At 59.7% G+C, this 137700-nt stretch overlaps 4 protein-coding genes and 1 long non-coding RNA gene across 10 annotated transcripts in view; 4 read left to right on the forward strand and 1 right to left on the reverse strand.

The window, feature by feature from the left end:
* Window positions 1-10306: 10306 nt before the first annotated feature.
* On the reverse strand, window positions 10307-46202 carry SLX9 (SLX9 ribosome biogenesis factor). 3 transcript variants are annotated; one of them, XM_078452677.2, is made up of 6 exons: window positions 46006-46202; window positions 40125-40233; window positions 23527-23595; window positions 17371-17521; window positions 12707-12778; window positions 10307-11544 (listed from the first exon to the last, which is right to left on the reverse strand). In XM_078452677.2, exons 1-6 carry the CDS (start codon window positions 46141-46143, stop codon window positions 11421-11423), a joined length of 663 nt encoding a protein of 220 aa, XP_078308803.2. In that variant the 5' UTR covers window positions 46144-46202; the 3' UTR covers window positions 10307-11420. The 3 variants fall into 3 exon arrangements, with proteins under 3 accessions (XP_078308803.2, XP_078308804.2, XP_078308805.2); XM_078452678.2 differs by lacking the exon at window positions 46006-46202 and adding an exon at window positions 44997-45087; XM_078452679.2 differs by lacking the exon at window positions 46006-46202 and adding an exon at window positions 42370-42505.
* Window positions 46203-46810: 608 nt separating this feature from the next.
* Window positions 46811-62375, forward strand: LOC145715739 (uncharacterized). The gene is made up of 4 exons (XR_014138152.1): window positions 46811-49665; window positions 50270-50612; window positions 52175-52488; window positions 58469-62375. It is a non-coding gene; the product is annotated as an uncharacterized LOC145715739 (long non-coding RNA).
* Window positions 62376-64654: 2279 nt separating this feature from the next.
* ITGB2 (integrin subunit beta 2) lies at window positions 64655-89745 on the forward strand. Of its 2 annotated transcripts, none has more exons than XM_060640598.3 (16): window positions 64655-64846; window positions 73237-73297; window positions 73642-73730; window positions 76567-76747; window positions 77725-77895; window positions 78480-78721; window positions 80196-80351; window positions 80749-80844; window positions 83019-83108; window positions 83901-84041; window positions 85508-85695; window positions 85787-86031; window positions 86315-86534; window positions 86730-86935; window positions 88911-89077; window positions 89256-89745. In XM_060640598.3, exons 2-16 carry the CDS (start codon window positions 73240-73242, stop codon window positions 89316-89318), a joined length of 2313 nt encoding a protein of 770 aa, XP_060496581.2. In that variant the 5' UTR covers window positions 64655-64846; window positions 73237-73239; the 3' UTR covers window positions 89319-89745. The 2 variants fall into 2 exon arrangements, with proteins under 2 accessions (XP_060496581.2, XP_078308802.2); XM_078452676.2 differs by lacking the exon at window positions 64655-64846 and adding an exon at window positions 68874-68897.
* A 7696-nt stretch (window positions 89746-97441) lies between these two features.
* Window positions 97442-117734, forward strand: PTTG1IP (PTTG1 interacting protein). 3 transcript variants are annotated; one of them, XM_060640600.3, is made up of 6 exons: window positions 97866-98069; window positions 106001-106053; window positions 108409-108517; window positions 112231-112405; window positions 112940-112986; window positions 115827-117734. In XM_060640600.3, exons 1-6 carry the CDS (start codon window positions 97955-97957, stop codon window positions 115871-115873), a joined length of 546 nt encoding a protein of 181 aa, XP_060496583.1. In that variant the 5' UTR covers window positions 97866-97954; the 3' UTR covers window positions 115874-117734. The 3 variants fall into 3 exon arrangements, with proteins under 3 accessions (XP_078308806.1, XP_060496583.1, XP_081652677.1); XM_081796551.1 differs by lacking the exon at window positions 97866-98069 and adding an exon at window positions 105626-105752; XM_078452680.2 differs by lacking the exons at window positions 112940-112986; window positions 115827-117734 and adding an exon at window positions 97442-97456 and having other exon boundaries at window positions 112231-112411.
* Window positions 117735-131851: 14117 nt separating this feature from the next.
* The window catches only part of SUMO3 (small ubiquitin like modifier 3), an 11813-nt gene continuing 5964 nt past the window's right edge, over window positions 131852-137700 (forward strand). The window contains exons 1-2 of the mRNA XM_060640602.3: window positions 131852-132007; window positions 136589-136717. Of these exons, the coding sequence (XP_060496585.1) occupies window positions 131987-132007; window positions 136589-136717 (150 nt within the window). The 5' untranslated portion in view covers window positions 131852-131986. The remainder of the gene's footprint in view (window positions 132008-136588; window positions 136718-137700) is intronic.

The raw sequence follows: 137700 nt of genomic DNA on the forward strand, positions 1-137700 counted from the left end.
AGAGCTGGGACGGCAGGGGTGGAGCCGGGGCCCCTCCTCAGCTCCGGCTGTGGGCCGGCTCATCGGCCCCGCAGCTCCTGTTCCACGGCGGGGAGCGCACACTCCCAGGGGCAGCAAAGCGGGGCACGGGCACAGAGCCCCCCTGCCTCCTGCAGGGCCACCGTGTCCCACGTGAGTCCTGTCAGGGCTCAGGCCAGGACACTCCTGGAGGCCGCCGGCCCTTCCCTGCCGCGAGGCCAGGTCCGGGGAGGAGGCCACAGACCCATTTCTGAGGGACAAGGCCACCTCACCCCCACACCAGGGCCTGGGCTCGGAGGGACAATGGAGCAGAGTCTCCTCGAATGAGCTGCTTTGGGGCACAGATGCCTGAGGCAGAGGCCGAGCCTCGGGCAAGGGGAGCCCCGTCCCCACCAGAGCCTGCAGGGCCCTGGACGCGCCCCATCCCCACCATGTGGCCCCGGCCCTGCCCAGGCTGAAGTCTATTTCCAGGGGTCATCTCATGTCCCTGCTCCAGGGGACGGACTGGCCGAGTCCAGAGCCGAGCCCGACCCGGCCCCATCCCCACCTGTCCCAGGCCCGGCCAGTTAGACCCCAGGTACCCACACGACAGCCCCCAGCGCTCAGGCTGCCACCCACGGGGCCTTTGCACGTGCAGAGCTGCTCCCCGAACGGCAGCTGCCGGGCTCGGGCCCCAGAACTTGGATGGCCTCCAGCAGCCTCCTGTTCCCCTTCCCTCCTGGGAGACGGGCTATTCCCGCTGCTTCCGGAAAGCCTGTTTGTCGTTTGGCTCACGGAAACACCATCTGATTAGACAGACTCCGCCCTGGGCTCCCAGTCAGAGGCTGCGGGCAACCCAGGGCCCACCAGCAGGCAGGAGGAGTGGTGGCTGCCTAGGTGTAGGCACCTGACATACTCACTGGGGCTGGGACAGGTGTCAGGGATGAGACAGGTGTGGGGACAAGATGGATGGGGGGGGGGGGGCAGGGTGGGAGGGCGGGAGTTCACATAGCCCGCGCGGGTTCCAGGTAGGGCTAGGTTCCACGAAAACGTCCTTGAGTCCCAGGAGAGATGCGGGGGCAGTTTGGGGTGGGGGTGGGGCAGGGGAACGAGTGAGGCCAGGATGAAGCCCCAGAGACATGGGTGAGGACCTCCGTGGGCTTGGGGAGGGAAAGAGATGGGGAGCGGCCGGCCAGGGGCGAGGGGTAACCAGGTGCTGCCGGGCCGCAGCCTGGCAGAGCTGGGGCTCAGGACAGGGGGTGGACAGCAGGTGGACAGCAGGCCGTGGGAAGCGTCTGGCTGGCCTCCACCGGGTGGGCCCAGGGCCTGTGTCTCGGAGAACCACCGAGCCGGGTGGGAGGGGTGACACAGGGAGGTGGAGGTGAGGGGGCCATCTCACGCTGGCTCTGGGGAGCCGGTGACTCGGGCCTTGGGCTCTGCTCGCAGGTGAGGAGATCCAGCCTCGCCTGCCTCAGTTTCCCCCTCTGTAGTGCAGGGCCACAATGGCACCTACCTTGGGGGGGGTTGGGAGGGCTCCATGAGCTAACCCCTGCCCAGTCGAGGCCCGGAGCCTGGCACCCACCCGGGGAGTGGACCGCCCTATCCCCCTTACCAACAGCCACGGCCACGGCTGAAAAGAGCGGCCGGGGATGATGGCCCCCTACCCAGCTGACGGTAAGACCCCAAGACCCCAAGAGCGGGCATAGCCGCGGCCTCCACTGCTCGGGGCCCAGGAGGCCTGCTTGAGAGCGGCAGCTGAGATGCTCGCAGAGGCCCGTGGAGCGCGCAGGGCGGCTGGCTCGAGGCCACGCTCACATTTTCTTAGGTGAGCACAGCGGAGACAAAACGCAGATGTTATCACAAGGCCAAGTCCTGTTGCGCGGCCGTCTTGCTATTTCCACCCACACGGCTCTGCCTTCGTTCCGAGTGGCTGCTGGTCTTTCTGCTGACGGCCTCCAGCGGGGCAGAGTGAAGGCAGGCCTTGCCTGCGTCCAGCTGGGAGAGGGGCCGCGTGCACGCACGGGGGTCCCTCCGCCAGCATCCCCCCGACAACTCCACAGGGCCCCTGCTTTCTCTCCAGGAAGGGGACGTGGCTGAGCAACCCAGCTCCGGGGGTTGGGCGGGAAGAGAGATGCGCTGTTTCCTTCGGCGTCGGGGGTCTTGGTCTAGGGGGCTGCTGTGTGGCCCACAGACTCCCGAGGCCCCTAGAGAGCTGTGTCTGTGATCAGTTCTCCTGGACAGGACTCCCCTGGCGTGGCTGAGCTGGGTGCTCTTGGGCACCAGGCCCCAGCCTCAGACCCCCACCCAGCCGGCCCTGAACAGGGGTGCAGAGGCACCTTCCTGGTCCACAGGCCCCACTCTGGCTCCTCGAACATTCCCACGCTCGGATGTCAGGGGCTCTGGCTGTCTTCCCAGGTTGCCATGAGATCACTCAGCCATGAAAGATGATCCCTTTGGGACAGTCAGGGCCCTTGACCTCCTGTACCACCCTGGGAGCCCAGCTCCCTGTGGATCAGTTCAGAATCCTTCTCCTTGGTAGAAAGGGCAGAGAGCAAGAAACAGGTGCCCCACTGTCTGGCCCCAGCAGCATCTCAGGGACCAGAGAGGTCCCGGCTGGTGCACCCCCAGTCTCAGCGGAAGGAGGACGGGGGAGAGGGCAGTGGGGACAGGAGGGGGAGGGGAGAGGCAGGGCAGGGATGGAGGGGAAGGAGAGGAGGGGAAGGGAGGCCACCAGAGTTCCTGAGGCCATCACACAGAGGCCACTGAGAGCAGCGTAACCAGGAAGGACCCCTGCAGGGCCTGTCACCACGGCAGTGGAGGCCAGAGGAGGGGGGAGGAGAGGGCTGAGTGAGGCACAGGCCGGGTCACCACGGTCACTGCAGGGGCTGCCCTGACAGCACAGGGGGGGGCTCACTTTCCTGACGGCCACTTGGCTCACAGAGGGTCCCCCAGATTCCCCTCGGGAGACGTTCTTGGACTCCGTCTCTCTGTCCTGTTGTTTCCCGTTCAGCAGACCGGCCACTCCTGTTCTCATGGTTCCCGTGTCCCTCCTGCTTCCTCCCGCTCCGTCTTCCTTCCCTTCTCCACAGTCTGGAACCGAATGTTACTTCGCGTATCGTTTTTACCGGTCTCTCGATTGTGTTAAACCATTCAGGGCGGTCAGCTGTCCTCCCGAGTGCACCTCTGGCTGCCTTCTGGAGGCTTCACTGTGTTCCGTGCTCTTTTCCAGATGGGCGCTCGGGCGGTGTTGCCCACTCTCAGGCTCCAGGGTCCGTCACGGCACATCTGGGCCGGTTCCTGCCAGCCCCGCTGCGCCTGAGAGAAGTGGCCGCGGGAGGGCTGGCTGTGTGCGTGTCTGGCCTGTCGTACGCGGCTCGCTGCCACACACACCTGTCCTTTCCCTGCACTTGCGGCGCCGTCTCCCGACCCCAGGAGCCACCGAGCACCACTCCCCGCGTCCCTTCCTCGGTCCTCTCGGCAGGACCCAGACGGCAGGCATACCGGTCACGGGACCGAAGAGCCAGCGCCTTCCGCCACCATCGCGGGTCCCGCCCAGGGCTCCGGTCCCTGTGGCCTGTACACGGACAGGCCCCTGTGTGCAGCCACGCCCGTCATACCGGAACGGCGCACCACGTGCGGACGTTGGGAGCGTCCCCCAAAGTCTCGTGCACTCCCGAGGCCACGTCGAGTCCCCGGCTGTGCCCAACTCCAGGGGCAGGGGGCGCGGGCCCACCGCCAAGCTGGGGAGAGGCGGGACCGGGCTCGGGCAGGGTGCGCCCGCCACAGTGCCCCAGGCTTCGGGCTGGGCCGTGCTCTGCGGCAGGGACGTCCCTGCAGGGGGGTGCTCCTGGCAGAGCCCACACGGCCAACGCGTGCGCCCAGGCTTCCTTCTGAGAGCCGGCCACCCACCTGGTCCCTGGGCCTCCCCCGGAGGCGGCCACAGGCACACCCTCCTCCGTGGGCCCCTCAGCATCCCCGTCCCGGGGCTGCCCGCCCCCCACGACACTCCCTCCCCGGCCCTCCTCTCCCGAGCACACCTTTTGAACACAGTTTACAGTCAAGGCTGAGGGAAGCATGAAGGACGCCAGGCAGGCTCTGAGCACGTGACAGATTCATGTCTGTCCCGGCAGGGGAGGGACACCTGGGCATCGGGCATCTGCCATCTGCCATAGCGGCGACACACCCCCCATGAAGCAGGTTTGCTCACAGAGGACGAGTGGACGCTGGCAGGCTTCAAGGGCCAGGTAGGAGGGGCGGGCCTGTCCGTTAGGGGCTGTGAAGGACACACCCACGTCAAGACCCTAGACAGGAGTGGTGGCCTCAGCACAGCGCCTGCTCCTTCTGGAAGGTTGGGACCAGGACATCCGAGGGGCCGAACAGGGCGGGGTCCCGCTGGGCCCAATGCAGCCTCTGGCGCAGAACCTCAGGACCCCCTCCCCAGGCGGAGGGCGGGACCAGGCTGTCACCCAGGCTGCGGGAGCCAGGCGGGGACTGCAGGGAGCTGGGCACCGCCGGTGGGAGCAGGGCAGGCGGGGGGGTCCGGCCTCAGGGGGCCACGGGCTCAGGCCAGGGCAAAGGCAGGGGGGTGGAGAGAACACACGTGCCTCCCCCGCTGCCACCCTGCCCGGTCCAGAGAGCTGAAGCTCGGAGACCCCGTGGAAACCTTCCTCGAGACCCGCGGGGAAACCTCACGGTTCAGAGGTCGCGCCGCCCCTCTCGCTCCCCGGCTGCTCAGTAAAACCCCAGCAACCAAAACACAGCCCGAGCCAAGCACGTGACCCCAGGAATGCAAAGCAGCAGCATGAGGAAAATTAATCACTCTGCTCGCCCCCCGCAGCCACCCGCAGGAAAAATAACAACAAAATAACAAAACACATGACTTTCTCAACAGAAGCCAAGAAGGAATTCAGTGAAATTCACCTCTTCTTGATAAAAGTGTTCCAGAATTAGGAATGCTACGGCTCTCGCGCCCAGGAAGTTACGCACATCACAGCGAACGCATACAGACGAGCTCTGAGTTTGCACCTAAAAGCATGTAATCCGCACACACATATACATGTGCCTATACACACGCGTGCACATGTGAGCACGCGTGAACAGAGGCACCAGTCCTCACACGTGTGCACACATAGACATGCATGTACACACGTGTGCACACAGTCCCACACACGCCCCACAGCAGCTACGTTTTTCCAGACGATGGCCAGGCCCCCGAGTGGGGCTAGGGTGAGGACCTCCCCAGGTCTTGCAGGCCGATGCCCCTGCCCGGGTCACCCACAGGACGTGACCCTGGTCAGTAGCAGCAGCATCTCCTGGGTGGAAAGAGGTGTCCCAGTCCCGCCTGGGGTCCAAATCTGAACTCGCCTTCCCCCACCCCAGGGGAACACTGAGGAGTTTGGGGCACATGGCCCTGCAGCAGGGTCAGGGCCGTCAGGTCAGCACCGTGACTGCCCCTCAGCCCCAGCCAACGTCACGCACCAGTCAGGACCCTTGTCCCAGTGGGGCTAGGACCGCAGGGTCCTCCGACAGCTTCTGGCCCACACGCAGTTAGACAGCAGTGCCCTGACATCTAAAGCGGGAGCCTTGTAGCTGAGCTGTCCCCTAAGCAGCCCCCTGCTGGGGTCCTCCCCAGGCAGCCCTACTCTCTTCCAGAAAAGGGGATCCCACGTGCTCCCAGGGTTAGGCCTGCCCAATATGTGCGGCCCTAGCCCAGCCCTGTGTCCCAAGAGAAGCCCCCACCCAGGCCTGTGCTGTCAGGAAGGACAGCCACCTCCAGGTTCCAGCCAGCTCCGGGAAGGGACAGGGGTGTGGAGAGAGGGGCTTGAGAGGACTGGACAGCTGGCCAACCACTCCTCCGGGCACTTACAACCATCCAGGGACGAGGTCTGACTGGTCCCAGCCTCCACTCCCCCCTTTCAACAGAAGTCCTCAAGTGTCCCAGGCCCGTCCCACCACCGCAGCCCAGGCCTTGGGACAGGTGAGGCAAGTGTCCCCAGCGCACAGGAGCTCCGCTCAGTGCCCAGCCCGGGTCACGGCACTTAGGAGGGCTCAGCCTCTGGCTGGTGCTGCCCTGCGGTGGCCTCGTGGGTCTAGGGGCACAGGGGGACCTGGATCTTTGGGGACAGAGGGCAGACTGTAGCAAATTCTAGAACTTCAAGACAACCAACCCCTCCCAAACACATCCCTCCCCTGCACACCCCTCCCCTTCTCCCCATATATCCTCTCCCCTGCACACCCCTCCCCTTCCCTACACGCCTCTCCCCAAGGCACTCACACAGGAGGAAGACTCCCCCCTCCTGTCACCCTCGAGCAAAGACGGGCCACCAAGCTAGCGGGCCCGGCACCTGTATCCTGGCAGAGAGTGTCAGGACGGTGTCAGCTCCCGCCAGCTGAACTCACGTCCCCTCCCCGAGTGTTCCCACTGCTTGGAAGGCGGCCAGCCCCTCCCCTGGAGACCTCCGGTGGCCCCAGGGACCCCACGGAGCTTACAGCGGACCGTGCCTGCCCCCAGCAGACTGCGCTTCCCGTGTGCCGGTGTGTGGAACTGCCCAGAGATTCGGGCAGAAGGGCTGGCGGGGTGAATGAGAGCTGGGGGTGAACCCCGCCAGGTGGCAGGCCAGAGGACACGGGGCTCATCGGTATGTTGGGTGGCACCTGGGTCAGCAGGCCAGGGCCCGGGAGGCGTCTGCAGAAGGCAGTGGGAAGGCTGTTCACACAGGAGCCCAGAGCCCGAGAGCTGACCAGGGCAGATTCTCTAATCAGACACCGTTATGTAATTAGGAGACCGGAGGTGGGACCAGAGGTGGGAATAATTACCACTGTGTCAGAAACCCAGACACCAGAGCAGGGAGCAGGGTGCTGTCCCTCCCAGGGCACCCGAGCCCTGTGCTTGGGAACTGAACCTGAACTGAGGGCAGAGGTCAGAGGCAGGGGTGGGGTCCCGGGGTGGCAGGAGCTCTGCATTCTGAGGACATCTGCCTCAGCAGGACAAGCAGCGGATACCCCAGCTCCAGCTCCAGCTCCAGCCCCAGCCACGGGGTCACTGCCCTCTCTGGGCCTCAGTTTCCCCCTCTGCAGAGGAGGTCCCGAGTCAGGGCTCAGCTTGCCTGTGAGCAGAGGAACAAGAAGGGACAAGGCCTGGCAAGAGGCCCTGCAGACTCCTGGCCCAGGAGCAACCAGAAGACACATCTGAATTCAAAGACACCAGTAATCTCTGATTTTCTCCCAAGGACCTGGCAAATGACATTTCCCTGATCTCAGCAGAGCCTTGAGAAACACAAGCCAACATCAGGAACATGTGTCTAATTATCACTTTATCCTATGTTATTTTAGTGCCTTTAGAAAAAATGCAGTTGACGGAGTCTGTCTGACTTCAAAACAAGGATGCTGTTCACGTAGGCCGAGGGCCTGGGGTCCAGAAGCAGGAGACTCGCTGCCCCGGGGAACGCGACATCAGAGAAAGGGCCGGAAGGCTGGCGTCTTGCTATCTCCACAAGCCAGCCAGCTCTCCCGATAGCCTGGAGACACGCGGCGACGGCAGCACCCTGGAAAGCCCGGGTCACGGGGTGGCGGCCACCAACCCACTGGGGCCAAGCAGGGGCTGAGCCCCCACATCGCAGCACAGTGACATCAGCCCAGGCGGCCGTCACGGGTGCTATGGCTGCGCCAAGAACGTTCCAAAAGCAGTTTGCTGAACACCTGACTTCCAGGCAACACAGGACCCTGACAGGCACGGCTGCCGGCGCCTGACTCACCACCCCGGCAGAGGCTGCCAGCACCGACGCCCTTCCGTGCCCAAGACAAAGGCCCCGAAGCACCACCGAGGCCTGCGACTGCACGCAAGCTGGCAGAGAGGCTTCGGGGCCGGCGTCAGGCTCACGCGTCACCGTCTGCCCAGGACCAGACCCGGGCCCATCCTGGCGAGCTCCCTGCAGATGGCGCCCCGGCCCATCCTGACACGCTCCCTGTAGACAGGGCCCAGCAATCTGCAGTCCAGAGATCCACGTACCCGACAATGACCCGAATAGGAGCCGGCCCTGGCGGCCTGCCTGCTTGCGGTGGTCTCACAGACCCTGGGGGCCACGCATTCACACCGACCCCTTCCTCCTCACTGCCCCCCGCCCCGGAGCAGGCAAGCAGGGTTGCAAAGAAGGCACAGTGAGGGACACGGAGGGGATGTGCTGTGGGCACTTGTGAGTCGGGGTCCCGAGGAACCCCCCCCCCCCCCGCTGGACACCACGTGTAGACCCTGGGCTTAGTCACCTGGGCCCACACAGGCCCACCATGTCCTGCCCCTCACGCATCCACTCATTCATTCATTCATCCGATGTGCTGCCACCAGGCTGCGCAGTCCCGGGTGCCGCCGACCCAAGCGGTCAGAGCAAACGCTGCCCTGGAGTTTCGATCCCCGGGAAAGAAAGCACAGAGGACACGAGGAGGAAACATGGGGCAGGGCACGTGCAGGAAGGGAGAACGCAGGGTGGCGCGGGGTGGCGTGGCGTGGAGGGGGACCCTCTCCACCACATAAGGAAGCCCAGCCCGCACACAGCTCCTGCTCAGAGCTCTGCTGTCCCCTCTCCTGTGTCAACACCCCGCCCCAGTCTCCCCACGCCCAGCGCTCCCCCGCTCCACCTCACGAGCGGTGTTGGACTCTGGACGTGCACCCTCTATTCAGCTGGGGGTTCTGAGAACCCTGGTGCCCAGACCAGCCTCCTGGCCGAGTGCACCTCCACAGATTCACGTCTTCCTGGAACCTCAGAACGTAACTGTATTTGGAAATGGAATCTGTGCAATGAGTTAATTAAGCTGAGATCATACTGGAGGAGGGTGGGCCCCGACCCACGGGTGCATGTGAAGGCAGAGACAAGGAGAGTCCCCAGGCGGCCAACCAGCCTAAAGACGCCGGAGTCACTGGCAAACCGCAGATACCGGAAAAGGCAAAGAAGTCCCCCCACGTGGAGGTCTCTGGAGCAACATGGCCCTGCCAGCACCGACCCGACTTCCAGCCTCCCAGGAGAGAATACGCTTCTGGAGCTTGAAGTCACGTGTCTGGTAATCTGTTACCTAGGAAACAAATTCAGCGGGTGCCTCAGGCAAGAGTCCAGCCTGGCCCAGACTTGTGGGGAAAACACACAGCTGTATGTGTTTGGGGAATGTTCGTTATTCGGCGATCAGAGCAGTTGCTAACTGATACACATGTCCACCAAAAGAATGGGACAGCATCCGTAGCAACAAGAAGGGAAGAGAAGGAGGGGGGTGTTTAAGGGGGAAGGCAGATCCAGGTGGGTCACGGGAGTGCAAAAGGGGGTCTTGAAGATTTCTGGCTGGGGGCCAGGGGAGGTAACGGTCCCTTGGCCTCCTCACCAGGAAAGCTTCAGAGGTGAGCCTGGGGACAGGGCAGGCAGGGCCCATCAGGGAAAAGGGACAGTCAGGGGCTTGGAGAGGAGCCCCTGGACTCGGAGGGACCTGGCCTGCAACGGGCTCACTGCTCCAGCCTGGCACTGTGCTTCGGCGGCATGTTCTCTGTCCCCTCCCCCACTGGTTCTGGTGCTGTGCACCTGGACAATAGGCACGGGGGGGTAGGGACACCGGCCAGCTCTGTGGGGCCCACGGTGCGCCTAGTTGGGGACGCAGTCCCCAGCCAGCGCTCCGCGAGGGCCCTGAAGGCAGGTCCCAGAGCCGTCGGCCCACGCGCCCGAAGCGCACAGGGTTTAAGATGCACAACCAGTACTGGTCTATTCCGTGTCTCCACCTAAAGTCACCACCCAGTAACTCACGCCCATTGCACACACGGCAGAGCGGTGGCTGGAAGCTTCCCGTCCCGCTCAGGTCAGGCGTCCGGCCACACCCGGGGGGCCACATCTGGGGGGCACACACGGGACTGGAGCTCCCGTTTCCAACCCCACGAGCCCCAGATCATCTGAGCAGCAGCCGTCATTGGGGTCCGGTACTCTGCTCTGGAGGGGGACATGTCCCCACACGTTTGAGGTTTCTCAGCCCATTTCCTTGGGGTGAGTCCTGAGGTCGGCAGAAGGGGCAGCCCTCCCAGCCTCCCTCCGGCCTCTCCCTTACCCACAGCTCGTGCTCTCAGAGCGGCCGAGGGGAAGGGCCTGATAAGGGCACGAGGGGGTGAGCAGGCCCAGCCGTGGTCAGACGGGGCTTGCTGCGGGACCAGGAAGGAGATTTTCTCCTCAGACAACACTTAAGAGCCTTGCGGCCACTGTCACCAAACGCAGACAACACAGAAAGGCGTGATGGGGAAACGCCCAGGCATCTGCACCGTCTCCCGGGCGGCCAGTGCCCTACTCCGTTTTTCCCAGCAGTTATTTTATTGCAGAAACGAGTTTGTCACAAATACCACTTTGTAAACAGCTTGTCTCACGTATGGAGAACTGGTTTCTGTGCTGAGAACAAGACCGTACCGTCCCTTAGGGCCTGGCGGTCCTGGCGACATGGCCACGCTGACCTCTGGCTGAGGGGACTCGGCTGCCACCTGCAGCCTCTGTGGTCTTATCTGTCCCTTCTGTGTCCCGTCCCTGTGATGTGTCCACACCGTGTGCTCTTGTGCGGAGAAGGGGTCCAGGATCCGATTCCATTCAGCCATCCGTTCCTGGACAGGCTCGGCGGACACTGCTGAGCTGTCTGTGAGTCGTGAGCACGGCGGCCACGCCACTAGAGGTCAGGGACAGATCAGCCACAGGACCCAGAGTGCCTGGCGCCCGGACGCAGAGGCAGCACGCCCAGGCTATTGCCCGCCTGTGAGGGGCGCTGGTACCCAGGCCCGTCCTGGGCCCAGAGCTGCCGCCGCGGGGGCCCAGGCCTCTGAGCCGCACATCCACGAGCTCGGGGCCTCTGGCCGGAAAAGCAGCCCCCTCCACATCTTCGAATCAAGGGTTTAAGTCTGATTTCCCACAGTCCGGCCTCCAAACCCCGGGCTTCTCACAATAAATACCCATCCTGCTCCCGGGTCAGCCGCCGCAGGGCGGGACCAGGCCTCCTCCCAGCGTCCAGGCTGACGGACAGCAGCGGCCCTGCTCCCCTTAACCACAAGAGCAGGTGGAGGGGAGCAACCTGGGCTCGGGGCCACAGCGGGGAGAGGGCCGGGGGAGCGGCACGGAGACAAAACGGGAGAAGCAGACAGGAGATGTTCCATCCGAGCCCCCGGGAACCGGGAGGGCGGCAAGCGCCCCCCAAGCACGGAACAACGTGGCCGCGTCTCAGGATCCTGACGCCTGCCGGGTGGTAGGTCGTGCCATCCCGGTCGGCCAGCCCAGAAAAGCCCAAGAGCAGCCTGGAAGGAAGCCCGCAGGCCCACTGCCCGAGGTCACGCCACAGCTCATCCTCACGGTGGGCACTGCCGCCGGGTTCAAGGCGATGACAGCAGGGGCGGGTCCTCGGGGCTCACGGCACGCCTCCGGACCGGGTCAGAGCTGGCCGCCACCGTGCAGCTGCATCTGCTGGGCCAGCTGCTGCCCGACGGCCAGCAGGGGGCTGGCCCTGTAGGACGGACTGGCCAGCAGCTCCTGAAACCGGGCCCTTTCTTCCTCACTGAAAGAACGGAGATCAGAGCGGGTCAGCAAACCCCCACACGCCTCGGTGTGGGGTGTTAGGAACAGGCGTCGGCACCGCCTCCCCTCAGCCACCCCACACTCAGGCACCTGGGGTGGGGCTGGACACTGGAGCGGGTGGGCCAGGCCAGGGGTTACCCTGGGACAGAGCACCTGGGGCCTAAGGGTCACCACGGGGAGGTGGCGGGGGGGGGGGGGGGGGGGGAGGGGGGGCGGCGCTAGGAGGGACTGTACGTGCCCATGGGTCCGGGACACCGGCCCCTCCTCCAGGGAGTGGGCTCTGGGCCCCCATCCCAGCCTTCGTGGGGAGCTGCTACTCAAAGCAGGAGGAAGCTGACAAACGTGGGGAGGCAGAGCCTGCCCCCGGCCTGCACAGGCGGCCTTACATAAGAGGCGCCCTCCCCCTCCCCGCAGCTCTGCCGAATCGGCAGTCACGGAGGGGCGGGAGCTCCGCACCCGCCAGCCCGAGACCGGCCCTTCTCGCAGAGGGCGCCGTGGCGACAGAGCTGCGATGGGAGACGGGACGGCTTCCTCCGGGGGTGGGGGTCCGGGGCCCCCCGAGTCCAGGTGGTGGCTGCCGCTCTCCCCCCCGCCGGTCTCTGAGCCCAGCCAGCCACTCTCAGATGCGCCAGGGCCAGCTCGAGTCTGGTGGGCACCCCTGGGGGACGTCACCTCTGCACGGAAACTAAGGGGACCCGGTCCGAAACCTCATGATGGCAGTTCCAGAAGCAGTCTGGGCAGGGGGGGGAATGTGCCACAGCAGGAGCCGCCCGGCCTAGGGCAGGTGGGGGCAGGACAGGCAAGGCCAAACCTCAAGGTGCCTTCCTGGCTGTCGTCAGGGAGACCGTCCCCTCTGGACCGACTGCCCCAGCCAGGTGTCCGCTCCCGATGCCCGGGATGGCCGGGGGCTCTGGGCTCCAACGAGGACCCCCTAAGAGCTGGCAGCGCTGGTTCTGGTAGCTTCCGCTCCCTTTGCTGCCCACGGAAAGGGCTCCCCGGCCCAGCTGGAAACAGGCTGCTGCACGCCAAGCGGTCCGCGGTGCCCGAGCGGACACGGGCTGGACGCCGGACAGCACGGGGGGCATGACGGGAGGAGAGGGGTGGGAGCGGCGGAGCCCCATTTGGGAGTGGGCCCTACTCACAGGAGCTGGAGCCTCTGCGCGGCACTCATGCGGCTCAACTCGGCGGGCCGGGGCCTCCTGCTCACCCTCACCCTGTTGGGGACACAGAGAAGCAGGTCAGCGCGGGCGCCCTGGACCCCTTCTCACCGTGGGGCTCCCCACAGGACCCAGCGCAGCCCACCTCCCTGGGGAGCCGGTACCAAGAGACACGTCTACGTGGCGGGCAGCAAGAAGGGCGAGAAAACCAGAGCCCGGAGCCAACACCTAAATTTAGCGTCTAGACCAGAAGGCCTCATTCTTTATTCATGTTTTCTGATAAAATATGAATGAAAGACCTGTCTCCTGAGTCCCAGAGAGCACCTGCACCCGCCTCTCCTCTCGCTCACGCTGACTCGAGCGCCCGCTCTCAGGCAGGGCCGCCAAGACGGCCACGTGCATCCCCAAGGGCCCGTCCCAGACTCCGAGCCTACGGCCAGGCTTTCCCGAGTCACCCTCCGCCCCAGGCCACCTCGGCTCTGCTCCTCTCGCTGCTGACCCTGCGTTCACCCAGGAGCTGGCCCCTCGCAGAACGGGCTGGCATCCCAGGCCTTGGGCCCCCCCCCACTGGCCCCCCCCACCCCCCGTCTATAAAATAGTAAAATCCACTGATGCTTCCCACAGCCCTCCAGCTCTGTCAGCAGAGACACATCGGGGAGTCCCCTCGGTGCCCGTGGGCCAGGTGACCCCCTAGCAAGGTGGGAGGCCAAGATGGCCACCGAGCCTCAGGGCACGGCTAGGACCCCGGTAAGCAGCTCCCGGGGGGAGGCTCCCGTCCTGCGGACAAAGGCAGACAGGGTGAATCCCCAAGGCCATCGGGGTGAGCAGAGCCAACACCCCAGCACAAACCCAGCCAACCCCTCAGTCCTGTCCCCTCTGTCCAGACAGGTCCGGGCCTTGGTCTGCTTTGAAATGACCAAGGCAGAGAGCTCGTAGAAGGGCAGACGCTCACTCGTGGCGTCCGAGCTTGGTTCTGGCTGCAGACCGAGCAGGGCAGATGGTGGCTGGACTGAGACCACCCCCCACCCCCGGCGGGAATGCTGTGCGGCTCAGAGCACACAGCCTGCTCGCTGCTCAGGTACCCGCACAGGTGACCCCAGCCTCACCAGCACTGCAGGCAGTGGCTCTGGACAACGGCTGACCCAGGACAAACCTTGGGAAAACCACTGTAGCCCTGAAGCCTCAGTTTCCCTGTCAAACAGGCAAACGCTTTCCTGGCAAACTCCGGGTAGCCAGGCCTGCAGTCCCAAGGCAGGTGACCCCCGGCACTGGTGTCCGCCCTTATCGCTGCCACTCCCCTGCCACGGGTGAGCCCACAGGGCACGCCCGGCCCCCAGGGGCCTCGGAAACCAAGTGTGTGGAAGAAACCCCAAACGACGCCGGTGGGAACACGCAGACTCCTGCGTAAACCCACAGCCCAGCGGGCAAACCCGAGTCCGCCCGCGGGGGGGGGGGGCCCCAGCGGAGCCGTGTTGCCGCCTCTAGCCAGCTCTCCAGCAGCAGCCGCCGGCCCGGGGCCGCTCCGGGGTAGTGGCGGCAGCGGCCTCAAGACGTGGCCAAGACCACCCGGACCCCACGGAGTCCCGCGGATGGGCGGCCTCGCCCCTGTGCCCGCTGGCCCGGTGGCTCGGCTGCATGGGGCTCCCCACCCGGTTCGTCAGAATGGAAAAGACGACCTTCACCTGACACTCTCGTCCAGAGGACTGAATTCTAGAGAAGCTAACCTTCCCGAGGAGCAGCAGGACTGTCTACCGTCCGCGTGCCGGCTCGTGTCAGGAGCCCTCTGTGGCGCCCACACGGATGGAGGCTAGGACATGGCCAGGGGCAGGCACGCTCCAAAAGCCCCGAGCCCCGGGCTCCCTGCCGCCATCGCCCCGGGAGGCCACATCACGGATGTGGAACAAGCTTGGAGCGGCCCGGGGCCTCGGTCAGGGTGTCCCGGCGGGTGCCTGGGGACCCCTGCGTTCAGGTCTGGGTGTCCAGGGTGCCAAGGCCATCCCCACAGCACGTCCTGTCCGACCCGGACTCTGGGACTTGCCCAGGGGGTGGGGACAACAGCAGTCACGGAGCCATCTGTGCCGTCCACAGTCTCTGAAGTCACCCACTGGGGGGACCTAACCCCAGCGGCACGGCCTCCTCCCGGGCTCCGAGGAATCCGGCCACGGAAGGCCAGGAAGAGGCCCGGACGCTTCCTGTGATGAACGCTGATGGGCTGGGCCTGCTCTTGGCGAGATGGGGCTGGGGGCTCCCGGCCAGGCACAACCGGGCGGGAGGGAGTACAGGGACCCAAGGCAAAGCTTGCGGCTGCGGGCGGGGGGGGGGGGGGGGGTGAGCGCCATCACCTGCGCACGCCAGACAGCGCCCCCATCCCGCCCCCATCGGGAGAGGCACGCAGAGCCCTCCTGAGCCCTGCCCCACGGGCCTCTCCCTTGGCTGACCTTGGCCCGGACCCTTTCGCCGTGACAGGCCAAGAGCAGGAACCTGACAGCCCTCAGGGAGTTCTGAGTGCCAGGGAATTGCTGAGCCCAAGAGCGGTCCTGAGGTCCCCAGACTTGAGCCAGTGTCAGGAGTGAGGACGCTATTAGGGCGCCTGGCTGGCTTAGTCAGTGCAGTGTGCAACTCCGGATCTTGGGGTTGGGGGCTTGAGCCCCACACTGCATGTGGAGGTTACTTTAAGAAACAAAAAACGAAGTCCTGTAAACTGTCCCTGCAACTTCACAGGAACACACTGGGGTGTGCACGCAGACAGATTTCCTCGTTCTAGCAGCAAGATGGACGGCAGCCCCCGGCAGAAAGGCTGACTCCAGGGCCGGGAGGAAATGCCCCAGGTGAGCCCGGAGCACGTGTAGACCCAGACAGGAAGGAAGTGCCCGAACAACACGACGCCACCTCCATGGGCGTGTCGGGGGGGACACAGGAGCCACCCGAAGGGGCTCCCAGCGGCCAGAGCCGGATCGGTCCCAGCGAGAGGGAGGGCGTGTTGGGTGACAGCCCACGGTGCAAAACACACACGCACGCGTCCAGACTGACATCGGCAGACGATGCAGGCACGCTCTGATGCGCAGACTGAATTTCTTCTCCGGAGGAGGATCCCACGTCGTCTACGCGGCTGCTCCGTCCCCGGGGGGCCGAGCCCACCTCCCCACTCCTCGGGCGCGGGCTCCGCGCGGCGACTCCCTTCCGCGGGGGGCGGTGCGGGGAAGGGAAGGAGTCGCGTGGATGGGGACAGCCGGCAGACGCACCTCCGCCGGGTGACCACGGCCAACATCAGCGGTGACAGGCCGTGCCGATGGCACCCGCCCGGGCCGGGTGGGAAGAGGCGGGCGCTTCCCCCCAACAAGCCGCGACCCCAGTCCAGTCACGAGAAGCCATCATGCCGCTCCCACTGGGGGACATGCCCCCAGATCCCTGACTCGACCTCCTCGACACCGTCAGGGTCATCAGAGAAACTGTCACAGCCCAGAGGAGAAGCAGAGGGATGGGATCAAGGTCACGTGGTGTCCTGGACGGGGGCCCCAGGAAGGAAGAAGGACATCAGGGGAAACTGAGGAAACCCGAATAAACCATGGGGTTTATCCAATGGCTATTTTAAGTGTATCACTTATATATCAATATTGGTGTTTTGATTGTGCCCAAGGCACCACGTAAGAAGCTATTAACTGGGAAGCCGGGCGTGAGGGACGGGGGAAGTCTCGGTATCATCTCCTCACTCTTCGGTAAACCTAAAACCGTTTCAAGATAACATTTATTCAAACAAACACACAATTCCCTGGTGTCAAGACACACCTGAGGAGGGACCGTGACCCCCAGACCAGCCGGGGACCTTCCTACACCCAGAGGGCTGAAAACAATGTCAGCCACAGCAGCCGAGGCCACACGTGCTCCCCGCTGGGCCGCCGGCCGGGTGTTGGTGCAGCTCCCCGCACCCGGGGTGAGCACACATTTCAGATGAGAAAACTCAACGCGGGGGAAGGACGCGTGACTGGGGCCACGTTTGTTATCAAGAACCAGGGTGAGGTTTGCATCTCGGGCCATCAGCTGTGATGGCCACCCGACTCCTTGCCGGACAGAATGCTCTAGATGCTTCCATCCCAGGAGGTGGCCTGGGAGCTTCCGGCTCTGCAGCCGAGTGGCCCTGAGCACATGGCCTGACACCCCCCACCCTCAAGCCTGTGAGCGGGGAGGGGACAGCAGAGGGACTGGCTTCTCTAGAGCACGCACAGCAGGGCGGCAGGAAGCGCTACCAGGACGTGTGCGTCTCGGACGGGGTACCAGAAGCAGGGGGCACGGTGCCAGGCTGCGTCTCTGGGGAGCGAAGCAGAGGGCACACGGGGAACAGAGCCCAGCAGCGGTACAGGAAGGACCCCCCCCCCCCCCCGCCATGCAGCAGCCCTCCCGGCGAAGCCGCTCTGAGGCCCAAACGGCCGGCAGGCGCCCCTCCTCGACGTGCTGGCCAAGGGAGGCCCCACCACCTGCGGACCTCGCGGCTGGGTCCGTGGAAGCAAGGGTTTCCGCATCAACAACCGGGCCAGGCCCCTCTGGGGCCTTTGCCTGCCTACCCCTCCCCTCCGCCGTTTCTTCTCCCGCTCCGACCCCCGGCCCGGCCTCGCAGCCTCAAGTTCCCGAGGCAGCCGCACACGGACGCTCACCCTGCAGAACGCGGCCGCTGGCCACCGGCCTCCAGCTCCAGCAGCTCAGGGAGGGCGTCTTTCAGGGGCTGCAGGTCCCCCACCACCACCGTGGCCCTCCGTCTCCGCTCTGCCTTGCGCTTCTGCTCGGCCAGCTTTATGGCTTCAATCTCTGGGGAAGAGGAGACGTGAGGTCAGTGAGAGAAGCAGAGAATGAAGAACGGGCAGCTTCCTTCCTGCCAGCACCCCGTCCCAGAGGCACACTTCCTAATGGCAGAATGACGAGACTGAGCCGCAGGCACGGAGGCCTTCTCCTTCTGGAAAGGGACACTAGCACGGCGGCCTGTGCCTTTTGGGGGCAGGAGCAGGGATGTGCGGTCAGAAGTGGGCAAACGGACGAGGATTTAAACAGCGAGTCACCGACGGCAGGGCCACATCTCCTGTGCTCTCCAAGCGCCTCCTGGGACCGGGAGGGAGGAAGTGCGTCCCCACGTAGGGGAGTTGATATTGTGGGGCCCCAGGAAGCCTCTGCACAGAAGTCGTTTCTAGAAACTGCAAGCACCCGCCTACCAGGGACAAGCACTAAGGGAGGCTCCATCCACAGACACAGGAGCCGGCCCCCTCCGAGCCCACGGCACTAGGGCGGCGCCGCGCACCCCAAAGTCCCTCGGCTGTCCGGGGCCAGCTCTGAAGAGCCCGCCCCGCCTGCTCCAAAGTCAGAGACACGCAAGCTGCCCCCAACCAGGCTCCCAGAGAGCCCAGGGGCCCCTGGGGAGTGAGGCTGCTCTCCCTGGCCCCAAGAGCCGGGCTCCGGGGGACAAGGATGGCCGCCCCTCAACGCCCCGGACCGTCAGGACCACAAGGGGACAGGTCGGTGCTTCCCATCCTGCCAGGGAGAGGATAAACAATTTACTGAGGTCCCATCAAACCAGGCGCCGCTTCTCCGGGAGGCAAACATCCTAGGACGGCTGCAAAGGCCAGGGCGGGCGTGCTGACAGACCGGCGCCGGGACCGAGGGCAGCAAAGCACAAGCCCAAGGCTCCGGGGAAGACACCTACACACGGCTGCACAGACGTTAGCAAATCCGAGTGGAAGTGCTTTAAATTAGTAACACGTGTTAACTAGCTGGAGCGTGTCCAAGGCACACAAGGATGATTCGACGCAGGGACGTCTGCCGGGGGGTCTGCAGCGGTCTGCTTCAACAGAAAGGCCACCATCGCTATAAGAAATGCCAAAAGGAAGATGCAAGAATTTACTATCCTGGGGACACCTGGGCGGCTCAGTCGGTTAAGCGTCCGACTTCAGCTCAGGTCACGATCTCACAGTGTGTGGGTTCAAGCCCCACGTCGGGCTCTGTGCCGGCAGCTCGGAGCCTGGAGCCTGCTTCCGATTCTGTGTCTCCCTCTCTCTCTCTGCCCCTCCCCCACTCACTCTCTCCCTTTTTCTCAAAAATAAACATTAAAAAGTTTTTTTAAATTAAACAAAAAAGAACTCGCTATCCGCTCACCATAAAAGTTATAATAGAGCCATGAACGGAAGGACATTCTCTAATTTGGCAGGAGATTATCTACCAGAAACCTCATATTCTCTGGCAAAACATCAGAAGCCCCCACACCAACCCGTCATGCACCTAGGGAGGGTGGGCAGCAGTGAGAACCCATAGGGCAGAGCTCAGCCGGCCCAATCAAGCCACCACAAAGCTGACAACAGACTCAAACTTCAACAGCATTTTTAACTGAACCTATGAAACTAATTCCAAATCTTATTTTAAAAAAAAATTTTTTTTTAATGTTTATTTATTTTTGAGACAGACAGAGACAGAATGCAAGTGGGTTAGGGGCAGAGAGAGGGAGACACAGAATCCAAAGCAGGCTCCAGGCCCCGAGCTGTCAGCACAGAGCCCGACGCGGGGCTCGAACTCACCAGCTGTGAGATCATGACCTGAGCCGAAGTTGGACGCCCAACCGACTGAGCCACCCAGGCGCCCCCCAGATCTTTTTTTTTTTTTTTTTTTTAATTTTAAGAGAGACAGAGAGAGAGCAAGTGTGCACACTCACACAAACAGTTGAGGGGCAGAGAGAGACAGACAGAAAATCCCAAGCAGGCTCAGCGTGGAGCCCAATGCAGGGCTTGATCTCAACCAGGAGATCATGACCTGAGCCAAAATCAGGAGTCGGATGCTCAACCAACTGAGCGACCCAGGCACCCCCAAATCTCGTTTTTAAAAGAACAACTGAATGGTAAGAGTAGCCAAAACGTTTTTTAGAAGAACAAGCAACAAGACAGTGGGCCTCCTGGACACTGAAGCAAACTGTGAAGTGACAGAAATCCCAACAGTATGGCGTCACCGGGCAGGTGTGAAGGGCAGCCTTCCACCTGCTGTCCCAAAAACTAAGCAACAATGAAACACGACAAATAAACAGAAACGTAACGCCAGAAAACACAGGCGCCAGGCACTGATGTGCACGCGTGCACGCACATACACACGCACGAACACACACACACACACACCCCAGGTAAATACAAAAAGGTATGCGACTTTAATCTTGCACCACCAGCCGGCGGTTACCCCTGTATGGAACTTGGCAGTGAATGCGGTCTTCGGCTTTGCCCGTGTTACCTAAACGGTTCTGTAACTTTTTTACGTGGGGCTGAAACATTACCTTATCCTCAGATTTGGGTGCCCTCTCATTCCAGCCCGGGGGCTCAGGGAGTGAGAACAGTGAATTTAAGGGGGTGTCAGTTCCGTGCCAACCGGCTCAGCACAGGCGCTCCAGGCTGGCAGCTCTTGGCAGGGGCGACCTCGCCGCCGTCCCCACGGTCCCCGCCCGGCTGGCTCTCCCCTGCTTCTGCACTGAGCCCCAGAGTCGCTCCCGTCTCCCAGCCAGAGACGGGGCCGCACAGGGAGGGAGGCAGAGGTGCCTCCCTCCCACCTGGAGTGTCCTCCGAGGCCTGGACCCTGCATGCCCTCTTCTGGCATCGAAGCCACCCTTCTTCCTTCCAGGCAGGTAGGTAGCGGCCTCCCCTCCCCCCACGGGCTCCGCCATCTTTCTACCTAGGCTGGAAACAGCCCCCTTGGCGGATTTCTCTCCAAGGAAACCCTTCCGGGGGTGCTGGGACCCGACAGACCACACACTGACGCTTGTCCCCAGGAACAATCTCACGGCTGGCCCACTTACAAGCAAAGAGAGACAGGAAAAGGTCCATTCTACCAACTATGTGGTCTAGAGCAGCAGGTTCTGAGTGTTTTGGGGGTAGGTAGGAGGCTCCTCCTGCCCCTACCGCTCCCCCTCGGCTGGCTCTGGAAGGTTCCCAGAGACTGACACTCCTTTATCCTAAATGGTTTAATTTAAAACTAGCCTGATGGGGCACCTGGGTGGCTCAGTCGGTTGAGCAGCCGACTCTTGGTTTTGGCTCAGATCACTCAGGGTCATGGGATCGAGCTCCGCACTGGGCTCCGCGCTGAGTGGAGCCTGCTTGAGATTCCCTCTCTCTCTGCCCCTCGCATGCACGCTCTCTCTCTAAAATAAAAATTTTTAAATCACTGGGGCACCTGGGTGGCTCAGTCGGTTAAGTGTCCGACTCGATTTTGGCTCAGGTCACGACCTCATAATTCGGTGGGTTCGAGTAACGTGGAGCCTGTGTGGGATTCATTCTCTCTCTCTCTCTCTCTCTCTCTCTCTCTCTCTCTGCCCCTCCCCCACTCGCGCAGTCTGTCTCTCAAATCAATAAACTTGTCAGGAGAATGAACAGGAAAGTCACAGTCTGGAAGAAAATCTGCAACACGTGTACATGACCCAGGGCTGGCCTCCCGGACGTAAGAACAATTCTTGGAGCTCAGGAAGAGAAGGCAAAGAGCCTCACGAAACCACACACGACCGGACATGCCGTGCAAGCGGGAGTGGCCGGTGAAACGCCCGGTGGCGGTAACGAGCGCCAACGCCACGAGGAGCGGCTGACACCCTGCCTGGCACTCGGATGCCGCCGCGCCCTGGCAGAGCCGTGGCGCAGGCGGAACGCGCCTCCGCGGCCGGCGGGAGCATAGATGTACAACCACTCTAGGAAACGTCTGGCAGCTGCTTCTTAAACTAAACATACACCTGCCCTATGACCCCGCGTTCCATTCCCAACTACTCATCCCAGAGAAATGAAAACATATTCCACAAAAAGACCTGTGAAGAATGTTCACAGCCTTTTTCACGGTAGCTAAAAAGAGAAAAAGACCAGGTGTCCATCCGTAGGAAAGTGGGCAGCAAAGAGTACATCCAGATAAAGAAATCCTTCTCGGCGACAGAAGGGCACGGGCCATAGCTGCGCTCAGCAGAGAGGACTCTCAAAAACACCACGTGAAGCAAAGAAATCCAGACACGAAAAGAGTACGTCCTACGAGATTCCACGTACGTGACGTCTAGAGCAGTAAAATCTAGGGAGACTCAAAAGAAATGACACAGGGGTCACCTGCAGGGTAGTCGAGAATGCGGAGCGAGGGGACTGCGTGGGAAGGCGCACGGGGACTCGCCGGCGACGGTGGCCTTCTGTGTCTCAAAGGGACTCTGGTTGCACATGTGTGCGCACTGGTCACAAATCGCTGCCTGGCCCTTCACTGCACCCAATTTCACCTCAAAATAAAAATGAAAACCCATCAACAGACGCTGAACCATAGAACTATTTGGGAGAAACTGTGCTGACGTCTGCCACTCAGGAACGTGCACAGAATGCGGGTGGTGGACAGACAGACAGAAACGGACAGACGAGCAGACGTGGGAAAGAAGAAGTGTCCACGTAAAACCAAGGTGGTGGTTTCAGGTTTCCCCGTAACATTCCCCCTGCTCTTGCGTGACATTTTTCATGACACAATACTAGGTAAGACCGAGTGGGGTGACGTGGGCACCGCCACAGCCCGCCGTTCCTGAACAAAACTGTGAGACAAAGGAGCTAAGTAACTCAAACTCAAAGAAAGAAAGAACAGCGTGTTAAAACGACAAGAACTGAGAATTCAGACCCAGAGAAAGTGGAAGAAACAAGCGAATACGGGAACCGACTCCCGGGACGGAAGAGATCGGAGACGGGCGCAAACACAGGACAGCGACCAGGGGCTCTGATGACGCGGGGCCTGCAGCCCTTTGCTAGTGAGGGCAGAGATCGGACTAGAGAAGATGTTTCACGGGAAACTACAGGTGGCCAAGACCGACCCAAGCAGTGAGACAAAGACACCAACCAGCACGGGAAGAAAATTTTAAACATCAGCTCAACGCTGCAGCCCAGACACGTGCAGGGTCCCGGTGGCCGCCGTCTATCAGTTTTCCAAATCTAGTACACAGAGGACATTCTGTACGTCTCCGTGCCAGGAACCGTGACAAAGAAAATCAATGAATGAATCACTTCCTTAAGGAACTTCCCCAAAGTGACCAAAAAGTAAAATAATTGTGGGAGAAACAGGCAAATTTCCCTAGAAAATTTAAGAAGTATATTTTCTTTAAAACCTTCCAGGAGGGGCGCCTGCGTGGCTCAGTCTGTTAAGCATCCAACCCTTGATTTCGGCTCAAGCCCTGATCCCAGGGTCAAGGGCCCAAGCCCCACTTCAGGGTCCGCAGTGACAGCACAGAGTCTGCTCCGCCCTGCTCTGCCTCTCTCTCCCTGCCCCTCCCCCGCGCACGTGTGTGTCCAGACACACGCGCTCGCTCTCTAAAGAAACAAAAGATACTTCCAGCGAAAACGAATTTTAACCACGAGAGAATACACAGGGTATCACACATTATTTTCAAAAGTCAACAGAATCACACTCGAAAGGTGCAATAGGAAACAAATTGCAAAGCAATCCTCACAAGAAAACCTTCAGAAGAGCATCAGTGAGCACTCGGCACCACGAAAAGTAACCCCGTCTTCCAAAATGCGACCGGTGGGCAGAGAGGCACCGGGTGCGGCGAGGCGGCCGCTGGAGGCCCTCAGAGAGAAGGACCGCGCGGCCGCGGCCCGCAGAAAAGTCCGGAAGGTCACCACTGGCGGGAAGGTGACCTCACGGACACCCTGAGTGGCTCTGAGGTGACACACTCACGACACGCGGGATCGCTTGCGTGCTGACGAGCCGACGCCGCGAGGAGCCCAGAGCGGCAGGTGCAGGGACGACGGGGACCGTCTGGGGGGGGCGTCAAGCCGGGAGGCGAGGGAGGTACTTACTCTGCAGCCACCTCTCACGCCTCAGCTTCAGCTTCTCCTTCTTGGGCAAAATGACCCGGGCGTCCGCACCTGGGGACAGAGCACATGGGGTGAGTGGAGCACGTGTCGGGAGGGAGCCCTGCAGCAGTGTCCTTCTGAGGCCGCAGGCGGGCCTCACCAGCGAACCCTCCCGCCCTGACTCCGGGATGGCCCCCAGGACGGGCCACCGTGTGGCCGTGAGGCCCAGAGATGCCACACAGCTCACGAGCAGACACGCACTTTCTGGCTAGGCAGAAGCCTGTGCCCCCGAGCCGCACGGGCCCCGCCGTTTGGAATTTCCCTGCACAGGCGCTGCTCAAAGCCAAGGGGTCTCAGGGGAGTCCAGTCTAGGCAAGAGGTGGTCCCACATCTTGTCACCAAATCCGGCCACCGTAGTGAGAAAAACCCACTTCTCTTCACACGGCGCCTCCTCTGGGGGCCAGCTGTCCCCTCCCCTGCACTGGCTCCTGCTCCCCCAGCTCCGGGCCTGCCGGCTGTCCCACCACATGAAGACTTCGCCCAGCCTGGCCTCCCCTCCCTCGTCCCCCAGGAGGGCCTGCACATCCCCATTCTGTGGGCTATACTGTGTCCCCCAAATTCACGTGTTCAAGTCTTAATCCCCAGGACCTCAGAATGCACCTGTATTTGAAGACACATCTTTAATGAGGCGACTGAGGGAGAAGGTAGGGTGGCCCCAGTCCAACGTGCCTGGTGTCCTCCTAGGAGATCAGGACACAGACAAGCACAGGGACGATGACGAGAAGACTCGAGAAAGATGGCCGTCTGTGCGCCCAGGACAGGGGTCCCGGGGGGAGCCGGCCCTCCCAGCATCTCAACCTCCACACTGCGAGGGAGTATGATGCTCGGCGTCTGGGCGGCCTGGGTGCGGTGTCTGCTCCAGCCGTCGGAGCCACCCGCGCGGCCTCCTTCTCGGAAACAACGCAAAGCACCGCGTTGCCACCACCAGCCGTGTGGGAGGCCCGCCTGCCCACGCCCCCCAGGAGCTGCGGAGCCAGCCCTGGAGTTGCCAGGTGCCCAGGTGGGGGCAGGACGGCCCACGAAGGAAGGGGGCAGAGCTGTGACACTCCTTCACTAATTGCCTGAAGAAACCTGCTGCCCTTTAGGGCACATCTCTGGCAGCAACCCTATGAACGGGCCCCGTTTCACAGGACAAGAAACCCAGGCTCAGAGGAAGGCTCACAGAACTATGAGTGTGACCGGAAGGGAGCGTGACAGCTGAGCCCATCGGGCCAGCACCCCGGGGACCACAGTCCTGGAGGGTCCCGGAGACACAAGACTGGAATAAACCCTGAGCCACATGGGCACAGGTGAAGCTTCGCAGAGAGCTCAGAAATCACACACGGCCCTGGCTGCAGGACACGAGGCTTCCCGGGTCCGTCTTGCTGACCCCAGGGAGGCCCTCTCCTCCTCGGCAGGTGGACAGGATGGGGGCAAGACAGAGGAGCCCCTGCCCCCAAAGCTACATGCGGGGGGTGGGGGGGTGGCAGAGCTGACGCCACTGGGGCCTGTGCCACGCTGACCAGACGTGGACTCCCAGCTAGACGAAGATGGCCAGCCCGTGTCGGCGGAAGCCACGTGTAGCCCCGAGGGTGTGACTGCTGGCGTGTCAGGTGGGGCTGGGACTCCCCTTCTCCGGGTCCTTCCTTCTCTAAGGGCAGGAAATGGGCGGGGCCGGGACTTAACCTGGGCCGCAGGACACCCCCCAGAGGAGGGACCTCTCACTGGGTACCGAGCCCCTCAGCCTCCGCATCCTCAAGTGAACAGTGGGGCGAAGAGCAGGTAACTCTCGGCACGATCCGTAGATTTATGACACAAAGCCCGAGAGATGGTTGTCGCCCTTTTGAAACTCTTCCGACCAGGGAGGGGAGGGCTGCCTGACCTGGGGGCAGCAGCAAAGCACCACTGCCAGGCTCCGGGAGCAGAGAGGACGCAGCCTGCCGGCTCTCTGCCCCACGGCAGGGCTGTGGCGTGTGGGAACGTGGGCTGGAGGGCGCCGGGCCAGGCAACGCCCCACGCTGCAGCCAGGGTCTCTGCCTCGGGCCTGCTCTAAACACAGAGCGGCCTCCAGGCTGGCTCCACTGCCTTGGCCTCAACAGGCCTCCCCAGGGACAACGCGGCGGAGCCCGGGGCCTGTTCCACACGGGGCCGGTGCCGTGGGACACGCACATCTCCCAATTTATCTCCACTCCATGCAGATTTTCCTGCTATGACAGCAGATCCCTGATGCCACTGCCACAACAATCCGGAAACAAGTTCCGTCAGACAGACTTGTCACCTCAGGAACGTGCACAAACCCTGTAGCCCGAGACTCCCGGGAGAATTTAATCCCTTCTCCAAGACTAAGACCCTGCACGCCGTGGCCCTGTGTCGAAACTCCCGGACGTGCTGGAGCTGACCTACTTTTCTCTTCACCGCCCTGACCCCTTACTCCCCTGGGGAGCAGAGGCCCCGTGACTCGTCAGTCACCCTCAGCAGCTCAGAATGGGGTGGGTGTGAGAGGGTGAACAGAGGGGCTGCACGGTGTGGACGCCCAGGACCAACACTGCTCCAACCAGCAACCCCCACCCGTGTTGCGCCCGGCACCGCACCCACCATGGGGTCCGGCCGCCAGGCGCGAGCCTGATGCGAGGCAGGGAGGGCATCTGTGCAGCCTCGTGCAGGCGTCAGGGGCCTCTGAGGGTGGGGGGTAAGAGGTCCACACGTCCCACTGGCATGTCAAGCCACAAACGGGGTAATGACGGTGCCCACTGTGGGGTCAGGGGGCATCTGTTTGGGGCATGAGCCTGGGCAGCGGAGGCCAAGTGACCTGCACATCCAACAGGCGAAGGCAAGAGGGCGGCCTCCCAAGGAAGCATCTGACGGCGGGGCATGTAGGCAGCTCGCCCTCAAAGGCTCAGGGAGACACCTTCCCCACGCTCCTACAACTTGCTATAATTTGAAGTAACTTCAAAATAAAAACAAGTCTACGACCAGGGAGGACTGACTAACTCGTGGCCACGCTGCATCGGGGCCCCCACCCTGCTCTGCCCCAGGAGCCTCCGCCCGGCAGCCCGTCCCCACGCACTGGGGAAACGGGAACCAGACACACGGGCCCTGTGAGACGGCCGAGCGCGTGGGCAGTGAGGTCCCACAGAAGCCACCCGGAAGCACTGGCAGAGGGCCCCACGCGCCCAGGAGGGACACGGATGCTGCCACACTGGGCACGGGCGGCAGGGACCGGGACAGGCGCCACAAGCCCTGCTCACCTCAGTGTCCCTGCCGGGCCCCCCCACCCAGGGCATCCGGAGGGTTCCAGAAGCCCAGACCCCCAAGGACCGGGCAAAGTCCGCGTTCTGCACTGCGGCTACAGCCTGGACCGAGACCGATAAGAGGGAGGGCGCGGGGGCCGGTGGGCCAGGCGGACGGGCCCTGAGGAGAAGCCGCGAAAGCACAGGCTTCACAGAGAAGGTGGGATCTGGGGCGTCAGGGCTGCCTGCGCAGCCAGAGCCCGAGACCGGGCGAGGCAAGACGGCTGCCCAGGTGCACCTCGGGGTCCCTGGACGCGGTCGGAGCCGGAGCGGAGGCCACCTCGGAGGGTGTCTCTGGGGACTGTAGGAAGAGAGACAGGTCCTGGCAGGGGCGGGGGACCTGGCTCCGTGCCAGCCTTGTTAACGGAGATTCTCAAACACACGCAGGGGAGGGACACTGCGGAGAACCACGAGCGCTCCAGCTGCCCCCACTCCCAGCCACCTCGGTCACTTACGGCAAACCCCAGACACACCCTCTCCGGCAGCGGCTCTGACCCCTGCGCCCAGGTCCCTGCGGTCGGTGTCTGCCCATCAGAGTGTCCCCGGGGCCTGAGCCAACAGCTGTGGAAGGGGATGCCCCTGAACATTGGCACCACGGTCCGTGGGGGACACACCCCAGGAGAATGGGCTGAGATGGGTCTGAGGATGCCCAGGGGGACACAGAGGTGGCCTGTCCGGTCCACTAACCCCTGAAGCCCTCACCGCTCTCCAGTCCTAGCACCAAGCCCCTGCCACGGCCCCACACCGGGATCCCCTGGGCTCAACGCTGGACAGGCCACCCTCACCCTTCTGGGTAAGGACACCTCTTCCAGGCGGACGGGAATCCCAGTCAGGCCAACGGTGGCCCCACGGCATTGCCGAACTGGGTTCTCCTTAAGGACACACTGACAAGGCCTCTGCCACAGGGGCCAGCGACCCGGGGTCTGCTCTGCTCTGGCTCACGGTTACCCCCACCTCACCTCTGTCAGCCTCACTCCTGTGCCGGCGGAGGTTAGAGGGTGAGGCCCTACGGCTGTGCTGTTTCACTGAGGGAGACGCTGAAGCCCAGGGGCAGGGCCTGCCCTGAACCACGCGGAGAGAGCCCGACGAGCACGTGCCGTACCAAGGCCAACAGGCCCGAGTGCGGCGTGGGCGTGGGTGGCCCCGGTTCTGATCCTCGGGACGGAGTAAGCAGACCAAACATCCAGTCGCCTTCTCCGTGCAGAAGCTCTCTGTGACCCACGACGGCAGAAACACCAGCCTCAGGAAAATGGGGCTGGGTGCGATCACGCCGGCCTCTCTGGTGTCCATTAGGGGGGTTAAAAGTACCGCATGCAAGCCTGGGCCCCAGTCCCTTCCAGAGCCACGATCCTGGGTGTGCCCTGACCTCCAGAACCACCTCCGCCAGAGTCAATGCTACAGCTGCCTCTCCGAGGGGGAGAGGTGTCCAGCAGCATCTCTGACGCGTGACAAAGGGACAGCAACTGCACACTCTGGGGCGCGTCGCCCCAGCCTGAGTGCCCACCCGAGCTCACTCTGGCAGGTGCCAAGAACACCAAGGCTTGGGAGGCCTGGCTGGCCCAGGGTGTCCCCGGGACCCAGTGAGCGGTTCACACCCATCCCGAGGCTCAGAGCAATTCTCCGGAACCTAAAAACAATACTGACAACAACCAACCCACCGACCATGCTGAGCACAGGAGGCCTCCTGGCCAGGCGGGTCGCCTCCCCAGCCTCAAGGCAGCAACCTCAGGTTCAGACACCATGACTGCGGGCGTCCCGGAGAGAAAGCGCGGGCACAAACACAGGGACAGGCTGCTCTGACGGGAAAGGCTGACAGTAAGACGCACCCTCCTCTGGCAAGACAGGGCTCTTTGGGGGAGCGACACAGCAGTCTCCTCGTCTGTAAGAGGGGAACCACCTCTGCGGCACACCGGCCTCGTGGGGGCCAAGTACAAAGTCAACAGAGCTCAGCAAGGAACCGGTGTGGCCGGCCCAGCCACACCCACACGCCTGCACCCCAGTGGCCCGCCTCCGACACAGCCTGCTGCCCGTGCGGGACGTGCGGAAGACGGGCCCTGGGCTCCTGGTGTTGAGTCCGGGGAGGACACGGTTGATGCGTTATCACGGGGCTTCTGCTCTCATGGAATTGGGAGGAGAGTCAATACATAATTAGTTCTCCTGTAAATGACATCAAGAAGCTATTCTCACGGCACCAATGAACGTGCGCAAACGCTCGGGCACAGGCAGCTGCAGGTGTCAGAACCGCTTCCGAGGCAGGTCGGTGAGACTAACCCCGTGGACAAGGCCATCTCGGGACACCGACACTCCCACCACACCTAAGACACAGATTTGGGGGAAATAAAGTGGGAATCGGTCCCGTCCCTCCGTACATCAAGATAAGGTCCCAAGTGATTAAATATATAAATAAAAAACAAAACCATAAAAGTACCGCAAAAGACACAAACGACTACAAAACACAAAGAAAACACCGATTTGACTACATACAAATTAAAAACTTCTGCAACAAGTTATGTGAACAAACTCAAAAGGCATGACTGACAGGGGACACCTATACGTAACAAAACAGGCCTCTTCCCTCCTATGTAAACAGCTCTCCTGAATCAATAAAAAAGACAAACAGCCTAAAGAATAAGGTGCAGGAAGAGGCTGCTTATACAGAAACGTGGCTAATGGAACTTCTAAGGAAGCGCACAGTTTACAAACCTGCCCCCACTGCTCCCCCTTCACGTGAGCAGAGACTTAGGTCAGCACCAGCCGGCTCCAACCGGAGGCAGAGGCCCACTCAGGTGCCAAGCAGGAGCTCCCACGGGGCGGCGTCTTGAGAAAGCCATGAGGCGACGTCTACGGACGTTCATTGTCTTATAGGCTCCTTGTGTCCGATCCCCAGTCACCCCAGTCAGAGGCAGCACCAACACCTGGGGCCACACGCAGGGCCTTGGGATGCAGACCCGGGAGCAAAGGGGCCATGTAGCTCCCAAAACTGGTCACTGGTTTTTTAAATGTCTGTGCATCTGACTCAGCAATTCCACTGCTACATTTTTGTCTACAAAGACATTCACCGGCATCCAAAGATGGGGGACCCGACATCCCCTCACATGACAACCCCAACAGCCTTGCAGAGGAACGAGGTCGCCTCATGCTGATGGGCAACCAAGCCCGGCACTCAGCGAAGTGAGGGGCCGGGGCCGGCCATGCGTGCACACAGGGTGGAAACAAAACCTGTGGTGGGGACGGCCGCGGGGAGTCCCCGCACTGAGTCTCCACACTAGCGTGTGCCACGCCCCCAACCCACTAGGGAGGGCAGTGGCATGACACCTACTCTAGGAAGGGAGCCACTGGTGGGCGAGCGCCGTGGGCTCTCCCAGAGGGAGGGGACTGGCCCAGCACCAGGCGGCCAGAGATGCAGCCACGCAGGGAAGGCCCGTGCTCCGCACCACGCAAGGCTGGGGCAGGTGGTCACCTATGGATGGTGCAGCTAGATTTCCTTCCCTTCCTTTCTCTCTTTTCTTCATGACTTACACTGCACCCCCATAAGGAGACAGACTTTAAAAAAAAAAAAAAACAGCAAAGATACCAAAAAAAATTGGGGACAAATTGCTCTAATCAGAGACAAAGTGTGGGGAGCAGACTGGCAAGATTATTAACCAAAGAGACCGCGTCAACATATTTACAAAAGCACACCCACCAAGTTTTACTGCTAAAGCACCCTTTTTGTTAATGAAAAACCTCTCCCGTGATGAACTCCCAGAGGCCACAAACCGTTGTGTACGTCAAAAGGGCAGATTCAACACCCTTAGGACCAACTTCTAACATAAAGACGCAGGATAACCTGGCCGTCCCTGCTTTCAGAACTGAAGACCGATGGGCAGCCGGTGGTTTCGGTTCTGCAGCCGCAAAGGGGGCCCCGCCAGCCCGCCGGGCGGGACCAGGACCCAGGGGCAGAGGGGCTGGGGCTGTCTTGCCGTGCTCTCCTCGGGGCAGACCGTCCCACCCGCGGCGTGACCAGAGTACCTCCTGGCTGCTCTCCCGCAACCCCTCACCTCTGCCAAGCTGGCCCATCTCCATCACCAACTCCAGGCCACTGGCAGGAGGAACCAGGTGGGGGAAACCCTCCAGATAACAAGGCGCCAGAGGGACAGTGCGCAGGACGGCTGTATTCCAAGTATGGAGGCAAACAGCTCACAGCCACGGGCCCCTTTCTCTCAGGGAAGGAGGCCTACAGACAGCACCCCTACAGTCCAACCTGTGCCAGGCGGTGCCTCCGCCCTGGGACGCTCAGGCCGAGGTCAGTCTCCCTCAGGCAGGGGCTGGAGAGAGGGGACATCGGGCGAGCTGCCCCGAGGGCCACCCAAGCAGCGTGCACACAACATGCTCTGGCCTCCCCTCCACGGTGTACCAGGCACCGGCATGATCCTGAAGTGGGGCAAGGACAGGCCCTGCGGGGGGCTCCCCGCCAGAGACCGCACGCACCCTCCCTGACCGCGGCCTCCACCGAGCCCGCACAGCAGACGGGGGGAAGTCACGGGCAGACAGACAAGCGCAGGCCACGCTCAGGTTCAGCCATCCCACGTTTATGTGACAGGGCCTCCCTCTGAGCGGTAGGGACGTGAGGACCCATCAACTGGGAAGAGGCCAGGAGACCCCACCTCACAGATTTTGCCGAGCACCCTGCGGTGGGCCATGGAAAACAGCAGACAGGGTGCAGGTGCCCAAAGGGAGGCGGCTGCCGGGCCCGCGGGCACTGAGCCCCGATAGCGCAGGACCATGTGAAGGAATGGCCTCCTCGCAGCCACCAAGGACACGAGTGACAGCACACGGCCACGGCGGGGGCTGCTGCCGGGCTCCACGTGCAGCAGAAAGGCGCCGAGAACCTCAAATAGCTCCCTGCCACCGCGTCCAGAGGGCCGGGGTTAGAAACAGCAGCCACGTGCTCAGCAGCATCTCCCAACCCGCCCTCTCCAGCCCCTGACACAGCTGTACCCCAGGGGGAGCGGCACCCTTCGTGACCCAATGACCCCCACACGGCCATACAACCCCACACGCCCGATCGGGTCCAAAGACCACCGCTGGTGGGCAGCACTGTAAAGACAGCGGCCCTCCGCGGAAGGAAGGTTCTGGAGTGGCGGGAGAGGAGCGAAGGCTCTCAGGAGCACCCAAGGACCTGCCTGCAACTGGGCCCAGCTCTGCTGACGAAGAGCCCCAGGACACAATTCCAGAAATCCCCACGCCCACGGCAGACAGCCCTGAGGGGCACCATCCCTCCACACAGGCTGGCCACCTCTCTGCATGGCCAGGAAGGCCTCCCGCTTGTGTGCGGACAACCGGACAAAGGCATCCCGCCAACCTCACAGGGGGCACCCAGGACCATCCCCAGATAGACATTCCCCCAGGAAGCCTGCCCCGCGAGGTGGGGACCCTGTCCGGACAAAGAGCAGCAAGGCAAGCTCGGCCGAGGGGCCCGCTGGCCCCTTCCTGACATGGGCCAGGCAACATCAGCTCTAACCAAGTCAGTCTGTGTGCATGGGGAGGTCACTCAGGGAGGTCACAAATGCAACACCCCACACAGGGACAGAGGGACAGCGGTCCCTGGCGGCAGATGTAGACTTGAGTCTTTCCTGTAATACACGGTACTTTTCCGATCACGAAGCGCTACCTTTCACAAAAGCAGTTTCAGGGGGAAGCAAGCCCCTACCTTCCAACCCTCGGCCAGGGCTCGGCACGGACGCTCGGTGTGGACTCGGGGCATCCGTTCACGCGTCGGCCTGGCTTCCGTGGAGCCAACGGCTCGAAGAACAGGACGAAGGAGCGCCATCCACAGCCCGGCCCCTCCTGCTCCCCTCAGACCCCAGAGCAGGCCCAGATCTGCTTCCTCCCCCCACCTCTCATTGCCCCCGCCTCCGGTGCGTGGAGAGGTCCGCCGCAGCAAGACGCTGGCCCCCGAACGGCTGCACCCCACCACCTGCCTACGTGTCTAAGAAGTCCTAAGAAGGTTCAATCCAACAAGCTACTTCGGTCTGATGAACACTCAGCCCGCCATGCTGCCAACGGGCGCCACTACCACAGGCTCCAGGAGAGAGGAGGCGGGGTCACCATGAGCCTCCTTGTCACCTGCGGGGGCCACGCTCTACAATCAGAGCTCTGCAAGGATGAACTCACAGGGCCCCCAGCAGCCCCTCTTGCAGATGAGGGAGCCAGTCACAGACGGCCTCCGGCCACCAGCGAGAAAGCGGCAGGCAGGATGTGACCCGGCAGACTGGCTCCTGACCACCTGCCAAGACAGCAGAGGGAGTTTCTGAAGCACGTGCTGCCCGGGACAAACACTCCGGCGCTACAGACGGCTCACTAGACGAAAACCACCAACACCGACCTGAGGCCGTGCGGAAACGCTCCTGGGCAGGGCCGGCCGTGGGCCACAGCAGGCCAACCCCGCAGCACGCCCCCCGCACGCCCACCCACGAGAACGCCAGGCTAAGAGGACAGCAATCCACAGCTCCCCGAGTGGAAGAGCTCAGCCCCCCGATCCCCCAGGACGACAAAGAGCATCCGACACGGGCGGGTCCTTGCGCCAGCACTGCTCCTTCCACAGGAAGCAGCTCGGTGCCGGTCGGGGTGGGACGAGTACAGAGCTATCGAGGGTCCCAGGCAAGTGCAGGCACCGCCCCTCACCAGTGCCGTGTGCAAGCGCCCCCGGGGCTTGCGGCTGACCCAGACTAGACCCGGGCCCTCAGCCAGCAGGCACACCAAGGCCCTGCAGCGTGGCTCCTCCTCGTGGCCTGGCTGTGGAGTGGGGTGTGGCCCCTCGGTCCTGGTCCTCTTTCCCACGGACAGGCGGGACCTCGGACCTCAGTCCTGCAGGGTGGCTGCCCGGTTCACTGCAACGGTCCCCCTTCGTTGTGCTGGGGGTGGACACAGCTGCGCACTGACTTACCTGAGTCTACCCCGAGCCAAGCCAGAGACCGCTCACGGGAGGGTGGAGGGGCTCCTTGCTCAGAGGGGCTGTGACCATCCTCGGAGCCCTGGACCCGGTGAGAGTCGTGACCGGCGGGGCCTATACCCTGCCGCGGCTCACGCTGACCCGTGGAGCCCAGGCATGCCGGGGGTGTCCCACGTGGGCTGGGCAGCCCTGCTGGCATTTGGATCACCAGTGCTGGGCAACATCGGGGGGAAGGGCTGGGCTGAGGCTCTGAGAGAGGGACCCCAAGAGAAGGCCTGGAGCTGGGCAGGGAGAACCCTGGCAGGAGGGACGCTCCAGCCTCCCAGGGTCTGGCCGGGGCCTGCCCGCTGCTCACTGAGCCCGTGCCTGGCGGGCTTCGGCGTTCAGCAGACGCTCACCACACTACGCCTACCCTGCTCTGGTCCAGCAGAGACACCTCCAAGCACCAGGCCCCCCACCTGCACGGATCTCAGCCCCCACGGCGCTCAGGGTGGGTGGGACGGGCACGGAGGCTCTCGCTGCTCGGCCTGACACAGCCGCGTTCCCCAAGCACAGGAGCTGGATGGGCGGAGGACGAGCTGCGGCCACTCTGGGGTGCTGCTGTGCCCCCCACTCCTCGGCACCTCATCCCTCTCAGCACACGCTGCGCACACAAGTCCTTGCACGGCCAGGCCACGCCCCCCACGGGCATCGGCCAGGTCCTCCCGTGGCTGGCCTCCCACGAAGAGCCCGTCCAGAGACGGGAAGAAGGTACCAGAAATGAAGCGGCTTTGGCTTGTCCCAAAGTGGGGAGGAAGGACAAAGTACACCCACGCTCCTCCTCCCAAATCCCTGACGACAGAGGGAGCAGGAAGCAGGCCCCGTGCCCCAAGGCCTCGCACCCAGGCCCTCTCAAGACCATCCGGGGAGGGCCCTTCCAGGCCACCTCCTTGACCTCGCCCTTCCCTGCTTCCTGTCGTTAAAAAGAACAGGCTGGAGGCAGACGGAGGCGAGAACAGCCGACAGGGGGCCCCTTCCTGCCCCACCACGTGAAACTGCGGGCCAGCCACCCTCCAGCAGCCAGCAGGCCCAGAGCAGAAGACCGTGCCTCCCAGTCGTCCGCCTGCTCCGTGCACAGACCTTCGGGCCCTGCAGGTCAGGACGCCCCTGAAGGCAGGGGGCGCGCTCCCTGGGGTGGGTGGAGGCGCTCCCGCCCAGGGCCTACACCCCCAACAAGGAACCAAAGAAACGCCTAGGCGACAGCAAAGGGGCTCACAGCCAGCAGCCTGCAGCCACCGCCAGCGGGCGGACAGCGTGCACCGCCTACTGAAGAGCTCCGGGGTGCCTCCACTGTGGGCTTCAAGACGGCACGAAGGCCACGAGGGAACCAGACACCCCCTCAGCCAAAGCAGCCCCCAGGCGGCCACCAGCAAGGCCCCCACGTTCCTGGCCTGGGCCCAGGCCCAGAGAGCAAGAACCCCCTCTCCTTGCACGTTTCACATTCGAGGTGGTGCGGGGAGAAGCCATGAAACTTTCTGGGTGGGTTTTGTCACACCCTCCCTCACACTAGAGAAGGAGGGAAAAGTCTTCGGAGGGGGAGCTTTACAAACTCCCTGAAGACGGAGCCTGGAAAGCCCTGGGAATCCGTGCTGGGCGCTCCTCGCCCCTCGGCAGGACCGGCCTCTCGGAATCCAGAATCCGGAATCCGGAATCCGGGCTTGGCCTGAAAAGAGACGCAGCTCTGCCGCCCTCTGCTGAACAGGCTTCAGGCCTGCACCTGCTCCCAACTGAAAGCCAAGGTCACAGCACTGCAGCCACGGAGCCAGAAGACGAAGAGGACGGGCACACGTGCTCCGTGTGGGCTTCCCCTGCTCCGGGGGTCCCCGCAGCAACGTCCCTCCACCGCAGCCCGGGGCCGGCCTGGTCCCAGCGCCACCTCCCTACCCTCTCCCGCCACAGACTCGTCAGCCCCCAGAGTGCCTCCTGGCAGCCTGCGCGCCGGCCCAGCGTGTCCACCGTGCTCGGCAGTGATGCTGACATTCTCCCCTCCCACAGCCCTGGCCAGGCCCATCCTCCTCCAGGCCTGCCCCAGCCTGCCTGCCTCGCTGGGCTTGAGTCCCGGGGCCGGCACTGCCCGGCTCAGGCCCCGGACCGAGTACTGGCCCGACACCCTGGGTGCTTGTGTGAGAACACACTGCACTTGTCTCCTGCGACTCTGCAGCACAGAGAACGACACAGCTAGAAACAGGAAGGGCACAGGGTGTCCCGTGGCAGGGAAGGACGCGGGAGCTGGACGCTCACCCTAGACCTGCCCTGGGCCCTCCAAGATGGATGCAGAGGAGCTTCGAAGCCACTTCACACCCAGACCCACGAGCCCACAGACCCCGACCCCCAGGGCAGAGCCGAGTTCCACCGGGGATGGGGGATGGGAGATGGGGGGGGGGGGCCGTCTGCAGCAGGAACTAGGGGTGGCCTCTGGCTCTACACCACATCCTCCTGCCCCCACGGGGCGCCACAGGGGCCACAGGCCACCACACAGAGTCCAGGGGGTCCCCCACAGGGAGCTCAGCACCCCTGCCTGGAATGGAAGGTGGGCCCAAGGAGGGACAGACTCGGCTCCCCGGCCAGCAAGGCTCCCAAAAGCTCTACGTACAAACAGGAAAGACGCCACCAGCAAAGCACCCACGGGGCCAAACAGGCCCCTTAGTGTGAGCACAAGTCCGCACAAGGGGAGGAGGAGCACGGGTGTGCATGTGGGGCAAGGGGGGCCACAGGCGTGCACGTGGTGGGGACGTACAACAGGCATCTGTCCGCGCCAGGGGACGGACCTACAGGCAGGCCAGGGCTCCTCCCCGAGCAGGCTCGGCCGCCTCCGGACCACACACCCCTGCACGGGGTGGCCTCATGGCCAGAGGCAGACAGCAGTTCTATTTGTGACTCAGCTCAGGGTGAGGACTCTGGGAGAGACGCGTCTGCGCTAATCCAGGCCGGCAGACACCCTCGGCCTCACGACCCAGCAGGTGACTGAGCCGCAGCTGAGTCCTCAGATGCCACCTTCCACAGGGCCCGCACCTGCCCCGGGCCAGCAGCCCCAGCTCACACCCGGGGAGCCACGCGGCCCATCGTCTCCCCGTGGGACCCAGGGCACCGGCCGGAGGGGAGGCGAGGTGACCCAGGCCAAGGTGGAAGAGCCGCTGGCAAAGAGGGAGGCGCGGTGGGGAGAGGCTGGAACACTGCCACCTGTCACCAGAGGCGGCCGGACACCGCGGGCCAGCAGGGAGGAGCTGTGCCTTCTGCAGCGTTGAGCCAGGCACGGACTAAAACCAAGCGGGGTGTCAAACACCTCCCGCCTGCTAACCCACCCTCACCAAAACAGGCCAAACAGGACAAAAACAGTACTACGTGTCCCGTCTGCAGATAAGCAACCGAGGCCCAGAGCAGACCCAGTGCCCCCGCTGAGAGCTGCCAGCTCTCCAGGCTCCGGAGCCCACGCTCCGAACCCTCAGCAGCCCCGCCCCAGGCTACCTGCCCACCTCAGGGTCCCCAGGATCCCTGCCTCCCCCTGAGGCCCTCACGGCTCTGCCCAACACACCCCATGCTTTGAGCTCCACACCCACAGTCCAGGCCCTCTCCTTCTGTAAATGTTTAATTTTCTGTATATTTTTAGGACATTTTGATACCCTAAAAATACACCTTTCTGGCTGGGGGCTAGCCAATTCCCATCTTCAGCCTCCTAACCACGCTGGCACGTCTGCCCACGTGGCCCTGGGTGCTGTGTCCCCGTCTCCAGGACCTGAGAGTATAACACAATCCTAACCATGCTGGTGCGTCCACCCATGTGGCCCTGGGTGCTGTGTCCCCCTCTCCAGGACCTGACAGTACAGCACAATCTTTCCTGAGCTGCTCTCATCTCTTCTTGTGACCACAACTGACTGCCCAGCTCATAAAGAAAACAAAGTACTTTCCTTCCTTCTCTCCTCCCCTCCTCCTGGCCACCTCCCTTATGGTTTTCAGGTCCCCATCACCCAGACTCCTAGTGTTCCCTTTGCTGAAAGTAACATCTTGCTCTTTCTGGGTGGCTGTGCTCCCTGAGCAGCCGATGCCACCTACGGTGGTCCGGAATGTTCTAAAAAGCCCTCAGACTCAGTGCAAAGGCAAGAGGTAACCGAGTTCTGTCTGCTGAGCAGAAGACTTGCTCAGTGAGTGCAAGGTCCCAGATCTGCCAGCAGGTCAGCTAACACACCAAGGTGCTGCCGTGGCAGGGGCTCCCACGGAGGCCCCCACAGGACTGCAGTGGCTGCTAGGACCCAATCAGGAGATGGCAGGGACTTGGCCATACATAGCCAGTAACCGGGAGGACCAGTCTGGGATCCAGGATCTTCAAGAGGAGACCAGAAAAGACGGGAGGGGCTTCTGAGCTCCTATAATGGCCAAGCGGGAGCCACTAGGCTACTGGTCGGTATGCACTGGAGAGTGATGAAAACCACGTTCAACAGGGCTGGGTGGGGTCCCAGGGCCGCTGGTGCTGGCTGCGGATACCCCTAAGGTGGGAACTCAGCCTCAGCCGGTCTCCCGTGCAGGAGAGGCGGGGAGGGGAGGGAGGAGAGAAGTGGGGAGAGGGGAGCGGACCGTGCCCTGCAGGGAACCGGGCCAGCAGTGCCAGAGGGAGGCCCTGCCGTCACCCCACTCCCAGGTGGGGCCACATCATCTGAGCTCAGCAAAGGGAGAGTCCAGCCCCTACACTGTCACACCCCCCCACCCTGCACCATCCGTGAAGGGGACAAGGTGCACCGGCCCCTCAGACACGGGAGCGCTGCCTGGCCAGCACGGCTAACGGAGCCCCACGCAACTCCTAGGCAGGCCGCGGGGCACACCTGCCCAGCAAATGCCACGCTCACCTGACAGACCAAGTGAACAGATGCTCCAAAATCCAGCAGCCAACGATGCGGATCATCAGGGTCCCATGCCGGTCTACACCTGCACTAACGCTCCGTCCCCTCTACTCCCTGTGAACCTTCAGGGCACAGGCGTACAGACGGCTTCTCCCACTCTCTGCCCTGGGTCTCCACCTGGGGCCGGCCCCTCACAGAGACCCCGCTACAGGCAGGCCGGGAGCAGGCGCAGGACTCGGGGTCCCAGCGCCCAGACAGCCCGGCTGACCTCTCCCCCGCAGCGCCCACCTCTCAGGGAGGTAGGAATCTGTGTGCCCCGCGCTTCAGTGGACACGGCTCCCACTGAGATGTCGGTCAGCTGCCACAGGAACAAAAGCCACACACTCCACGGCTACTTTTCGCCACACCTCTGGGTGGAAGGGAGACGTCAAAGGGCCACGGCAAGTGGCAAGAGCCTGGCGCTCATCAGACAGCAGATCTGTCCGGGCTCGGTCACTCCAGGCTGAGCCTCTGCTACCTTGGGCTGCGCACAGCCACAGCTATGCAGCCACAAACACGACACTCGCTCACAAGGACCACCGTGTGGAGCAAACGAGAAGGTGAGAGCGTGGGCCAAGCAGCCCCGTCCCCCGCCTGGCCGCCCGCCCACTCGGCAGAGCGCTCGGCCGGTGCAGGGAGAGACCCGGTGCCCCAAGAGGCAGGCGGCACGCCGGCCCAGCCCATACGACCAAACAGGCAGAGCCCATCCCAGGGCAGAAGACCAACAGCTTCACGACCACTGGGGGAGGTGGGACAGGGTGGAGGAGAGGCCACAGGGTGGCATGCGGGGGAAGACATCTGTCAGCTCTGGAGGAGTAACTTCAATTTAAAAAAACTCCTGAAGACGGGGCACCTGGGTGGCTCAGCCAGTTAAGCATCCGACGCCTGACCTTGGCTCGAATCATGATTTCACGGTTCCGGAGTTCGAGCTCCACGATGACAGTGTGGAGCCTGCTTGGGATCCTCTCTCTCTCCCTCTCTTTCTGCCCCTCCCCTGCTTGCGCTCTCTCTCTCAAAAGTAAACAAACATTAAAAAAAAAGTTTTAGGGGCGCCCGGGTGGCTCAGTCGGTTGAGCGTCCGACTTCAGCTCGGGTCATGATTTCGCAGCTAGTGAGTTCAAGCCCCACGTCGGGCTCTGTGCTGACAGCTCAGAGCCTGGAGCCTGTTTCGGATTCTGTGTCTCCCTCTCTCTCTGTCCCAACTCACTGGCATTCTGTCTCTGTCTCTCTCAAAAATAAACATTAAAAAAAAAAAATTTAAAAACAAAAAAAATAAAAAAAAAATTTAATAAAAAATAATAACTATATAAATAAAGAAACAAGCAACGTATAGGTTAACCTGAAATTTGCCCCAGCCCACACATGAGCACATTAAACCCAGCCTGGCACGGTGCTACAAACACCCAGACCTTAGCCGCACATTCTCACCTCTCCTGATGGAAGCAACGCTCCTCGTGTCTGGGTCCAGCTTCTGCACCAAGGCACTGGGGTCTATCTTGGTCCCGGCAAAAACATCAGTGTTCATGAAAGCCCATTCCTAAGAAGGAAAGAAGACGTGAGACTTCCCTGTGGCTCCAGAATGCAAACGTAAGGCCGCACACAAAGCAGGGGGAGCCCTCAAGGCTGGGCCAGCTCCTGCTCAGAGGGCCTGGGGGAGGTAACCCTTGCCCCCCCCCCCCCCCCCCCCCCGCCGCCGAAGCTGAGCCCGGCCAGTGGGGGCTCAGACCCTGGGGCCCTAAGGCAGCACGTCTTCCTGTCCCCCTCAAACCACCAAGTGGCTTGGCTCTTGGAGTGCAGACTGTCTCAGACCAGACTCAGGACTGGCAGCGACTAGAAACACGAGCTCCACGTTTAGAAGCACTGGGACAGGAAGCAGATTCCCTTCCGAACCTGCGCCACCTCGTTCTTCCACAGCACTCTCCCCTGTTTCACAGCCACTGCTCCCCCTCAATCGTCTCCCCCCAGGTCAGCTTCCGACACACGATCAGCCCCACACGGAGACTTCAAAACCCTCCCAGTCACTGCCAGTCACACTCTGCTGAGCCCACCTCCCAGGCCCACCTGACTCATTTCGGGTCCCAGCTCCAGGACAGGGACCCCAGAGGGACTGGAGCACTGACGTCCAGGGGAGTCACAGACCAAGACAGGACTGGGGTGAGGCAGAAACTGGCCCAAGGTGTGGGCCTGGCCTGCAGCCCGGAGCTCGCACAGAACACCTGCGAGAGAAGCCCAGACTCGCTCCTCGGGAGTTCTCAGGGTGGGAGGGAAAGTCAGTAAATAAGAGACAGAAAACTCACAGGGGCAATGCTGGAGCCTAGGGGGGGCTGGGAGCACCAAGCAGGGAAGGCCAGCGTGGCAGAGTCCTCCCGCCAAGGAGGAGCCACAGGAGACCAGGGGCAGGGTGCACGCCGGGCCGCCCACGTTAGTGTGCACACGGCCAATCCCCGCTTCTTTCTGCACAGCCATTCAGACCCCGTTCACAGCGGTACTCCACATCCAACTGCTTCAAGGTTTCAGAACTCAACACGACAGGTGTCGATGCTGCGTTGTTCCAACGTCTTCGGAGGACCACAGTGTCGTTACGCTAGGAACTAGGAGTCTACCTACTCCGTATTGGAGCTCAACAGCTATCCCCTTCGTTCTACAAGTTCCATCAGTTGCTTCTCTCTTCTCGTCTGCCTAGTCTCGACGTTTTCTTTCCTCACTTCTCTTACTTCTACACTTTGAACGTACTTATTTCACAGTCTCCATCTGATAATTCCACTTTCTGCCCTCACGGCATCTAATTCTGATGCCGACTCTCACTCACGGTGGGCTGTTTCCCTCGAACTCTGGCTGTGTCCTGAGCTCAGGAGGATTTTGCCCACCGTGAGAATCCCACCCGGCCTGGCCGGCACAGGGATTAAGAGCCAGGGTTATATGGAACCTCTGCCAGATGGGCAGGGAGAGGGGTGTGGCAGGCTGTCTCCCAACAACCATCTAACTGAAGAAAACTAAAAATCTCATCAAGAACAGAAAGAATCTATTGGGGCGCCCGGGTGGCTCAGTGACTTAGGCATCCAGCTCTTGATTTCGGCTCAGGTCATGATCTCAGGATCGTGGGATCGAGCCCCATGTCAGGCTCTGTGCTGAGCATGGAGTCTGCCTGTGATTCTCTCTCCCTCTCTCTACCCCGCCTCCCCCCATACCCCCCATCCTGCTCTCTCTCAAAATAAATAAACATTAAAAAAAAAAAAAGGGAACAGAATCTATGGCTTAAGAGCTATGCCCTGTTATCCACCCCCACCTTACAGAAACTCCCTTGGGAGCTCTACTCCTGGCTCCCCAGCTCCCAGCTGCCAACGATCCCCCCACCTTGTGCCACAGGCACTAGTCCAAGAAGGTGAGCCAGACGGTGGGGATCCCTTCTCCTGCCCCGCCCCCACCTGTTGGACAGAAGCACCACCTGAGGCAGGGAAGGCTGGGAACAGCAATCCTCACCCCTCATCCCAGCTTCTCTAGGCCACAGGTACTAACAAGCCAAGAAGATGACGAGGGGCCGCCCCCCGGCGCCCACTTGTAGACAGGGGTGTCAACAGGGAGAAGCTGAGGCTGTCCCTGCCCCCCTCCTCGTGTGGGCACAGAGGTCCTGCCAGAGGCGGGACTTTATCTGGAATGCACCGTGGGGACTCACAAGTCTAGGGAGTCGTTGAAAACGCTGGCGATCCAGGCAGACGGTGGGGGTGTCCGTAGCTCCAAAACACCAGCAGCAACAAGGTAAGAACACAGCAGCGCAAGCGGAAGTTCAGCAGAGGCCACATCAGAAAGAGAGGCAAGCGCCCTGTGGGCAACGGTCAACGCTGGAGGCCCAGGCTGCCCCTCAAGGGCAATCAGAACCATATGGGGCACACGAGAAAGTGCTCCCCAAACCAAACACAACACGGGGCAGAGGCCGACCGGCACAGGGGCCTAGGCGCAGCCTCCGAGCAGACACTGGCTCGGCAACAAGCCGCTGTGGCCCAGGGGCAACTCCCAGCGGCAGCAGCTGGAGGCTGCACGAAGCTCAAGGCTGTGCGGGGCCAGGAGTATCACAGCGAGTCTCCAAGCTGCTAGTCCCTGCTGGGAAGCGGATCAAAAATGTAAACTCCCTGAACTGTGACCGCAGCCCAGAGCCACACGCGTACATCCAGTGGTAAGAAGCAAACACCTAATGGGACACGGGGGCTCAAGCACAATCTTGGACCAGTAAGCGGCTCAGACAAACCCACCTGGTCAGGCTAAAAGATAAAAACAAAAGAGCATAAGCAGGGAGATGAGAGGCTGCACGCAGACCTCACATAGTCCAGAGCCAGGCCAATAAACAAGTAAAACGACCAGGCAACACCCCCCTCCCCCCCATCCCCGCCCAGTGCTAGGATACATCACTACCAAGATTAATAAAGGGAGTCAGGGGACCAGCAGGGGGAGCTGCAGCCCTACTCAAGGTCAACTTGCAGGTCCAATGGGAAGAGACAGACTTGACCTTAGACCTTGCAGGTGGATAGCCTCTCCTATCCCAGCTGGAGGAAGAAAGGATTTCCGTACCCCCACCCCGCCCCCACCACAACTCAGCCAACAAGAAGCGGAAGGAAGCAGAGAAAAAGAACAGAGCCCTAGGAAAGGAAATACGAAAGAAGAAGCCTTACAGAAAAATGAAGAGAAACAGCCTCGCAGGAAAACGAATGGTCTTAGAGCACCATACTCATGCCTACGGGTGTCCCCGGTAAGTACCAGAGAGACAGAGAGGCAGAAAAATATCCAAAGAAATAATAGCTGAAAACTTGCTGAATCTGAGCAAAACACTAACTGAAACGTGCAAGAAGCTCAAAGACTCCAAGTAGGATAAAGAAACTCCACACAGAGTAAGTACAAAGAGAACTACACTGAGACACGTCAGAGTCACGTTTACAGGCAACGAGAACCACCCCCGACCTACAGGGAACCCCAATACGACGGACAGCTGACCTCACACACAATGGAGACCAGAACATGTGGGATCACATTTCAGTGTGCGGAAAGACGAAAGTCAGCCAAGAATCTTACATCCACCAAAACCATCTTTCAAAAATGAACGTAAAATAAAGAGAATCCCACATAAACCGAAGCCGAGACCATCTGTCGCTAGCGGACCTGCCTTCTGAGAAACGTTAAGGAAGTGTTTTAGGCTGAAAAGGAATGTTACCAGACAACAATCCAAAACAAAACAAGAAGCCTGTTAAAGGTAAACATATAGCTAATTACAAAAGATAACCGTAAGAACCTAAGGTCGGGTTGTAACACGTACAGACACAGCCTGCAGAACAGGAGCAGCACAGCAAGGGGATGAGAGGGAGGCAGTTACACAGCATGAAGGTCCTACCTTTCTCTGCACCGAAAACAGAAACACCCATAACATAAGCCCCACATCAATTGCTAAAGGACATGAAGCGCAAAGGTTCTTTTCGTGACCAAACTCTGCTTAACCCCCCCCAGTCCCCATGCAGTCTTGTCTGCGGTGCTCCGCAAGCCCCTCAGTTGACTTTTCACAATACCAAAAGCACGAGCAACAAAAGAAAAGAAGCTGGACCTTGTAAAAAATGAAAACTTGTGCTTCCAAGGATAATACCAAAAAAGAAAATAAAAAAAGACACCACCTCACAGAACTAGAAAAAAGTATATGCAGAGCACATACATCTGGTAGGTGTTTAGCATCCAGAATATAGAAAGAACTCTCGCAACTCAACAACGAAACACACAATTTCAAAATGGGCAAAGGACTTGAACAGACATTTCTCCAAAAAAAGATCTACAAATAGACAACAAGCTCATGAAAAGATGATCAACGTTATCGGCCCTTAGGGAAATGCAAGTCAAAGCCATGAAATACCACCTCGCGTCCATCAGAATGGCCGTCATCAAAAGCATAGCCAATAACAAGTACTGGTAAGGATTCAGAGGAAGTGAAACCCTCATGTTACTGAAGAGAATGTAAAACGGGGCAGCCACTGTGTTAAACACAAAGTTCCATGCGACCCAGCAATTCCACTCCCAATGTCCACGGCAGTATCGTCCACGATGGCCCCAAATTAGAAACCACCTTTCCACCAACTTGGGAACGATGAAGAGAACGTGGTGTGGCGGAGTAGCAACCATACAATGGGGTGTTTTCACCCATAAGAATGAAACATAAACACACTGCTCTAGAAATAAGGACGAGCCTCAGAAAAAACTACCTGAAAGAAGCCAGACACACAAGGCCACAGCCGGTACTACACCATATACGAAAAGTCAGCGCAGTCAAACCTGCACACAACGGATGCCACCCGCAGCGGCCGCTCAGGAGTCCAGACTCAGCCAGGGCAGTGGCCACATTCTCCTCCCCGACACTGGCCCTGGGAGCCAGCATTCACGTGTCAACCGCGCTCAGGAGCCCCGTGGACACCCACGCACACAAAACGGATTTTGGACACAAACAGCTAGCCGCAGGCAAACAGGAAGTGGACTCGTCGTGGCCAGAATGATGGATAGTAAGTAAGGATTTCTAGGGGCGCCTGGGGGGCTCCGTCGGTCCAGCCTCAGACTTCGGCGCAGGTCAGGAGGTCACGGTTCCAGTTGGGAGCCCCGCATGGGGCTCTGTGCTGACAATGCAGAGCCTGCTTGAGAGTCTCTCTCTGCCCCTCCCCCACTTGCGCTTTTTCTCTCTCTCAAAAATAAACTTAAAATAAATACACAAACATTAAAAAAATAAGTACAGGGTTTCTTTTTGGGGTGATGAAAATGTTCTGAAATGTGTAGGGACCACCGAACTACGTTGTGAACCTAACACTAAAGAACGCCCACTGAACGGGACACTTCACAGGAGCGAGTTTTAGGACACGTGAACGACACGGTGTTATTCCAACACGGTGTTCGTAAGGGCCAGACCGCGTGTTAAAACGGCAGCTCCGTCCTCAGCAGCTGAGCGTCCCTGGTCGGAACGGAGGTCAGGGCCGTAGGGAAGAGCAAACCAGGCTGTTCGCGCTCGCATTCCGCTCCCCGGGGCCCCGCCAGCCCCCCACTTCCAGGCGGCGGGCTAAGCGCGTGCACGCGCCCGCGGGCCCGCCCACGTTACAACACGTGGTCGGCCGGCCCACCACCACCGGCAGGAGGAAGCGCCGAGGCGAGCCGGCCAGAACCCGGACGAACCCCGAAAACATCACTGAGCGAGGGAGCGGGCCGCGCAGGGCCGGGTACGATGGGCGTGCCCGCCGCAGGGTCCCCTCGGACCTCGGTGCTCAGCCACACCGCCCCGGGGTCCGCGGAGGCCACTCACCTTCGCCCCGACTCCTCCGGCCGAAGCCTGAGCGGGGGCCGCCTCCCGGGCCGGGGGCGCGGGGCCGGGCGCCGCCGGCCCCGCGGGCCTCACCGCCGCCTGGTGCACCCGGGCCCGCAGCCCCCTCACTTTCCCCATGCTCCCGCGACACCCCCGGCCGGCCGGAAACCGTCTGCGCGCGCCGCACCGCCGGCCGGAAGCTGGTCCCGCGCGCCCCCGACCGGGCGGAAACCGGAGCCGGGAGGCGGGGATCCGCGCTCTCCCCGCCGGCGCCGCGCATGCGCCCGGGGCAGGTGTGGGCATTCGCGGGAATCCAGGCGGCCTCGCTAGCACCTGGGAGAGTGATGGGTACCGCCGGGTCGGGGACCAAGCACGTTGAAAATACACGAGTGTGTTGGGATGCCTGACTCAGCCTGTTCAGTGTGGGACTCTTGCTTTCTGCTCAGGTCATGATCTCCCGGTTTGTGGGATCAAGCCCCAGGCTTTGTACTGACAGCTGCTTGGGATTCTCTCTCCCTCTCTCTGCCCACGCTCTCAAAAATAAGTAAATAAACATTAAAAAAAAATACATGAGTGTGTTTGCTACACAGCCCTTGTGCCCTCCAAAAGCACCGTGGGAGCAAAACGAGAGTCAGGACAGGGTGAGGGGAGGGAGGGGGGACTAAAGTGGGGAACTGAGAGGGAATATGGTTGAATCTAAGGGCACCCCAACAACCCTTGATTGATCTAGTCCATTTGTCTTAATTAACTTTGATTAGCTTAATTAAGTTAATTAACTCTAATTGAACATTTATTTCGTGTTCACCTTTTTCTACATGGTTTCATTTACTCCCCAGAACGATTCCTTGAGACTGGTGTAACTCGACCATTTAAATGGTAAAGCGATGCCAGATCGCAGGCTGGGAAGCTCCGGGACCAGGACCTGAGTGAGTCCTGCTCTTCTGACAGGCGCCTTCTGCTTTCTGAGCTCAGGGGCTCCCACGTATCCAACCCAGATGGTGCATTCAGGAAAACAACCTCTGGGTGGGTGTGACGCCCATCCTCAAGGAGCCCACTGTGCTGTTGGAGACAGAAAGCCGGCGAATCTAGAGCAAAGTATAGCACAAACCAGGATATGGATGGGGCCACACAGGAGTCCAGACTCAGCCAGAGCAGCGGCCACACTCTGTCTTCCCCCTTCTTCCCCCCCAACACTGAAAAGGTCCTGGGTGCTCGCACTCACCACTCAACCCTGTCCAGGAGCCCGGTGGAAATCCATCCACACGAAATGGATTTCGGAGAGGATTCTGCTGTAGGCAAAGCTAGGTGCCATTTCTCAGGAAGGACACAGAGGTACTCACCCAGCGGGGGTTGGACACATGACCACATGGGCCGCTTAAGGCCAAGATGACAGGATCTGTGATTTACTCAAGGCCACATAACCAGCTGGAATTCATATCCACTTATATATTCCAGGCTTTACTGAGGATATGATGCTCTAGAAAAGGCAAAACCGTGGCAAGTGGACACGCCCTACTTGGATTGATAGCAGGTCCCGTTCAGGGTGGTCTCTGGCCACGCCATGCAGGAGCCAACCTATCCAGTTCCAGAACATTCCAACAGTGAATGAGGCCATTTGTAGATGAAGAAGGCACCTCAGAGACATCAGACCAGAACACACAGGGGTGACTTCATAGTACGGACCCAGTCTGAAGCCACAGAGAAATGTGTCACTGGAAGAAACCCCAGAAGCCCTTCCCAGGCTTAGCATTCCCCACTCTGTAAAAGCCGTCCTGCTATTACCTGCCCGGTGGCCAGCGTGGATGTCTGACCAGCATCTGCCAGACCAGGCTGGTCTAAAGGAGAACCCAGCTTCCTTTAGCTAGAACCTCTTGCCCGGCTGTGAACAGCACTGGTTGTACTTCTGGATGCAGTGGGTGTCAGTCAGCCCCGCAGATGGCTTTCTAGAATGTGGAGAAGGTGGCACCCACAACCCAGTCCACACCCATCCAGCAGCACCTACGACTTCTTTCAGAAGGTGTCACGAGAGAAGCCTTGTTCTCTGGTGCCGTGCCACAGGTCCACAGCTGTGCCATGATATAATATGAGAATGCAGAGGTGATTACTGAGGTCATGCGAATGCAAAGATGAGCTCATTGATAAGAGGGCATCGGCACAGGTGAAACTCAGCGGGCACCCGGAGGATCGTGCCGCTTGGCAGTCCGTGCAGGGAGGGAGGGAACGTTGCAGCAGGAGCTCCGTTCTAAGGGTTCCGGCATTGATGACCCAATCGCTAACCCACTGGTATCCTCTACATCCAACCCGCCTCCTCTCCTGAGCCGTTGGGAGGCAGGGAGGCCAAGGTTTGGCTCCCGGCTCCAGGGACGCGGTCCCTTGTCTAACCCAGTGGTGATCTTAGCACCCGGCCAGCTCAAGGCCTGAGGGACAGCTTCAATTTTAGGGTTTGCTTTTTGCCTCTTCTGTGCAATGCAAGCTTTCTCGATAAAGGGAAAACAAAGTCCAACAAAATGAATCAGTTGGGAGTCTTTGAGAGTCCTGGGGCCCCTTCTCTCTCCATCTGTCCCATGGTCCCTCTGGATGCCCTCGTCCTATTCGTGCTTTCCACACCCTATCCTGCTATCCTGACGTTGCCATCTGCAGCTGGATCTCTCCATCTCCACCTGAAAATGTAGTGAAAATCTCAAAACCGGATTCTTGCTTCTGATCCCAATCTGTCCCTGCCCCAGCAGTATATCTGCCTTCCAACGAACGCTACCCACGCAGCTGCCCGAGCCAAAAAGCGAGGTGTCATCTTCTCTGGCTCCCCCTCTCCCTGCCACATTCAACCCAACAGCCCCCTTCTCTCTACCCCAAGTCCCCCACCCCCACCCCGGGGCTCCTGCCTCTAGCCCTGCTCTCCGTCTCTGCTTGCAGCACCCCTACCTCCCCAGAGGGGCCCCCAGGCCGCGACCTCCGCTCCAAGGCCACCCTGGCCCGCCCTCCCCGCCGCTCCGCCCTTCCCACGGCTCAGCCGCGTCTCCGCCCGCCCCCTCCCTGCGGGACCCGGAGTCTCTGCTTTCTCGCCGACTCGTTCTTTCGTCGCGTGAGGGCGCTCGCGGGGCGTCGGACGGAGCGGAGCTGGGCTGGCCGCCGGGCGCAGACGCGGGGCTGCGGGGACGCGCTTCCCCAGGACCCGCCCTTGGGCAGCGGCCTCAAGACCTCGGGGCGCCGGGGTCGGTGGGGGGGGGGGGGGGCCCTCGGGAGGTGCAGGCGGCCCCGCCGCTCTTCGGTGTCCCCCGGGCCCTCGCGGAGGGACTTCCTGGCGAAGCAGCCGGTTTCCCAGACCCCCGGAAGCTGCGCTGAGAGCGGCCCCTTGCAGCTTGGCGCGCGCAGTCACGGCCCTGGGACATGGACTCCTAACCCTGCCCTCGCCACGTGCCCAGGGTCAGGACGTCCTTCCTGGGGTGGTCACGGGGGTGGCCACCAGCCTCCCGGCGGCAGCGCCCCGCCCCGCCAACCAGGTCCTCCAGCTCTTCTCCCCGTGCACTCGGCTCCCTTCAGCCCTGCCTGGCCGGATTGGGGAGGGGGGTGTCTCAGGATGCTGGGGCCTCACTCAGAAAAGGAAGATCCGGGTCGCACGCACCCAGGGAGGTGGCCAGGCATCGGAGCGACTTAGGCAAGGTAGGCACTGATGTGGAGAACAAAGGCTAAAGAAGAAAATTAAACTTCCTTATAACTTGGAGCCATTGACAAGTACTTGGGACGGGCAGAGTGACCTCCCTCTGGGAGTTTAGATGCCTCTATGTTAATTCTTTGCTGGGGTAAAAGGCAACCTTAGTTTGACATTAGCCCAACCTCCAGGATCCTGTAAAAACCCCTTGGAAACTTCCTTTATCTCTAACACACACACACACAAACACACACCTGCCGAAGGTATAGGTTAGCCGTCTTCCTCCAAGCATATGGCCCCTGGTATACATCTGAAGTGTCTCCTGAGTAAGGTTTTACTAGACAGTAAATGACCTTTTCCTAACAGCAGCAAGCCCCTCAAGGTCCTGAAACCTTGCTTCCAAATCCGTAGAGACTACCCTGTCCCTGACCCCCTCCCAACTTGAAAGTATATGATCAGTCACCCCTCACAGCCCCAGTGCAGCTCTTCCTGCCCACAGGTCCTGTCCCCGTGCTTTAAAAAAAACTACCTTTTTTGCACCGAAGACACCTCAAGAATTCTTCCTTGACCCCAACATTTTCTTTTTTTTTTTTTAATGTTTTCTTTATTTTTGAGAGCGCGCATGAGTGGAGGAGGGGCAGAGAGAAGGGGACAGAGGATCTGAAGCTGGCTCTGCGCCGACAGCAGGGGGCCCAATGTGGGGCTTGAACTCACGACCCACGAGATCATGACCTGAGCCGAAGTCAGACACTCAACAACTGAGCCACCCAGGCGACCCCCCGACAGTTTCACATCAGGAACGTCTGAGCCTGTTTACCCATCTCTGCAATGGGGCTGCCAGCGTAGGCTTCTTGAGGAGACCGGCAGAGCCCCAGGAAGCACCTGCCCGCAGCACACTCCGTAGATTCCAGTGGCCCATAGAAGATAGGCGGCAAACACATCCCGCTTCTCAGCTCAGGTTGGGGCGTGGGGACTCTTGGTGTCGGGGGTGGGCTTGGCAGGGGCAAAACCCTGCGTCTGACCCCAGCCCTTCCTGCCCGACCTGGGTGCTTGGGGTGACGGGCTGAGAGGGCAGCTCCCTTTCCCTCTCCTCCATCTTCGGGACCCTTCCTAGCATCGGGGACTAGCATGGGACACCCCGCTACAGGCGGGCGGCTGAGACGTACCCCGCTCTGCGCACGGTGGGCTGGATCCACCGGCTACAAATTGGAAGACTAAGGCAGGCTCCGAGTCCCGCCGTCCTCTGCCCGGCCCGGTTCCCCGAGAGGCCCTTCCTGGAGACCCAGGGGGCACGGCCGGAGGGTGGCTGCGTCAGGGCGATGGGGGTCACGTCGGCACTCGTGCACAGCTGCCCCTCGGTCGTACTGCCCGACAGAGGTGACTCGGTCCTGGCGACCCTGGCCCCAGGCGGGTGGGCACCTGACACGCTGGGCGGAGAGCAGAGAGCTGGGTTCGTGGTGGCCTCCACCCCGTGACCTTTGGCTTTGCTTCAGGGACTTCTGGAGTTAAAATGGCCGGTTTGAATCTCTGCGGGGCCGTTTGTCATCTGAGCATCTCCATAACCAGACGAATTTCCGGGAGTGGGGCACTGGCGCCTCCTCTTGGCTCCTGGACGGCGCGGCAGGTCCCCGACCTGGGCGCCTGTGGGCGCAGCTTCCCGGGGTGGGAACCGCGCCCAGGAACGCCACAGGAAGCTCAAACAGGCTGGGGCCGTGGAGTTCCCGAATTTGGAAACTCTTTGGGCAAAAATGTGTCCGACTCACTGCGTGATGCCGGGGTCGAGTGCAGGAAGTGGTGACGGAGGGGGCGGGAGGAAGAGGCCCAGGGAAGGCGCGATTTCCAGGCCCGCTCTGCTCTGCTCTGCCCCGAGGGGAAGCAGTGCCGCCTGGGCCCTCCGGGGGCGGCCCCAGGGCCCTGCACCCCAAACCCTCCAGCTCAGGTTCTGGCTTCTCCTTCCACCCTCTCTCCTCCCCCCTCCCTGGCCTAGGCAACCGCTAGGTTCTCTGCCTTTGTTTCACGGTCTGAGTAACGTAATTTATAGTTAATAGTCTTTTCTGGTTGTAAAATTAATACGTGGCTGTTGTAAACAATTTAGAAAATAGAGAAAACTATTTTAAACAGTTAAAATCCCTTTGATCCCCTTGCCCAGAGGTGCCTCCTGCCACCTTTTCCCGCCGCTTTCTGAGTCTTGCCTTTTTTGACTTGGAATTTTCATTGTTGCTCAAGTGCGGAAAGGGTTAGGTCTCCCTGGTGCCCATGCAGCACACAGCCTAGGGGCTCCGCCCGGCCCGGCCTGCAGCCCATGTGACCTTCAGCGGGCAATTCCCCTTGGGGATGGGGTCACACCTGGGTCAGGGCCAGTGTTCCCTCCCCCTGCTCCACCTCACTGTCACCCCACTCAGTCAGCTCCTGGGTGCCTTGCCAGAATGACCTCTCCCTCTCTCCTACTGTCTGTCATTCATCAGCCCCCAGTGGGCTGGGCACCTGGCCCTGACACCTGCCCTGCCCCCGTCTTTCCAGGCTCTTCTGAGAGCTTCAGGTACTTCATCTCAGCGTCCCGAGAGGCGGACCCTTCAACCCCACTGTACAGATAGAAAAGACACCTTTCAGGAACTGGGCGACGGCCATGCAGCCACCAGCCCCGCGGGGACCCGGGACTGCAGCCCAGGCTTCCCAGAGCCCAGGCATGTGGGCCACCACTGCTCCCCTGCCCGGCGGCCTCCAGAAGCAAGACTGACCCGGGGGCCCCACGAGGGAGAGGTGCCGCTATTCCCTTGAGGGACAGAACAGGAAGGAGGAAGAAGACTGCTCCCCAGCCTGCAAGGTCTCCCCAGGTGAAGAAGGGTGAGATCTTTCCGGACAGGTCCTTCTGGGCTCTCGACTGGGGCCCACAACCAAAGGGGAGGGACGGGAAGCAGGTGGACAGAAATGGAGCACTTCATTGGAGTGCTCCCAATGGAGACTGGGAAAGAGGCTCCCAGCCCCAGCCGGATGCCCGCAAGGGTGATGTGGACCCAGGTGGGGCAGGCACACGATGGATCACCACCTCTGGGGTGTGGGGGGAGTTGGGGAGCCACTTGAGATGCCTCATTCTCCCCTGTGGAAGAGGAGGAAACTGGAAACCGGTGGGAGAGGCCAGGGGAGAAGCTTTCTTCGGAGAGAAAAAAGGCCCCTAGGGTTCACTTCAGCTTCAGGTGCTCCCGGTTCTGTCCCCCGCCCCACCCCCAGCTCTGATGTTCTCGTCAGCCTCCTCCCCAGCACCAAGTGCCTTCTGGGTGCAGGCCTGGTGGGGGCCTGAGGCTCAGAGTCCGGTCTGGGCTGTGTCCCCTGCTGATGATCAGACCACCACAGTGTGTGTTAGTGGGACACGCAGGCCCCACCCCAGGCCAGGATCCGGATCCAGCAGGCTGGGCGCGGACCAGTGGGTCTGCATTCCTGACAGGCACCCAGCCGAGCACCTAGGCCGGGATTTCCAGGTCCTGGGTGTAGTCCCTCCTCTCCCACACACTGTCCTCTGTCCCCAGAGAGTCACTGGTCTAGAGCAGGGTTCTGCCTGTTTTTGGGTGCAGCTAAGCTCATTTACATACAGATGGTCTGTGGCTGCTCGGGTGCCACAGGGGTCGAGCTTCTGCTGCAGCCGTGCGACCAGCAAAGCCAAAGTCATGCAGGACCTGCTCCTCGGTCACCTTCTCAGGGCCAGGCGCTGTTCTGTGTCCCCACTGGCCTGGAACTCACCCAGGGATGTAAGGCCAGTGATCACTGTCCTCGCTGGCCAGCAAGGGGCCTAGGGCCAGAAGGGGCCGCTTGTCACCCAGCCACACAGCTAGGCAGCCACCGGGTCCTTGTCCCTCACCTCTACACGACTGACACGACACATTTGTGGGGGAGACGGCATTCGGGCTGGACCCTTTAGGATGGGAAATGCAGGGGCAGGTAGGGAGGGCTTCAGAACTGACCATTCAGGAGAGATAACACAGGTGAGTTCAGGGATGAGACAGGTCATTACATTTGGCTAACGCATGAAGCCCTGGTGGCGGAGGGAAATGGCAGCTTTCTGGTGTGCCGTGCCCGGGTGGCTCAGTCAGTTGAGCCTTCGTGGTTCATGAGTTCAAGCCCCGTGTTGGGTTCTGCACTGACAGTGCGGAGCCTGCTTGGGATTCTCTCTCTCTCTCTCTCTCTCTCTCTCTCTCTCTCTCCCCAAAATAAATAAATAAGCTTTTAGAAAAAAATAAAAGAAAGTGAACCTGCTAGAAACCTTCCCAGGGAGCCTGGCTGGAAAGAGGTGTGAGAAAGTTTCTCACATGTTCCTCCAAAATCTCAGCCTGCCCTGAAAGCCACCTTCTGGGGCAGGGCAGGGCCAGGTGCTGCCATGCCCAGTGGCCCTGGAGGCCTCGGTGGCCGTGCCTTCCTCTGTATCCTTCCTTCATGCTCTCAACATTCGGGGAAGCCAGGTTCTCATTTGCACTGCATTTCCAGGAGGAAATGGAGGAAAGAATTTAATTCCTATCTATTACATGCAAAGAAACCAATGCAGAAAAAGCAAATTGTTTCCCCCCAGGTTCAAAAGTTAAAAGGTAGAAGCAGAAAATTCAACAAGAAAAAATTTCAGATATAGACACTCCCCTCAAAAAAAACCACCAAAAACCAAAACAAACAACAACAACAACAACAACAAAAAAACTTGCTATAATTGTATTGGAAGCTCCATATCGCTGGGAACTTGTCTCTGTCATCTTTTTATGATTTGCTACTTTACGTTTATTGGGCACATGCTGTGTGTGCCTGGCCCTTTGTGGGATGCTTTCACATGTCTTCATTTGTCCTCACAATGAAGGGAAGGGGTGAGGGAAACTGAGACCCAGAGAAGGAAAGGGATTGAGTGTCGAGAGACTACTACCACTCCCAGTGGCTTGTCTGTTGGACCCCAAGTGAAAACTGCTCTCTTAGCTCAGCATACATGCCCCCAAACTAGGCCCCTGGGGCAAGAGGAGCTTAGAAGGCAATCATGAAAACTGAGTCAATTAACATAGGGTCAGAAGGTGCAAAGTTGCTTTGACAAAGGCACCACAGACTTTTGGTGAGCACACGCTACTAAAGATGTCCACAACTGGCTATATTTGGCATTGGTAGAAACCATAAACTGAACAGGAAATGGCAATTTGATAAGCATCATAAGGAGAGGAATGACCCTGGGACCTGGGTTAGGGCTAGGTGGCCCCTTTGACCTACTGGAGCCCCATGGGTCAGCCTGGTATTCGTAGCGAAAGGAGAAATTAGATTCTAGGGGCCTGGGAAGGCATTATGGCCTGTTGTGGTGATGAGGATGTTAGCTACTCACACCCCTGCCCGTCCCTCACATCTCTGTAGAACAATAAACAGTTTCATTTTTCATCCAGGCTCAGTACTTTTATTATTCTAACCACGTAAATGTGCACTGCTGAGCCAAGTGGACATTCTATAATTACATCTTCTTCTTTATGCAACTTTCTGGTTTTCCCCCAGAGTTGATCATTGCTTAACTTTTTCTGGCTCAATTTCCTTTGAATTTAGAGCCAAACTCTTCTGCCCTCCAACAGGTTTTCGGCGTCAAGCCTGTTGGTTAATCTTTCTGTTCTGATGAGTGTTGAGCAGCCCCCTCAAGCTGTCCTTCCTTTAGGTGAGTTAGGAAACCAGGAATGCTTCCCCATGGAGGGAAGCTTGACGTGAAGGTAGTAGTTGGGTGGTAAGTGGGGATGAGGGTACCTAGGCCAGCATTCAGGACAGTAGGTGGCTAGAAATGACTCTAACCTCTCAAATATCTTCCCTACTTTCTATGCTCACCTGGCTGCCCCAGCACCTATGTGGCCTGGATTACAGTAAGCATCTCCATTGCTCTGGCAGAGTGACTTTTTGCCCGTTTGTAAGGATCTGTGGGAGATCCAGTGAGAGAACTATCTGGAGCACTTACGAGGGCAAACACTGTTTTCTGCTCTGTTCTTCTCACCCCCACTGGAGCGTGCTTGCCTCCAGCCTCTGCAGCTGTCTCTGCTGGCTCCTCCACCCCCTGCCTCCCCCACAAAAGGAGCAACAGCTGAATCAACATTGCAGAAGGAAGTTACTGGTGGGAAGAAATTAAAAAGAAAACAAAAGCAAGGATGGGGGAAAGGTCAGGAAAAGGCAAGAGCTGGGCCAGAAGGAAGTTAGCAAAGGAGTGCAAGATAGGGGGGTGTGAGCTGGGAAAGAGTTGTCACAATCATGCTGTTGACCCGAATGCCATCATGACACCCTCTCGAGGGCCAAGCTTGCTTTCTGCCTTTTGAGTGCTGGGCGGTTCTTTCTCTGGTGCCTCCTCTGATGGGTGGGCCCCAGTTCTCACATCTTGCTCATCACACCCACACAGCATCGTGGGCTGTGGTGCCTGAGCCTCCAACCTTCTCCCAGCATCAGCTAAAATGCTGCAGCCCTGCCTGGGATTCACCATAAAAGGAGCCCGGAACCCTTTGCCTCACATTCTCCATCAATAAAACGTTTCTTAATCTTCAAACTCTCACAAAGGAGCCCCCTCTGGTCCTCTTGGTGCTGTGTGTCGTGGGGATGCTGCTGGGTGGGAAGTGGGGCTGGGGGTGCCCAGGCCAGTAAGGGGATGGAAACATCCTTCCTCTCATCTCTCCCTCCTTTCTACATCACTTGACTGTCCCCTGCCCCCAACCCCATGCCAGGACCACTTTGGCAGATCCCTACTCGTTCTGCCTTACACCACTGTGACGTGCTTGTCCCTGAACTGGACCGTGTCATTCTGGAGGGCACAGGCTGTGTGCTCAGTGTTAGGCCAGCCACCACGACCTCAAAGAGCACCTGAGGAGATAAAGTTGACTTACTGGAAGGTTTGGTGAAAGTGACTGCAAATGGAAGGTATTGGCTGACTTAGGGGAGAAAATTACTCCCAGAATTCTGTTGTCTCATCCCTGGCCTCAGCTTTTTCCGAAATACAAAGCCTCGTCTCCTCTCTTGTGCTCATGCCCCGCAAAGGCCTCCAGGGTTTGGGTCATCATGTTCTTGGTTTCACACTGTTATTCTTTTTTTTTTTTTTTTTAATGTTTATTTCTGAAAGAGAGAGACAGAGGGCAAGTGGGGGAGGGGCAGAGAGAGGGAGACACAGAATCCGAAACAGGCTCCGGGCTGTCGGCACAGAGCCCGATGCGGGACTTGAACTCACGACCCGAGCTGAAGTCAGACGCTTAACCGACCGAGCCACCCGGGCGCCCCTTACACTGTTATTCCTGAATGGAGAAGCTCCTTCACACGAACCCCAGGACTCCCCATCTGCCGCTTTCCTGCCAGAGCCGCTGGCACCAGGCCCTGCTCTCAAATGCTCTGTGGTGCTGGAGACTGGACACGCCATGGTTTATGTAGCCACTTCCCTGTCACCAGATGTAATTCAATTACATTTTATACCGATCGTGTCCCCATAAAGACACGAATACCTCGTAGTCCCGGTTGTGGCTGTCAGGAAAGGGTGCTTCTGAGACGAGGAAATTGGTGTGTACGTTATACATGTAAATACGTCGTGCCATTGCCTCTCATTACCTCACCATCTTTAATCGGTCTTTGCAAATTTGCCCTTGTGGGAAATAGTATCTCGTTATCTTCGCAGTGCCTGCTGAGTCTCTGTTTTGCTGGCTTTCTGTACCTCCCCCTGGCTTTCTTCGCTTGGCGTAATGCTTGGGATTCGTTCATGTCATTGAATTTCTTTTTTTTTTTTTCTTTTTTTAATTTGAAAGAGACAGAGCATGAATGGGGGAGAGGAGCAAAGAGAGAGGAAGAGAGAGAATCTTAACCAGGCTCCACACCCAGTGCAGAGCCCGACGCAGGGCCCCATCTCACAATGCTGGGATCATGACCTGAGCCAAAATCAAGGACTGGTTGCTCAACCGACTGAGCCACCCAGGCGCCCCATGTCGTTGAATTTCTAACATGTGCATCGAATACCATAAATTTCCCTCGAGGCACTGCTGTACCTATATTCTGTGGATATGATATGTGGTATTTCATTTGATTCCATTCAAAATATTTTCTAATTTTTTTGAAAAAAAATTTTTTTAACGTTTATTTATTATTGAGAGACAGAGAGAGACAGAGCATGACTGGGGGAGGGGCAGAGAGAGAGGGAGACACAGAATCTGAAGCAGGCTCCAGGCTCCGAGCTGTCAGCACAGAGCTCGACATGGGGCTCGAACTCACAAACTGCGAGACCATGACCTGAGCCAAAGTCGGACACTTAACCGACTGAGCCACCCGGGTGCCCCAAAATATTTTCTAATTTACCTTGAGGCTTCCATTTCACCCACAGATTACTCAGGAGTCTGTTGTTTCTGGGCACCTGGGAGGCTCAGTCAGTAAGCATCCGACTCTTGATTTCAGCTCAGGTCATGATCACAGGGTCATGGGATTGACCCCATGTTGGGCTCCATGCTGGGCGTGGAACCTGCTTGGGATTCTCTCTCTCTCCCTCTGCCCCTCTCTCCAACTTGTGTTCTCTCTCTTAAAAAGAAAAGAAAAAGAAGTGTGTTATTTCTTCGGAGATTTTTCTAAATCTTTCTGTTGCTTATTTTCTGGTTTAATTCCAGTACAGCTAGAGAACATACTGGGCACGATTTCACTTCTCTTCAATGTGTTCACATCTATCTTATGGCCCAGGAGACAGTTCTCCTGGGTGAATATGACACACATACATCCGCGACTGCTGGCTGGAATGTCTTCGGTCCTAACTGCTGATGGTGTTCTCAGATCTGTGTGCTCGCTGCACTTATCTGCCTTTTTTTTTTTTTTTTGTAGGCTTCACACCCATCGTGGAGCCCAATGCAGGGCTTGAACTCGCAACCCTAAGATCAAGACCTGAGCTGAGGTCAAATGCTGGATGCTTCACTGACTGAGCCACCCAGGCGCCCCTGTCTGCTTTTTATAACTGAGCGCTGAGAGGGGCATTGAAGGCTCCAGCTGTAAGTGGGTGTTCACCCCTTTCCTCTCAGCTCTCTAACGTTTCTTTGTGTGTTGTGAGCCCTGGTGTTAGATGTGTGCCTGTTTACAATCCTTACATCTCACTGGGTTGACCCTTTATCGTTAAGTAAAGCCCCACCGCACAACTGGTGGTTTTCACTGCTGTGACGTCTACTTTGCTCGACAGGCACATAGTCCTTCCCGTTTTCTTCCGATTCGCATTTCCATGGTACAGCTCCCCCTCCCTTCTTCTCTCCCCACCCGCACCATCACACTCAGAGTGCGTTTCTTACAGCCGGAAGAGCTGGGACGTGTTTCAGAAACCCTATCTGCTGCTGTTGGCCTTGCCATCATTATATTTAGGCCATTTACGCTTAATGTAATTATTGGAATGGTTGGATTTGGATCTATTGTTTAAATCTTTGTTTTCTGTTTGTTCTCTTTGTTTTCCACTTTCCTTTCCTTCTCCTGCTTTCTTTTGGATCGTAGGAGTGTTTCTAGCTTTGCATTTTAATCTATCAGCTGGCTTCCTGACTAAGTGTTCCGCTGGCTGCTCTAGAACTTATAATATGTGCCTTATACACTGCATTATCTACTCAAAAATTAGTATTTTACCACATCTGGGGGAATGTGGTAGAACTTAAAAACCATGCGGATTCCTTTACTGCCATCCTTTTGCTGGTGTGTCACGTATTTTGTATCTTACATGCGTGGAACCCTCACCGGACAATGTTATACAGCTGGCCACTGAATAACACAAGTGTGAATGGTGTGAGTCCATCTATGTGCAGATTTTAAGAATCAATACAGTATAGCACTGTAAATGCATTTCCTCTTCCTGATGATTTTCTTAATAACGTTTTCTTTTCTCTGGCTTACTTTATTGTAAGAATACAGTATATAAAACGTATAACCTACAAATGTGTGTTAATCGACTTGATCGACTAAGTCAAAAGTCATACATGGATTTTTAATTTTGGGGTGGCAGTCAGCACCCCGAACCCCTGCATTTTTCAGGAGCCAACTGTAATTTTTTTCTTTTTTTCTTTCTTTCTCTTTCTTTCTTTCTTTCTTTCTTTCGAGAGAGAGGGAGACCCAGAATCCAAAGCAGGCACCAGGCTCTGAGCTATCAGCACAGAGCCTGACGTGAACCTCGAACCCATGAACTGCAAGTCAGATGCTCAACCAACTGAGCCACGCAGGCGCCCCGAGGAGTCAACTGTAATTTTTATCAACATATTTTAAAGACCTTAAGAAGAGAAAAGTAGCCTCCAAATACAAAAATTGTATTTACGCAGATATTTCCCATTTCTGTTGCTCTGTCTTTATTCCTAAATGTCACATTTCTGGTATCATTTCCCCCTGAAGTCTTAAGATTGCTTTTAGAGCTTACCTGCTGGGGACTAATTTTCTTGCTTTGCTTCTGTATGACAATGTCCTTACCTCTCCCTCTTTCATGGGGAATGTGCTGCCGTGGAATCCAAGGCCAGCAGCCCTCTCCTTTGAGCTCTGTGCCACTGTCTTCTGCCTCTGTGGTTTCTGGTGAGAAATTTACAGCTACTCAATACTTGTTCCCCTGCGTGTAATGTGTCATTTTTCTCTGCATGGTTTTGAGAATTTTCTCTTTATCTTTGGTTTTCCGCAGTTTGAGTGTGATGTTTAGGCTTGATTTTCTTTGAGTTTATCCTGTTTGAGGTTTACTGGACTTCTTGAATCTGTAAACTTATATTTTTCAGCAAATTTGGGAAGTTTTCAGCCATTATTTCCTCAAATGCTCTTTCTGTCAACCTTTCACTCCTGTCCCTCTGGGACTCCAACAATGCAGATGCTGGAACTCTCGATGGCATCCTGCAGGTGTCCGGTCTCTGTCTTTGCCAATCTCTTTTTTCCTCTTTGTCATTCATACTGCTCTTCAAGTTCACTCTCCTTCTGTCTGTACCATTTTCCTAGTAAGGCCATTCGGTGAATTTTTTATATCTGTTATTGTGTTTCTAAATGTAAATACCCATTTTACTCTTTTTCATAGTTTTTAAATCTCTGCTGAAAATTTTTCACCTTTGTTTTTGTTTCCAGAGTGCTTTCCTTACTTAATGGAGCATATTTATGGTAGTTGACTTCAATGCTTTATTTGATCATTTCAACATGGTGGTCATCTCAGAGTTGGCATTGTTTATTATCTTTTACCTTACAAGTTCTTGCAGTTTTCTTTGGTATTATTGTTGTTTGAGTACTTCCGGATTGTATTTTACACATTTTCAATATTGCTTAATTCTGGATCCTATCACAGTCTTCTCCAACATTGCTCATTTTGCTTTTGCTGGCAGGTCAGCTTGATTAGGGCAGAGCACAAATTCAGACCCACTTCCTGTGGGCTCTGCTTCCCGCATGAGTTTAGTTCTCAGGCTTTGTAGTGCTATTTGGACCCATCTCACACTTGCATGCCCCTGGGTCCAGTCTTTGACCTTGGGAGTGGTCTACACCATGACTCAATTCTCAAAGCCTTTCCACACATGTCCAACCGAGGGGTGAGCCTGGAACTTGATACAAAGCTTTATGGGATCTCTTTCTTGACCCCCTTCTTATCGCCCACGTGCCCTGGCCTCCAGAGGCCTCCTTCCCTGCTCCTCTGGCCGTCAAGCAGGAGTTGTGACCCTCACCCCCTGCCGCGTGTGTCCTGTGCCTGCGTCACTCTGGGCCACAGTGAGGACAGCAGTAGCTTCTGCTGTTATAGCTGATGCTCCCACCTTCCTGGGAGCCCAGGTTTCGGGCAGGAGTTTGCCTCTGGGGCAAGACCGAGATGAAGAAAATGAAGCAGGACATCTTCCCCTCCTCTCTGCACCCATCAAGGCACTGCTTTCCCAGGCCAGGGGCCAGAGAGGAGGGCTTCTCTTGGCCACGCGCACCGTGTTGTTCTGGGGTGCAGAACACCTCGAGCTAAGCCAGGGGTCCTGGGCGGGGGGCAGGACATTCCCCTCCTATCAGCCTTTCATCAGGGTTTGATTTCTCACCCCAATCTGTCGGAAAATTGCTCTATTTCACCCTGCGTGATAGCGTTAGCTGCGATGAGTGGTAGAGACGGGGTGGAGCGTGCCTGCTTTGTCTCAGCCAGGGCTGGAAGCCGCTGGTGGCTTTTTTCTCCTAAATATTCTCCATTTTGTTTTATTTCCTACAGCTTCATTGGGGTAGAATTTACATGCCAATATTCACTAATCGTAAGTGTATACCGTGATGATTTTAGCAACTTTACGGGGTTGTGAAATCATCACCACAGCTCAATTTTAGCACATTTCCATTACCCCACACGCTCCTCTAGCTCGTGTGTAACCACTCCCTGTCAGTTCCTTTTTAAGAAAATGAAATATCTCAAGACTACAGAAAAGCGTGAAGACCGGCGTCACCGACACCCACGTACCCACCATCTGAGTCTGTCAGATCTTAACATTTGGCCTTACTTTGCCCAGTAGTTTTTCTCCTCAAAAATATAAAACTGGGGCACCTGGGTGGCTGAGTCGGTGAAGCGTCTGACTTTGGCTTGGGTCATGATCTTGCGGTCTGTGGGTTCGAGCCCCGCATTGGGCTCCGTGCTGCCAGCTCAGAGCCTGGAGCCTGTTTCCGATTCTGTCTGTCTGTCTGTCTCTCTCTTTCTCTCTGCCCCTCCCCCCACTTGCACTCCGTCTCTCTTTCTCTCTCAAAAATAAATAAACATTAAACAATTAAAAACAAAAAAAAAAACAACTATATAAAACTGAAAGCCTCCTCACTCCGTTCCAGGACCACTGCCCGCTGGGCCCTCAGAGGGGCTGGTGAGCGGGTGTATTGCATCCCACCACACACGTCCTTCTGCAACTCGTGCGTTAAAGAACCTCAGTGTCAAGGTTTTGAATGGCGTCCTGTGGATACATACAGCTCCAGATTAATAGTTACATCGCTGCTTATTCTCTCCCTGCGTGAGCCCGCCACGGCGTGCTGCCGATTCCTCTCCAGATTTGCCTCCAGTTTCTCAGGGGGCGGCGTTTTCCATCGATGCTGTCCTCTGGTCAGCATCTTCTTTTCTTATACCGTGTCCCTGAATTTGGCCGCCTGTGACTTCTGTGCTTTAGAACATGTTGAGATTTGGGGCGCCTGGGTGGCTGGTCGGTTAAGCATCCAACTCTTGGTTTCAGTTCAGGTCATGATCTCAAGGTTCGTGGGTTCGAGCCCCACCTCTGGCTCTGCGCTGCTGGTGTGGAGCCTGCTTGGGCTTCTCTCCCTCTCTGCCTCTCTCTCTGCCCCTCCCCTGCCATCTCTCTCTCTCTCTCTGTCTCTCTCTCAAAATTAAAAAGAAAATGTTGAGATTTCCTTTGTGGCTTAATACATGATGTGTTTGTCAATTAGGGAGAAGGGCGTCCATTCCCCAAATCCTCCGTAGGCCTGACTTGCATTTCTGTTTCATCTGTTCGTTTCTGCGACAGGTGTGTTCAAGATGTTCGCTGCGTCTGCTTATGTATCTGTCAGTTTCGTTCTATGTATTTCGCAGCTATTTTGTTCAGCACAGGAAGATCTGTGACTGCTTTCTGTGTGCATTACAAACTCCGTGCCCCCATCGTTCCTTAAGCACCGAATGCTTTTGGCCTTGAGTTGTATCTTTTGAGACCATTAAAAAAAATTTTTTTTTGACACTTATTTAGTTTTGAGAGACAGAGAGAGACAGAACGTGAGCAGAGGAGGGGCAGAGAGAGAGGGAGACACAGAATCCGAAACAGGCTCCAGGCTCTGAGCTGTCAGCACAGAGCCCGACGCGGGGCTCAAACTCGCGAACCGCGAGATCATGACCTGAGCCAAAGTCAGACACTTAACCGACTGAGCCACCCAGGCGCCCCTAAAAATTTTTTAAATGTTTATTTATTTATTTTTGAGAGAAAGAGAGAGAAAGAGTGTGAGTGGGGGAGGGGCAGAGAGAGAGGGAGACACAGAATCGGAAGCAGTTCCAGGGCTCAAAGTCACAGACCGTGAGATCACGACCTGAGCCGGAGTTGGACACGCAGACTGAGCCACCGCAGTGCCCCTTAAGAAGGCTTTTGGATGGCTCTCAGATATGACATGAAATATTTCTTATCAAATTGTCCATTGACGAGTGTGAGAAGCGGCAGTGGCCCCGATCTCCCGTTCCGGTTCCGTAGGATTTTTGTTTCAGATCGTCGATACTTTCACCGCTGTTTATGAAACCAATAGTTACGTACGCTTCATCATTTCTGCGAATTTCCTTGCTCACTTCTGTGGGCTCACCGCATACCCCTGCCGGGTTTATTCGACGGAGAGCATCTTCTGCGCAGAGAGTAGGGAGCTAGGTGTCTGAGTCCTGGCTCATCTGAACATGCCTGGTTTCATTTCTTTGGGAACCTAATCCATTCGTGTCTCCTCTCCTCCCCGCCATCCCCCCTCCCAGCCCCCCACCTCGTGGCATTTTCTTGCCCTCTGTTCTGTCCTTCGAGGGCGTCAGAAGCCTCCTGAGGGCACGCAGCGGCCTCTCGCCCGGCCGGTCGGGACCCGGAGCCCCTGTCGCTGGCACGTGCCCCTCTCTGTCCACGGGCCGCCGCTCCTGGGCTCTGGGGCTCCGCTGGGTGTGGGCATCGGCACCGCGTGTCTCCGTCTTCCAGCCTCCGTGCCGACGCCGGTCCTGCACTGCCCACCGGCTCACTCTCACCCTGGCATTCTGCTCCTCGGTCCCTGTCGTGCTTTTTATTTCCGCGACCGAGGTCTGGGTCCCCGGCACCTCTCCCTCTCGCCTCTCCTGTGAGTGCAGTCTGCGGGCCGGGCCCCTGCCCCTGGGTGCGAGCCCGAGGTCCTCCGTCCCTGCAGGGCACGGCCACGGCCTCGCCCAGGGGCGGGCCCTGGGGGCCACCACGCTGGTCCGAGGCGTGCTCCCCCCTCTCGCTGCCCCTCGCCGGTGGGTGGTGCGTGCACAGGGCAGGGCGAGGGGGCTTGGGCCGACTTCCTGGGACACCCCCACAGGGAGCCCGTGCAGAGCTCAAGGGCTGGGGTCTGATGGGCCACCTGTGGTGCAATCAGCCACTTGCAACTACTTCCTCCAAAGCAGTGGGAACAGGAAGCACTGTGCCCTCACCGCCGTCGGGGCTCGCGGGCCGTCTTCGCCGCGACAGCCCAGCCCGGTAAAGAGCAGAGCCCCCTCCCTGCCCCGCTGGGACACCCCACCGAGGTCGCCAGGGCATCAGCGAGGTGAGGGGACGGGGGGGGGGGGGGGGGGGGGGGGGCAGGGGTCGCTTTCCTAAAGGGGGACCGGTTGGGCCCGCGGCTCTTCCCCGGGGAGCGGCCCAGCCCTGAGGGGGGGCCCTGGTCCCCGCCACCCACCGTGGGCTCGTCCACTCCAGCCAGGGGGAGCGCTGTGCCCCCCGTGGTCAGAGCCACAAAGAGGCGGGGACGGCTGTAACTGGGGACAGGACCCAGGCGGGAGGACGGGGCGCAGCTCCGGGCCTCGGTCGCTGGGTCTAGGGGCTCTCGACAAACCACACGCACTTCCTGAGCCCCCGACACGGGGGCTGCGAGGCGTGGAGCCCGGAGGAGCCTGGAGGGCAGGCGAGACCCCCCCCCCGGAGGGGCCGGACCGCGGGAGCGCTGGCGGGCCTCGGCTCGCCTCCCTTTTCCTGCCCGAGACCCTCCTCACCACGCCTCTGAGGCTGGCTGTGGAGGTCTCTCCTCCCGCGGTGTGTGCGGTGAGTGTGAGCGAGAGCGGGGGTGCCTGTGGAAGGGTGAGAGGGTGCACACGTGTGTGCGTGTGTGAGAGCATTGTGTGAGCAAATGTGTGTGTTTATATAAGTATTTGAGTGTGAGGCGTGTATGTGTTGCCCGTGAGGTATGTGAGAGTGTGTTGTGTGTCAGGTGTGTGGAGGTGTGGGGGGTGTGGGTGTGCGTTGTGTGTATACTTGTGTGTGAGTGCATATGTGTACGGGCGTGTGTAGGTATGTGGGTGTGTGCAGGTGTGCGTTGTGTGTGTACTTGTGTGTGAGTGTGCGTGTGTGTATGAGGGTGTGTATGGGTGTGGGGGTGCATGTAGGTGTGCGTTGTGTGTACCTGTGTGTGAGTGTGCATGTGTGTCTGGGCATGTGTAGGTGTGCATGGTGTGTACTTATGTGTGAGTGTGCAGTGTGTATGGGGGTGTGTAGGTGGGGTGTGTGTGTGTAGGTGTGCATTATGTGTGTACTTGTGTGTGTGTGCATGTGTGTATGGGTGTGGAGGTGCATGTAGGTGTGCGTTGTGTGTACTTGTATGTGAGTGTGCATGTGTGTATGGGCGTGTGTGGGTGTATAGGTGTGCATTGTGTGTGTGCTTGTGTGTGAGTGTGCGTGTGTGTATGAGTGTGTAGGTGTGTGTGGACGTGGGGGTGCAAGGGGGTGTGCACCATGTGTGCGCTTATAAGCGTGCACGTGTGTAGGTGTGCATGGGTGTGGGGGGGTGTAGGTGTGTGTAGGTGTGCATGTGGTACGTGTGCATTTTCCTGCTGAGGGGTCCACCGCTTCTCTTGGACCGTCAGAGGTCTGCGAGCTCGGGCCAAATGCTGTGAAGGTGTCGTGTGAGAGCTGAGTTTTGGGGGACAGACACAGGTGTGTGACTAAGCCTCCCACAGCCAGGCTCCTGGGGGCCTGTCCCGAGGCCTCCTGGGAGTGGGGGGCCTGGAGCCGCGTCTGGGCCCCGGGGTCCCCCTGGATCCCGGCCGACACCGCCCTTCGGTCCCCTGGTCTCACCTCGTCCTGGCTCCCGTCCTCTTCCCCCAACCCAGGGCTGGGGTCCTGCTCTGCCGTCCCCGGCTGGGCTCCCCTCCTTTGGGGGCACCTGGGACCCTGAGTGGGCGAGGAGGAGGGGCAGCCAGGGGCGGGGTGGAAGGCGGGGGGACCCCAGGTTCTGGTGGCAGCGGCCGAGCCCACACCTCAGTGCTACATCCCAGGCAGGCACAGGGTCTCCCTCTGTGGGCACCTGATGTCCAGGTGACTGAGGGTTGTGCTGACTCCAGTGGCCCATGTGGGGTTTCTGTGAGGTTAGGGATCAGCTCCGCCGGGGAGAGGATGGGGTGGGAGGGCTGGGGCGGGCTGCTCAGAATGGGAGGGGGTAGAGTAAATCATTTCCCGAAGGCTCAGCCTCTGGCCTCTGTAGCAACCTGGGTGGAGCTCCCTGCCCTACAGTCGTGGCCGTGGCCGTGGCCGTGGCCGGCCTGCCCTGTGCGGCAGCAGGAGGCCCAGGGCAAATTACGGTCATCACCTGGGGCTTTCACGAGAGACGGGAACACTGACCACGGGCCTTGCAGACTGTTCCGAGGATGCCGCCTGCTCTCCGGGGATGGGAAGGACCTGTGTGCACCCCGGAGGAGGCCCCCCACCCGTGACGAGGGCCACCGGTAGTTCAGACTCCAGCTGACTCCACAATCGAATGTATAATTCAAACCCCACTTCCCGGGGGGGTCAGGCAGCCAGCAGCGCCCGGCTTCCGCGTGAGCCCCCGGCCCGGGTCCCCGGCGCGGCACAGACGGACAGACACGTGGCCCGTTGGGATATATCCACTTTTTCTTTTTCCGCGAACCTTGAGTTGCCCTGAACAGGCGCTTGCCCACTTTCGCCGCTGTGCGGGGCCCACAGGGTGGGCTTCACGGGCCGCTGTCCAGCTGCACAGGTGGACGGGAAGCCCGGCTCTTTGGGTTGGCTACTTGGCTGCTAGCCCGCCGCCTTGGTCAAATGTTTGTCAGCCGGCTGTGACGACTGCCCACCACCTTTCTTGGGACATTTGCCTCTTTATCACTGACTTTTTAAGTTTATTTATCTTGAGAGAGAGAGAGGGAGAGAGAGAAAATCCCATGTGGGCTCCACATGGTCAGTTCAGAACCCGACGTGGGGCCTGATCTCATGAACCGTGAGATCATGACCCGTTTTGAGTCTGTCTTCTTGATATTTCCTTCCTTAGTTTTATGCTCAGAAGGTTTCCTCACTCAGAGATACACTCTTCTGGTTCTGTTATCATTTTATGTCCCCGAATTCCACGGAGTTTACCCAGCCTCTGGTGTGAAGGAGGCCCCTTCCTGGGGAACCCCCACTTCTGCTCATCCCCTTTGAAGGCTGGGGTGCAACCCACTCCCTGTCTCTGACTCAGCCCCGGGCCACGAGCCAGGGTCACCCTGTCCCCCCCCCCCCCCCCCCAGCAGCACCGCTGCCATCTTGACCCTTCTTCCCCAAGCTGCTTGGCGATCATCATACCAAGGTCGTTGCCTTTTCCCAGGAAGCAGGTCTGATCTGTCGATTTTCGTTTTGTTCGCTTTTCCCATTCATGACTTCTGCCCTCGTCTGTGTATTTCCTGCCTCCCTTACCAAAGCTTTCCTGCTCTTTCCCCCACCTCTGCATTTCCGTCCCCGTACGTGCACCTGTCCTCACCTGCAACCAAAGCACATCGGGCATCTGTTTTCACGTCCCATCCTGCACAGAGGGTTTTCACCGCACAGAGGTGGAATTGCACAGAGGATGTTGTCTGCAAATATAATTTTGACTTCCTCTCTGACCTGAGAGGTGTTTATCACATTGTTTTAAAATTTCTTTTTTTAACGTCTTTTTATTTATTTATTTATTTATTTATTTATTTATTTTTTCAACGTTTTTTATTTATTTTTGGGACAGAGAGAGACAGAGCATGAACGGGGGAGGGGCAGAGAGAGAGGGAGACACAGAATCGGAAACAGGCTCCAGGCTCCGAGCCGTCAGCCCAGAGCCTGACGCGGGGCTCGAACTCACGGACCGCGAGATCGTGACCTGGCTGAAGTCGGACGCTTAACCGACTGCGCCACCCAGGCGCCCCTTTATTTATTTATTTTTGATGTTTATTTATTTTTGAGAGAAAGAGAGAGAGAGAGAGAGAGCAAGAGCAGGGGAGGGGCAGAGAGAGAGGGAGACACAGAATCCGAAGCAGGCTCCAGGCTCTGAGCTGTCAGCACAGAGCTCGATGCAGGGCTCGATCCCACGAACCGTGAGATCACGTCCTGAGCCGGAGTCGGATGCTCAACCGACAGCTATCCAGGTGCCCAAAGTTTTATTTATTTAAGAAATCTCTGCAGCCAGCGTGGGGCTGGAACTCACGACCCTGAGGTCAAGAGTCGCATGCTCTCCTGACTGAGCCAGCCGGGTGCCCCTGAGCTCTTTAAAATGTCTAGTTGATACGTGGGAGGGTGTCTCGTCTTCTTCCACATGCTGAGAAACTGGCCCTTGCAACGTGTGCCGTCAGACTTCGCGGGGTGAGGTGGGCAACGGTCGACGTGCCTCGCAGACACTTTTGTAGGGCTGGGGGTCCAGGGAGCGTACAGGCCCTGCGTCCTCTGGCCTCACTGCGCTTTCTGTGCCCTGGGTCTGTCCGGAGCGTCCGTGCTCAGCAGGTGGTGGCTCCAGCCGCCCCCGCGGAAGCCAGCTTCTGTCCATTCTGTGTTTTTATAGAACGCAGAAGCGACTCCATATCCATACTCTGCCTTTTGGTTTAAGAAGGCTGGTGCCTGTTTCAGATCCCTGGTAGACATGGGCTTTTTCACCATGAAACAGCTTTGAGTCCGCAGGCTCCGGGGATGAGTACCGCATGGGGGCGGCGGGGGGGGGGCTGCCTCCCATCTTTGAACTTCCTCGCCAGAGCCTTCCCCCTCGCCCACCCTCCATCACCTGATTTGGGCCCGTAAACCCAGGTCGGTGGGTTTTCTGACCCCAGAGGCCTGAGCCGTTCTGATGGCCAGTGAGCCCTGGGGACCTGGAGTGGCCTAACATGAGGGTTTGTACTTTTGCAAAACCTTCATCTTTTGATGTGATGTGGGCCGGGAGGGAACGGTCAAGAAAGAATTCTGAAGACGTTTTCTGTGCAAGAAGGTGGTTTTATTAAAGCACGGGCACAGGACCGTGGGCAGAAAGAGGGATACTGGGGGCGTCAGGAACAATTGGTTATATACTTTTAAGTTGCGTGGGTAGAGATAGAGGAAGTTTCCGAAGGGATTTTCTTCTTCATTTTTTAAATGCTTATTTATTTTTGAGAGAGAAACAGTGTGCGAGTAGGAGAGGGGCAGGGAGAGAGGGAGACACAGAATCCGAAGCAGGCTCCAGGTTCCAGGCTGTCAGCACAGAGCCCGACGGGGGGCTCGAACCCACGGACCGTGAGATCACCACCTGAGCCGAAGTCAGACGCTCAACCGACCGAGCCACACGGGCCCCCACACTTTTTTTGCCTTTTTTTCCGCCTCCTCTTTGACGGGAAACCTGATATGACACCAGCTTACTGTCCTGAGTCAGACCCTGTGCACTCCCTCGGCATGCTGCCCGAAGTTTTTTTCTTTCTAATGTTTCTGCTTTTTCTTGTCTTTTACCAAATATGGGTTGTGTTTGTGTGTGAGAGATTGGGGAGGAATGTAGCGTGTCGTTCTTCGGATGCTCCCTGCCCTCTCACCTGGCTGTTAAGGGCTTTACTCTTGCCAAAGGAGACCCTGGTCAGCTGCGTCCACTGGGTGCCTCGGGGCCCGGGTCTCTGGGTCTGGGGGGGCCGACCCTGCCCGTGACTCGGGAGTCACCACTTCCTGCAGTTTGGACCCAGGCTGTGCCAGCAGCCTCCTCGAGGGCAGAGTCCTCACAGCCGTGGAGGGCCTGGGGTAGCTCAAGCTGCCTAGACTTCGGGTTTTGCACCGGAGGGGCTGCGCTCGGGTCCGGGTCCGGGGAGGTGAGGCCTGGGGGCTGCTAGAGCAGGGTGCCCGCGCCTCAGGACTCCTGGCTGGGCCCTGGAGCCTGGGGTCCCCCTCCTTGCCCTGCTCAGCCGGGGCCTCCCACTTGCCCTCCAGCTCCCGAGCCAGGGTCCTGACGAGTCGGGTGCCCATGGGTGCCGGGGTGCACTGGAGTGCTCTCCAAGCCTGCCCCCACCCAGAGCTGCGGTCTCACAGGAAGCCGAGGCAGTGTGCCAGGGCGGCCATCAGGGCTCGGGCACCCACACCCTGTGCTGTAGCGGGAGCCGGGCTGCAGGACTGCACTCAGAGGGGGCCCGGTCTGTGTGGCTCCAGGATGCTGGTCTCAGGCGAGGCCTGGCCTCTGAGGGCCAGTCCTGCCTGCCGGGCAGGTGCACCGCAGCCCCGCCCCCTGAGGCCCAGGGAGGAGGGGGCTCCACCCGTCCCCACCCGCCCCCACCCGCCCGAGGCTGAGAGGAGGGCTGGCTGCAGGCCAGAGCCACCCTGTGTCGGGGCACCCCGCCCACCCCGCCCCCACCCCACCAGGCTGGGGGACACGTGGGTCCTCCGTGGCCGCCCCCATCTCCTGCAGGCCAGGATCGCGTGGAGAGAGGGCAGCCACAGCCCCCACCCGGCTTCCTGTGGTCAATGTCAGGACATCACAGCCTGTGGGCCGTCTTACCTCTTACCGTAATCAAGGCTCCCTCCCTCTCTGTGGGAGGAGTGTGTCGGGAAAACGGGAACCCAGGTTTACATCCTGCCGCTGGTCTCCGTTCCCCATGCGAGGACCCCAGGAGCTCTCGTGCTGGTTGTTGTGAATGTTTGGGGTCCAGTCTGTGGCCACAGGAGAGCACGTGCCCCTTCCCCGGGGCTGTGGCACGGGCTTGCCCTGCGGGAGCGCAGGCATGGTTGGGCACTTGGGGAGGGTCTCCACCCTCCACTTGGCCTCCTCTTTAGGGGGCCGCTACCCACAGACCGAATGTGCCTGGGGCGGTGGCCAGGTCAGCCCCGGGCTGGTCTGCACCGGCGGTCAGCTGTGGAATTTTGGAGGGGCCAGATGGAAACCGGGACCGGCCTCGCCTGAGCCCCACGCACCCACAGCGGGAGACAAGGGGCTTTCTTTCGTGAACGGGCTTGGCCGCAGTGAACTGAAAACTGCTGCCCGGGCCCATGTGGCCACTGCTATGACCCAGGAAGCCACAGTGCCACGTGGCTTCTGCAATTTTGACCCTGAACAGGAAGGATGGAGTGTTCTGTTTTGACATTTCTGGGTCCTGATCATAATATTGGTGGGGACCAGGGAGCAGGGGCACCTCCAAAAAGATGGGAACTTGAGACTGGACGGGGCTAATACGCACGGGAACCCCGCCACGGGAGCAGGGGAGCCCCGGCTGGTTCTCCGTCACCCAGAGCCTCTGGGTGCAGAGACACGGGTTACAGGGGTGCAAACGGGGACCTACCTACAGGCCGCATCTGAGCCCAGCAGGCAAGGCAGGGACCATGGGCCCTGGGTCAGGGCCTCTGCTGGCCCCGAGGTCACCCTCCTGGCCGGCCACCACCAGGCAGTGTCAGGGGGCGGGGAGCCCCAGGGCCTCAGAGGCCTGCCCTCGGGAGACGAGCCGGCCTTCACGTGACGTTCTGGGTGGGCTGTACTGATCTTTTAACGTTTATTCATTTTTGAGAGACAGAGTGTGAGCCAGGGAGGGGCAGAGAGAGAAGGAGACACAGAATCCGAGGCAGGCTCTAGGCACTGAACCGTCAGCACAGAGCCCGACGCGGGGCTCGAACTCACTCACAGACTGTGAGATCACGACCTGAGCCGAAGTCGGACGCCCGACCAACTGAGCCATCCAGGCGCCCCTGGATGTTTGCTTCTGGTAGAATGCGACCCCCTTCCTGCCTGCTAGCTCCCGATTCCTGGCTCCCCTACACCTTGTTTGCCTTCTTGGTCTGGTGGAAAGACCACGGCCAGCTGAGGATTTCTGAGACCTGGGGCATCGGTGCTTTGGGCCCAGCCAGGATCCGGCACCCCCAACCCGGGGCGCCTTCAGGGGAGGGTGGCATCCCGGCGAGGGAGGTGTTGCCCATCGGGCGGTGGGTTAGAAGGTGCCGGGTCTGCCTTGAGGAACCAGAACGAGAACCTGAACACCCGTCCCCAGCCTCGCCCCAACGACCTTGCATCTGGGAACATCAGGACCAGGCAGTGTCGGGGCCCTGTCCACGCCGAACGTCAGGTGCTGGGTGTTTAAGGACGGCAGGTGTGCGTCAGGAAACACAGAACGCTGGCGGCCTAGGGCTGTGGCCTCGGACAAGGCAGCAGTGGGCTCCGCAGCACCCACTTCCCCTCCCGCAGGGGCGTCTGAGCAGGGCGGCTGGCTAGGCTGGCTCCCGGCAGGTGCGCCCATCATGCTGGTTCTGCAGCTGCCAGGAGGCCCCGGGCCAGCCCAGGCTCTGCTCTGAGATCGGCACTCAGTTCACTGAGGACTCGGGCACACGGTGGCCGCAGCCCCCATCCACGGGTGCAGCCTCACACATGCAGCGTGCAGTGTGTGTGTGTGTGTGTGTGTGTGTGTGTGTGTGTGTGTGTGATGGGTGCAGCGGGGGGGGGGGGGGTGTCCCGGGTGTGCGCCTGCGTGCACATGTGTCCCTGGAGGGAGGCCCACTCCCTGCTCCTCCCTGGAGGCTGGTGGGCTCAGCAGTGAGCCCCACGCCGCTCAGGCCTCCTTTCCTGCTGCCAGCACAGCCGGCCTCGGGCACTCGGCCTCTCCCGGGGGCTGGCCACCCCGGGGCAGCAGGCACAGGGCCTTCGGGCGCCGCGTCTGTGGGCCAGCCAGCCGGAGAGTCTGGAGAGTGTGGGGTCCGAGGCCCCGTCACTGAGACCCCTTCCGTCCCCAGGACATGCTGTGCCAGCACTTCCCGCTCCTCACCCTGGTGGGTCTGCTCGCCCTCTGGTCCGGTGAGTTCCGCGCAGGCAGGGCCATGCGGTCCGTGCCGGGGGGGGGGGGGGGGGGGGAGAAAAGGGCTCGCCCCCTCCCCCCCCTGCATCCTCCAGGGCCGAGTTCCAGCCTTGGAGGGGCGGCGCCCCTGGGAACAAGTCCCAGGAACGGGCCTCAGTCTCCCTGCACTCCCCCTCCCGCGAAGCCTGGCTTCCTCCCACCCCTCCCGGTGCTCCGGCTGCCCCTCCTCCCCCACCCACCCCCTGACCCGCACCCAGCTCCGCCGCCCCGAGTGCCCCGCGGCTCCGTGTGGGGTTGGCCAGCGCAGGCCGCCGCTCACGGAGCCGCCTCATCTTGCCCCCAGCCCTCGGCCAGCAGTGTACCAAGTTCAAGGGCAGCAACTGCCGGGACTGCGTGGAGTCGGGCCCCGGCTGTGCCTGGTGCCAGAAGCTGGTAAGAGCCGCCTTAGGCTGCGCCCGCCGAGGGCCCCCACACCTGGCCTGCCTTTCCCCCCTTCCCACCCCCCCCCGCCGGGCGCCCTCTCTCTGCCTCTGGAGCTGCTGGCACCCAGGGGCGCCCACCCCTCTGTTTCCGGGGGGACGTGGGGGGGGGGCAGGCACAGCCCAGGGGCGCGGGACTGTCAGAGGGACAGGCAGACTTGGCCCCACCCGGGGCAGCCCCAGGGGAGGCGGACCCCTGCTCTGTGCCCCCTGCCCAGGCACGAGCCCTGACCACAGACCACAGACCACGAGGAGACACACAGGGAAGTGGACACAGCTTTCGGGGGAGAAGTTGTGGGCGGTTCTGTGTCGGGACCTTAACTCCTCCGCTGCGTTTTTTCGTTTTTATGTTTTACCCATAATAAGACCTCCAGGGCACAGTCCCTAAATTGACAGTTCCCGTCCCAGGCCCACCCTCCTCCTAGAGAGAACCCCTCCCTTGAGGGACCCTCAGCTCCTGACCACATCCTCCTCCCCTGGGACGCCCCCAGCTCCTGACCGTGCCCTCCCGCCCCGGGGGACCCCCGGATCCTGACCGTGCCCTCCCGCCCCGGGGGACCCCCGGATCCTGACCGTGCCCTCCCGCCCCGGGGGACCCCCGGATCCTGACCGTGCCCTCCCGCCCCGGGGACCCCCGGATCCTGACCGTGCCCTCCCGCCCCGGGGGACCCCCGGATCCTGACCGTGCCCTCCCGCCCCGGGGGACCCCCGGATCCTGACCGTGCCCTCCCGCCCCGGGGGACCCCCGGATCCTGACCGTACCCTCCCGCCCCGGGGGACCCCCGGATCCTGACCATACCCTCCCACCCTGGGGCACCCTTAATTCTTCATACTTCAAGGGTCCTTAACCACAATGCGTCCCCTCAGAGTACCACAAAACACTTTTCCAAGGCTCCACACTGCCAGTGGCACCTCATCACCCCTGCACGCTCTACGCAAAGTTTGCCAGTTGTTCCAATAATGCCTTCGATGGCATCTCCCTCTGTCTGTGTGGTGACCCAGGGTCACGCTCTGCACGTAGGTGTTCTGTCCCCCTAGTCGCCTCCAATCCAGGGCGCCCCTCGCTCTGCGTCATCACGTCATTGACATTTCCCCGGAGTTCAGGGGAGCAGGTGTGTGCAAGCCCTCAGCGTGGGCTTGCCCGGCCTCCCCTCCGATTGGGCCCAGAGCGTGCGTTTTGGCCGGAGCCCTGCCCGGGACTCGTGCTGTCACCGCGTCCCAACACTGGTGATGCCAGTGTGGACCGCCCAGCCGAGGGGGCGACTGCCCGGCGTCTCTGCCGTGATGTCATTATTCACTCCTTGCGGTTAGTAAGTAATTGTGGGGAGATGCGCCGAGGCCAGGAAACATTCCGCTCCCCGCCAGGCTTACACCCGCTCAGGTTGGCACCCGTAGGTGATTCGGGCACGAATCACTTGTCACTTGGAGGGCTGCCAAGTGGTGGCGTCCACTTCACGGACTCCCGCAACGGCTCCTACAGTCTCTTCTCTCTCATCAGTGTGGACCCCGTAGATTTTTATTTTACTCAATAGCTTTACAATCTATCGCCGTCATTCTGAGGCTCAAATGGTTTCACATTTGGCCACTGGGACCCTCCCCCTCCCCCCCTCCCCCCCTCCCCGCCAGCCTGTGCCCTCATCACTTTTTTTGAGCACTTTCTTACTCCAGAACAACCAGACACTCCAGGCCCAGCCGCACTCTCCTGGCCCCAAGGGTGGGATCAGACATTGCTCTGAAGGTTCTGGTTCCCTTTCTCGAGAAGCCTGCCTCCGGATAGCTGCAGTACACGTCCTCCTTTTCTCAACCCTACGAGGCGGGGGCAGCGGCTTCCGAGTTGCCAGCCCGCACCCCGGCCACCAGCAGCCTACAGAGAAGTGGGGTGTGGTGGGGTCTCTCTGCTCGGATGCGGCACGGCCACAGCCCGGGGGGGAAACCTCTGCCAGCCAGTTGGATTTCTCCCTTCCCTTTCGTGGGCTCGTTCCATTCCTTGGGGATACAGCTGGCCTCGCTTCCTTCCACGGGGATCCCGTTTGGGACTCTGTCTGTTCCTGTGGATTTCGCTTTATGTCTCAAGTACTTCACGCACCGACAGAGCTCCAAAGGGACAGACAGGCAGCCCAGGAAGCGCCAGCCCTCGTGGCCCCTCCGTGGCCCCGGCTGTACCAGGCCGGCCTCCCGCGTGGCCGCCTTACCCTTCCTGAGCCTCCTTCTGTGAAAGGAGCAGAGAGCCGCACACCTGTCTTTAGCGTGTCCTCCCTTGGTGCCACCGAGCGCGGGCCCTTCTCCTGCCCCGTGCTGTCAGAACCCAGGGGTCTTCGTGGGGTCGTGAGGACACTGCCCTGGACCCACCAGGGCTCCCCGGGTGCCACGTGCCTTTTCTCAGGGCAGAGCCTCCGATGAAGGCTGCTGAAGGGCGTGGACACCCCTGCCGGGTGCTCCCGGCTCTGGGGCTGCTGAGGGACCCCGCCATGGGCCAGCCCGGGGCTGGAGACATCGGTCCTTTGGTCATCTCTGCTGCCGGAGGCAGTGGAGGGCAGACGGCTGGTTCCCAGACCGGGGGGACCTAGGAGCCCCACGGAGGGGCCACTGGAAGGCAGGTGTCTTCCCGGCTGCCCAGCCTCCCGCCCGCCCCACCCCCACAAGGACACCTGTCTTGAATCCCAGGTGGGAATAAGGCGGGTCAGCCTCCTCGAGTGACCCCGAGGGCCAGTCTCATGCAGCACCCACAGTGTGGCCCCCACATTTTCTCCACCCTCCTCCTGACTCCTGACCCCCGATCCCACCCCCAGAACTTCACTGGGCTGGGGGAGCCAGACTCCGTTCGCTGTGACACCCGGGAGCAGCTGCTATTGAAGGGATGTGCAGCCGACGACATCATAGACCCCAGGAGCCTGGCCGAGACCCACGACGACCAGGAGGGCGTCCGGAAGCAGCTGTCCCCACAGAAAGTGACACTCTACCTGAGACCAGGTAGGCGTGGCCTCGGCCACAGACGAGGAGCATGCGTGTCGGTTGCTCTGGGTGCCAGGGCCGACCGATGGCACAAGTGTCCATGTGCCAGGTCAGACAGCAAGGTGGGCAGGAATCCAAGGACGGTTGGAAACCCCAAGGATGGAGTCTGAGCACCCCTGTGGCCCCGTCCCCTCTGCCTGCAGGAGGGCGCCCCCACACCCACCACCCGTGGCTATGTGCCTCTGCTCTGCGTCCTTTCCAAAAGGGAGAAGCAACCATCTGGGAAACGCTCTTCTGTCCCACTCTCAGAATGCCAGGTGCTCTTGGCAGAGCAAAGGCTCTGATAAGTCCTGTAGCCAAGGAACTCGAATGACTGTTTAAATCAGTGTTGCTCAAACTGACTTGACCGCAGAACCCTGCCAGTGCCCTAAGAAGTGCCCTTTGGGAAGGTGGCTGTGGTGGAAGGAGCAGGACCATGCAGTGGACAGGCCAGGGCAGGACGGGGTGGAGTCTGTCCCTCAGCCTCACCTCCGTGATGGCAGTCCTGCAGGGAGCTGGGGGCTGGAAGCGGGACAGAGAGACAACTCAGTCACGCCGTCCCTGATCTTTGGCGATTTATTGAGCATCTGCTATGTGACGGGGCGCCCTAGGTCTGGGACAAATAAGCCAGCAATCACATGAGAACGTGTTGTGACTCAGACAGGGGCCAGAGGGGACGCGATCGGGAAGGGGGCCTGCACCGGGATGGCTGGGTTTGCCCCATGCTGGGGGCGCAGAGCGTGGCTTGCGGGGACAGCCAAGTAGACGTGTACCTCGACAGCGCCTGACGAACGAGCGCTCAGCGGTGTGCGTGGTCCAAATGCTCCATCTAGCTGGGCGCCCTGTGACTCGTCCGCGGGCCACGGAGAAGGGGGCAACAGTGAACATTTCGGGACCTGTGGGGGGCAGGTCAGTGCCCCTGAGATGCCTTCTCTCCGCCCCGTCCCTACCGGCAGGTCAGGCGGCTGCCTTCAACGTGACCTTCCGGCGGGCCAAGGGCTACCCCATCGACCTGTACTACCTGATGGACCTCTCCTACTCCATGCTGGACGACCTCATCAACGTCAAGAAGCTGGGGGGTGATCTGCTCCGGGCTCTCAACGAAATCACCGAGTCGGGCCGCATCGGTGAGGCTCCCCCCCTCAGTCCTGGCCGGCCCTGCTGCCCCGGGGCCTCTGCCAGGCAGGGCACTGCGGGGGGGGGCGGGGGCTTGCCAGGGCCCCACGCAGGCCACCCCGGGGGCCACCCCCGGGCGCTGTCAACGCCATCCAGCCCTCCACCTCCTCTCCTTCCTTCTCCTTTGTTTTCTGATATGTTCAAAAAACAAACCCTCTACCGTGCTACTCATTAAAAAAACAAATAGTCAGCAGAGTAGGCCGGGGCCGCACAGCAGTCACGCCGGCAAAGACAGAAGCCGGCAAACCGGCAGCGTCCTGACCTGCGCCGACTCACTTGCCACGTGCGAGTCTCGGGCACACACGTGCGTAAGGCAAAGGGGACGCCTGACTCCCCCGTCTGCCTCCTCCCGAGCCGTGCGCAGGGACGCACGGGCACACCCTCCATCCGTGCACATGCGCTCACACGCCGTGCGTGCACGTGCTCACACTCGTACACGATCACACTCGTGCACACGTGCCCTGCTGCGCAGTAGGAAAACAGAGGCTCCAGGGCGGGCTTCCTGCCCACCCCACTCGTCCCGCCCACCCCTCAGGCTTCGGGTCCTTCGTGGACAAGACGGTGCTCCCCTTCGTGAACACGCACCCCGAGAAGCTGAAGAACCCGTGCCCCAACAAAGAGAAGGAGTGCCAGGCGCCGTTCGCCTTCAGGCACGTGCTGAAGCTCACCAACAACTCCCACCAGTTCCAGACCGAGGTGGGGAAGCAGCTCATTTCCGGAAACCTGGACGCCCCCGAGGGCGGTCTGGACGCCATGATGCAGGTCGCCGCTTGCCAGGTGAGGCCCCGCCCAGCCCGGGTCCCCACACCCCTTCCAGGGGAGGCCCCTTCCACCCCGGGTCCCCAGACCAACCCCAAAGGGAGACCCCAGCCCCCGTCCCCAGACCCTCACCAAGGGAGGCCCCGCCCAGCCCGTGTCCCCAGAGCCCACCCAAGGGGAGGCCCCGCCCAGCCCTGGTCCCCAGAACCCCCCAAGGGGAGGCCCCGCCCAGCCCTGGTCCCCAGAACCCCCCAAGGGGAGGCCCCGCCCAGCCCGGGTCCCCAGACCCACCAAGGGGAGGCCCCGCCCAGCCCTGGTCCCCAGAACCCCCCAAGGGGAGGCCCCGCCCAGCCCGGGTCCCCAGACCCACCAAGGGGAGGCCCCGCCCAGCCCTGGTCCCCAGAACCCCCCAAGGGGAGGCCCCGCCCAGCCCTGGTCCCCAGAACCCCCCAAGGGGAGGCCCCGTCCAGATCCCCAGACCCCACCCAAAGGGAGGCCCTGCCCAGACCGGGTCCCCAGAGCCCACCCGAGGGGAGGCCCCGCCCAGCCCAAGCCCCCAGACCCTCCAAGGTGAGGCCCCGCCCAGCCCCGGTCCCCAGAACTCCCCAAGGAGAGGCCCCGCCCAGCCCCGGTCCCCATACCCACCAAGGTGAGGCCCCGCCCATCCCTGGTCCCCAGAACCCCCCCCAAGGGGAGGCCCCGTCCAGATCCCCAGACCCCACCCAAAGGGAGGCCCCGCCCAGACCGAGTCCCCAGACCTCCCAGGGGGAGGCCCCGCCCAGCCCCGGTTCCCAGACTCCACCCAAGGGGAAGCCCCGCCCCGGTCCCCAGACCCCACCCAAGGGGAGGCCCCGACCAGCCTTGCTCCCCAGAACGCCCCCAAACCCAGGGAGAGGGAGCGTCCCCTGCCAGGCGTCCCCAGGCATGTGCGCTAAGTGGCCGTGTCTGCCGCCCCTGGCCCCAGCAGGCCTCCCCCTGCCCCCTGCTGACCCTGGCCTTCCCGCCCCGCCGGTCATGATGTCAATGCACGACTTGACTCGGACGATTCCAATCTCCCAGTGTCTCCTGCTGCTCCCCAGACGCACATTTCCATTTCCGCGTGCTGTCCCGTGGACGACACGGGCCGCTAACGTCCCCGGGCTTGCCCTGTCCCTTTGCGTGTCCTCAGGTTCTGTCATCTTTTGTGTCTGCCACGTTTTTACACGGTAGTAAACGTTTCCGTGAGTGTCTTCTTTCCCTCTGTGGGGTATTTCCCAGTCCCTGGTCGGAACCCCCAGCGCGGCCTGTGCGTGGGCGCGGCCATCGGGAGGTTGTCCCGCAGACACCTGAGGAGCAGGCCAGGGTGCTAGAATCCGGCCTGGACACGGGGACCCCGAGCCCCGCGGCCCGTCCCGGCGGAGGTGCTGTCTGAGAGGGGCCGCCTGGCTCCAGCCCCCACGCCGCGCTCTGCCCACTGGGGAAACCGAGGCCGCTGACTCTGCTGTGTTCTCAGGAGCAAATCGGCTGGCGCAATGTCACCCGGCTGCTGGTGTTCGCCACGGACGACGGCTTCCACTTTGCGGGTGACGGGAAGCTGGGCGCCATCCTGACCCCCAATGACGGCCGCTGTCACCTGGAAGACAACATGTACAAAAGGAGCAATGAATTTGTAGGTGGCCTTCCGGTCCTGGGAGGGAGTGGGTGGCACGGGGGCGGGGGGGAGGGGGGGGTTGGGAGGGAAGGCCCACCTGGGCTCCGCCCCAGGGGAGCAAGGAGGCAGCGCTAGGGGTCCAGGGGGCTGGCGCAAGGGGCCACACCTCAGGCCGGCACAGCTCCTCGTGGGGCACGCCGCCCCTCAGCATGGAGAAGCTGGGCATCCTCTGGTCTGGAAAGGTCAGCACCCGTCACAGGAAGTTGCCCTCACCTGCAGCGGATCGAACTGCACCGTGGAATCGTCCGGGGGTGGGAGGCTGGGCCTCCGGGCCCCAGGTGGGAGTGGCCGGATAGCCTGGTGGTGTGTCCCTGAACCCCGGGACCGGCTGACCAGGCGTCTGTCTCCCCACCAGGACTACCCGTCGGTGGGCCAGCTGGCTCACAAACTGGCTGAAAGTAACATCCAGCCCATCTTCGCCGTGACCAGGAGAATGGTGAAAACCTATGAGGTCGGTGGCATCGGGTCCTGAGCAGCAGGGAGGGCACGGGCATGTCAGTGGTGCTGGCACCCTGCGTCTCTACGGGCTGAGCTGCGCTTGGGCGGGCGACGGGCGACGGCAGGCGGGGGTGCCCACTCTGGGCTCTGTGCGGTTGGAGGAAGGAAGAAGGATGTTCTCTGTGGGTGAAATCCAGTCACCGTGTTTCCATTTTTGCTACAACGTAGAAAGTCTTTCTGCAGATCAGAGGCTTCCTTCTTGTTTTATGTCCCAACACGTGCGGTTCACGCGTTTATCAGGCACATATGGGCAAGTGCAGGACCTCAGGCCGGCGGCATTTCACCAGGAAGCACCCCCGGATACCCTGCAGAGCCCTGGGCCCCCGCCAGAGCTGCCCCGCCACTCAGAAGCCAACTCTCTCGCACACTGACACTTCCTTCTCTGCTTTGGGAACCCTGGGTCTGTCCTGATTTCACGGAATTACTGTTCTTGTTCCATTCTTCTAGAACATGGGGAACTTTCTGTTCCTGGGGCAGTTTCTCTTCCGTCCTTCCTGCCCTCGGTCCGGCACCGTGTTTGTTTTGCGTGTGCACACAGCCGGCTTGAGCCGGGTTGGCCTCCTCTCAGCTCTGCTGGGCTGGGAGAGCACCTGCCAGCCCCTCCCCCTCCGTGGGAGGCGTGGGGCGCCGGGGAGGGGGCGTCGCAGAGTCAGCAGCTCCTGCTGTCAGTTCTCCAGACTCCAAAGGAGGACAGGACCCTGCAGGGGACGCGGAGGAGGGGGAGGGGCAGGTGTCTAGGAGCCGTCCTGGGGCAGGCGGGCAGTGGAAGCCTGCCCGACCACAGGGACAGTGGCTCAGCGCAGGGCCGATGGCCGGGGGCTTCGTAACAGAAGATTGCCCACCTGTGCTGGCTGCGTGAACATGGGCAGGTCGGGACCTGGAGGCCGTTCTACCAGACGTAGCAGGTCCCAGTAATTTGCTATTGGGACAGGACAGCGTGGTGATGGGGTAGAAGCTGAAGCAGGAGATTTGAATCCCAAACCCACTAGCATGAACAGTGCCCTGGCAGATCTGAGCCTGTTTCCTGACCCCGACTCATGGGGCTCTGGGTGAGGGACATCGAGGTGACCCAGAGCCTGTGAGGAGAGCACTTGTTGCACTGTCCTTGGTACACCTGCATCAGAGTGGAGGCAGGTCAGAGGACAGGAGCCCGGCTTCCCGGAGTCACGGTGGGGTCCCGCCCCGGGGGGGAAGGGGAGAGGGCAGCAGAGGCCAGAGGGCGTTGGTGGCCAGGCCGTGACAGTCCTTGTGGACTCCGTGGAGGTGACTGGAGTCTCTCCGGGGAGTTACGGGAGGGCGTTGGGTCAGAGAAGTGACTCAACCATCGGTTCTGTAAGTGAGCCATGATGCAATCTTCCGGGAGAGGTAGTGTGAGGGGAAGGAGGGAACACAGAGCTGTCCGGGCGGTCCAGGTACGCCACACTGCCACGTGCAGGTGCCACGGGACCAGCTGACCCGGGTCCTACTGGAGCCGATTATTACAGTCCTGCTTAACAGTCTTTTTTTTTAAAAAAAAAGTTTAAGTTCGTTTATGTATTTTGAGAGAGAGAGAGACAGAGAGAGCATGAGTAGGGGAGGGGCAGCGAGGGAGAGGATCCCAAGCAGGCTCCACGCTGTCAGCGCAGAGCCTAAAAAGGGGCCCGAACTCACGAACCGCGAGATCATGACCTGAGCCGAAGTCGGACACTTAACCGACTGTGCCACCCAGGCGCCCACACAGTCGTTATTAAAATTAAATTATATCAACACATTAAAATGCTCAGAACTGATCCCATCCTGGTGGTTTTGGCACGTCCTACGACTCTATGCCCTTGGTTGTTTGCACCTGACACAGCCGCACGGTGGGGACACTCTCACGGCGGTGAGGCGCGCTCTTCCCAGCTCTGTGTTCAGTGACGTCACAAGCTTGAGCTCGGCCGAGGGGGCGTGTTTACAGCGAGGAAATCGGCAAGTGCTCAGCTTCTGAGCCACTGACCACACGCTGTCTTAACTGAACGCGATAAGATATCTGGTGGGGGACTCTCTGGGCCATTTTATGACCAAGAAGGAAACTGGGGTGTTACGGAACCATGGGCTCCCGTGGCCCCAGGGATGCAGCTGTGACCGTGTGGTCTGTTTACCTAACAGAAACTCACCGAGGTCATCCCCAAGTCAGCGGTGGGGGAGCTGTCAGAGGATTCCAGCAACGTGGTGCAGCTCATTAAGAACGCCTACAATGTGAGTCCCCCTGGCACTCAGCCGGGGTCCCTGGGGCTGTCGCAGGCACCCCGCCCTCCCTGCTGCAGGTCAACAGAAGGGTGGGCCCGACAGAAGTGCCCTGCCCCCTGGGGCCACCGTCAGGCCTCCTGGGCAACGGAGCCTGGCTCTTCCCGAAGGGCAGCCGTGCCCTCCCTGGGGATGGAGCGGCTCGTCCCATGCCCGAACCTCGCCTCCCCGATACGGAGCCCCCTTGTAGGCCAAAGTTCCTGGTGGCGAGAGCACCCGATGAGGGTGTCGAGTTACAGCCCTGTCGAGGGGGTTCTGTGTGTTCCATGTACCCTTGCAGAGCCCCTAACCCCCAGAGCAGTACCTCTTGAGCACCAGCCGCTGCCCAGTGTTTCTGTCTACACACCGATGGCATGGTCACCTGTCCCCGCTCACTCACTCTGAGTCTGTTCCTCTCTCTCCCTCTCTGTCCCTGTCTGTCTCCCACTCCCTTAAATGGGTTTTCCAGCTCCTACCCTGTGCCAGGCACTGGGCACTCAGTGGTGGGCGGGACTGTCAAGTCCCCGTTCTCATGGCTGCGTCTGTCCCCATCTGTGCCCTCCTGGCCTCTCGAGGGGCCATGGCGTTGGTAACCTTGTTCGCACCTGCACGGGGCACAGGACCTAGCGCCTCCCCAGCTCTCAGAGGGCATGTGGGGGGAGGAGGGAGGGGTGAGAAATGGAGAGGCCTCAGAGCCATTGGCCAGGAAGGGCCCGGGGACAGCGGGAGGAAGCTCCCTAATCTGTAGCCGTTTTTTGCCCGCAGAAACTCTCCTCCAGGGTCTTTCTGGACCACAACACTGTCCCCAACACCCTGAAAATCACCTATGACTCCTTCTGCAGTAATGGAGTATCACAGGTGGACCAGCCCAGAGGGGACTGTGACGGAGTCCAGATCAACGTCCCGGTGAGGCCCCATTCCGACTGTCGGGAAGGTTCTCTCCCAGGCACAGCTAGGAGTGCACCCAGGCACACGGGGCAAGCACAGGGACAAGCAGGGGGTATCACCCTCAGCACACTGCTCAACACAGGGCTCCCGGGTGCAGGAGGACAGAGGGGATGGCAGCGCCCCCTGGGGCAAGATGCTGGGCAGTGTGTCCAGCAAGGAGCAGAGTCCTTTCCACACACCTCAAGTCTGGTCCGGTTTCCTGATTTGTGTACGTGTGTGTGTGTGCGTGTGTATATGCGTGTGGTGTGTGTATATATGTGTGCTGTGTGTTTTGCAAAGATACTAAAGCATGGGCCACACAGGTGATTAGATAAAGACATTGATATTTAAGTTATTTCCATAATATTTTGAATTTATTATGACCATGAGAATTAAATTTTCCCTTTTTCTGGCTGTGAACTAATATTCAGCAAAACACCGCTTTTATTGCAGTTTTAAATGTGACATTGGAATTCCTTCAGATATGTTACTCGCTAAATGTCACACATAAATTTTTACTGAAGTATCTCCCCTCACACTGGGTGGACCCACACAGGGATTTATTCAATCTTATGATTGGTGATTGCTTCTTATATATTTTTCCTGATATTTCTGCTCTACCTTCGTGGCCCCAGTGGCAATTCATTTAAGTTGGTCTGGGCCGTGCCTTGCTTTTGACAAGCCGGTGCCCCCCTGAGCTCTGTGCTGACTGCCCGCGCAGGGAGGGTGGTGGGGCTTTGTGCTGTCGTACCCGGTTCCTGTGGGGCCTGTATTCGGGGTCAGAGCACAAGTCCATACCCAGGATCTAGGGCCTCCTGTGGGATTCTGGCATCCTAGCATACCAGACATAAGGAGAAAATACACGTCCTTTTAAGTCATGTAATCTCCTTATTAACACGTGTGTGATAAAAAAATTCTAGAGAGCCCCCCCCCTCGCCCCAGCCCGAGTCCAAGCCGGAAGGGATGGGCGCGGGGTGGGGGGTGGGGCGGGCAGGGCAGGCTGGGCGGGGCTCGGGTGAAGGAATGGGCGGGGCTAGGGTGAAGAGATGGGCGGGGCTCGGGTGAAGGGATGCGAGGAGCTCGGGTTAAGGGATGGGCGCGGGGATCCGGACGGGCTGGCGGGGCTCTGGTGGGCCTGCTGCCCCCACGTTCTGGCACCGCGGACACCGGCTCTCCCGACGCCCTTCTCTCTTTTCTCGTGTCAAGTCCCAAGTCCTGGAGAATCGCAAGGTGTCTCGTGTTCTTCCGTCCTCTGGCTCCGGGGCCCCTGCAAGGGCCCCAGCAAGGGCTGGTACTCTCCAGGCCTGGGACCAAGCACACACCCCTTGCCTACTCGGGCCTGGCCCCGGGACAAACCCCTACGTCCAGGCGAGGGCGACGACACGGGAGCGGGGTGGGAGCCTGCTGTCCCGGCCTTGCCTGAGCCCTGCTCTTCTCCACCACAGATCACCTTCCAGGTGAAGGTCACGGCCACAGAGTGCATCCACGAGCAGTCCTTTGTCATCCGGGCCCTGGGCTTCACGGACACGGTGACCGTTCACGTCCTTCCCCAGTGCGAGTGCCAGTGCAGGGACATGAGCCAGAACCGCGGCCTCTGTGGTGACAAGGGCTCCATGGAGTGCGGCATCTGCAGGTGAAGTGGTGCGGGCAGGTGTGGGGCCGGTGTGGCCCAGGGCCGCAGCTCTGGGAGAAGGGGGCCTGACCCGGGGCCCCTCCCGCTGCAGGTGCGACGCCGGCTACATCGGGAAGAACTGTGAATGCCAGACGCAGGGCCGGAGCAGTCAGGAGCTGGAGGGCAGCTGCCGGAGGGACAACAACTCCCTCATCTGCTCGGGGCTGGGGGACTGCCTGTGCGGGCAGTGCGTGTGCCACCAGAGCGACGTCCCCAACAAGAGTATCTTCGGGCGCTTCTGCGAGTGCGACAACGTCAACTGCGAGCGCTATGATGGCCTGGTCTGCGGGGGCAAGGGTGAGCAGGGGTGAGGGAGAGCTGGGGTGAGGGGGAGCGGGGACGCGGACGGAGGGACGGGTGGACCCGGGTAGAGCCAGGTAAGCGGGGCTGAGGATGGGAGGGGGGGAAGGGGGGAGGGACGGACCCGGGTGGACCCGGGTGAGCGGGGTCGTGGACGGGAGGACCCAGTGAGCCCGATGCAGCCGCATGGGGCTAAGCAGGTACAGACAAACAGGCGGACGGACGGATGGATGGGTGCGGGCCGGATGGGCGGGGCCGAGTCTCGGCTGCCGTCCTGCAGAGCGGGGCACCTGTTCCTGTGGCAAGTGCTCCTGCAACCCGGGCTTCGAGGGCTCCGCGTGCCAGTGTGACAGGTCCACCCGGGGCTGCCTGAACCCCGACGGCTTTGAGTGCAACGGGCGCGGCCGCTGTGTCTGCAACGTGTGTGAGTGTGACACCGGCTACCAGCCGCCCCTGTGCCTGGAGTGCCTGGGCTGCCCGTCGCCCTGCGGCCGCTACTTGTGAGTGCCCCGCCCCGCCCGCCCGCACCCATGCTGCTCTCCAGCTCCCGGGTCCCCGCAGCTCTGCCCCCGGACTCCTCCGGGAGCCCCTTCCTCCTCCCCGAAGGCTTCGCCCGTGTCACCCCACCCGGGAGCCCTCCTGGCGCCTGAGACCCCGTGCACCTGCGCTCAGCCCCACGCTCCTCTCCTGCGCAGGTTGTGCGCCCAGTGCCTGAAATTTGACCCGAGCCACTCGGGGAGTAACTGTACCTCGGTGTGCGGGAATGTGGGCCCGCTGAGCAAGCCCCCGGAAAAGGGGCGCACGTGCAAGGAGCGGGACGTGGACGGCTGCTGGATCACCTACACGCTGCGGCAGCGGGTTGGCAGGGACAGCTATGACATTTACGTGGATGACAGCCGAGGTGAGACTTCCGGGGTGGCCCCAATGTCTCCCCGCTTAGAAGGCCGGCCTGGGGGTTGGCGAGTTGTCCACAGCTGTGGTCCTCCTGGACCGGCCCCTCCCTGCCTCACCGGTGACACCTGAGACGCGGTGCTCCGAGCCAGGGGACGGTTCTCAGGCTGGTTACCTCCTACTTGACAGCTGACTGGGGCTTGGAGCTGTGGGTCCCGAGAACTGGGCGAGGGACAGCTGTGTGAGGACCCCTGCGGGCTTTTGGAGATCCCCGCGCTGAGATCTCAGCCCTGGAGGGGGTCAGCTTTCTAAATGCTGCCTGCAGTCTGTCGCTGCAGCCCAGGGCCGTCCCTGGCCCAGTAATGGCTGAGGACACGAGGACGCCAGTCCTGTTCTTGTGGGGTCTCACCTTCCAAGGGGATGGAGATACGCTGGGTCAACACCTGAAATGCCAGTACCCGAGACAGCGCGGGACTGTGGTCAGGGTCAAGAGGTGCAAAGACGGGAGGGGGGCGGTGCCCCAGAGGTCAGAGGTCAGAAGGTCTCTGGGAAGAGGACCCTCGCAGCTGAGACCGCAGGATGAGGGCAGCCACACAAAGCGAAGTGAAGGCTGGGGGTCAGAGGCCCTTGGCGCTGGGTCTTTACGGGCCCCGGTGAGTCCCGGGAGGCATTTGGGTCTCTCTCCAAACATACCAAGAGGCTGTTGGCAGTTTTCAGAAGAGTGAGGGACAACTCTGAGCTGCATTTTCGGACGTGGACCCACAAAGGGCCTCTGCGTGACGCAGGCACTGAGGCACTGACAAGGCTAGGTGTGGAGGTGGCGGGGGCGTGGGGACAGAGCCTGCGCTTGAGTGGAGCATGGGGACGGGGTCGGGAGCAGCGGATGGTGTGTGGGGGTCGGGTCGGGTTTTAGGGGGCACACGTTGGGTGACGGTGACAAAGCACGTGTGGGTGTTGGGACTTAGGGACACCGATGCCCCTTGGGGTACATTCTGGGGTGGCCCCCAGGGGCATTCAGGGCACACAGACGCTCAGCACCCCGCTCCTTTCCTACTCAGAGAGGTTGAGGGGACGGACAGAGGCTGGGGGGCCGAGGCGCTCAGGCGAATGCAGCAGGTGTGGGCAAGCCATCCGCCAGTGCCCAAGTGGGACTGAGACCCGCCCCCAGCTCCCCTCCCCGCAGTGGGAACCCCAGAGGGGCAGGTGGGGCTCAGGCCCTCTGTGCGGCCTGGAGCTCACGGCCTGAGTCTGGGGCTGCAGGTTCCGGCCTGCCAGGGTGGACACCTCTCGCCAGGTTTCTTCGACGGGCAGATTTCGGTCACACGTGGTTTTGTGCACCCTTGGCCAAGTTGTTTAACCTCTGTAGGACGCCGAGGCCCGCTAGAAAGGTCAGGATGATGGAGCGCATGAAAACACGGGCACCCAGGGTCAGGCAAATAAGGGCCCTGTTCCCTGGGTCGGGGGCTGAGGCCTGACACACTGCAGCCCAGAGCCCTGGAGGAGGAGGGTGGGGGCCCCAGGATGCCGCCATTGGTTTCCTCAGGAATGCTTTCACTAGGCGAGTCCTCATCCCTCACCCCTGCTACCAGGTGTGTCGGGGGCCTCGGGCACCGCACCTGCCTGAGTGCTGACTCAGTCTCAGTAGGTTCTGGTGACGGGGCCACCGGCTGTCCATGGTGGCAGCTGGCTCAGGAGGCTGGTGTCCTGTCCAGGCTGCCCTGGCTACTGGCGTCCTGGCCCCACTTTCTTCCCGTGTAAACGAGGGGCCTTTAAGTTTCATCCGGAACCACAGGGCCTGGTCTGTGCCCTGCCCTGCCCCTTCCCTGGCCGGGGCCTGGGGCTGTGGTTCACTCCCCCACCTGTTGCCTTGATGGTGAGCCCAGCGGTGGCAAAGCTGTGTCCCCCTAAGCACTGGACTGTGTCCTGGGGCAGGGCACACGTGGGGCCCGGAACACTCATGAGTGCGTACTTCTCCCTTGCCTCAGAGTGTGCGGCGGGCCCCCAAGTTGCCCCCATCGTGGGGGGCATCGTGGCGGGGGTCGTACTCATCGGCATCCTCCTGCTGGGCATCTGGAAGGTTCTGACCCACGTGAGTGACCTCAGGGAGTACAGGCGATTTGAGAAGGAGAAGCTCAAGTCCCAGTGGAACAATGTGAGTGGCTGTCCTGGGGGTCAGGCCCCCCCCCCCCCGCCCCTGTGACCCCCGCCTCTGTGACTTCTGTCCACCTGTCCCCGAAGCTCATCCTTAGAGCTGGGACTGTGGGAAGGCCACCCCCACTCCTGGCTCCTTCTTGTCCTGCACTGATGAGTCGCGTCGCTTTTCCCACCAGGACAACCCCCTTTTCAAGAGCGCCACCACGACAGTCATGAACCCAAAGTTTGCTGAGAGTTAAGAGCACTTGGTGAAGACAATGGTGTCTGAACCGACCGGATGGGACCACCCCCGAATCACATCTCCTCCGTCGGGTCCTCCACGGACACAGCTTACGACGCTTGAACATTTCACCCATTAACCAAAAATCCACTGTTTTTTTCTGCTCTCAGAACAATAGATATGGCCAGGTGACAACGGGGACCCATCAGAAGGAACAGCCTCCCCCTTCTGATGTGTCTGACCTTTTCCGTAGAGACTTGAAGAAGGAATTGCTTGGGTCTTTCAAGGTTAGATGCGTTTTCCCGCATAAAAGAGTGGTGGGCTCATTAAAGGCAGCACAAATTTATTTATACTTGAACTTCTCAGGGTATAAGGTTCCATCCCATTGAGTATACTGTTTTTCAGTCACGCGTATAGAAACAATTAATAAAACTTCAGAAGAGGCTGTCTGTGGGCTCTGCACGCTTAGAGGACACGAGTCGACTGTGGGCCGTGCCGTGGGGATCTGTTCTCTTTCCTCCTTCCTCACCTGCTGGCCTGTGTCCATGGCCCTCTCTGCCCCCGTCCCTGCCCCACCTCCTAAGCCTTCAGGGGCCGTGTGGGGAGCTGGGAGATGAGCTTCTCACCACCCCCCCCCCCCACCCAGCTGTCTGCACCTGCTCCTGGGGGTGGGGCAGCAGAAGGCAAGCCGAGAGGAGCGTTTGTGTCTCACGGGCTGGACAGGGCTGACCTGGAAGTCCTGCCCGCCCAGCGCCGCACGACCGAGTGAAACGGCCCGGTGTCGCGGGATCGCTGTGCGTGTCGGTACCCAGCGGTGGTGCCCTGGCCACGCGAGTTCCCGCCAGTTGGCACAGGTCGGCAGGCTGGGTGTGGGCCAGGGTCGGAGCGGCGTAGGACACAGAGCTTAGAGCAAGGCTTAAAGACGTGAAGCCGAGCCCCTCGCACTCTGACCTTCGGCTGCCAGCAATCCTCGCTGCTGGTGGTTCCTTCTGCCCCTCCCCGTCTCCCGCCAGGGTGTGGGCGCCACGCCGGGCCGCTCCAGCACCTCCTGCCCGTTCGTGCCTCCGGGCCTCATGCCAGCCCCGGCGACAGCCGTCCTCCTCCTCCGGGGCGCACGCCTCCCCTTCCCCGGGCCGCCCCTGACGGCCCACCCCATCCAGGTCCCCTAGAAATCGGCCAGGATCGCGTGTCCCACTCCAGACCGGCCCTGTTCACACGGCGCATTTGAAACAGAATAGCAAAGTCGCCTTTTCCACGTGAGGGGCGCCACATCCTTCCGGGCCTAGGAAAAAAGAGCCAGGATTGATTCTACTCCTCCGAACTGTTAAAAATCCAGTTGAACAAAATGGAATCGTGGTCACCCCCGGGCTCCCCGCCCTATGAATGTTGGTGGCCCAGCCTGCCCAGTCGCTGTGACCTCAACGGCGCCCCTGTGTGAGTCGAGCCCATCTCACACGCGGCCTGCCTGCCCAAGGTCCTTCCTCTCAAGCCCAGTCACATCCGAGGGACGTCGGGCATCTTTCCACCAAACTGCTCTCCTTCCTCGGGGTCCCTTCCCTGTGCACTGTGTCCACACACGCTAGGTGGCAACCTCACTTCCTCTTCTTACAACCAGGGCTGGAATTCTCTCATGGTGCCCTGTGTCCCCTCCATCCCCAGACCTCCAGCTGGGGTTCCCACTCACTCTAAAGGTACACACCTGTCTGTGGGAAAAATGGTCGAGAAATAACTTCCAGGGGCGCCCGGGTGGCTCAGTCAGTTAAGCATCCGACTTTGGCTCAGGTCACGATCTCGTGGTTTATGAGTTCGAGACCCGCGTCGGGCTCTCTGCTGTCAGCACAGAACCCCCTTCAGATCCTCTGTCCCCCCGTCTCTGCCCTTCCCCTGCTTGTGCTCACTCTCAAAAATAAATAAACATTTTTTTTTTTTAAAGAAAGAGCTTCCAGGGGCGCGTGGGTGGCTCAGTCAGTTGAGGTCCGACTTTGGCTCAGGTCATGATCTCGTGGTTCGTGAGTTCGAGCCCCGCGTCAGGCTCTGTGCTGACAGCTCAGAGCCTGGAGCCGCTTCGGATTCTGTCTCTCTCTCTCTCTCTCTCCCCCTCCCCTGCTCATGCTCTGCCTCTCTCTGTCTCTCCAAAACAAATAAATGTTAAAAAAAAATAAAAAAAAATAAAAAGAAAGAGCTTCCAGTTTTGGGACTGTTCTCTTTCACCTTCCTATTTATAGACGGCTTTGAGACTCAAGACCAAAACCATACATCATTTATCTAAGCAACTTGATGTCTGTTTCTAGAATATGCATGTACTTCAATGAGCTGACATCTAGTGGGTTTTGTTTTATCCCTTTTCAGTGGAAGGGATACCGTGAGAGTGTACCGTGGGTGTGTTTTGGCCGTTTCTCCTTCACCAGATCAGTCTTGGCATCCACACGACCTGTCTCAAAACTAGGACACTGCTAACCCCACAGGTCAGGTAGGGCCTAGCCCTCCCCCAACCACCTTCCGGGGGCGGCTCAGAGCAGGGAGTGAGCCCAGCTTCCAGGCTTCCAGCTTTTGGGGGTCTGTGTGGTAAACAGTGCAGAACTGTGCAAAGCAAGCCCACGAGCCCAGATCCAGAGTTTGGGGCTCCCGGACACGGGCCGGTGGCTGATCCAGAATTCGGGGCTCCCGGACACAAGTCGGTGGCTGGTCCAGAGCAGCAGGTGGCAAACACGGGGTGAGAAGAGAGGGAAGGTGTCAGAATGACCTGGGTGCAAGCCCACGGCTTCTCTAAGGGCCTGATTTACGAGGGGGGGGGGGGACAGTTTAGATTTCTTTCTCAGTCAGCACGACTGTAGGGAAAGTGTGTTTGGACCCAGAGCCTGATTTACAGCCCGCCGCCCCTGCACCGGGCGCCTGCTCTGGGAATGACTACGCTAGAGGAAGACCATCTCGTCCTTGACATACCGATCAACTTTCCTGCTCCCCACGTTCCTTTACGACAAAACCCGTGACTCCTGCCTACACGCGGCTCTACGATCTCCCGAGCTTTCACAGGATGTCAAAAAAGTATACAAATGTGGGGGCACCTGGGGGGCTCCATCGGCTAAGCCTCCAACTCTTGATTTCGGCCCAGATCGTGATCTCACAGTTTGTGAGATCGAGCCCCACATCAGGCTCTGTGCTGACAGTGCACAGCCTGCTTGGGATTCTCTCTCTCTCTCTCTCTCTCTCTCTGCCCTACCCTCCCTCAGGAGCTCTCGCTCTCTCAGGATAAATAAACATTTAAAAAAAGTATATAACTCTGGTAAAAACTGTTCATTCTCCAGAGCACCTCCTTCCCTGTGAAGACCGTGTTTCCTGGACAGCTGTCCTAACCTGGGCTCAAAGAAAACTCTCTTTGTCTCTTTTGGAGATTCTAATGTTCTGTTCACTTTTGTTGACACCAAGTATCCCCGTGGGCCTGGGATGTCCCGGCCTTAACCCTGAAAGTCCTCCCTCCCAGCAAATCACGCAGTCCAGGCAAAACTGGACAGTTGGCCACCTCCGACACGTGTGTTTCTTCCACACCATCGAGCGAGTGACTCAGTTCTTGGAGGACACTGACTGCGTGTCCCACAAATCGAACTTGATTCTGATACCAGATACCTGGACATGGCATCAGATGCCACAGGTGAGGGGCTCAGTCCCACGGAACTGCTTCCCGGCCTTCAGATGCAATTCCAGCTTGTCGCCTGGGCTTCAGGTAATTGGCTACAGATCAGAGATCCAATTAATTTGCTAGGGTGGCTCACGGAACTCAGAACAGCTTCCGCTCTGGATTACCGGCTTATTGCAAAGGATGTGAACGAACAGCCAGATGGAGAGACGTGTACCGGGAACGGGGGAGGGGTGTGGGGCTTCTGCATCCTGGGGGCCACTCTCCCCACCCCTCCACATGCTCCCCGACCCAGAAGTTCCCCAAACCCCAGTCCTTTGGGGTTTTTATGGAGGCTTCATTACACAGGCATGATTAACTTGTCGGCCACTGGTGACTATCCAACCTCCAGCCCCTCCCCGCTCCCCCCTCCTCCGTCAGTGGGGTGGGACTGAAAATTCCAGCCTCTGCTCACAAGGTTGGTCCCCAGGCTTTGGTGCTTTCCAAAAGTCCCCTCTTTAACAGAAACTCAGATGCACTTGAAAGGATTGTCGTAAGTAACAAAAGATACCTTCATCACTCTTGCTATCCAGGAAACTCCAAGGGTTTTGGGAGCTCTGTGCCAGGAACATTAAGACCAAACGTCAACTTTTGATCCTATCCTATATCCCCACGACCCTAGCACCCCCCACCCTGCCACAGATCTGCACCGGTGGGGGGCGCCTGGCTTTGGGTTCCTGACTTCTATTGTAAATGCTAACCGTGTGAGGGCCTCTTGCTGTACATGACCTGGGACACTTTACTTGGGCAGGTGGGGGACCTAGAAAGGTTCACGCTGGCAGCACTGGCAGCTCAGGGGGCTCAGCCCGGCCTGCACCTGCGGAGCGTGAAGCGTCAGTGTCCCTCTCAGGCTCGGGCTTCATTGCTGGGGAGGGGGGGGGGGGGACCGCCTGCAGCATGGCCTGTAAGTGTGCCCCGGCCGTGTCAGTGCGCAGCGGGCCGGGTGGGGACTCGGTGACCCAGAGCCCCGCTTCTCAAAGGCTGTTTCCTCACCGCAGGCCCAACTTCACCTGCGCATTTGTTAGAGACGCAGACTCTCGGCCTGGCTGTAGATCCGCTGAGTCAGGGGCTCTGCGGTGAGCTTAACAGTCTGGGTTTGTCATGTTCTGCATGTGCTTCTGAGGCACGATTGAGAAGCCCTGGGCGAAACTGGAGGACGAGTCTAATCACGGACATAACGGTGGGGTATGTGGGCGAGGAATACAGGTGTGTGCAGTGGGGAGGCCCCCTTGGGAGGGGTCGGCCCTGCTTGGGCGCTTTCTCTGGCAGGGCCAGCTGAAGCCAGGCCTGAGCTGATACCCCGAGGCAGTTTCTGGAAACATGGACTGCAGAATGGTTGCCCTCAGGCCCTGTCCTGGTTGTGACGTATTCCCGATAGTTTTCCAACGATCCTTTTGAGAACTTTGCACCTTGTGCCCGTGGGATGGAGAGGAGCTGGAGGGGACTCGGTTGAAGCCCCGCCTCCAAGTCTAGCCCTGCCTCTGGCTGGCGGCGTGACCTTGAAAAAGTTGTTTCCTGTCTTGTCACATTACGGGTGGAGGCTCACTAGAGCCCCCTCTGCCCGCTTCTGAGGACTCTGAGAGGCTGACACAGAAAAACACTTTAAGAATCGAGACCGCCCACAGGGGATGGCTGACCAGAGTGTTCCGGGTCTCACGCCTTGGTCCAGGCCCCACACGGCAGGAACCAGGACCAGCTCCAAAACCCAAGCAGGTAAGAGCCCCTTATAGCTCTCTCTGGAGTCGCCGCGCGTCCAGGTGCGTGTTCCGTAACATCCCTTGATCCAGCCATGGAAATGGGCTCTGTCCATCCCTCCCTCCGCCCCAGAGTCCCTTGGAGCCCCCGCCTATCCAAGAGCTCCTAAGATCCCTCCAAGGCCATCCAAAGTCCCAGCCCCTCAAGTGCTCCCTGTGTCCTCAGCTGATCACAGAGATCTAATGTGTTACCTGTTTCAGGTAGTAGCTTTGCTCTTTTTTTACAGGGCCTTTTGGAAGTAATTCCTTAACTTACTAAGAGGAATGCACTCTTTTTTTTAATGTTTATTAATTTTTGAGAGAGAGAGAGAGCGAGCATGCGCATGTGCACCAGCACCAGCTGGGGAGGGGCAGAGAGAGAGGGAGAAAGAGAATCCCAAGCCGGCTCTGCACTGTCAGCACAGAGCCCAACACACAGCTCAGTCTTAGGAACCATGAGATCTTGACCTGAGCCAAAACCAGGAGTCAAATGTCCAACCCACCAAGCCACCTAGGTGCCCCAAGAGGAATGTACTCTTGATGACAAATAAAATCAGATGGCAGGCACACTGACCACAAATAAAAACAACTCTGGTGAAAATGCCCAGCAAGCCACTCCCATATGCACAACTCCAGGGTGGGGACCCTGGAAATGTGAAATCACCACGGCTCTGGATTCCACCCAATGACCAGTCTGGTGTTGGAGGACAGCCTTTCCCATCGTGCAGGATTTGACCATCACTTCCCTTAAATTGATGGCGTTGTGACTGTGCGGTCTGATTCTTTGGCTATCTTTCTTGGAAAAATCATACGCTCTTTTTAAAAACTTTGTTTATTTGTTTCGAGAGCGCGTGCACACGAGCCAGGGAGGGGCAGAGAGAAGGCGAGACAGAATCCCAAGCAGGCTCCACGCCATCAGCACAGAGCCCGATGTGGGGCTGGAATCCATGAGCTGTGAGATCATGACCTGAGCTGAGATCAAGGGTCGCAGACTCAACCGACTGTGCCACCCGGGCGCCCCAGTCATACGCTTTTAATTGCACGTGGCCAAGAGGAGTCATTCCGTTTCTCTGAAAAGTTATCGCGGGTGTGCCTCTCATGATGCTGCTTGAGTCTCCCCTGGAAGCTTAAAGCTCTTTGACAATTGAATGCAATTGAAGTAACGCTGCCACTTCCTCCCCGCTTTCAAAACAGGAAACGGACTCTAGATGCCAAGTATTTTTTGAACATCCATGTTGTTGAAATGTTGCAGAACACAGTTGGGTTTTAAAATGCTACTGCTGGGTATTTAAAAAAAAATGCTATTGCTGGGGCGCCTGGGTCGTTCAGTTGTTGGTTAAGCACTCAACGCTTGATCTCAGCTCAGCTCTTGATCTCAGGGTCACGAGCTCAAGCCCCACGTTGGGCTCCACGCTGGGTGTGACGCCTCCTTAAAAAACATGCCAGTGCTGATGGCGCCGTTTCAAATGCAGCAGTGTCCACGGAGTCTTGGTTTACCAACGTCCAATGTCCTTCGACCATCATTAAATTGTTTGTTGTGTGTTTGCGCTGTTAGGACGAAAACGTGTTGGTTTCTGGGGCCATATATCTAAATCCAGGTAGGTGTTTATTCCATTTCCAGTGGAAATGGAGTTTTTAAACGTCTGTTTACCTAAACAGCAGATCCAAGTGGAGATATTTGGAGGTATTTGCAGTAGGAGAAGTGGGTCAGTTTACTACAGTTAAGGGGCCTTTGCTGCCTTACCCGTACAGGAATCCTTGTCACTTCACGAAAAGCCGAACAAAGTTGAAGACATACTCATTAAAGCATTCAACGCTGGCATCGACACGATGTCACGGGCCCGTGGTCTTCATCCTTTCATCCTCTGTGCCGCAGACCAAGACCAGCACCATGGGCACCCAGGCTAACTTGGGTCGGCCCTGAAGTGGAAGCTGGGAAGAGCTAACGCTGAGGCTGTGGGTCCTCCCCGTGTGTGATCTTGTGATCTCATGATGGTCAGTACTGCTGTGAGCTCACAGAGACTGAGTACCTTGGGGGGGGGGGGGGAGGTCATAGAGGTAGAACCTGGCCAGGTTCATTGCTAGCCCTTGATGCACCCCTTTCTTCTGGCCCTGAGACCTTGGCCAGTTATCCACCCCCTCTGGGTGCTTTTCCATGACGGAATGACGGGACAGAGATGATGGGGCGCTGCCCTCGGTCCTTGCACACAGAAGGAGGCACAAATGCACAATTACCAACTACTCTTTTGATTGAGAACAGTGCTTGCACCCCGGCCCTGGAGGTTAAGGGCAAGCTAAACTCTAAGGGCTGTGGGCCCCCCATTCCGGGAGGGGAGGCATGGAAGCTTCCAGGCCACACGTTGGTCTTGATCCTCACGTTAGACTGCGGAGCTCGCCGGAGTTGCAGCAGAGGCAGGTGTGGGGCAGCAGTGCCACATGCCTGCGAACAGCGTGGGGGCCGGGAACAGCAGGCTGGCGGGTGGCCCACCGTGGGCCCTGCCCTGAGCCCCGGGGGCCTGGGGGAGCCGGCGGTGCGTGGCCCGCTTCCCCGGACACCAGCCACGTCCCCCTCCACTTTGGTCACGGAAACAGTCTGCAGAGCGAGCGGCCTCCTGCAGTACGCAACCCTCCTCGAGCAGGCTCCCGAGAAGGCACCACGAGGGCCAAGGCTCTGTCGGGGTGTGGAGACGGGGGAGCGGGCCCAGATGCGTCTCCGCGACCACACGGGGCGAAGCCCGAGGCTTCTCTCAGGTGACAGCTTAACTGCGAGCTGTTCTCTGTGAGCACAGGTCCCGTCCAGTGCAGCCCGAGCGCGGGGACCAGCCTGGCACCGACGGCGGCACTACCGGGCCCCGAGGCCACCAGGCCGGACTTCCGCACGGCTTTAGGGTCCAGCCCACCGCGCCCCCGACGCCCCTGAACGTCCCTTGAGGCCGCGCACGCGCACTGAACCGCAGCGAGCCCGGTCCAGACTGCCGCTTTTCAGCCGCGCACGCGCACGCGCACGCGCACGGAGTCCCGTCCCCGCCGCTCCGGAAGGCGGGGAACACAAGCCGCGGGGGGCAGGCCGGAGGACTGGGGGCGGGGCGAACAGGGAATCGCGGCTGCGCACTCGCCCCTGCCGCTCGCCCCGCCCACTTCCGGCGTGCTGCTCTTTCAGGGGGAGAGTGACTAGCCCGTCCGCGGAGGTGGAGCGCGTAAGGCTGACGTCTGACGGACCGACGACCGACGAAAGGGGCCGCAGCCACCATGGCGTTCGGCGGCCCTCGCGGGCTCGTGCCCCGCTGGGAGTTGCCTGTTGGCGTGGCCGCGCTGCTCCTGCTGCTCTTTTCGGTGACCGCCGCTCAGGAGCCGTCCGTAGCGGGTGAGGGGCTCGGGGCGGCTGAGAGTTTCTGGGCGGGGCTGGGAGGTGGAGAGGGCGGGGGGAGGGTGGGTCCCGGGGCGGGGGAGGAGGTGGAGGGGGCGCTGCGTCCCCGGGCGGGGCGGGAGAAGAAGTGGAGGGGGCGGGGGTCCCGGGGCGGGGCGGGGGTGGAAGTGGAGGGGCCGGGAGTCCCGGGGCCGGGGAGGAAGTGGAGGTGGAGGGGGCCCCGTGGCGGGGAGGTAGAGGGATGGGGGGGGTCCTGCGGCGTGGCGGGGAGGTGGAGGGGGCGGGGAGTCCCGGGGCAGGGCGGGGGAAGAAGTGGAGGGGGCGGGGGTCCATGGGCGGGGCTGGGGAGGCGGGGGAGGGGGCGCGGGGTCCTGGAGTCCCGGGGTCCCGGGGTCCCGGGGTCCCGGGACAGGGAGGTGGAGGGGGCCCGGCAGGGAGGTGGGGGGGGCCCGGGGTCTCTGCCGCGCCCAGTCGCTGCCCCAGGCTGCGGCCTTCCCGTTGGTCTAGCTGCAGCGGGGGCGCCGGGAGGGGGGCAGACCGGCCTTTTGTCTTGGTTCGGTCGCGGGGCGGTGTCAGCGGGACCCGCAGGATCATCCTGAGTACTTTGCCCTCCCTCTTAGTCTCACTCGACCCTCTCTGACCGAGCTGGCGATTAGTTTCTGAGTCAGGAAGTGGAGCTTAACCTGCTGGAGCCCCAGCGCTGGTCGGTAGCCGGTGTCCAGGGGCCAGGCCCCTTGAGGCGTGGGTGCCGGGCACTGGTGTGGCGCCTGGGGCCCCACTCCCCTCGGGAAGGAGTACTCGAGTTACTGCATGGCTCAGTGGAGTCAGGAGAGCTGTAGTACCGGCCGCTTTGAAGGAGCTGACTCTGCTTCTGCACTCAACAGACCTGGGGTGGGGGTACTTCCTGGGTTTATCTCCCGTTCTTATCAGCCGCCCTGCCAGGTGCTGGGACAGCGGTGGTGACCAAGAAACCCTGAGTGCTGGGTGGGTGGGTGAGAGGCTGCTAGGGAAGGAAATGCATGACCTAGGGCCAAGCTGAGGTCTCGGAAGATTCCAGAAATGGAGTATTGCCGGAGGCTGTCCTCCTGCCGGCCAGTGGAGGGGGGCCGGTCCTCCGACTCAGCCTCCGGGCCTGGTGGCAGGTCAGGGAAACATTTAAGCTGGGGTGTGTCAGAAGTGTTGCCCTGGCTGCTGTGTGGGGGTACCCGTGTGATCACTGGTGGTCCAGTAGGCCTCTGGACCTGTTTCCAGGGCTCCACAAGCAGGACTGACTTGGGGCCAGTATTATCCCGGCTTGTTGAGTTTTGCCGTGATTCCAGTACAGGACTGGTTTTCTTCTGATCTACTTCCAAATGTGTGTGTGCCTGTGACACTTGGGACGTAGCTCTCTGGACGTTTGTAAGGAGGCAGTGGAAACGCGGTGCACAGAGCTCTTCTGGTTGGGATTGGGTTCCAAGCGCAGACGTGGAGTGGGTACCTGTTACCGCACCGGAATGGATAACCTGCCGGAGATGGGTCTTTCTCAGGGGCTGGCGGGTGTGTGTCTGCGTAATTGGAGGGGGCGGGTCAGGAGTGCCCCGAAGTGACGTGTTTGACCGCTCTGCTTTTTAACTGCCCTGGCGTGCCGAGATGAGTGGCGGTGTCCTTTGGTGACTTTCATTAGTTTTTTAATTAGGGAATTAGATCAGAACGGTTGCCACGTGGCACTGCACTTACTGTCGGTTCAGCCGCCCCTCCGCCCTTGAGCTCACGGTGGTTACTCGTCCCCTGGACTCGCCCCGGGTCCTCCGGTCCTTGGGTCCTCGGGGGAAGGTGGCGGACTGTTGTTTCTCCTGCAGCAACTCCTTCACGCGGGAGGAGCGGTGTGCCGGGAGGGTTTCCCACTCAGGTACCCTCGGGTCTCGTTTGCCTTTCCTCGGACGGGGGCACTGTTGGGGCGCTGAGGTCCCCCCTTCCCCAGAGCACGCGCTGTTTACCGCCCGTCGCCCTGTAGGGTGTGACTGTGGCGTTCACATCACTGGTCCCCCTGCGAGGCCATCAGGGCGCTTCGGAGAAACAGCCGGCAGGGGGTCTGCAGCTGTGGGGAAGGATGTGTCGTGAGGGGTGGGCTCGCGTGGCTGTGGAGGCTGGGAGGTCCCGGGACCTGTGTCTGCAAGTCGGAGCCCCGCGGAGGCTGCCGGGGTTCCTCCGTGTCGGAGGGCCCGGGAACCGGGAGCCCCGGTGTCTGAGGGCAGGAGAAAGCGGTCGTCCCAGCTTCGGCAAAAAGAGTAAGTTCACGGTGCCTCTGCTTTTGTTCTGTGGGGGCCCCTCTGTGGGCTGGGTGCTGCCCACTGGCCACGGTGAGGACGGTCTTCACTATTAAGCCAGCCGATTCGAATGCTGACCTCCTCTGAAACACCCGCCCAGACACACCCAGAAATGTCTGCCAGCTGTCTGGGCACCTGAGCCCCGTCAAGGTGACACGTAAGTCAACCACGACAGGCGTGCAGATTCAACGAATGCGTCACAGCGGTCCCACGCTGACAGTTCCTAACGTCCCACTGTGTGTTGGCGGCATGGAGACGTTAGGGACCCAGGATGCTCTGAAGGTCTTTAGAGCAAAACTCCTGAATTTACAGAAGCCTCCGTGGCCCTGTGGAGCCCACCTCGTGTGGGGGGTGAGACTCCATCCCCGCGTCTCCTCCGTACCTCGGAGCTGCTTGAAGGACACAAAGGAGCTCAGCTGTGGCCTGTGCAGGTCGGGGGTGGGAGCCCGCCCCGACTGCTCCTTGCGAACGGCACAGGATTGGGGGGGACGCGCTTCCTCACCTGCCCGTCTCTCGCCGAGAACCACGGCGTTTGAAACCAGTTGTAAGGGCCTTCCAGTGTGTATACATGTGGTGCATGTTATTTGTATGTTCAGACGGTCCCCAACTTTCAAGGGTTCGGCTTAGGATTTTCGGCTGTCAGCGGCGCCAAAGGATGTGCGTTCAGTAAACACGGTGCCTGGAGTTTCCACACGCCGTGTCACCCCGGGGCTGGGCGGCCACGCGGTCCCCGCACACCGACGACCGTTCTGGGCCCACACGGTCTGCCTGTCACTTCAGTACGGTATTCGGTCAACTACTCGAGACGTCCACCCTCCTTGTAAAACAGGCTGTGGGCCAGGCGGCTGTGCCCGTCCGCAGGCTAACGGAAGTGTTGTAGAGTTTCGAGACCCGGGAATTACACGGAGTTTTGATAGGAAATTTCCCCCTTTGAATGGGTTTCTGGGGACGAAACCCCATCATAAGTTGAGGAAGACGTGTACCATGCCGCTCAGCTCTTTATTGGGACAGGAAGGTGACCAGGACTTTCGTCTAAATGATTTTTCCACCCGATTCTCAAGTGACACGGATGGCATAGGTGCTCTCTGTCGCCGTGCAGAGGGGGCACAGTGTCCGATGAGGGATTGTTGTGCCGGGGGCCGGCCAGGTGCCGCCCTCCTGCCTGTGTGTGACGCGGGCTCAGTAAATGCAGTAAACGCGTACTTGCTCGTTTCTTTATGCTTACAGGACAGATCTCGTCACACCCCTGCTAGTGTGTGCCTTTCTGTATGTAATCGGTGGCCTCACCCGGAACTTTAGGGAAGTACGTGGGTGAGCGTATCCTGACAGAAAGACCTTTTTATCAGAGTGAGTGACGCCCGAAGGTTTCTAATCGTTGGTAAACAGACTCTCAGTGGGGGACTTGTGGAACGGGCGTGTTCACACACAGCGCTGGACTCCGGAAGCAGGAGGCCGTTGTGCTGGTCTGCGGCCATCAGCACGTGGTCTGTGTCCCGTGCCCGAGAAGGCCAACCCCCGCCGTCCGCAGCAGCAGCAAGTGGGCTATTTTCCTTGCCAGCCATGCAAGACGGTGAGGTGTTTCGTAAGGGAGAGAACAGAACGACCTTTTCCCGGTGCTGGCCCTTTTCGGGAAGACTGTCCAGTGTGGGTGTCTCTGCTTGTGTTGAACGTGTGCCCGGTTGGTGGTCGTGGCGGGGGGCAGGCGGAGGGCTGGTCTCCGTTGACTCCTACGGGTCTGTGGTCCCAACACCGTGGGGTGGATGAGGTTTACGGTGTGTCTCTCGGGGTGTAGTTCACATGAGTCCAGCTCTCAGAAAGACTTTACAAACGAAAACAAAAAAAATTCCCGTGAAAAAGTTCCCGTACCCGACCCCCCTGCTCCCTGTGGCCACTCAATTAAGATTGACGAGAGGTATGTCTTTTCTCGTAGAATTTTTCGACGAGGATTTGAGGGGCGCTTGGGTGGCTCGGTCCGTTGAGCGTCCTACTTGATTTCTGCTCGGGTCGTGATCCCAGGGTCGTGAGTTGGGGAGCCCTGCGTGGGGCTCCCCGCCGAGCACGGAGCCTGCGAGGAATTCTCTCTCTCCCTCTCTGCCCCTCCCCTGCGTGCGTGCTTTGCTCTCGCTAAAGGAAAGAAAAAAGGACTTGAGTCGGTGTGACAGGCAGTCGTGCAGATTTTCACGGTGGCTCCTTGCCTGACTGTTCAGAAGAGATGTCGAAGCTGCCGAAACCTCGAAGGAATAAATCGCACAGCAAACTCCGCATGCCTTTCTGTTGTCAGCATTTCCATGCTTGCCTTGCGCTCCCTCCGCGTCTGCTTGTTCTCCCCCCTCCAGACCGCCCGAGGGTCCGTCAGGGTCCGTCGTCCTGCGGCCCTCCCCCTTCCCCCCTCGCCCCTCATTCTCTGGGCCGGGCCTCCTGTGCGTCATGGGACTCTGAGGGTCAGAATCAGACAGTTGGCGTCGACAGGACTCGTGAGTACTTGGAGATGTAACGTAGGGCGTGTGTGTACCCGGTGTACCCGTCATCCCAGTAGTGTCATTCCGTCCCCTGCCCGCGTCCAGGACGGTGCGGGGCTTCTGGCCAGCATGTCTCCCCACCCACCCAGCACCGCTCCCCAGTCTGTTCCCAGAAAACGACTCTGTAGAGGGAGCCCCACTTGGCCTCGCCTGGTGTCCTCTACTTGGATTCCGGTGCCTTTGACGGACTCCACCACACACGGCTGTGTCCTGCCCCCTGCACCCCGGGGGCGCCTGCTGCCGCTGTGTCCCGTCGTCCTGTCGTTGTACCGCCCATACTCTGGGCACTCGTAAGGTGCGTTTTGTCTTCATAAGCGATGAGACTGGGGAGGCGCTCCGAGACCGCAAGTGTCTTGTCTCCTCACAAGCGCGCGCGGTGGTCTTGGCGTCCAGGTTTCCCACGATGATGGCAGAGCCGCAGGCGGTCAAACCCCCTGCTCCTGCTCCTGCTCCTGCTAGTCGGCCTTCTCCGTACTTACTCCACGTCCGGGTGAAACCCTGGAGTGTTCAAGAGGCTGCAGTCCGTGACTGTCAATCCCTTTGATTTTAAATTGTCCCCGTTTGGCAAGGAGGACTCCCCCCCCCCCCCCCGGCCTTCAAGCCGGCCTTTGGGTCCTTTAGTTATTTTGTTATCCGCTCCTAAGTTGGTGCCACTTTGTGATGCCGCAGTCTGTCCGGGGCTGATTCTGTCCTCTCTGTACCCCACTTCTGGGATCAGCTGCTTCTCCGAGGAGCCCTGGCCCCTTTCCTGGGGAACTGTGTCTAGACACTGAGGCCCCCCCGCTGCCTGGCCCTTTGGCGGACGGACAGAGGGAGTGCTTGGATGTGGCGGCCGAGTCCCCGGCCCTGGCACAGCCGGCCCGCCTCCGGGCTCCAGGGCACGGGGCTTCTGAGACAGACGGTGCTGTTCCTGTCCCTGTCCTGGCGCCTCTGCGACCCCGCCTCTGAGTGGTGCTGGCAGAGATCGAGGGGTTCTGTGACTTGTCTGTTTCTTTACCTCCGTGGAGCTAAGTTATGTCTGTTCTTTTTCTTTTTTTTTTTAATGTTTAAATTATTTTGTATCTGGGGTGCCTGGGTGGCTCAGTTGGTTGAGCGTCCGACTTTGGCTCAGGTCATGATCTCACAGCTTGTGAGTTCGAGCCCCGCATCGGGCTCTGTGCTGACAGCTCGGAACCTGGAGCCTGCTTCAGATTTTGTGTCTCCCTCTCTCTCTGCCCCTAACCCACTCACATTCTGTCTCTGTCTCTCTCAAAAATAAACGTTAAAAAATTAAAAAAAAATTATTTTGTATTTGATAGCACACGAGAGAGATGGGGAGAGACAGAGAGAGAGAGAGAATCCCAAGCAGGTTCCCCACACAGCACGCCCAACGTGAGGCTCGATCCCGCGGCCCTGGGATCGTGACTGAGCAAAAATCGCGAGTCAGGTGCTCGGTCGATTGAGCCACCCGGGCGCCCTGAGTCCGTCGTTCTGAGAACAGTAGTTGGAAGTCAGCTTTAGTGTAAAGCCAGTGGCGTGCCAGCGGAAAGACGGCCGTGGGATGGCCCGTGACAAGCGGGCTTTCGTTTTAAACAAAGTGGGATCGTGCTTAGCACGTGGAAGGTAGAAGGGTTAGGCTTCAAGCGCCTGAGAGTTAGTCCCGCTTCGCGGACGTCATGAGCACGCGTGTGACTGAAACGGGAGCTCCTCCCCTGGGCAGACGGGGTCACGCGTCACGAGCGCGTTCACACGCGCGGGAGAGTGGGAAGACCCCACGGCGAGCGCTCCCTCGCACGCCCGCCACGTGGGTGTCGGCTGTTCACGTCTGGCTGGGTCTCCTCCGTCGTGGGGCCCGTCCCGGACCCTCTGGTAAGCTCGGCGAAGTCCGCGGCAGACATCCTGCGCTCGTCCCGGTACCTCCCCGCGCGCGTCGTGACCTGGAGCTTCACGTTTGTCTTTTCCTTTGGAGACAAATCTTGCGTGCGGTGAAACACGGGAGTCTTACGTGTGCCGTCGGGTGAGTGACGCCCACGTGACCCCCGTCACGCTCCAGCACGCGCCCATCTCTCCGGAAGGTTCAGGCCGCCGCCGTCCCTTTCCCGGTGCAGATGAGTTCGCCGGCTTCGGAACCGCACGCCCGTGGAATCCGGCCGGTGGTCGTCCGTGTCCGGTGTCCGTCGGTCCACGTGACGTGGTGAAGGCTCCGTGTTCCGTGCGCGCGGCGCGCTCCTCGTGGCCGAGCGCCGTTCCGTCGCCACCGGTGTGCCCACCTTCTGTACGCGCGCATCTGGCTGTCGTCGGCTTCCCTGGCACCGTAAAGTGGGCACGTTTTCCTAGCGTCTTGAGCGAAGCGCTTGGGTGCGATGGCTGAGGCTGAGCCACCTCGCCTCCCGCCGCCGCGGCGGACAGTGCCCTGGGGCTCCGCCTCTGCGGACTTGGCCTTGTCAGCCCTTCTAATCTCAGTTTCCCCGGCGCCTGCAAAGTGGTCGCTCCTTACGACTGGGGCGTGCGGTTCCGGTGGCTCACGAGGTGGCACGGACCTCTCTTCGGAGTAAGCGTGTGTGCTCAGCTCTGGGTGCGGAAGACGGCAGCTGCTTGAGAGCGTTTGGACGTTTTTCCCCCCGGCTGCGAGTTCCGGGGCTGTTGGCTGGGTGGGGTGTGACCCCTCCCTGCCGTGAAGAGCGGCTGGAGCCGGCGGATTCCGGGGGGCTTCTCCCTCAGGTCTGGGCGGGACTGGCGGGGGCCGAGGCCTGGCTTTAGTCCCACGGGCCTGGCATTGCCGCGGCCTTTGGTTCCAGAGACTGTGCCGATGAGCCAGCGGGCCTGGGCCAGTTGGGTGCGTGCTACACGCCCACTTCCGCTCCTCTTCCCCGAAGGTACGTACCGCCGTTGTGCCCCGAGGCCCCTTTCTCCGCACGACCCCTTGCAGATGGGACCCTGGGGCTGCGTGTGCACGCTCCCCGGTGGCCGGCCTGCAGCAAGGCTGGGAAACTCCCGCTGCTGTACCTGGGAGGCTGGCTGCTCGTCTCCGTGGTTCAGAGCGCAGACTGGGTGCCTCCCTGGACGCCTGGGCCGGTGTTTCCAGTGAGCGGTTCTCAGTGACCTGTTTGTCCTTTGCCCGCAGCTTGTTCTCAGAACACAAACAGGACCTGTGAGGAGTGCCTGAAAAACGTCTCTGTAAGTAGACACCCCCGCTCTCCACGACGGGGTGGGGGGGGGTGGGGTCTTGTGGGTGTTAAAGGTTCTGCCGTCTGGGGTTTGTGGAGATAGTTTCTGTAATGGGAGTCGAATGCCATTTTAGTCTTTCTCAGGAGTAGTAAACCGTCTCGTGAGAACTGCAGATATCACCTGAGCGTCATTAACACGCATGCTTACCTCCTGACCAGGTGTCTGGGCTTATAAACTGGGTTGGGCCCCACGGCTGGGAACACGTGTGAGTGGGCAGGAGGCCTCATTGAGGCTGGTGGGCTTGGTGATGGTGGGGGGGCGGTGTTCAGAAGCAGGATGGGGGAGTGGAGGGCAAGGGGAACGGAGAAGGGTGGGCACTGGGCTGGGCGTCACTTAGCGTCTAATCTGCAACTGTGAACCCGTGGCCCGTGCTTTCATGTCGATGCCACTAGAGCATAGAGGCCTGTTGGGGACGGGGACCGTGACTCTGTTTTGCACATGGAACCCCAAGATGGGGCCGGGAGCGTCCTGCGAGTTCCCAGAGGCCCCGCCTGCCGTGGTGCTCAGCCAGGGCTGGGGAGTCTGCTTCCCCAACTGGCCTGCCCACAGGAATGAGGGCCGTCCACGCACCGTGGGCCCCCCAGTCCTCGCAATGTGTCCCGCGTTCTCCATCAGTTGTCCTGGGTTGGGGTGGATGCTCCTCCCTGGGCTTTTCACCTGGGAACGGGGAAGGGTGAGGGCAAGGAGAGATGCGGGCCCTCAGCCCGGAGGGCCTGGCGTCCTGGGCTCAGACTGACCAGCTCACCAGAATTACAGGGAAGACTGGGAGTCAGGATGCTCCCGTGCTGACCCTGCGTGACCTCGAGCAGGAGGGCAGCCGCCCTGTAGCAGGTCCGGTGCTCTTGGCGGTCTCCTCCAGGTGGACCATCCTGGGATCTGACACACAGGCACGTGTGTGGCTGGCCGTCGGGGACCAGCAGAGAGGCACGTCGGAGAAAGTCCGCCACCGTGTGGGGCCTGTCAGGGTCCCTCTGCCCCATCCCGTGTGGCTCCCCGAGCAGTCCCTGGGCTTTGACGCCTTTGTCTGGGACCGTAGGGGAAGCTCCCTCCAGTCGGGTTTTACGAGGATAGTTTAGAGCCACGCAGCCTGTCCTCCCTTCCCTGGCAGCGGGGAACCCTGTGAGGCAGGTCAGGACAGACGGGCCGGGTGGTTTCTGCCCTAGGATGCTGGCCACGCTTTCAGAAGAGAACTTGCTGACCACCTGGCAGCGTGTCGGGTCGTAGGGTCTGAGTGGACCCTTGTGTTTGCTGGTTAAAGACTGAAGGGTGTTGCTACCGCAGCCTCAGACCTTATTGTTGGTAACCCTGAACTTGCTCACCTGTCTGCGCGTTTTCCTGGTGGCACGGCTTTTTAGCGGCGGATGTCACCGTCAGAAGTCCTCCCGGCCGCAAAGGAGCCTGGTGTCCTGCCTCGCTCTGGCTTCAGGAGTACGCACTTCCGCGGCGGCGTCCGGTCCAGCCCTTCCTTCCGTGGGAGGACGTTGTGGGGGCACACGCACCCCCATCTCAGCAGGCGGGCGGGCAGTAAGCCTGAAGGCGTGGGCCCGCTCTGGACGCAGACGGGTCCGGTCAGAAATGCAGGGTGCAGGGGCCGCAGGAGGCCTGCCCACACGGGTCCTCAGGCGCACGCGGGTTTCTGGAAGGACAGGTAGGGGCCTGGGAGGCCAGAGGGGAGGCTGAGGGCACACTGTGTGCGTGCCCTGTCAGTGCCACCTGGATGGCTCACCGCGGGCATGTCACTGCAGTAATCTCAGGTCCTGGGAGGGACGCTTTGAGCCTTAGTTGCGTTGTCTTTAATGGCCAGTGCGGCCGGAGAGACCACAGGTAGGATCTTTGTACGGCGATTGCCAAGGTTGCAAAAGTCCACCAGCAAACGTGTAATGAGTGTGGTCCCGCCTGTCCTCCTGCAGACGATCCGAGACGGTGTGTCGGGAAGGGAAGGAAGTAGGGGGGTGGGGCAGGTAGGCCCTGTGGAGGAGGTTGAGGGGCGTGTGTTTGGAGAAGAAGGTTCCGGGCACAGGGAGGAGGCCGTGCAAAGACCCCGGGCGGGAAGCCACCTGGCGGCCTCCAGGACTGCACGGAGGCCGAGAGGCTGGGCATGGTGCCCGAAGGAAGAGGGTCTGAGTAACATCAGCCCTGGTGGGCAAGGCGGGGTGGAGCTGCTGTGGCGGGGTGAGGACCACGGCCTTCCGGTCAGCCACTGAGGGGGAGCAGACGGTGTGGCTGGGCTCGTATCCCGGACCGTCTGGTTCTTTGGTGTTTACGCTGCGTTTCTGGGGTTTGGCAAACATTCGTCTCTTTCAGTGCCTTTGGTGCAACACCAATAAGGCGTGCTTGGACTACCCCGTGACCAGGATCCTGCCACCCAGCTCCCTTTGTACGCTGAGCTCTGCACGCTGGGGCGTTTGCTGGGGTAAGTCTTCGTGTTCACGGAACTCTTGCAGAGTCAGTACTGTCTGGGAGGGTCTGGGTGTGCTCAGTTAGCATAAGCTGCCAGAACACGGGCTCCCTGCAGGAAGTCAGGAAGCCAGTGAGAATGCGTGCTTTCTGGGAGGGCAGCCAGGGGTCCCCGGGGTGCCGGAGGCCCACTTGCGAGGCAGAGGGACGAGGGTCAGCTTGGGGACTGCGTCTTGCTGGCGTCTGTGTGCCTGGAGTCCTGCTAGGTCAGCACGGTCAGGTCCCTGTGTTTCTATGTCCCTTTCTGCCTGCCTGTGGTGGATTCTGTAGGCGCTCTCTCTCGGGGGCCGTCAACCCTTTTTGAGATCCCACAGAGACCAGTCCTGGACCAGGGAGCCCTTGGCACTTTGAGCATGAACCGTTGAGGTGCTTTTATTTCTATTTTCTCTAGAAGGTGATTTGTTTAACGTTTATGCGTTTATTTAAAAGAACTTTTTAACGTTTATTTTTTGAGAGCACACGCATGCGCACATATGAGTTGGGGAGGGGTGGAAAGAGAGGGAGACAGAGAATCTGAAGCAGGCTCCAGGCTCCGAGCGGTTGGCACGGAGCCCGACGCGGGGCTCGAACTCATGGACTGCGAGGTCATGACCTGAGCTGAAATGAACCGTTGACGCTTAACTGACTGAGCCACCCGGGTGCCCCCAAGGTGTTTTAAAGTTGAAGCATAACTTCTAATGATGCGCACACACGTTAAGTCTCCCTTCCTGTCCTCGTATGACGTAAACACACACGTGTACGCACACACGCATACGTTCAGCGAATTGTCACACGAGTCCACAGGTAATCTGCACTCGGCAAAGCATGTAGACCATTCCCAGCGCTCACAACCTGTCCCTGTCGGGACCGTGGGCAGCCAGTGCACTGACCTGCCACCCCAGGGAGTGCTGCCCGCCCCGCCCTTCACTTAAAGTAAGCGTGCTGGTCTGTCCGACTCCCCGTTCGGGGGCATGTCTGAGACTCGTGCGTCACGCGTACCGGCTGCCTGTCTCGCTGCTGCTTGGCGCCCTGTGCCCACTCTGCTGCCGGGGACGCCCGGGGTCCCCGTGCTGCTGCAGACATGCTCGTGGGCAGCCCCCCACTCACTCCCGCTGGGCACATGCTGAGCAGCGGGATTGTGGACTCATCACCTTTCAAGAAGGGCTCCTTCAGGCGACCGGGGCTCCCGCTTGTCCCACATCCCTGCCAGGGCCTGGGGTAATCTGTCACCTTCATTTTCGTCCATCTGGCAGGTTTGAAGTGGCATCTCATTGTGGCTTTGATTTGCTCTTCCCTCATGACTGACGATATTGAACACCTTTCAGGTGGGGGCATTTTTGATCATTGGCCTGTGAAATGAAATTCCCACCTTAGGGCTGTGGGGCTGGCCGTACCCCTGACTCGGGACAGACAGAGCCACAGCAGGCCACAGCAGTTTGCGGTTCGTGGTGACTCAGCCTGGGGGAGGGGGACAGGAACTAGCCAGGCGTTGTGGGGGGCAGGCTCTGCCGTGCTCCTGGTTCCCGGGAGAGCACGTGCTTGGTTTAATTGACCCCGAGGGCCAGGGGGGCACGGGAGCCTGCTACTTGCCCATCGGGGATAAGTGGGAACCGCTATGGGTCCCCGCATGCACCGCAGAGGATTGGGTAGGGTTATTTGGCCGAGGACCTGCTCTGTGGGAATAGAGTGGGGGTGGGTGGGGCTCATGCCATCTGGGGAGACTGGGGGCCCCCACATGTCAGGGAGCACCAGATCTAGACCTCGTGCTGTGGGTGCTTTACAATTCTTTCACCCACTTCTCGGCAAAATTCTTCTGGGGTTTTACCTGTGATGACTTTGAATCTGTGTTCGTTTGGGGGAAAGTAAGATCTTTACCATGTTAAACCGTCGTGCACAAGCAGGGTTGGTGTTCATGCACAGAGGCCGTCTTTCCGTCCTCGAGTAGCACGCCACAGCCTTCCCGCCTAGGGCTGTGGGGACAGGGGCCCTTGGTACTTTCCTCCGTCACGACCAGATGTCTGTTTTTATTTTGTAACTGGTTTTAGCTGCTCGTCAGAAATGCTGTCTTGGAGGTGGGGGGGGGGAGTGGTAGATATATTTCAGAACCAGCTGTCTTACTGATCAGATTGGCTCTTAAAGTTCATTATTTTGAAGTTCTCTGGTCAGAAGATGATGCCATCTGCCAGCAAAGGTCTTTTCTTCTTACACCTGTTCCTGCTAATTTTTGTGATGCCGGCACTTCCAGAACAGGTCAAAGGAGGGAAGAAAACACACGATCTAAAGCCCAGAAGGCATTTCAGATGTAACACCTGTTTCTGTTTAAAGTAGTTGAACAGAGATGCCTGGGTGGCTCCATCGGTCAAGCCTGTGACTCTTGGTTTCTGCTCAGGGCATGATCTCGCAGCTCGTGGGTTCGAGTCCCGTGTCGGGCTCTGTGCTGGTGGTATGGAACCTCCTTGGGATTCTGTCTCCCCTGCTCTCTGCCCCTCCCCCGCTCACGCTTTCTGTCTCAAAAGTAAATAAACATAAAAAAGAAAAGAAAGTAGCTGAACAAAGCACAGAGTGTGTGAGGCCAGCGGCCGGCTGCATTGAACGTGAGGGTCTGTGCGGGCCTGAGTGGGGTCTGAAGGGCGCCGGGCACTGGGGGTCGGCCTCCCTCTCCCACCTGGCAAGCCCCGCCCAGCCACCAATGGGAAACCGGGAAACGGGGGAGACTCGAGGGGATCAGCTCTGCGTGGCGGCCAGACTTTCTAACTTCAGTGCCAGGAACGCTCCACCATCGGGGGGGGGGGGGGGGGGGGGGGAGTTCGCTCTTGAAGCCTCTTCCAGGGCTGACTTAAGTGGATGAGTGAAAACTCGAGTTCTCTGGTTTGAATTAAGTAGAAAAATAGGGACTGGTTTGGGTTTATAAATCCTTAAAAGAAGTTGAAAGAATCGAGAACCTTGTTTTAACTACTTGTTTGCCTCAGAAGTTGGGTCTTGACAGGAAATGACAAAATCCTCGAGCAGCCGTCCTCAAGCCCCGGGTGGGGCAGGGGCTGGGCCCGCAGGGCTCACAGAGTCTCCCGGGGGGCAGTCAGCGCACTTGACCCTTGAACAACGTACACGTGAGGGACACTGACCACCCCTCCCCCCCCACGTCCTCGAAAATCCGCACACAACTTTCGATTCCCTGAAAACGCATCATCTGTTGACGGAAGCCTTACGATCACGCAGGCAGCCGATGAGCACCTGTGTTGTGTGTTGTGTTCTTCCACACTGTGTCCTTGCCGTGACGTGGGGGAGGTGTTCGTAAGGAGATCTCAGGAAGAGGAGGTACGCCTGAGTTCTGCCCCGTAGGTCTTGAAAATGCACGTGTTAGGGGACCCACGCAGTGTGAACCGTGTTCAAGGGCCAGCCGTGTAGGGCCGTGGACTTGGATGTAAATAATCAGTTGAGCTGCACGGGGCTCCCCTTCCGTCTGGAGGAGTCCCTCAGGGCGGGCCCGCTTTGTTACCGTCTGTCAGGCTCGAAGCGCCTTCGGACCCTGTGGCCTGGGTCTGCGTGGTTGGCCGGTAAACTGTTCTTAAGTCCCACGAACACACTGAGAGACATAGGCGGGGCCCCTGCGCGGGCTGCGGCCCGCCTGTGGGGGAGGGGGCGGTCCTGCTCCCGTCCTGACCCCCGGCTCCCTCCCTCTGGGATTTGCAGTGAACTTCGAGGCGCTGATCATCACCCTGTCGGTGGTGGGGGGGGCCGTGCTGCTGGCCTTGGCCGCGTGCTGCTGCGCTTGCTGCTGCCGCAGGAAGAGGAGCCGGAAGCCGGATAAGGAAGAGGAGAAGGCCGCGCGGGAGCGCGAGGAGCGCAGGGTCCGGCAGGAGGAGAGGTGAGGTCCCCGTTGGCTCGGGAACCCAGCCTGCGCGGCCCTGGGAAACGACCCCTGCCGTGGGGTGCGCCCCTATGGGTTGTGGCACAGGGCGAGGGAGGCGGGTCTCCTGTCCCTGCCCGTGGAACGGGATGGTGGCCCGGAGAGGCGCTGCCGCGTCAGGTCAGCTGCCAGTGGGGGCTGAGGCCCTGCGGGTTTCTGCGCTGTCCCCGCAACGCCGTGTGCCCCTAAGTAAAAACTAACGTTTGCGTGTTCCCAACCTTCCTCAGAATCTGACGTCAGGTTTTTCTTTACGTGAAAAATATTTTTAAAAAATACAGTCTTGGATATTTGAATTTCTTTTGTTGAAACTCAGAATCAAAGGACGTGATGCTGACACAGCCTCATGCTGCCTGGCCTGGCGGCTGGGCTTGTCCCCACACTGGTCCCTGGTCTCTTCCCTGGAAAAGAGGACAGACCCCCACTCTGCTGAAGGTACATCATTTAACATTGTGTTATATTTGGGTGCTAAGTGAGATTTCTTTGTCTTTTTAGGAGAGCAGAAATGAAATCCAGACACGATGAAATCAGAAAAAAATACGGTAAGGATCGACTGCACGCATCTTTTGTTTGTCTGGGAGTGGGTTCCGGGCCGTGAGACGTGACTGTAGGGTCTGGGCTGAGGCTTCCGGGAGGAGCGATTGGTTCTAGACCGCGCGGTCCGGAAGGAGCTAACTCCACGGAATGTCTGGAAAGGTGAAGCCTTAGGGTGTTTACTCTCAGCTGGATTTCTGAGCGCCGTTTGCTGATGAGGGGGCGGAACTCGACGGGTCCCTGTGGCCTCCCCTGCGCCTGGTGCTCCCACCGCTCCCGCACCTGACTGCGGGCCGCACGCCTTTTAAAGGAGTTAGCCAGAGGTCTCCATGCCGCCAAGTGATTCATCTGGTTTTGGTTTTTGTTTGGAGGGATTTGGGGGGGATACTAATGTTTTAGTCCGCGAGAGCATTAAATCTGCTCCCGGGTTGAGTTGGTTCTCTGCTGATTCCCACATCCGCGTCCATGCTGTTGTTTGGGGCTGTTGGGATTGCTAGAAGTGGCCGCACTGCGCTCTCGCCGATGACCGCCGCGGGGCCTCCAGCTCTGGGCCGCGGTGCTTTCGTGGACCTCACGGCCTGAGCAGTGTTTGCTGTGTGTCGGGTGCACCTGGCAGCTGGGCTCAGGGCTGAATCTGATTAGGAAAATTGCAAAATCTCTTCTTTCCTTTTTTTTTTTTTTTTATTGGAAAGTTTGTTTTGAGAGAGAGAGAAAATCCCAGGCAGGTTCTGCACTGTCCAGAGAGGCCAACGTGGGGCTCGATCCCACAGCCCTGAGATCACAACCTGAGCTGAAATCAACAGTTGGATGCTGAACCGTCCAAGCCACTGTGCCCCTCAAAATCTTTTCTAACTAGCGCCCTCTTCTTGGAGTTCTGTGTCCGTACAGGGAACACCCTGTTCTCGTGGTGTTTTCAGGTCCTGTGCACTAGAGCAGTGGGTCCTGGAGCCTCGGCTCCCTCCGGTGGGCTGCTGGCCGTGCGGTTGACTCGGCACCCCCACCCAGCACTGGCTGGCCCCTCCGTCCACGCAGGCCTCCTCTCACTGTCACGCCCTGGTGCGTGTGGCCTCAGGCTCGGGTCGACCCTGCCAGCCGCCGGGTGTGGGTTCTGGGGCCCGAGGCTGCCCTGACCGCCCCTCCCCCTGCCGTTGGGTCTCCTTGGTTGCAGGTGAGATGTCCGGCAGCCGCCAGAGCCTTCCCTCGTGTGCTCCCGCCCCTCGGCTTCCTCTGCCAGCTGGCCCATCAGGTCCCCGGTGTCCACAGCACTCACCCGGTGTCGGGTGCTCGTTCCCGGCCTAGGCAAGGGCGGGGTCCCGCGTGGGTGATGTCGTGTCAGTGGTCGTGTCGGCACGGTGCCGTCTGTCCCCGGTGCCTCTTCCAGGCGCACGTTCGTGCCCAGTGAACGCCAGCTGTCCTTGGCACGGGCACCTTGCTTCACGATACTGAAGTGTTGAGAGGAGCTTGTTGGCACCTGACTGACGTTACCGTGCACGCGAGAGAGACGCGTTCGTGTGCACTCACACACAGACTCCACCACGGTGCCTTTACCGCCACGCACGAGTAGCACCTAAAGTCTGCCCCCGCTGCCGCGTCCCACTTGCCCGGTGTGTGCGAGGCCAGGTGGCGCCTCGGGCCGGGGCTCCTGGCGCGGGGCCTTCTCCATGACCTTCACCGAGGCCCTTCACTCCTCCGTTTTGATGGTGCGCCAGGCCCTGAACTGCCCTGAGGAAGCCAGCTTGTGCCTGTTTACGTAAAGCCCACCTAACGGACTGGACTTTGCAAAGACCCAGCCGCGTGGAAGAATTCCCGGGGGGCCCCCAGGGGGGAGACGGGCCAAGGCACGCGTACCAGCATGGAGGAAACCCTTCTCTTGGTTTCAGAAGGCGTCTGGTTTCCTAATCACAGCACGGTCTCTCCCCTTTAAACCAGAAGTAGAGCTGGGAGCTGTTCCATTCGTCCTGCTCCAACACGACTGTGTTCGGCATCTGGCACACGGGCTCCCTTTACCAGAACCGCCGTGGGCTTCCTCCCAAGGCCGAGGCGGCGGTCCTCCCCAGACGGGCCACCCTCCTGCCTCCGCACTGGCTGCCCTCCCGCCCCGTGCCCACCCCCTCCCCCCACCTGCAGCACATACACTTGGTGCAGCGGCTCCAGAAAAGTGTGGGCGATACAGGTTTTTAAAGAGAGGGAGAGGCTGTGTGTTCAGAACTGCAAAGAGAAAACTCCTAGGCCTGAGCGTTTAGCACCAGAGATGTATTTTTACAACTGCGTTATATTAGCCACGTCAGAGCACTTGGTGGTGGTGAAGTGGACAGTCACCTCATTGTTTTGTAGCCTTAATTCTAAGGACATTTAGGGTGCTTTTGTTAATTTCTGTATATTAGCCAAACGCTGTGGGGAGAAATAATGGCTGTTTCTTAATTCCTCTTTGAGAGAATTAGCCAGTAAGTTTTTATTTCTTTAGGTTTGTTTTTCTTAGAATGATTGTTTCTGGTAAATTTTATTTCAATTTTAAAGTCACCTGTGGTTTGACTTTCAAAAAGGTTAAGCGTAGGGGCGCCCGGGTGGCTCAGTCGGTTAAACATCTGGCTCTTGATCTCAGGTCATGATCTCACGGTTTGTGGGATCGAGCCCCTCCTTGGGATTGTCTCTCTCTCGCAAAATAGATAAATAAGTAGAAATAGTTGCAAAAAAAATAAAAAGGTGAAGCGTGGTGCTTGAACCTGCTCCAAACACCCTTTTTCTTAGAGCCACAGTGAGTGTTCACAAAACACTGAATTGTGTTGTGTCCTTGGACTTCGTTTCCTGCCGTGTGAGCACATTTATAACCAGGTCTGTTTTGTTCCAGGTCTGTTTAAAGAGGAAAACCCGTATGCCAGGTTCGAGAACAACTGAGCCACGCGCCCAGCAGTCCCCGCGCGGCTCCAGGGAGCACGGCGCCGCCGCCCTGCGGACCCGCGGGCTTCCGTTCCCTCTTCTGTATCTGTATTTAGTCACTGCAGACACGAAGCTTTTCAGGGGGGTCGGTTGGTTGTGTTGTTACTTCCAGGAGGCAAAGCCCACATCCTGCTACCCTTCTCCGCTGGCGAAGCCAACCGCGGACGGGGCAGCCGGCCTCCGTCCCGCCTTCTGTCCTCGCGTCCCTGTGCCCGACGGCGCGCTGTGCGCGTGCGGCGGGGGAGGAAGGGCCCCTGTCACCCCGCCGCCCTCCCATCACCCGGCTGGCAGCTGTGCGCCCTGCGTGGCAGCCCCCCCGGGGAGCCGGGCACCCAGACGCAGTCTGCCGGGCCGTGCCTTCTGACCCCAGCCGCTCTGAGCAGCGTCCGGGAGAACTTAGATTCACCTTAAATCTGTGTTTTGTTCCGTTCCGTTCCATTCCGTTTCAAATGAGTCTTGGATTTCATTCCTCCACCAAAGGTGTTTCACCAAGAAATTTTACTGTCAAAATTCAGACCGCTTACAGGACAATTTTTAAATTTTAATTTGTATTTTTACCAGAACACCAAGATTTTTTTCCAGTGAAAACTTGAATAACAAATGAAGCATTAGAGCCCCCTGCGGGGGCAGCAGCAGGTGCTCTGGGCCGTGGGCCTGGAGGGGCCATCACCGCCCCACTCCCTTTTCAGCCCTGGTGACGGCCGGCGCCGGGTCCTGTGTGTGGCCACACCAGGCTCTCCCTAGTCAGGCCGTCTGCAACATGGTCACACAGGGACCACGGGGTCCCCAGGCTGTCCGAGGAGGAAGGGACCATGCCCCGTGGGCCCCTCTGCGGGGCTCTGCCCACTGGGGGGTCGGGCAGGGTGTCCAGGGCCGGCCAGAGGGATTTCCACGTGCTACACGGAGACACTGCTGACTGCCCTGCTTGTCACACGACCCCTAGCTTGGAACCGCACTCTTCTGGCTGGGACGCTGTCCGTGGCCTCCGGGTACTGCCTTCCGTCGGCCCCAGGCCTTTCAGAGCAAGATCTGTGGCTTCAGTAAATGACCACATCCTTCCTATCGGGGATGCAGACCGTGGAGTAACTGTGTGAACTGCCTCTCTTCACTCTGAAAATAGTCCCGGTGGCCACCGCCACATTGCTTTGGATTAGGAAGACGTTTAGCTTCGGGGAGGTGGGTCGACAGGCGCATGAGACAAACGATGTGTTCCGCTTTCGCACTCGTGACTGTGCCGTCGGGGACCGCTCTCCGTGTCACGGAAGGTTCTCATACAGGTCAGTGTGATCCAACACCCCACACCCCTCGACAGCACCCCCGCCCCCAAACCCCCCCCCCCCCAGCCACGTCGGCCCGTGCCGTGAGGTGACCGCGCTGTCCTGCAATGTCCATAAACTGAGACACTAACTGTACAAACTCTTGACTATCTCTTTCTGACTTCTTGGGCATTTGATAGCAATTTGAAGTATTATGAAACATTCCTAAGTATTTTATAGCAGCCTGCAGATTTTGACTTTCTACTTTTATTCATAAGAAAAACTCTGTAGCAGATTCCAGCAGCCTTTGTGTTAATACAGTAATGTACGTGAGGTCACGCTGTGTCGTGAATGGTGTGGGGCTGTGCCCTGTTCACACAGCGCATTTAGTCCCTTCGGGGTACCGAGGCCACACCAGCGCATCTGGGAGGCTGTCCTGGTCCCCGCATTTTATAAATAGTCCTAAGAGCACCACGTGTTGTAACCTCAAGGAGACCGTCAAGTTCAGAGTGCCTTAATCTTAACCAGTTTCCAGTAAGTGGTTTAATACACGCTTTGTTGAATCTACTGTGTCCTCGTGTCTCATTTCTCGTGGCGTTAGCATGATCACCTGGAGGGCAGCAGGTAGCCTACAGAGAGATTCTGGCCCGCCCCGGGATGTGTGAGCAATCGCGGCTTCGGTGCCATGGCCCAGGGGGTGGCCGTGCTCTGTCCCCAGGTTGCCCTCCCCCTCCCCTGCCGGCCACCCCCAGCTGTCTGCTGTCCACGAGGCAGGTTTTCTGCCCTGCCCCACCAGCACCTTCCTTCTGCTCTCCTGGAATCAGATACAAAGAACTCTGGGAGAAAGCAGTTCTGGCTTTGAGCTTCGTGTACTTGGCTCGGCTGCCGATAGAATCCCTCCCTCCCTCCCTTCCCCGGGGTGGGGGGGTCCTCACTGCCCGGCTACTGGGGAGCACCCACCCCTCTTCTGAGTTGCTGCTGGGCTGGCTGAGCCTCTGGGACTTCCTCTGTGCTGCGAAGGCAATGTTGTGCAGGTAACGTGTCCGCCAGGGCCGTGGTCCCTGTGGGAAGTGTGAGCCCACCCACGTTGCTGTGCTGCAGCCATGCTCAGCCACAGGGTAACTCCAGGATCTTCTGGGAAGTCTAGAACGGGGGAGTGTGAGGTCGAGATGTAGTCCTGGGGTGTCCCCGTGCCTGGCACGTCCCTAGGTGTCCAGTCCACTTGGGAAACTCACTGGTCTTGCACTCGTCAAAAAAATTTGAGGAGGCGCCTGGGTGGCTCAGTCGGTTTAGCATCTGACTTCGGCTCAGGTCATGATCTCACATTTTGTGAGTTCGAGCCACTCATCGGGCTCTGTGCTGACAGCTCAGAGCCTGGAGCCTGCTTCGGACTCTGTGTCTGTCTCTTTCTGCCCCTTCCCCACTCGTGCTCTTTCTCTCTCTCTCTCAAAAATAAACACCCACGATTGGATGGGTGATCGGTGGCCACCTCCCACCAACTGGCTCTCGGTGCCCTTCCAGAGCCAGTCTGCGTCACGGGGCTCCTGGTCTGCTCCGCCAGCACGTGGATCCGTGCACGTGGCCGCCGCCTCCCCAGGGGCCTCGGAGCGCCTCGTCCCACTGTCTGCTTGGCAGGTGCTGGCTGTTTCCATTCCTGTCTGTCCTTGCTGCTTTGTGTGAGCTGTGGGTCAGTTTCTAGGAGTAGAATTCCGGATCACGGCGTCCGTGATGCTTACAAAAGTGTTGGCAGGATCTGCCCATTACTCTCCAGACAGAGGACAGCCCCCTCGAGGAATCTGTGCCGTTTCGCAGTCTGGAGGTAAGCGGCCCCGTGTGACTTTGCCCAGTCCTCACCTGAAGGTAGGTTACTCTGAGCAGTTGTCAGGCTGCGTGCCTGTGCGTGTGGTGCGGTCGGGGACGGACAGGCTGAGCCCAGGCCACGCTGGGGTGCTGGCGTTGACGTGGCTGCTGGGTCGGGTCCGCTGCTACAGGAGGTCTGGGGCTCCCTGCCCCATCCACACCCCAGTGCCCTCCTGACTGCCCTGCTGTGCAGGCCACTGACCCCGGCGACCGCATCCCGGTCAGGCGGTGGCTGATTCGGTGGCGGTTCCTGGCGTCTACCCCACCGGGACCAGCAGGCGCCGGTGAGGCCTGGGACTCGTAGACAAACTCACGGTGGCCGGCACTTAGCAAATACCTGCATGTCTCACGGTCATCGCTGCCACCGGAGAGCCGTCTCTGGCCACGTGTTCGCTTCAAGGAGCCAAGGGATCTGGCGGCAGCCACAACTTTGGGGCTTACGGGGCCCCTGGTACAAAGGTGTCTGGCCAAGCCCGCTGGGGGCAGGGGGCACTGACTCCCCGCGTGGGTTGCTGGGAGCGGGTGAGGGCACAGTCTTCCCACGCCCCTCATCCCCAGTCCCACGCACTCTGCTGGGGACCCAGCCCCCAAAATGGTCTTGGAGTCCAGAGGATCTGCCCAAGTGTAAAAGCGGCTCGAGCTGCTACGTCGGGTGGATGGTAGTGCGTCTGGTGCCTCCAAGTCCGGAGACGTGTCCCCGCTGGCAGGGCTCTCCCTGTGCCTCTGGCCCCGGTGGGCAGGAGCAGGGCAGCCAGCCTGACGGGGACGTGACACCGTCACCCCTCCTCGATGCCACTGCCGGGAGTCGGTCAGTGCGCAGGGCCTGGGCGTGCCCCTCCCCTCCCCAGGGCCACATCTGGCACGTCCGGGGTCAGGAGCTGCGATCCCGCGAGCGATTCCATCCCGCCATCTCTGCCGCTTCTCCTGGGAGCCGAGAGGAGGCTCCAGTGTGGATCCCTCCCGCGCACAGAGCAGACGCCGACCCCACGGAGGAGCCCCGGGGGCGCCAGCGCGGCCTCGCATACTTGATGGGTTTTCTGCTCGCAGAGCTAAAGAATGATGCTTAATTTGGTTTCGGACCAGCTGTCTCCTTTTAAGCCCTGAAAACTAAGGATGATCCCTCCCCACGGGTAAGTCACTAAACGCAGTCCGTATGCCATTCTTTTTTGTTTGTTTGTTTTATTTATTTTTGAGAAAGCACGAGCAGGGTGGGGCAGAGATGGGGGGACAGAGGATCTGAAGTGGGCTCTGCGCTGACAGCAGTGAGCCCGATGAGGGGCCGGAACTCAGGAACCGCGAGATGGTGACCTGAGCCGAAGTCGCACACACGGCCGACCGAGCCGCCCAGGCGTCCCTGTCCTTGTAACATCAAGTCCTTTCACAGATTCTAGCTCCCCGTAAGTGTGAGGAGTTTTCTCGGAGAGTGCACACTGGGATGGGGTTTTGCAGGCATTTGGGGTGAGGTTGGGATGCTGGCTAGGCTGGACGCATCACAATAATTGAATTTTTCTAAGAGGACGTTGTTTCCCGGCTGCCTCGCGTGCTCAGGATCGGCGAGCGCCGTCCCTGCCGCAGCTGCTGGCCGCTTGGCTGACCGCCTTCATGCTTCCTTTGGTCAGAGCCCTCTCTGGGGTCTCCAGTCTCTGGCCTCCTCCCCTCTCTTGGAACTTGATCTTACGCTTTCGAGGTTTTATACGTATTCGTTCCTCTTATTCTACTCACAAGTGACCCACGATTGGCAAAATTAAGTCACTGAGTATCTCAGACAGGGCAGAGCACTGGAATTTTCTGTATCCCTAATAACAGCTTTGCCATTTTTCTTGTTTTCAGCATTTTTACAAAATCATGAGGGTCACCTCTGGCTACTCAGAGGGTCTCAGACACTCACGTGTAGAGGGCAAGGGGGGGTGGGGGAGGGGTGCTGCCAGCTGGGATCCCAGTGGCAACTGGGACACGGGACAAAACCTGAAGAGCAGTTAACTCAGCATAAAGCATAGTTGACTCCGTCAGGGTAAAGGGGACTTCACTCGGCTTAAAAAATTATTAACTAGGCATAAGGTACGGCTAACTTGGTATGAATAATAGTTAACCCAGTATAAAGAACTGTTCACTAGGCGTAAAGAGTAGAATAGTTGACCTAGTATAAAGAATTGTAAATTTGGTATAAAGAATAGGAGAGTTACCGCAGCGTGAGGGATGCCGTGTGCACCACGGACCGCTGCACGGCACCAGCGGGGGAGCTTGCCCCTCAGGGCTGGCACCTTACCCCTCGATGATGGGGTCTTAGGAACCCAGAGTTCAGGGTGGGAGTGTAAGGTTGGGTGACTTCCTCAGAGACCTGTGCTCGTCCCCAAGGAGGTTCCCATGGTGCTGCTCTCCCGGGTGACTGCCTCCCGGACGCAGGCCCAGGGAGGAGGGGCAGGCAGGGGAGGGGACCCAGCCCTCGAGAAGCCTGCGTGCTCAGCCCCGGGGCTGGGATGGGGCGGCTCTGAACTCCAGGGGCCCAGGCGACATCCTTAGGACGAGCTGTTTGAGAGGGCCCGAGGGGAGCCTTGTCCTGGGCTTCGAAGATGCAGTGCCCTTGGGTCAGGATCAGAGCGGGGCAGGCCAGGCACTGTGGTGGGGGCGGCTGGTGCCCTCCTTCCCCTGGACAGTCTCTCCCAGGTCAGCAGTGACCCCGACTCCGCATTCCTCCTCTTCTGCGCCACTGCCTGACCCCATGTCCCGTGGCCTCTCACCACAGCCGGCCCAAGTCAGACCCTGTCCCCCACCCCGCCCCACGGTGTGCAGAGCACTGTGGAGTCCGTCTCTGCTCTAGCCTGCACCTCCTCCTCTGCTGCTACTCTTGCCCTGCGGCCTCTCATCCACCCCGGCCTGAAGGGCACCTTCAGGCTGCAAACCTGATGGGGGGACCACTCAAACCTCTCACAGCTCCCTCCACACTGAGAATAAGACTCGAGGTCTTAGGGTGGCCGAGAAAGACTCCTGGGTCTCCCCGTCTGCATCTCCCCACTCCCCCAGACACCGACGCCCTTGGTGCCTGGAACACACCAAGCCCACGCCGTCTCAGCCTCTGCTCCCTGGAGCACCTAAAGCACCTTCCCAGGCATCCTGGCAGCGCCCACCCACATTCCCTCCCTCCATTCCGTATACTTCTCTGGCCGCCTACCTGAAGAACTGTCCTGTGCTACATATGATCTGTTCCCTGACTCAGGTCTACTCTTTTGTCCTTTTGGCCACCTAATGTAGCAGGGTTTAACTAGAGCAGTGGGACCAGTAGGATATCTGTCTATCTACACACCCATCCATCCATTCATCCATCCATCCACCCACACACCCATCCACCATCCACCCACTATCTACCTATCTACCCCCTGCTACTTCTCATCCATTCATTCATCAATCCACCCACCCACCCATACATCCACCAATCTAGTCCACTCATCTACCCATCCACTCATCCATCCGCCCACTTGTCCATCCATCTGTCCACTCATTCATCCCTCCATCCACTCACCCATCCACCCACCCACTCATCCATCCATCCATCCACCCACTCATCCATCCATCCATCCATCCATCCATCCATCCATCCATCCATTCCTCTATCCACTCATCCATCCATCCATCCATCTACTCATCCATCCATCCATCCATCCATCCATCCACCCACCTACCTACCCACTATGTACCTGTCTACCTCCTACTACCTCCCATCCATTCATTCATCAACCCATCCATCCACCAACCTAGTCCACTCATCCACCCATCCACTCACCCACCCACCCACCCACTCGTTCATCCATCCCTCCATCCACTCATCCATCCATCCATCCATCCATCCCTCCACCCACTCATCCATCCATCCCTCCATCCACTCATCCATCCATCCACCCACTCATCCATCCATCCATCCACCCACCTACCCACTATCTACCTATTTACCCCCTACTACCTCCCATCCATTCATTCATCAACCCATCCATTCACCAATCCAGTCCACCCATCCACCCACCCACTCGTTCATCCATCCATCCATCCATCCACTCATTCATCCCTCCATCCACTCATCCATCCATCCCTCCATCCACTCATCCATCCATCCCTCCATCCACTCATCCATCCATCCATCCACCCACTCACCCATCCATCCACTCATCCACCCACCCACTCGTCCATCCATCCATCCACTCATCCATCCATCCATCCATCCATCCATCCACTCATCCATCCACCCACCTACCCACTATGTACCTGTCTACCTCCTACTACCTCCCATCCATTCATTCATCAACCCATCCATCCACCAACCTAGTCCACTCATCCACCCATCCACTCACCCACCCGCCCACCCACTCGTTCATCCATCCCTCCATCCACTCATCCATCCATCCATCCATCCCTCCACCCACTCATCCATCCATCCCTCCATCCACTCATCCATCCATCCACCCACTCATCCATCCATCCATCCATCCATCCATCCATCCACCCACCCACCTACCCACTATCTACCTATTTACCCCCTACTACCTCCTATCCATTCATTCATCAACCCATCCATCCACCAATCCAGTCCACTCATCCACCCATCCACTCACCCATCCACCCACCCACCCACTCGTTCATCCATCCATCCATCCATCCATGCACCCACTCATCCATCCACTCATTCATCCCTCCACCCACCCATCCATCCATCCCTACATCCACTCATCCATCCATCCACTCACCCATCCACCCACCCACTCATTCATCCATCCATCCACCCACTCGTCCATCCATCCATCCACCTATCCATCCATCCGTCCATCCATCCATCCATCTATCCATCCTCCCATCCATCCATCCATCCACCCACCCACCCACCTACCCACTATCTACCTATCTACCCCTCACTACCTCCCATCCATTTATTCATTCAACCCATCCATCCACCAATCCAGTCCACTCATCCACCCATCCACTCACCCATCCATCCACCCACTCGTTCATCCGTCCATCCACTCACTATTCACCCATCCATGCATCCATCAACCCACCTTCATCTATCCATCCATTCATTTCACAAATGCTTTTGTCATGAAGAAATCTTGGATTCTTATGTAGTCAAACATCAGACTTCCTTTATGACTTTTGGGTGGCTCTATTTGGCCTTTCTTCATTCCAAAATTATGAAGCTACATTGCCTATGTTTTTTCGAGAGACTTTTTAATTTGGATCCTGCGTCTAAGTTTTTCATCTCTCTGGAATTTTCATTGGTGTAGGTGTAAAGTATGAATCCATTCGTATGTTTTTCCAAGTGGCTCCCCAGTGTCTCAGCATAACTCAGTCTGGGTCTGGAAAGAAGCCCCTCTTGGACTTGCTTCCTCTGGGGAAGTGCACCCTCCTTCAGGCGCGTCAAAAACCCCAGGAGAGGGGAGAGGGATGTGTGCTGCTGCAGGTGTGGGGGCCGGGCACGGACATGAGCGTTCCTCCGTTGTGGGGCCTGCCACCATCTGCCCACAGAGTCTGGCGGGAGAGAACAGCTCTGCCTGTGACCTTCACCCCCGAGTCACCCCGATGGAATCTGCTCGGGTTAGTCCCAAGTCCCCAGTGCAGCCGGGCCCATGGGACGGTGCTTGTGTTGGGCACTGCACGGACACATCTCCAGAACCTTCTAGGCCTGGTCAGGAACAGAGACAAAGAGTCTGGCTGGGGAATGCCAGGCGTCCAGGCAAGTCGGGACATACTGGGAGGGAGCAGGCCAGGGCAAGAAGGCAAGGGTTGTTCCAGAAGAGGCCTGTCAGAGGATGGCCACCTGCGTCTTCTCTAGGTATGACCACAGTCATCTGTGAGGCTTCCTGGAGGACCGTGGTGGCTGCCCTCTCTCCTGGCCCCTTTCAAAGGTGATAGAGCAGAGAAGACGAGGTCTGGAGGGCGGCTGGGTCAGAGGCTGCGACCAGGTAACCTGGGTGTGGGTGTCCAGGTGGGTGGCCGGCTGGGCATTGAGAGACAGCGGGCGGCACTCAAGGGTAGACACTTGGGGCCCCGTGGCCCAGCTGATGGTTTGAGGACTGGCCACTCCAGTGAGAATCGTTGGGCTCTGGGCAAATGACCTGACCACTTGGCTGTTGAGTCCCAGCTTTCTGGAACGATGCCAGCACCAGCTGGATGCCCACACGACGTCACCTGCTTGCGGCTTCTGGCCCAGTCTCTCCAGGGAGGTCTGTGAGTGATGTGGGCTGCGGCCAGTACACCTGCCTGTCCTTTTCCCCAAGGCCACCCCAGCATGGCTTCTCTGAGGGTGTCACAGTGGCCAGGAGCTGCGGTACAGCCGGACCCAGAGGTGCAGCCAGACCGGCAGGTAGCGCTGGCCGTGCCCCAGGCCCAGGGCAGCCCCTCCCTTGCTGTCCCGTGGGCCACGCCACACAGCTGGGTAGGCTTTGTCATCCCCGCGTGTTAGCACCACATCAAACACCCAGTCCCTCAGTTTGCTTTGGTGAGGCTGGTTGGGAGAGGAAAGGGCTCCCCCGTGAAATCTCAGAGCAGTGGGAGGGGGTCCTCTTGGGGGTCTGTGGTCCCGCACTCCACGCCAGGACCGTGTTTCCTTTGGGTGAGCTGCAGAGTGACGCGGGGGCAGAACGGTTAGGGTTCCTTTTCAGCACACTGAGCGTGCTGCCCCAGGCCTCTGACAGCTAGAAGGACGTGACCCCTGCCTGGTGGGGGTGACGCTGGTGCCCCTGGGCCTGGAGGGCAGAGCATCCGACCAGTGGGAGGTTCGAGCCTCAAGGACTAAGGGAATCTGCCTTGCTGGGTCTGGACGTGTTCGGGACGTGCTGTCCCATTCTTCCTGGCCCCGAGGCATGTGCGTTTGGTGACCGGCTGATCAGGTAATACACGATCCATGACAGGCAGTTGAGGCAGGGACCCTGTGCCCAGATCAGGCAAGGAGCCGCTTTCCAAGTAGAGAATCGTCCACACAGGGCGCAGCCTTCCTCCCAAGGACTAGACAGGGGCTGCGTGTGGTTCTTCTCTTGGGGCCTGCCAGAAGGCTCACACGCTTCCTGTATCACGGGCTCTGCTGGGTCACCAGGCCCTGGGCGGGCAGCCCCGGCCTCTCCGTGCTTCAGGTGCTCCAGGCCCCACTCAGTCGTGGTGGCCTTAAGGACAATCCCACACGTGGGTCTGAGCAGCACATCCACACGTGGACCACGTCACCTCTAAAACCCTAAAAGGCCCAGGTGTGCAGCACACCCTTCATGGGGCCCAGCGCATCGTGCAGTGACCGTCCTCTCTGGAGGGACAGTCTGATGTGTTCCCGGCAGCCCCCTCCCCAGGAAGGCCCCCAGGCGGCATGACCCCAAGCGGGGCGGGGTTCAGCCCCCACCCTGGGGCGCACAGTTACTGACTAAGCTTCTAGCCTTCTCCCTGTCCCCGTCGGGCCTAATGAGCTTAGTGTGAGGTCACCGTCACCTCGGCCTGAGGACAGTGACAAAGTGGACCCACCCTGAGGTCAAAGTGAAGGCAATCTGCTCCGCAGCCGCGCGAAGGCAAAGGCAGGATCTGGAGACACGGAAGCAGCCTGTGTCGGGCCAGCGGGTACAGCCTGGGGGCCGGGACCTCGGCGCCCTGGCTGCATCACCTTCACGTAAGGCTTTGGTGCCTGCAGCCCGCCTGGCTTCAGCGGGTTGGGGGAGCACCGGCCTGCTTTGGCCACCACGACAAAGTGCCACAGCGGGGCGATTTGGACAGCGGGCGCTCATCTGTCATGGTGCCGGACGCAGGACGCCCCCGACGCAGGCGTGGGCAGGCCGGGTTCCCCCCGAGGCCGGTACACGGCCATCTTCTCCCGTGTCCTCACACGGCCCCTCCTCTGTGCCCACATTCCTCCCATCTCTGTGTCCCAATGTCCTCTCGTTAGAAGAGCCCAGCCACCTGGGGTTAGGGCCCACCCCGACGGGCTCTTTTAACCTAACCACCTCGTTAAGGGCCCCGTCTCCAAATAAGGCCACGTTCCCAGGTGCTGGTGTTAGGGCTTCTGCGTTCAAGTTCCGGGGGTCACGCTCGAGCTCCTAGCGTCGGGGGAACACCGGGTCTCCCAAGCCTTGGATGGTGCCTCCCGGCGCCGCCTGCTCCCGGCAGCAGGTTCGCCAGGTCGTTAGCGGGGCGGGTGTGCAGGTCCCCGGGCCTCACTCTGCCCGCCTCCAGCCACAGATGTCCCTCCTGCAGCCGGTGGGGACACTGTCTGCGGCCCCTGGCTCCCACCCGGCCCGCTGTGAGCTGGATTGGGGGCAAGACCCTTTCTCCTCTGCCTCCGTAAGCCCGCTCCAAGAAGCGCGCCTCCGTGGCTGAATGGGGCCTCTTCAGAGCCTGTGTGGAATACCCCGGAAGGTCCAGGAACTCCCTCTGCTCCGGGACGCAGCAACCCTTGAGAATGGCCACAGGCGCCTCTGGAGAAGGTTTCAGGGCCACTTCATGGTCTACACCTGTGGCCAAATTGCAGGGCCCTTCCTTACCAGCCCCAGGGACCGGGGAAGAGGTCAGGAGGCCCCGTTATGGCGGCTAGAATTGTCCTACTGTAGCTTAGCTGTGTGCTGACGTCCTTCCTAGGCTCCCCGTGATCACTTAGCCCGCACGATCCCCGTGGCTCAAAGAATTCGGATTCCCTCTCCCCCTGGGTGACTTGTGGTGTGCTCTTTGCTCCCTCTCTGCATCCAGCGTTAGGTGCTGACATCGGTACCTGGCGCACGGGGTCACCTTCACCTGTGCACTTCTTAGCCGCTCGGTGCACAGAGTGTCCTCACTGCGGCTCGGGAGAGGTGGGCAGGGTGCACGTGATAGACCCGCTCCAGCACTCAGCCCCGGGGGCCTCAGGCTTTTCCTCCACACCCACACTGGTGATCCTCCGCTGTCCCTGCACCTTAGGAATCATGCTTGTTTAGAGAGGGGCAGAGAGAGAGAGAGAGAATCTTTTTCTTAAGTTTGAGAAAGAGCGAGCGAGCAGGCGAGCGCACACACGTGAGCAGGGGAGGGGCAGAGAGAGAGAGAGAGAGAGAGAATCCCAATCCACTCACAGCACGGAGCCTGATGCAGGGCTTAGTCCCACAAACCTTGAGATCGTGACCCGAGCTGCAATCAAGAGTTGGATGCTTAACCGAGCCCCTCAGGCGCCCTGAGACATTTTTAAGCCCATCGATGCCAGACTTCATGGGTGCAAGAGGGTCGCTTCCGAAATGCACCTGGTGACTCAGGCACTGCCGAAGCAGGAGGGAGGGCGGCGTGGCCCAAGATCTAGCAGACTGTCCTCACCAGGGGGCTGGAAGAGAATGCAGAATGTCAGCCCCTCCCCCTCCGGCCGCACCGGGACCTGGGGCTTGACCAGATTGCTGACGATTCGTCCAGGCAGCTTTGCCTGTCCAGCTCCCAAACGCGAGCAGCACCGGAATCACCCGGCGGGCTTGTGAAGACAGGCTGCCGGGTCCCGCCAGTTTCTGATCCAGCAGGTCTGGAAGGGGCCCAAGAAAGTGTATTTGTAACATGCTCCCAGGTGATGTGGATGCCGCTGGTCCAGGGACCAGATTTTGAGAACCACCGCTCTACAGAACGCAGAGGACGTTTGTCATTTCAAGCTAACCGACCACGGAGAAGTTCAAGATTCTGTGAGCGGGGGCGCCTGGGGGGCGCTCAGTCAGCGAGCGGCTGATTTCGGCTCAGGTCATGATCTCACGGTTCATGGGATTGAGCCCCACGTCAGGCTCTGTGCTGAGAGCACAGAGCCTGCTTGGGATTCTCACTCTCCCTCTCTGAGGAAGAGGGGGACAGAAGATCTGCACTGACAGCAGAGACCCATGCAGGGCTTGAACTCACAAACCACAAGATCATGACCCGAGTGGAAAGCGGACGCTCGCCAACTGAGCCACCCAGGTGCCCCTTCTTTTTTTAAACGTTCACTTATTTATGTTGGGAGAGAGGAGCGAGAGAGAAAGAGAGCACAAGTGAGGGAGGGGCAGAGAGAGGGAGGGAGGGAAAGAATCCCGAGCAGGCTGCACGCTCAGTGTGGAGCTGACACAGGGCTGCATCTTGCGAACCGTGAGCTCCTGATCTGAGCCGTAACCAAGAGTCAGACACTTATGCGACTGAGCCACCCAGGTGCCCCAGGATGTTTTATGTTTGGTTTTTGCCAGCTTAGACAGGGCTCCCAGTGTGCCTGGTACATGTAGAAATCCCAGGTGAGTTTTCTGAATCTGGATCTGTGCCATGATGTCTTAATTTTTAGAAAAACTGAGCCCCTATTATTACTTTTTAAAGTTTCTTTAGAGAGAAACAGAGGGTGTGAGTGAAGGAGGGGCAGAGAAGGGGACACAGCACCCGAAGTGGGCTCTGAGCCCAACAGCAGAGGTTCGGGACAGAGCCCGACAGCACAGAGCCTGATGCGGGGCTTGAACTCCCGAAGTGTGCCATCATGACCTGAGCCAAGTCAGATGCTCAACTAACTGACTGAGCCACCCAGGCGCCCCCAGCCCTTATTTCTACAAATATTTCTTCTGCCCCTTTTCTCTTCTTCTGTTCCTCCAGTGACACACATTAGACCGTGTGAAATGACTCATTCCAGGGCTTCTGTTTGCTGTGTTCTCTTGGGTTCTCAGGGGTTCCCACCTGTTTCCCTCTGTTTAGTTCGGGTGATTTCTACGCACTTATCTGGAAGTTCACGGCGTCTGTGTTGACTGCGTTCGTGAGCTGGTTGAGAGCAACTTCTCCGTCACGCTGCTCTCTGTTTCCAGCATTTCCGTTGGACTCCCTCACGGCCTCCATCTTTGTGCTGGCATTCCCCACCTTTTCCTTCACGTCACTTACCTTTTGTGCCAGAGCCTTCACGCAAATCCTGTTGGACAATCCTAGCTTCTAGGTCGTATCTGGATCTGGTTCTGCTGATTGTCGTGTCTTGATTATGGGTGTTCTCCTCTGTGTGTGCGTCTTGTAGAACACCGATATTGCCCGCCGGACAACAGAGACTGAGGTTACTGGTATTTCTATCTGGAAATGGACATCCCTCCTCTGTTCGGCTGCCTCCGTAGGGGGTGAGTGAAGCAGGTGGGAGTCGAGTGAGTCTGGGCTCGGTGGCCGTTACGGTTTCTTTAGTGTTCACTGACCTCAGATTCCTTTGGCATCCCCTGTGCTGCAGGATAAACTCACGCTTGCTTCTTGGTGCTGTCCTGGCACAGGGTGTGTGTATGCGGTGGGCAACGGGGAGACTCTATCGCCGAGGTCCGGCCCCATGTCCTTGGATCTTGGCTGGGACTTCTGTGGGGACCCCGTTTCCTTTCCAGGGACAGGAGACCTCCAGAGGGCCGGGCCCAGGATGTATTCCGACAATGTGGACAATGAAGGGACACCTTCAAAGACTTTAAGCTCAGATTTCTAGACCTAGAAAAATATCTTCCCAAACTGAAGGAGAGACGTGAGGTGCAGGCGGAGTGGGCGGCCGTCCAAGGACTCTGAGAGTCCCCGAGAGCAGGCAGATTGGAGGGGCCCGGACTCAAAGACCGGGAAGCTGCAATCCCAGCTCGCCGATAGTTTAAGGAAAGCTATGGTTTTATAGGTTTTCCAGCTTCTCGTTTTCAGACCAGGATAATTATTGTTCCAGCTTTCTGCGTCCTCAGCGGAACCCTCCCCCTGTATGATTTCTTACAACTTAATGACCTTCTCTTAGAGACCTAATATGTAATTAATCGTGTTGTTCAGATTCTCTATGCGCTCGGTTTCTGTTATGTAGCGTGCATTCCACAAACCTCAGGAAAGCGGTCACAAGACAGCCTCCTGCACCCACCCCACCAGCGCCCCCAGGGGCTGGGCCTCGACTCACCAGACTCAGAAGGCCGTGATGGGGACTGGTAAGGGGAGAAGGGGGACGCAGCTAGGGGTGAAGCCTGGCTCCACCAGGAGATAAGTGGCCATAGGAGAAGGCCCTCCACACGCCTCTGTCCATCCTCTGTCCCGGTGAAGGGCGCAGGCTCTGGGGTGCGTGGGGGCTTGCTGAATGAACGCCTGCAAGCGGTCTCTAGCGGTGGCGCAGAGAGGTGGCTCAGCCTTGGGTCTCCTTCCTTCCCCTGCGGCTCCTCTTAACTGGACGCGTGGCTCCTCACCTTATCCAGGAGTGGGGCTGCCTTGTGAGGCAACACTCACTCACCAGGTCCCCTGTGGTCACCAGAGATGGTTCACCAGACTGGCCTTTGCTTCCTTTTCCTCTGAAAAACCGTGCTGCACTAGCGAAACGAGTGGGCGTGCCTGGGCCTGGCCGGCTGAGCAGAAGCAGGCCAAGGACCAGGTCGATGGACGAGGGCACCGAGGAGGCGGAGAGGCCCTTCTCAGGCGCCAAGACAACGTGTCCATCCTGGTCCCTGACCCCTGCCTGTGGGCGTTCCCCTGGGCGCCCCCGCGCTCCCGTGTGTGCCCTCGGAGCCCCTCGGTGCCTTGTGCTCGCCCCTCCCTTTCCTGTGCGCCCGGGGCCCCTGCGTGTCCTGGGCGTCCCCCTTCCCTGTGCGCCCCCGGAGCCTCCCCCCAGCCCCCCCCCCCCCCCCCCCCGGTCTTGTGCTCGCCCTCCCCTTTCTGTGCGCCCCAGGGCCCCTCAGTATCCTGGGCGCGCCCGCCTTTCCCGTGCGCCCCCGGGCCCCTCGGTGCCCCGTGCTGTCCCGCTGTCGGAACGGCCGGATGGCGCGGGGCCGCTCCGTGACGCATTTCCAACCACCAGGAACCTCGGCCCGGCCGAGCGCGCGCCCGACGCCTCGGGGCACGCGCCTCGTGCACGCGCGCCTCCACGTGACCCCCGCGCCGGCCAACCGGCACGCAGGGATTTGGGGGGCAAAGCGCGGCCCCGCGAGCAGTTGCGGCGGGAGAGCGGCGGGCCGAGAGCGTGACTCGCCCGCTCCGGCGCTGCCTGCTTCCCCGCCGCCGCCTCCCGCCGCCGCGCGCAGCCATGTCCGAGGAAAAGCCCAAGGTAAGGGCCGGCGGGCGCGGGGCCGGGGCCCCTGGGTCGGCCCCGCGCTCGCGCCGTCCCCGCCGCCCCCCGCCCCGGTCCGCGCCCGGCACCCTCCGCCACCTCGGGATGGAGGGGGAAGGGGAGGCGGTGTCTGCGGGGTTTCCCCGCGCCCTGGGCCTCCTGCCCCTCCCCCCGCACGCCGCGCCGCTCCCCTCCCCCTCCTACACGGCTCCGCCCCGCCCAGGCCCCGCCCTGCTGCTGCTCCGCCCCGGCCCCGCCCCGGCCCGGCCCCGCCCCGAGGCGCTCCTCGCCCCACCCAGGGTCCGCCCTGACGGTCCGGGTCCCGCCCCTCGGCTCGTGGGCGCCTTGCCGTTCTCGGAGCCTCGCTCGGGCGGACCTTGGACACAGCGGCGGGGGGCGCGTCCCCTGACCCGACCCTCCCCGCCGGGACCCCTGAGCCACCTCCGGATTCACCCTCCCTCTCCTCCCATCCGCGACCCTATCCGGGACCTACCCCTAGCCTTGACCTTTGCCCCACTACCCCTTTCTCTCCGGGGCCGTGCTTTCCCAGGACCTTTCTCGCTGAGACCTTTCCCGGCTGCTGCCCTTTCGGACCCCCCGGTCCGCGCCTCCGCCCTGCGGGGTCTGGACGATCCCCCTTATGTCTTCGTAGGGCGCGGAGAGGGCGCACGCTGGGTACCCGCGGCGAGCCCGCCCCAGCCGCGTCCTGCTGCGCCCTCCAGTGTGTGCCCTCCCTTATTCATCGAAGTCCTCGGAGTGTGTGCCCGCCCACCTCTCCATCACCTCCTCCGGTGTGCGCTCCGCCCTCCCCGTCGCGTTCTCTACTGTGCACTTCCCCCTTACCTACCGCGTCGGGGTCGCTTTCCTGTCCTCCTCCCCATCACACCCTCTGACGTGTGCTCCTCCCCTTCCCGTCGCGCCCTCTGCGGTGTGCTCCCCATCCTTTTGGGGCTCCCTGGTGTTGGCCCCTCACTTCGGTGCGTTGGCAGTCAGTTCTTAGGAAGATCCGACGTTATGTTACCTGCTCTTATTGTGTGTGTGTGTGTATTTTTTGTCTGCACTGTTGGGGTCTATTTTTTTTTGCCCAAGTGGAAGATCAGCTGAGCTGAGTGCTTTGCATATAGGTGGCCTCCGACGTCAGCCTGTTTGGTACTGGAGATGGCACCCCCTCTGCACAGAGACCGGAGCCCAGCCTCCGTACACACAGGAGGCAGAGCTGGGGTTGGGTGGACCCTCCCAGAGCCCCCATCAGGCCTTGGTGGAAGCTCGCACCGTCCTCGCTGTGACTTGAGAAGAGGTCACACTCCCACACAGCCTCCTCGTTCCAGATGTGGTCGGAGCCTTTGCTTTTTACCAGCTCAGCCTTTATACCAGTTTCCCATCTTGGGCGGATTGTCTTCAGTGAGGCAAATATAAAGGCCTTTACGGTTCTCTGGGGCTTCCTCTGACTGACGCGTAAATACGTGCGGCACTTGGTGGCTTTGCTGTACTTAAACTTTACTGTTAGGTGGTCGCCTTCTATGTTCCAGTTCAGTTGAGTGAACTTGTTTTAACTACTACTTTAAAGAAAAGATGTTTACTTATTTATTTTGAGACAGAGCATGCAGGGGAGGGGCAGAGAGAGAGGGAGAAAGAGGACCCCGAGCCGGCTCCGCACTGTCAGCACAGAGCCGGACACGGGGCTCAAACCCATGAACTATGAGATCATGACCTGAGCCGAAATCAAGAGTCGGATGCTCAGCTGACTGAGCCCGCCAGGTGCTCCTGTTTTCACTACTTCTGAACTGAGGCCGGGCTGTGCCCTGTGAGCCTGGAGAGGGCAGGAGGCACGCTCCCGAGCCATCACGGTGCTGGGATAAAACCTTGTGGGTCAGTTGGGAAAACAGCCCCCTCTGGTTGAGGCAGAGGGTTGACCTTAGTGATTTGAGGTCATTGTTTCTTTTCTTTCACTCCTGTTTACTAGGAACTCGCTAGGGGTCTGGGACAGGCCATTGGTTTAAGCAGGGAGAGGGGCTTGTGACCTTCCCTGCCCCCACAGCCCCCGAGGGAGCTGGCGCCCCCAGCACCCTCCCCGAGCCCCTCCTGCCATGTTCCTCCACCTGGACTTGCCTCCACCGCCTGGCTTGTTTGCGTCCTGGGCGCTGTGTCTGTTTGTTTTGACACGTCGATATCTTTTCGTTAAAAAAGCAAATGCGTTCTCTATCCACATGCAGAAGAATGAAGTTGGACTCTTACCTCACACCATGCACAAAAAAGCAACTTGAACTAGATCGAGGACCCAAATGTAAGACCTGAAACAAAACTCTCAGAAGAAGACCTAGGACAAAAGCTTCCTGACATTGGACTTGGCAACGACTTCCTGGATGTGACAGCACAGACACAGCAACAGAAGAAAAAAATAAACAGATCGCACTATTTGAAAATTAAAAATTGTGTGCATCAAGAGACACCATCCGTAGAGTCCGAAGCACCCCACAGAGTGGGAGAAAATATTTGCAAATCATCTGATAATGGGTTAATATCCAGAATATGTAGATCACCCTTAACAACAGCACCAAAATAGAACCTTATTCAAAAATGGACCAAACTCTTGAATAGACATTTCCCCAAAGAAGATCCACAAATGGCCAAAAAGCACGTGACATATGCTCAGTGTTGCTAACAGGGAAACGCAAATCAAAACCCCAGTGAGATACGCCTCACACCCGCGGGGTGGCCGCTATAAGAAAACAGAAACACGCGTCGCTGGTGAGACCGTGCAGCTGTTGGGACGCTTGTGCCCTGATGGTGGGAATGTAAAATGGGGTGGTCACTGGAGAAACACTATGGGTGTCCCTAAAAAAATTAAAAATAGAATTACCGCATGCCCCTGCGATCCCACTTCAGGGCGTTGGCCCCCAAACCCCGAAAGCGGGGACTCCGAGCCACCCTTGTTCATCCACATTCGCTGCAGCGTCCTTCGTAATAGCTACAATGTAGAAGCAACGCAAGGGTGCTCAGTTCCAAGGGATGAAAAGGGTTCCGGGGATGGATGCGGTGAAGGTTGTAGGACATCAGGAGTGTATTTCATCCCAACCTAAAGTGGTTAAACAGTAGATTTTATGTTCCGTGTATTCTAACACAAGACAAATTGAAAAAAAAAATTCTCTCTCTAAGCAGGTATGAATGCGGTACCCCGGATTGGATCCCAGAACAGAAAAGGACCTTAGTGGGGGCATTGGGAAAATGCCGGGAAAGCTTGGCGTCCCGTTCCTAGAGACGCACGCCAGTGCTGGCTTCTCAGGTGCCAGATGGGTGTGGCGTGTGGGGTGCTGAGGTGAGAGGGAGCCGGCGAGGGGGGTGTGCGGCTGGAGCCCGGTTCTGCACCTTTTCTGTAAATTCCAAAATAAAAGCTTTATTTGAAGAAAAAAAAAAAGCGCTCAACAAATGCATCCTTCGTCTCTGGGGAGAGGGGGGTGCTCACGGGAGCGCCCCAGCTCCCACCTTGGACACCCCGCTTGCACTGCCCGCTTGCCCACGGCGGAGTCCATGTTCCGGAGAAGGAGGCCACCAGTGCGTCCACCTGTGTCCTGGGGCTGCTGCTCTTCCGGAGCCCTCCGTGTCCCCAGCAACCCGCGTGCCTGGGCACCGAGGGAGGGATAGGAACGGCCGTGGAGGCAGAGGCAGTACAGAGGAGCCCTGCCCCCTGCCCTCAGCCCTCGTGGGTCGGATCCCCCCACAGGACGTGCCAGAGAGAGGCGGGGGTGTGTGACAGTTGACATTAAACTTTATCTCTGAAAAGGCTCAGGCCAGCTTCGTCATTTTGTTCAAAACAAACGACTCCTGTCTTCCCCGGCAGTACCAGATAAGTGAGGTGGCCCTGTGCCCACAGCACCTGCCGTGGCCGCCCTCCATGGCTCTGGGCAGTGGCTCGGGGACCCAGGCATCCCCAAGAGCCTGCTGCTCAGGGTTCTCCTTCGTTGTCTTGTCTTCGTGAACCTTCGTTGTCTTGTCTTCCCAGTCTGTATAAGTCTGTACAACCTGTGAGTGTGTGGTTTAAGAGTAATCTTATAACAAAGATGGAATTTTTTTCTAGATTTATTAAGCAGATTTTTTCCTTTGAATTTAGAATCTGAAAATTTTTTAGATTTGTGCTGTTTCCTCTCAGATGCTTAACAAATACAAGTTAAAAGTGAATTGTGTGTAAAAATGAAACAGTCCTAGGAGTGACTCTAGATCGCAGGAGAACTTTAAGAGTTCAGTTTCATTTATTTATTAAAAAACTTTTTTTAACATTTATTTATTTTTGAGAGACCGAGCGTGAGCAGGGGAGGGGCAGAGTGACAGGGGGAGACATCTGAAGCAGGCTCCAGGCTCCGAGCTGTCAGCACAGAGCCTGACTCAGGGCTCGAGCTCACAATCCGCGAGATCGTGACCTGAGCCGAAGTCGGACGATTAACCGACCGAGCCACCCAGGCGCCCCTAGAATTCTGTTCGTTTTAAAGACTTACACCCCAGCAGTTACCCCCAGACTCGCGTGTGAAAACGGCGGCTATTTGGAGATGTGGTCCTGAGACCCGGTTTTGCGTGTCTTTGCAGGAGGGGGTGAAGACCGAGAACGACCACATCAACCTGAAAGTGGCCGGGCAGGATGGCTCCGTCGTCCAGTTCAAAATCAAGAGACACACGCCGCTGAGCAAGCTGATGAAGGCGTACTGCGAGAGGCAGGTGCGTGCAGCCCTGCCGAGGGCCAGGCCGCGCGGGGGTGTGTGCAGTGCGTGTGTCCTGTGTGCGCGGGGGTGTGTGCAGCGTGTGCATCGCATGTGCGTGTCATGTGTGTGCATGGGTTTGTGTGTGCGCGTGCCCTGCGTGTGCGCGTGCGCGTGCTCTTCCTCGGGGGCAGGCAGTTATCCGGTGCCCCTGTCGGTCACCGCCATCAGCTCTTCCTCGTGCGCACCTGTCACACCGCCTGCCCTTCCTCCGGAGTCTGGCGGGTCCTCCTGATGCAGCCGGGGTCACGTTCAGCTGCAGAGCAGTGAGCGCGCGTGCGGTTCTGCGGCAGCCGGAACACGTGTGTGCGCACGCCGCCCTCCTCACTGCGGTTTGCGGAAAGTGCTTGATTCCCTCCCTTTGCTCGGCCGTGTGCGCAGCAGAGCGATTGGCCGGCACCCCCCGCGCGGTGGCGGGCCGGCCGCTGTAGCTGTCCTCCGGGTCAGCAGCGTCTCTACAGACTTGGGGCTCACACAACGCTTGTGCTTCCCGCCGCCGTGTCCCGTGTCCTCGTTCTCGCTCGGGGGCTCCCTTCGCCCCGGGGCTCTGCGCCACCCGAGGACCTACGTGGCGGCATCGCTGTGGCATCGCCGTGGCGCGTGGCCCGCCCGGCCTCTGCTCCCTTTGGTGGGAGGCGGCTTTGTCCAAATGCTTTGCAAATGCTGGTGGTTGGTTGGTTCCCGTCTTGGCTCTGATGATGCCTTGGGCTTGTTCTAAAAAACACTATAAAAATCCTACGTGCCGTCCTCTTTTTCTCCCTTCTTTTCAGACTTGCTCCTCGGAGGCAGTCACTCCCAGCCCCTTCAACTGTTTCTTTCGCTCTTTCTTGGTAAATAGGTTTCTGTTTCTGTTTCTTCATGTTTTTGGCCGTAGAGATTATTTTCCCCCAAGAAGGCTGGAAAGTCATAGCTCTCTGACCCTGCTGTCTGTTCACGTCCCTG

The sequence above is a fragment of the Panthera onca genome, chromosome C2, assembly GCF_046562875.1.
Source record: "Panthera onca isolate mPanOnc1 chromosome C2, mPanOnc1 haplotype 2, whole genome shotgun sequence".
In the NCBI taxonomy this organism is placed as follows: Eukaryota; Metazoa; Chordata; class Mammalia; order Carnivora; family Felidae; genus Panthera; species Panthera onca.

Excerpts from the sequence above, each read along its gene's own strand:
- SLX9 (XM_078452677.2), bottom strand. The coding sequence starts at position 46,143 with ATGGGGAAAGTGAGGGGGCTGCGGGCCCGGGTGCACCAGGCGGCGGTG. Across the intron at positions 17,522-23,526 it reads GCGTGAGAGGTGGCTGCAGA|AGATTGAAGCCATAAAGCTG; the intron begins GTAAGTACCTCC and ends CCTCTTCCCCAG. Across the intron at positions 11,545-12,706 it reads GCGCAGAGGCTCCAGCTCCT|TGAGGAAGAAAGGGCCCGGT; the intron begins GTGAGTAGGGCC and ends CCGTTCTTTCAG.
- ITGB2 (XM_060640598.3), top strand. The coding sequence starts at position 73,240 with ATGCTGTGCCAGCACTTCCCGCTCCTCACCCTGGTGGGTCTGCTCGCC. Across the intron at positions 73,731-76,566 it reads GTGCCTGGTGCCAGAAGCTG|AACTTCACTGGGCTGGGGGA; the intron begins GTAAGAGCCGCC and ends TCCCACCCCCAG. Across the intron at positions 86,936-88,910 it reads TTACGTGGATGACAGCCGAG|AGTGTGCGGCGGGCCCCCAA; the intron begins GTGAGACTTCCG and ends CCCTTGCCTCAG.
- PTTG1IP (XM_060640600.3), top strand. The coding sequence starts at position 97,955 with ATGGCGTTCGGCGGCCCTCGCGGGCTCGTGCCCCGCTGGGAGTTGCCT. Across the intron at positions 98,070-106,000 it reads TCAGGAGCCGTCCGTAGCGG|CTTGTTCTCAGAACACAAAC; the intron begins GTGAGGGGCTCG and ends CTTTGCCCGCAG. Across the intron at positions 112,987-115,826 it reads TGAAATCAGAAAAAAATACG|GTCTGTTTAAAGAGGAAAAC; the intron begins GTAAGGATCGAC and ends GTTTTGTTCCAG.